The sequence below is a fragment of the Magallana gigas genome, chromosome 1 (assembly GCF_963853765.1).
Source record: "Magallana gigas chromosome 1, xbMagGiga1.1, whole genome shotgun sequence".
NCBI lineage: Eukaryota > Metazoa > Mollusca > Bivalvia > Ostreida > Ostreidae > Magallana > Magallana gigas.
Genome location: NC_088853.1, coordinates 35,672,411 through 35,816,589, shown reverse-complemented (window position 1 = coordinate 35,816,589; position 144,179 = coordinate 35,672,411). Strand labels below are relative to the sequence as shown.

The 144,179-nt window shown below is 33.3% G+C and overlaps 4 protein-coding genes, 1 long non-coding RNA gene and 1 pseudogene across 7 annotated transcripts in view; 4 read left to right on the top strand and 2 right to left on the bottom strand.

The window, feature by feature from the left end:
- Positions 1–16,165: 16,165 nt before the first annotated feature.
- On the top strand, positions 16,166–16,976 carry LOC136275879 (uncharacterized; annotated as a pseudogene).
- A 13,245-nt stretch (positions 16,977–30,221) lies between these two features.
- On the top strand, positions 30,222–87,456 carry LOC136270099 (uncharacterized). Of its 3 annotated transcripts, XM_066066562.1 has the most exons (6): positions 30,222–30,493; positions 30,778–31,026; positions 47,066–48,380; positions 48,502–48,666; positions 53,116–54,057; positions 82,764–85,757. In XM_066066562.1, exons 4-6 carry the CDS (start codon positions 48,537–48,539, stop codon positions 83,180–83,182), a joined length of 1,491 nt encoding a protein of 496 aa, XP_065922634.1. In that variant the 5' UTR covers positions 30,222–30,493; positions 30,778–31,026; positions 47,066–48,380; positions 48,502–48,536; the 3' UTR covers positions 83,183–85,757. The 3 variants fall into 3 exon arrangements, with proteins under 3 accessions (XP_065922634.1, XP_065922627.1, XP_065922633.1); XM_066066555.1 differs by having other exon boundaries at positions 47,066–48,666; XM_066066561.1 differs by lacking the exon at positions 82,764–85,757 and adding an exon at positions 87,113–87,456 and having other exon boundaries at positions 30,223–30,493; positions 47,066–48,666.
- LOC136273731 (uncharacterized) lies at positions 55,698–56,866 on the bottom strand. Its single transcript, XR_010711955.1, has 3 exons — positions 56,515–56,866; positions 56,214–56,333; positions 55,698–55,796 (listed from the first exon to the last, which is right to left on the bottom strand). It is a non-coding gene; the product is annotated as an uncharacterized lncRNA (long non-coding RNA).
- A 2,519-nt stretch (positions 87,457–89,975) lies between the features above and the next one.
- On the bottom strand, positions 89,976–94,543 carry LOC136273728 (uncharacterized). The gene is made up of 3 exons (XM_066079015.1): positions 94,434–94,543; positions 92,763–93,120; positions 89,976–91,106 (listed from the first exon to the last, which is right to left on the bottom strand). Exon 3 carries the CDS (start codon positions 90,971–90,973, stop codon positions 90,227–90,229), a length of 747 nt encoding a protein of 248 aa, XP_065935087.1. The 5' UTR covers positions 90,974–91,106; positions 92,763–93,120; positions 94,434–94,543; the 3' UTR covers positions 89,976–90,226.
- A 4,086-nt stretch (positions 94,544–98,629) lies between these two features.
- On the top strand, positions 98,630–118,817 carry LOC105331374 (uncharacterized). Its single transcript, XM_066086049.1, has 9 exons — positions 98,630–98,875; positions 100,612–100,706; positions 103,298–103,487; positions 103,800–103,910; positions 105,158–105,224; positions 105,418–105,632; positions 107,481–107,963; positions 118,386–118,493; positions 118,786–118,817. Exons 2-9 carry the CDS (start codon positions 100,641–100,643, stop codon positions 118,815–118,817), a joined length of 1,272 nt encoding a protein of 423 aa, XP_065942121.1. The 5' UTR covers positions 98,630–98,875; positions 100,612–100,640.
- An 11,116-nt stretch (positions 118,818–129,933) lies between these two features.
- The window catches only part of LOC136275877 (talin-1-like), a 43,902-nt gene continuing 29,656 nt past the window's right edge, over positions 129,934–144,179 (top strand). The window contains exons 1-4 of the mRNA XM_066086045.1: positions 129,934–130,419; positions 130,518–130,615; positions 137,489–137,569; positions 137,674–137,701. Coding sequence (XP_065942117.1) covers positions 130,002–130,419; positions 130,518–130,615; positions 137,489–137,569; positions 137,674–137,701 — 625 coding nt within the window. The 5' untranslated portion in view covers positions 129,934–130,001. The remainder of the gene's footprint in view (positions 130,420–130,517; positions 130,616–137,488; positions 137,570–137,673; positions 137,702–144,179) is intronic.

Below are 144,179 nucleotides of genomic sequence, written 5' to 3'. Positions count from 1 at the left end.
GCCAAAGCTCATAGGCTGAATCACTTGTTACACCAGAGAACAAAGAAATCTGCACTGGTTGTTTGGATGACGATGTAGCATCTGCCGTCTCTTTGGAAAGTAAAAACGGATCTGTCTTGATTGGCATCTTAGGGATGGCTTCCGTCTCTTTGCCAACATCAACAAGTTTCGACATTTATCCAAGCAAGTCTGCTGGATAGTCAGCTTTTTCGGTTTGATATTAAATGAAGACAGAGTCTTGACTAACTGGTCTGTCTCCTCCTTTGAAAGGAAGCCTCCTTCAGTTGGCCATCATTAGATTTGTTCTGTCCCGTGGCCATGACTGATAACAAACGTACCTACAAAAATACTAACGAGGTAATGAAGATATAAAATAATAGGTTTGAAAGGATTGTTGTCAACTATTGTCTAATGATACAGGGGGTGACAGGGGGAAAGTTCTGTTTGAACTTCTATGTAACGAAACGCAAATTCAAAGTAAATATGAAGTTGCTTTGTTGTTGTAATCCTCTCAAATGTGTCGTGATATGAACACGACGAACAACTGATACGCTGCAAACCTAGGTGTTGTTATTTATCAATCAAGTACGGGTATTTTGAATTTTGTTATTCTTTCTGGTGGCTTCGTTAACCGTCTTGTTTTGTATATAGACTGAAACTCACTTGTGTTGAGGATTTTTGTTTATTTAGTGCCATCGCTAAATGTTTAGAAACTTTTGGTGAATGCACTAACTTTGTATTCTATATTTGTATGTTGAATTTCATTTTGGTGGATCCAGCAAATATTTGGATATAAAATTTTGTCTGCGGTTTTAATTTTGGTTTGTTCACCAAATGTATACAGTGAAATATAAGACAAAACGATTATTACATATTTGTACTTAATTGAAATCACCAATACAGGTTTCTTTAAAACTCAGATAGTTAACAAAATGTTTTGCTATCATTGCGTTGTTGGTGGGTTAACCAATTCATGTGGTATATACACAAATCCGATATACAGGTCAGTATTATCATCATTAATACCGTTTTTTTAGCTTGATCCACAAAATAGATTCATGTACAATATTCTCTACACACCAATCGTTGTGCAGCTCATCTGTGTATATAAGTATAAAACATCCACCTTTACATGACGTTCTAGGAAAACTCTTATATGAGTAGTTTTGGTTAATAAGACTATCATCAATATCAATATGTAAATCGAGCCAACACTCGGACAGAAAAATGATATCATACGAGTCAATAATTGATATAAGTGCTTTGTTTTTATTCTATGGTATATCTGACGGTTTATGTTCCAGGAGCAGACTTTAATAGTGTTTAACGAGACAGATCCAGGGATTTGATATTTTTTCACGAACGGAAAATTCACTATCCTGACGAGATCCCTATGCCAAGGAGGCGCCGCGAGCGGATTCGATGGTTACAGCGGGGTCCTGGAGTTCGTACAATTTGCCATCTATGAAGAGTTTGTCCAACACTTGTTTTGTCTTCTGACCGGCTCTTCTATATCGTTTTGTATTGGATTGTTCTAGATACAGAAGTCGACGTCTGTCCTCGATTTCATATGGAAACTGGTCATGGATTCCATAAGGCTTCCGTTAAAGTTTGTAGGCATTTTTCAAAACATGTTCTAAATCTCCGTGGTACAAGAAACGGGAGACAATAGGACGATCTTTCTCGGTGTAGAAACGACCAAAACGGTGCACATTATTAAATTTAATGTTGTTCTCGATTTCAAGCTCTTGATATATGAAGTCACGGAGTTTCCTTTCTGTGTCCTCGTTGTTCGTCTCATCTCAAAGGCCGGTAAAGACAATGTTATTTTTCAATGACCGACACTTTAAATCTAACACTAGGTGAACGTACATCTAACCGCTTTAAATTTTGTAACTGAGTTCTAGTAGGCCTAACAGTTTCCAATCAGGTATAATATACTTTTTTCACTGTAGACCAAGTACCGTAATTTATTCTTAATACATGCATGCATGTAATTAGGTATAATTGATTGTTATAATCTGAATGGAAGTCAAAATCTTTAAAGTAAATTCAATAGCCAATGATTTATTAGATATAAAAACCTTACCACATATGTGCTACCGTGAAGCAGTGGAATTGAGCTGATTCTAGTAACCAAGTCCCAGGATTGATACCCAATTTGGGCATTTTTTTTTTTACAGCAAACCCCGTTTTTAATACTTTTTCTATTTTCTAAAATCATTGAAACTTGATAGGATATACATTATTCACTTCATAACTACCCTACATGTTCATGTAGAGTCAATTTCTCCTGCGTTGTGTGTCTTGAACTGTTTTAATTTTTTTGTCTATAATTAATTTAGATCTTCGTATGTTAAACCTCAGAAAAACCCTGAAACTAACACAAAATTTACATAATATACACATAGGTGTGTCTTTTGCCCAGACGCACGGCTATGGTTTTTTTTCAAAATAAATACTTCGCATAAAGGTTAAATATATTTGTCCATTGATCACAATTGATTAAATTTTCATAAAGTTAATACATTTTGTTGATAAAGTAGGCAGAAGATTACATAAACACTGTCAGTTTTTAAAAATGGCTTAAATGTGGCTTAAAGAGGTTTGGACATGAAGGACCAATAAGTTGTCCTTCAAGGTCGCTTAAAGATAGTTTTTAAGCTGCCTTTAGGCACCTTTAAGCCATCTTAAAGCTTTCTTTACGCCACCTTTAAGCAGCATATATAGCTTAAAGGTGGTTTAGATCGTCATTAAGCCATCTTTAAGCTATTATTAAGGGGGAAATTAAAGATGGTCATTCATCCTGAGTCACCCACAGATTGCCTTTGGCTAAAGGGTGTGCAGTGACCTTGAACCATGTGTCTAGGTCAAAGCTGAAGGTCTTAGCAGAATTATATGAAAAATCCTTTTCCGGAGCATATCTTCTCTCCCCTTGGTCCAATCTGGCTCAAACTTCACTCACTGAGTGCCTATGGTCAAAGGAGTTGCAGTGATCTTGAATAAAGTTCGTAGGTCAAAGGGTCAATGTCATAACGTCATATGTCATATTTGGTCACACAAAAACTTTTTTTTCACAGCATAAATATACTCTCCACTTTGCCCTATTTGGCTCATACTTCTTTCGAGTAAAAGGTGTGCAGTGACCTTAAATAAAGTTCCAAGGTCAAATGTGAAGGTCATAGCAGAAATACATGAGCAATCCTTGTCCGGTATATATCTGTTCTCCTTTTTTTCCAGTCTGGCTCATACCTCACACTGTGCCTACGATCAAGGGTGTGCAGTAACCTGGAATAATATTTGTTGGCCAAGTGTCAAGGTCTTATTTGATCACGCGAAATTCTTTAATCAGAGCATATACATAAATATACTCTCTACTTGGCCCTGTTATGCTCCTTCTTCACGTTAACAGAACTTTTGGGTTAATGGTGTGCATTGACTTTATAATTTGAACAAAGTCAATGTGAAAGTCTTAGCAGATCCCTGATAAACAGTTTTAGATCGTTTCCAATTATTATTTACAGTTTGCCTTATCTTGCTCAAGTTAAACACAAATGCCTGCATGTCAGGGGTTACGAGATTGATTGAATTAAAAGTTTTATCCCAGCTTGAAAATTTGTAAGTTACAGGTCAGGGTCAAAGCAAAATTCTCTGAAATGCGTTTCATCCTATTGTTCATTATTTAAGGGGACCCTTTGAGATAGTCATCATCTCAATGTTGTCTAGTTATTTTTCAATTCTTATTTACAGACGACATAGGCAACTTATGTACCAATACTAGCAGCACTGCGGAAAAAGTTTTATATGAATAAAATTGTGCATCGGGAAAACACGCAGTACAATGGCGAATACGTATGTTCTGATTGCTGCATCAATTTTTTTCTGCATTGGATTTATTGGAAATTCTGTCACCGTGTGTTTTATTGGTGTGTCCAAACAACTGCACACTCCGACATACGTCACAATTGGTTGCCTAGCAATGTCTGACGTACTCGTCTCCGTGACGCAATATGTTCGTACTCTACCTGGTCTAAAAATATTTGTTGATGATAAATATACAGGTTCTATATATGGGATATTTACATTTTTATGTATTCATTCGGCATTTTTCCATATGGTATTAGTATCATATGTAAGTTTTGTTATCATTACAAATCCTCTGCACAGTTTGAATCTGACTTGTAAACAAATTATGTTGATGTCTTTTGCTATTTGGTTAAGCTCTGTTGTCGTTTCCATCGGATACGGAGCAGATAAAGTGCTACTTTTATTAGACGTTGTATCTTTCGAAACAGCAGTTTTTGCTGAGGTTGGGTTTGGTTTGTATGTTTGTGGATTACCATTTGTTATTGTAGTTGTTTTTAATGTTCGAAAGCTGTATTATCTGTATAACCAAACAGCTTCTGTTAGACGAACCAGAATAGCAAATTCGATGTCGGTGATGTTTTGGATTATTATCGTGATTTATCTCCTTAGCACAATATATCCTTTATTTTACATAATCGACTTTGCAGTGTTAAAAGACAGGTCACTTCTTAATAGAAGTTTAGACTTCGTTCATAAAATGTTTTTCTTTTCATTGCTTGTTAATAGTTGTTTAAATCCTTTGGTATATTTTATGTTTTCACCCCCTGTTTTAAGACTTCTATCCCGATTAAGAAAATGTTGTAATCATGGCACATATCCATGTATAAGTATTCCTAGTTCGGGTCTGTAAGTGAATAAGGTTTGTTATCACTCCTCTCTGGTAATTGTGATTTCCGTCGTCAAAAAAAATTGTTCTACAAAAAGCCGGTAATATTATAAAATTGTTTGAGTATACGTCTGCCAATTTTATAACTGAATTTAAGTAGTTCTCCATCTGCAACAATTTAAGATGAGCGACCGGGAATCTAGTTTCGTACTGTTAAAAAAGTTGCAATTTACAACACACTAAAACTAAAACTTCGGCTAATTATTGACCGATAAAGCTTTTTCAAATTGGTCGTCCATCAATTATTTAGACAAGGAGCTACAGACCTGCAGCTAGAAGTTTTATAGACTTAATTTAAGCTTGTAAAAGAAATAATGATGGAGTTCAATTTCGTATTTTTTAACCGCAAACTATTACTGTTTGTAGTTTGTAAATGTAACTGCACGTGTTTAAGTTGTTTTTTAAGTCAGTCACGTTTAAATTGTCATTTTTAAAATGTGAAAAAGTCCTTTTTTGTATATTAACCTGAAATGCTTATAATCTTGAGTACTCTAATAAAGATACAGTTTAAACAAAAATCTTATTTCGATAATGGTCAGCATACTGTAGTTATAATAAGATATATCAGTGTTAAAAAGGGAATAAAATACAACGTCTATAATGGGTTTCGAATCCGAGATCCTTAGAATTGATATCCAGTACTCTATTCATTCGCTACTTTTAACAGGTATGCGCTCACAATTAAATAAACTCTCAATTGAATGAATGTGATGTGATACAATGCACAGCACACCTGCATCGTTTTGATCCTACGCGTTTACCCGTAAAAAGATATACATAATTGAGGTGCACGGTGTATGGATATATGTTCCATGACTGGTTGACATGACATAATTTTTGATCATGAGAAATAAGTGCTGCTTGTCACCAATGTAGCCGGAGAGAGATAAAGCTGCATGGTCAAAGTCTTGTCGCAGCTTACTTAAGATGTTGGAAAGCGACCATGACTTTTATGTTAACGACTTACTATTGCACATTCTCCTCTTATTTTGAACAATATATGGTACAAAATCGATTGATAATTGTAACTTGTGGGGATATACACGAACGGAAGATAAACTAAAGCCAATCATATACAGTGCAGCTATCGTGAAAGTTGAAAAAACTATCCTATTATATCCTGTATCCTGCAAATAAGCTCTATCCTATCCTCAAAAGATAAACTAAAGCCAATCATATAGGAAGAAATAGTGACAAAACTAGAATTGAGTTCGTTGCAAAAAACAAGGAGGTCTTCCATAACAGTCAAAATAGGATTGTCAATCAGTCTAAATAAAACAACCCCTTCCCTTTAAACTTGTCAGGATTTGACAGGTATTGATAGGAAGTCATCTTCTCACGACCTCAACATCTGACCAATCAGGGCTTTAGACAATCATAAGGAACTCTTTAAAAGTTGACAGACAAAGAAATAATACCTGTTTTCTATGTAACCTCCAACTGCAGAGTATTGAAGAGTTACACCTCTCATTAAACATATAAAGGCATGTATATGATAAGTTGGGATATATTTAGATGGTATGCAAATGTAGAGATCGTTACAAGCAATGAAGAGGCCTCCATTACAGCTTCTATGCTATAAGTTTGGGTACAGTGTATATTTAGATTGTAAGCAAATGTAGAGTGTAAAGATGACCTTCTATCGATACCTATCAGACCCTGACGAATGAAAACCTACGCGATAACATACGAAGAAATTAACATATTGTAGGAAAAGAAAATGTTTGTCAATGAAACTCCTGAAGCACCTTTGTACACTCTCTGGTTGAATAATATCATTTGTTTTGGTATAAGAGGAGTGAAAGAACATTACAATTTAGGATTGGTGGATATCAAATTGAAAAAAAAATCAGTTGACGGCACAGATATCTCGAATATAAAGAAAGACAAACATAACTAAGAACAGGGAAAAATATTGTGGACATCCGCAAAATCAAACCCAAAATGTTTTAGACATGGATGCAAGAGGTCCGTTTGATCTTTACAAACTATATGGAGCAAAAATACCTCATTCGATACAATATTCGTAAGATAAGGACCCATTCTAGCGATAAAAAAAGAACCATCTCTTGATATGACCATCGTAGCGATATACGGTTTTTTAAGTGAAAAGTTGAAGAAAAAAACCTTGCTTCGTTTATGAAGGAGATGGCTACAAAAGCTAACTTTACAGGTCAAACGCTTACAATCTACAGCGCAAGAAAACACCTTGTTCAGAAAATCCGTAATGGAAGTGTTCCACCAACTGACATAATGCAAATAATCAGACATAGAAATGTACAGTTGGCTTTTAATTATAGCCAAGATATAGCTAATTTTTACAGCTGGTATTTTTTATTCATAAATTAATAGAAATCAAACTCCGAGCACTATGAACACATCTATTATACAATTGACCTGCAAAATATTTACTTCCTATCTTGAAAACTGCAGAAAGAGTTTTCCGTACACTAGGGGTACCATATAGGCAACATTTTACCAAAAAAGAAATAAGTTCAACAGCTGGTATTTTATTTTTGAAATAAATTAACAAAAATCATAATCCTACCAATATCAACACCTCTGGTGTATGAACAATTGATCTTGAAAAGAACAACATCCTTTCTTGAAAACTTAGGAGAATTTAATCGCACAATAGGGGTTCCCTTTTGCCAACCGCCAGCCCACCATTTTCACCATTTCAATAACCAGATTTTTTTTTTGAAAATCCCTGTTAAAAAATTGGGAAACATCGGGATTTTTAAAGATCACTTTTCATAAAGTTTCATAAGCAATTTCGGCCAGATGATAAATAATGCATATTACTATCACAGAAATCAAGGGTCATGACGTTATAAAATCGTAGATATAACTAAATGTCGCAACAGACCACCTGAAAAGATGTACGTGGCCTGTGGTTCACAAGTTTATAAACACCCAGTCGCTTTTGAGAATAGGGTACCCAAACTTATCGATATGGAAAAGAGATTGAATGAAGACTTCATCCCCAACCAACGTGGCCGATTGTATTGAAGAACAAGTATTCCTTCTAAAGGAATGATCGGCAATAAAGATATATAGATAGCTAGATGCAATCAACATGAACAGTTTGATGTAAAAAAAAATAAAAAATTAATGTATTTTTTGAAAATTTATAATTTTTTGAATCTTAACACCAAAATTTCATCATTATAAACCGTCAACAAATTAAATTTGGAAATACATTTGGGGAGAGCCGTTCGTAAACTCCATGTCTAATTTTATATTTCTAACGTAATTATTAAATGTAAATGTATCTTCTTCTTCTTCAGAATACTGAGTAGAGCTCTTCATGTAACACGTATACAAAGAAAGAGTAGTATTAAAATAATTCAATGCGACTGAAAAACATTGAATGCCATCATAACTTGCTATTGAGGTCGCATTATAACGTGGCCTGGAGTTGTTTATAAATCAAGCCGTCTTCCTAGCTACAATTATGCAACATCAGTAGATCGAGGTCAGTTCATGGAGCATCTTCTTATGATCGAGGTCAGTTCATCAAGGTCAACTGCATTACTGAATGAACCTTTCGATCGAAATTCTTACGCGTGAGACAAAATGTGCATTCTTTAATTAACAGGTCGAACTGTAATATATGTTTGCATCTCTTAAGGTAACTGAATTGAAATGAAACTGAGTCAAAAGTTATAAAAATACTAAACCAAAGCTTCAAGTTTTTATAAGAACTACTTATGCATGCAAAATTTGTGCGCACGTGGAAGCATTTACCGGATACCTCATATGGACACAGTAGTGATCGGCCGAAGCCGATCACAATAAAAAGAGCGTTTGTTAAGGGAAAATCTTAAATCGTTTCCAGCTAAAAGATTGTTTCCTAAATTACTTTTTCTTCCAATTATCTCATTTCCATGTTCCATTGTATTGCTTAGATACAATTATCGAAAAATATTTTGATTACTGCTACATTATGCGTCGTGGATTTTGAAGGTATTAATTCTGTCTTTAACGAGGCTGGGGGTGGCTGCCATTTTAAAGTGTTTTTATCTCTACACAAAAAATATTTTCACTTTTATGTTCTATAACTCTTACATCGTACTGGAAGAGTTATCTATCCTAAAACCAGCTCTTTTCACAAGTAAGGTAATAATAGTGGCTGACAACATCAATGGCGAATTATGTATCATCAATGGCGAAGATATACAAAATTTTAATTTGTTATTAAAAGCAATTGATGTACATATTAAGACGCGATTTAAATACATGACAAGTTATGATAATGAAAATTTATTATAAATATAATTAATACAGCAAACAGTTCGTATCAAAATTTGGTTAGTGCATCTGCGTTGATATTGCACATCTCAACGTCACATGTATATGACGTTATTTCTGTTTTAATAAAAATGCCTTAAGGTCCTTTTCCATGGATGCGGTCAATTATACAACTATACATGCACACATCCAACAACAAAAATATATCTTCTTCGCAACAAGTTGCAAAGGAAATAAACTTACTTGTTCTTTGTAAATCCCGATTAAAAATAGAAAAGAAGGTATCGTGTATGCAGGCAATAAACATACGTAATAAAGTGCCAACCGGCTTCTATCACGTTTGTACCTGAAATTTTGTCAAAATGCATTAAAGAAAAACTACAAGTAATCTAAAAACTGGTATGTGATTTACAAAACAAAAATTGCTTTTTCATTAAGGGTTGTCAATCAAAAGTCGAAATTCGTTTGCTACTCTCGCTCTGTTCAAGCAAAGTGAATGGCCGCCTCTTTTAAACTGGGTATCCTAATTGTAAAAATCACATAAGTACAACATATTATATTCAATATTTCAAAAAAATCAACAAATGTAGTGTGTAGCATTAAAATTGCGAGAGAGAAAGAGAGAGAGAGAGATCTTGCATTAATATGTGATCAGTTTGAATCAGTTTTTGAGCTAAGTCAGGTTTGATAGTCAATTATTCGGACTTATTTTAATTATTGGGTACATTAACATTTTTAGATAGTAAATTGCTACAAAAACTGTTTTTAAGGCGTCGAGCTAATGCTCGGCAGCCTTCTAGCGATCGTCTGGATTGGCAATCGTCCAAAAATTCATGCTTTGCACCGCCTTTTAAATGCTCATAAGAAATAAGTTCCTTAAAGTATTAAACGTATTACAAGATATTTTTTTCCATTTATTCAACTAAATTGTGTACAAAAAACCCAACTTTGCCTCTCTGGTGATTGACAACTCATTGCATAAAAATAAATTTGCTTAATCAAGAAATGGCGGATGAATACAATCAGGCCTATGTGCTTTATCGCTTACATTTTAATTGGAGACCGTGCCTGATAGAAATAACATTTTAGATGTAAATTTATGTTATCGGGCACGGTCTCCAAAATAAATGTAAGCGATAAACGTATCTAGTAATTTCGTTCCAAACAATAAACTCGATAATGCAGTTGGTTTGGTCGAGCATTTTAGATAGCACGTGTTGTGGATTTGTTTGTAAACAACCATACCATCTTGTTTCAAACGGGAATTGAAATTAACAAATTTATGGTTTTATTATTATAATTAGGGACACACTGTTAATGTATTCAAATTATGAACCTGCAAAAATTGTTCAAAGACTCTTTGAAGCAGAAAGAAAAAAATATATTTTTGAACTTTGAAATTTCTTCGATTTTTGCAATTATGATGAGTTATTGTATCATTCTATATAAAAGAAAATGTCAGCTCGACGCCTCTGTGGCCGTTCCGGTGTAATGAAGAATAATGACCCCCGTAAAATAATGACCGGGGGTCATTTTTCTACGTAGAATAATGACCCCCCTTGCCGAAGAATAACTGGATTTTTCTGAAGAAAAATGACCCCCATAAAAAAATGACCCCCCTCACCTGTAAACATGAATAGAAATTGGTTACCCCGTATCCAAGATATGACATTGAAATTGCTTAATTTTTCACTCTGTTCAACTTATTTTAAAGTTATAAACACCGAACTTTTAAATAAATCGCTGTATATAGTTTTTCATATCCGTAGCAAGCAAAACGCTCTGACATTGCCCCAAATTGATTGTTAACAGTTACGTTACTTCTCTCGTCGACATACGGCGGAAAATGACGCAAATAAAGAAACATTCATATTCAATGAGGATATTGTGTGATAATTAACGAACAATAATCATGAAAGAATAATTGTTGTAATGATATAATATTCATTGATGAATGAATTGTCAATCGAAGAATGATACATGTATATATCTTTATGGAAAAAGACTAAGGGGGCAGGTAACGCAGGAATATGAATACTTCTTATTTACATTTCTTGGGGAAAGTGATTTTTAACAAAAGTCATTCTGCGTTAGTTTTGTTTTCTTCTACGTAATACAAGAACATCAATATTCTAAACATTTGTTGTAATGTTGTTTTGTGATCATGAATAGACTTTATTCTTTTAGAGCAAATTTGTGAAGAGTACCTGACTATAGTAAATCTTAATAGATAATAAACACTGATCGATTATGATAAGAACAGATTTTTTGACAACCACATTTTTCCAGTAAAGGAAATCCACCATACACCAGAAAAACCTGTACATTATCATAATCCAATGAGTCCAAGTTTATTTGCAAAGAAAATTAAACAAGTTATTGCATTAAAGGTCGTTTATTCAACGAATTACATTTGTATTGTTTTAAAATGAAAACAACAGAGTAAATAATAAAAAATCATTGAATAAATGACAATAATTTTGCAAAGGTGGGGTTAAAAACCGCCACCTCACAAATAAACAATGTTCATATGAAAATATGGGGAAAAAATCTTACATACTATATCGTATGTTTAAAGGAATGTGGATGGGTGGGTTAAACAAAGTTCATGAAAATTTTTTGCGTCCAGCAGCCAGAACAGAAAAAATAGTTATGAGATAATATTCACATCTGACATGATATATTACGACAATAATTAAATAAAGATATTCGAATGCTAGACGTGTTAATTGAACTATGGTGAAAACATACTTGACACCTAACACTCGGTGACCCTGTTGTGCGCAAATGCAAATTTCAGACTATTAAACAACCTGGGTAACTAGACCATGGGGTGTTAATGGATATACCCCCTGCATGCGTACATCTGCTTATTATACATTTATAATGCCAGCTTGATTTACAAAGAGATATAAAGTTGACACATACGTCCCATGAATAATTACAAAATTTGTTCCCAACAATGTTTTTATTTACAATAAAAGTAGTTGTTTCTAAAAGCGTTGATAACAGGTTAAGGCCCATGTTAGGGGTTTATATCCCGCTTGATTTTGATCACACGATCTTTATTGTATCCAAAGTTACCAATGCTCATACAAACTATTGATGCATTAATCATCTTGATATTAACTCAAGTTACTAAAGTATGCCGAGGATAAAGTAAAATATACTTTCTGTACGAGTACTCTCCGTACGTTGACGATTTTCCTTATTGGCCGTTTACCTCTACTGGCGTAATGGCTGCTGTCAGTGCCTACTAACTTCAGCTTGGTTATAATGCCTAACAGTGGAGTAAACTTTTCATAATTTTGGTTTCATCATTAATTCTGGGTGATGAACTTGTAAACCCAGCAGTTTGTATTGTGGAAATCCTCAATGCAAGTATAATTCATGAACAATATGAAGAATATAGAAGATGCAACGGCGAAGCGCGAACATACGAAGACGAAAGTGCTAAGTTCCGAAGGCGAAGAAGTGATACTACTATCGCTTCTTCGCCTTTGCAACTTCGAGCGCACTCTCGCCTTCGAATCTTCGCGCTTTCGCCTTTTAGCTCACCGAGACGAAGTCAATGGGAGCATATGCTATACCCCTGGCGTCGGCGTCCGGTGTCGTATAATTTAAGGTCTGGTTCGTAAAATGGTCCGGCCGGACCTTTAATGTAAGCATTTAAGGTCCGGCTTTCCCCTATAAGAAAAGGTCCTACCCGTAGTCACTTATTGCAATTTATCTCAGAGTTATTATTCTTTTTGCTCATGTGCATTTACATGTATCTAAAATATGTCATTGTTTATATAAACCACTCGGCTATTAGCGTATGGTACATCACAGTATAGCCATATCATTAAATTATGTTGTGGAATATTAAATATTGATAGCGGATTAGATTTTGAAAAATTGTTTGCGAATCGGAGTAAAAAAAAATAAAAACATGAGTATTTTTACAATAATTTGAACACACTATTTACACCTAGTCCCGTTTTTTTTAAATCTCTTTCGGTGTATACGGATTAGCGGAGGATTTCACGACACGTACACACGGGTAAATGAAGCCCTGCAGGCATTCACACCTTACCTAATCAGAATAAACCCCTAATCTGAGAGAGAAAAAAGGCTCCACTGTGGTGTTCTGCACAAACAATATTGTCTTTTTTTTCTCGTGCTTTGTTTAAATTTTCAATAGATCAGGAACATTTGATAATATAGTAACAATTCATACGTCTTTAGGTAGAGTCCATCATTATTTTAGGTAATTACTAAAAGGTCGCACATTACCTGGACAGAGGGTATACATTCACAATATACTTAGTAGTGTATACGTAACTGTGGTAACTATAAGGGCGTGAACAGACAAAAGAAATTAATTATATGATACATGTACAATGTACTTATAATTAAAAAGCATCTTTTGACTGACTGAAGGTAAGGTGTTTAAAAAAGGATTAAAAGTCTGATAATTTGTTAAGTTATAATCTCTCTCTCTCTTTCTCTCTCTCTCTCTCTCTCTCTCTCTTTTAAGGTTTCAAAAAAAGATAGAAGGTATATTATTTGTGATAAAATTGCTATGATACAAAGCGTTTTGGTGCAGAAATATATTTGTAAACTGTCTAGCAATTATCTTCAGATTGCTGTCTGAGCGCCATTAAGGCACCATTTTAATTTGTTTTACTACTTCACATTTCAACGCCTCACAAAATTAGATGGATTTCTTTACATGAAAAATTAAAGAATGATTTAGTTTAAAGGGAAAGGTGGAGAAAAATTATGACATTCTTTGATCGGAGCTAGTGATCAAAGAAAAAAAAATTATCAGTCAAATAATCTCTACATCATTCGAGCTTAACGTTAAATGAGACATTAATTTAAATTCGGACACATTTACGCTAAAAATGACATTCTTTGATCGGAGCTAGTGATCAAAGAAAAAAAAATTATCTGTCAAATAATCTCTACATCATTCGAGCTTAACGTTAAATGAGACATGAATAACATTCGGAGACACTTACACTTTTCAGATCACCAAATACACAACACTGTGGGATTGATACGAGGGTTGCTCCAAAAGTAGTGTCACAGTTGCAATAAAATCATGAAAACTCGCTGTAATGACAAAATTTCGAAGTGTATTATATTTACATATATTTCTTTAGATCTGAAAATTTTAGTGCAAAACGATATTTGTTTCCGAAGACAACGTATATAGAGCGTTTAAAGTAAGGACACGACGTTGTTTATGTATTTTTATCTGTAAAATCCAGTCGTCCCGGGTACCAAACACAATTCTATGTTCTATTATTGTAATTTTCAATAGAATTTTCCAGATTGTTTTCAAAATATTACACAGTGTTGAAATGGCAAATACTTGAAAAGTGCATTTCTTCTGTTGAGATATTTCAGATCTTATTGAGATGTTAATTTTCTGAGTTTGTCTGCGCGAGATCTCAATAAAGTCTAGTGACTGAACAACCAATCATTGCTATAAAAATAGACCTTAACATGTAAATGTGTAGAATAGATACATTGTATCAGTTATAGGTCCATCACTTCAGTAGTCGCCGAAGGTGACATCAAAAATCGGCTTTTTTTAATGAAAAATTCTATCTATCTTAGATCCTTTCTAATGAAATATACGTTATCCTCATTTGAGATATTTCAGATATCTATTTGATATATTTCTTTTCTGATTTTGTACGCGCGATATATCAAAAACAGTAAGTGAATGAGCAACCAATTTTTGCTTTATGATAGACCTTTTTATGAATATGTGCAGAATACGTATCAATAACTTGTCTGTCAGTTCTGGTCGTAACCAGAAGCAAGCAAAATTGTACTTTTTGCTTTTATAATTTTCGAAAGAATTTTCCAGACTTTTTTTTTCAGCGCATTAGTGTAATGGTAAATACATGAGTATTGCTTTTTTCTACTGAGGTATCTCAGATATTTTAAGAATTTTTTCTGATTTTGACTGTGCAAGACTCAATAACGGAAACTGATTGAGTAACCAAGATTTGCTATATGATAGACTTAAACATGTAGATGTGCAGCAAAGGTATCAATGATTTATCCGGCATGTCCAGTCGTCACCGGAACCAAACAAAATTGTATTTTTTAAAACTTTCTAATTAATGATAGTATATATTTTATTTTTTTTTTCAAAAATTCTACCCAGGATTAAAATCTCATGGTAAATCATCGAGATGATTATTGCGTTTCTTATATTGCGATATCTCGGATATATCGTTGAAATGTCTCTTTTTTGTTATTTTCATGTTTTATTTGAAATGTCAGAGTATCAAGAGAGGAACACGTTTTTTTCTTTTTTTTATCATGGTTTTCCGCTTTGCAATTGCAAATGCAACGAAGTGTTTAATGACAACGTTTGTAGTTTAGAGTTTAGGGTTTTAAATTTCGTCTGGAAGACCTATTCGTTGCTCGCACCGAGATTGCGTCAAGTTATATTTACTTTTCAGTTATAGAAGTGGGGCCCATTGCATGTATATGCATTGTATCCCCAAAAATACAGAAAAATTAGTGTTATTTTTTTTTTTTTAAAGAAGTAGTAAAACATATTTGTATGTAAGTTTCATCCGACGTTTTTTTTTAAATTGTGACAAACCCCTGGGATTAATTTTCAAACGATTGTCCGTCTCCTTGAAATAATCTTAAAATAAGGTAAATTTGTGTGACGGTTTTGATTTTCATCGAATGACCTTCTTATCTTTTTTATAATGGAGGGGCAGGCAAGAAATGCATGTTATGATATTTTTGAAAACAAAATTAATGATACACGTATATGTGAGTGTAGAAGATTAGACAATTAGATAATTAAGGGGTCCTCTAATGGGCACAGGTATAGAGTATACCTATGTTCACCTGAAAAGTACAAGAGTTGATTATTCATTATTACTTTCGTCATATGTTGAATTCATCTTATCTAATTGTAAAAAGTTTAAAGGAATGAACACGATTTCTTAAACTTAGATGTCACTCTCCTTGTTAAGGTAGAATAACACACCTGGAAAAGTCACTAGAATTAAAAGGAAATTTTTTGATAATGAAAGATACAATAATGTTTTTCAAAGTTTGAGGATTCAGTAATTCTTGATCATATATTCAATGTAAGAGAAATGGATAAAATATGTGAAAGATGCGTATATCATGGGTTCTATTAATACTGCCTCGTCCGCTTTCACCCGAAAGGGTTCAAGATCTCGAAATTCGTACCACTATAGTTTTAAACATGAGAAAATTTGTAGATCAGCTTTCAAAAGTTTGTTTGATGTTGGGAAGAAGTCTCTTTCCAATATTTTAAAACATTATTCTGAAAAGGGTGCAGTTCCAATACAACATGGAAATCTAGGAAGGAAACCCAAACACGCGGTCAATTTTGATGATGTACAGCGAGTTGTAAATTTTATCATTGGCTACGCCGAGGAACATGGTCTACCCCAGCCTGCGGCCCTCAGAGGTAGGGATGACGAGCCTCCAATTTTTCTCCCTTGTGACTCCTCAAAGAAAGGAATTCACAGTTTATACAAGTCAGCATGCGAAACAGATGATGTTAGGAAAGTGGAGTACCACACATTCACTAACACTTGGACATCCTGCTGTTCCCACATTAAGATATGTGGTCCAAGCTTTGACGTTTGTCACAGATGTGAACTGCTGAGGAAGCAGGTGCTTGACGCATGCATGGAAGAAGAGAAATTGGCGGCTCTAAATGAATTTCAAACTCACATTGATGTAGCGCAAAAGGAAAGAGATATCTACAAGAAAATTGTAAAAGACTCGCTAGAAGAATTACAAAATGCAGATAGACAGGGACACCACATACCGCCCTTATCCTCTGATTTTACCAAAGTTCACTACACATTTGATTTTAGCCAAAATGTTGCTTTAATTACCTCATCATGCTCGGCAAATTGGACCACTTTATTTTCTCAGTTTAAAGAAAGTACATATATTCGGTTTTCGTGTTGACGATATACCTACACAATGTAATTACTTGATAGGGGAAAATGAGACGCTTGGTACGGGATCTCATGGGCCAAACACAGTTATCTCCTTATTGCATCATGGCCTTAACACATATGGCTATGGAGAGAAAGAGTGCTTGCTCCATGCTGACAATTGTGCAGGTATTTTCTATCACCATCTCTTTCTCTTTCTCTCTCTCTTTTTATGTCTCTCTCTCTCCCTCTATCTCTCTCTCTCTCTCTTCATTTGAAATTTTTAGAGAGAATATATCTTTTCTCGCCTTTTGTCTGATGTTAAATAACGATGTAACAATTTATTTTCAGGTCAAAACAAGAACAAATTTGTAATCGCTTATTTGGCATGGCGAGTGATCACTGGATTGCACCATCAAATTGCGTATTTGATGCAGGTAGTTGGCCATACACGGTGTTTGATTGATGCAGGTTTTGCACGTGCAAAAAAGCTGTTCCGTCGATCGGATTGTGACAGTATGAGTGAACTTCAGCAAGTCGTTGAGCGTTCGTCTTCAACAATTAAGGAATTCTATATGAAAGTGGAGGAGACACTTCTACGTGGAAGTACTACAACTGGAAAGAGTTTTTGGAACAATTTTTCACCTCTTTGCCTGGTATATCTAAATACCATTCGTTTCGATTTTGTGCTGACCACGCATGATTTGTTTTCGTTAAGGAAAATAGTGATGCAATGGAAAAAAGAATTAAGATAATTAAACCTTCTGGACTTCAGCAGATTCCTGGAAAATTACCCACAGAGCTAACACCTCCTGAATTGTCCAGGGAAAGAACTCAGTATCTTTTAAAAAAAGTTAGACCGTTTGTACGACCAAGATGTCAAGATCAATTGTGTCCACCCACCCACACTGAGGAATAAATTGCCCCTGCTGTTATCTTTTAACAACTATTAAACTCAATCAATAATCAATTGAATAATTACGTTTTATCTATGTTTGTGTATCTTATCGAATATTTTAAAAGTGTATGGCTTTTATAAGTAATTTATGAATCACTCTAATAATATGTTCATTTGTACGATGTGATTAGCAAAAGTCAAAGACATCTTTTATATAGCAATGCCGATTATCTCAACAGTTTTAACAATTTTGACGTCAACATAAATAGTACGCAATGTCGACGTCATGATGAAATAAAAGGTCATCATTCAACCTAGAATTGAAGTCTTAATTTTCAAGATAAAAATATAATTTTAACATATTCTGTTTTCCCATGTTTTCTTACATTATAAGCAATCAAAATATAATTTTGTGATTTTTATGTCATAAGACCCCTTTTCTCATACACTGGCTCATATAATGATAAATAAACTGTATAAATGTCAAATAAGCGAAAAAATTGCAGTTTGGGGATAAAAAAATGACTATGTAAAATAACTAGAGACGAGCTCGTTGCAAGCAACGATTAGGTTTTCCGTCGTAGCTGCGTCATACTTGTGACGTATTACAAAAAATTGATAGCTGACCATAGTACAATATTAGATGTGTAAACACTGAGAAACAAAGTATTATATTTCTGTGACCGCGTAGATTTTACGGTGATAGAGAATTCGTCTGGATCTGCATCGGTCGTGTGCAGTACGAACCGGGCGAGGGAATGTTGGCGTAAAGTGTATAAGGTAAAAGATTGGGGCGCGCTGTGGGCCGTAAGCTAAAACGAAGGGTAGGTTTGTCGTATTCCCGAAGGTCCACCAGTATACAGTTCCAGAGAAATAAACAGGCAATTGATGCAGGATTCCACATTATTGGACGAGACTCAACGATGGCAACATTATAACAATTTAACAGACATACATGTTACAAACAAGTCGGATATGGCCAGAAGTGGCCTCCGGACTCAAGACTCTGGGAGAGTCGGACGTGGCCGGGGCTGGCTGCCGTATTCCAGACTGCGCATTGACAATTGTACATAACTATTTATAAGAATCTTAACAATGAGTATAAATTGCAATTGACAGGTAATGATATAAGGAAGCTGAGTGAAAGGTTCACAGATATAAAATAATTAAATAAACTCAATGAGTCTTTGATGTCCAAGAAATGAAAATCTGCTGACAATTGCACAATGTTGTTTTAAGAGATTAACAGTCCTTGAGACATGACACTCTGTCTCTTTGAAATCACATATAAAGTCTGAAAAGTGTCAATCACTAAATAAAAAAAGTAACTATGTAAGAAATAAACTGTGAGAAAAAATTACGAAACAGATGTTGAATTTTACAAGTAAAAAAAAATTATAATTGAACAGTGCATTTTGCACGATGATACTACATGTTTATAAGCAAATACAGATCTTAACACGTTGTCTCTAGTTTGATTCGCCGCATTTTATTCACAGAGTGGGACTGTGGTTATGCCCGGTACGAAGGTAAAAAGACCATTGGCAAACGTTTTACACGCATTTTATCGAACGCAAGCGCCATTGAATCTCTTAGTATATATGCGGAGATCCTGGAAATTTTACAAGAGGTTTTGAAGAATAATTTTGTATTTCGAGGAGGGGGAACATGCGCGGATCAGAAAATTTTTCCGGGTTGGGGGTTGAAAAGTCAGACGGTTATTTGAGTTTGCCAAGGGATGTCCGAGGCATATTTGGTAAGTTTATAATGTACACGTAATTGAAAGAAATTTCGCTGGGGGGGGGGGGGGGGGGTCTGGAACCCTTCCCCTTCTAGATCCGCGCACGGAGAAGACCGATGCCGGTACATGTAATTTTACTGTAATTTTAACAATTTTTATTTAATTATTCATGTTCATAACTATCAGAAAACCAATATTACCTTTCAAAGCAGTCAAAACTTAAAACTTAAGATACGAACCAATTAGTCTCGGTGAGTATTGCGTCCGCGTACGAAAATAAAGGCAATTTTCAAGAAATTCGGATGGACGATCTGTGTCCTAGGTCGTCCATCCGATTCTTTTTCTGAGCTACAGACCTGCAGTTAGAGATTGTCAAACTCTTATTGATTATGTCAATTTGTTTGTCTCAAAGAATCATTTTTTAAATCAATAAAGTTTCACCTTAAAAAAAGAAAGAAATCGGGCACAATTTTCAATGTTAGCATTTTACAATTTTATGGGCTAATAAATTTCAAGAAACAACTCTTCATTGCTTTATCCGAAATATTGCATGAAAAAAATTTACATCGCATTTTTTAAATTACAAAAGGATATTCAAAATGAACTTGGATTAACCACTAACAAACAGGCATAAAGAGAGACTAAGAACCAATTTCTTCTCTTTTTTTTTTTACATCAAAAGAAATTCAAAAATAAATCAAAATATATTATTTCTTTGTATGCGTTAATGAAAATGAAGATCAGCAAGGGGATTTATTTCGTTGAAGCACCTACTTAACAGATTGTTACACGGGTCTACAACGATGACAAATATCGAAAAGGCAATATTGTGGGTGAAGGGTGAATGTGTAGTTTGTTTTTTAAGGTTATTTTTTATACATGTACATATGTAATTATATTTATCTGGATCGGTTATGTTTGTTAGTTTGTTTTGTTTATTAAAGAGGGGAATAAAGAAACGAGTAATTTATAAGCACGTAGCATCGTTTTTGAAAGTGTGTGTGGGGGGGGGGGGGGGGGGCAAATCCATAATAATTCAATTTTTTATGTAAATTTTATAAAAATAGTTGCTTCGAGAAAAAGTGGGGAGAGGACATCTTTATGTCATATAACATGTGAAACTGATTTCATTCCACCCACAAGCTTGAAATAATGAAATAATTTTAATGAAAACAATATAAATAGACGTCATAAATCCCATATCAAAAGACATATTACCACTTGATTCTGTGCGTCTTTTTAATGAATTTATAAACAGCGACAAATTCTAAAATGTATTTATAAAGGTAATGTTAGCTGCAAGTCTGTAGACCTTGTATGAAAAATTTCGGATGGTAGTAAATTTTTCCGGGATACAGCCCGAGCGGTACATATATGCAGCTAAGGTAACTAAGAATGATTCCAATAAAATACTTTGTTGAGTAATGCAAGCTTTTAAGAAAGCAATACTTATATTTTTTAAAAATATAACACCCAAATACTTCGTCTTACATTCGCTATTTGTAGAACAAGCAGAACCAGTATCAGTCTGACCGGCCTCACCATATACATTATTGGAATTTTATTTTCCTAGCATTGCATTGCTCTGCATGTACACAATTTCTTTTAAAAATTAAACACTTAAAGTGTTCATCTATATAGCTACACATAACGTACACACGTGATTCAAAATAACCCAGACGGAAAACGGTAAAGAATTCAGTCATTGAGTCTACGTTTTATAGAATTTGTCAGAAAACACATTGCGGGTCTGAATGTTTGTTGATATATGTCAATCTATCAATATACAGTTTGTTAATTATTTTCGATTGCTAAGGCAACAACGTATTTGATGAACATTGAACAACATTTTTTCCATGCCACTTTTTTCCATGGAAGATAGCGAATACAAGTATAAAGCATTTATAAAATTTATTTAATTACCTCTTTAGAATTGTGTATGGAATAAATAATTTATAAGTTGCTGCTGAAGGTTGTTTGGTATTTTCGTTTGTAGATGTTTTGCAAGTAAAAAACCTGAAACGCGGGGCAAGTCATAATTAATATCCCTAATAACCGTAACTTAAAACTAGCGGCTTTGGATTCAAATATTATCGCATACGAATATTAAGTTCACTTTCTAAAATCATCTCCACGATGATAATTATATTATATCCATCGCAAATCAGTATTTTTTTTTTTTTGGCATTAAAAGAATTGTTCTATCGGGAGCAATCCCGCGTTCGTTTAAATTGCCAACGTACATTTGTCATGTCAGTAATACACATTGTGCTTTATAAGACGGCCGTGTATACGTATTGTAGAAAAGTTGAGTTTATTTACCATGCATTGGAACCATTTTATTTACACATCTCCCAGTACTGAAACAATTCAAAATGTCTCTGTTACAGTAACACAGTGGGGCGTTAATCGTGTACGTCCAGCTCTACAAGCACATACACTGTCGTCTAGGCGACGGCCTGAATACAGCTAGCGACTCTCCTATCGATCGGTTACCTGAGTCTCGTAATGCATCTAAATATAGACAGGGGCACAGTTATGAAACAAACAACAAAAATAAGGTCAAAGCGGTTTATCTATATGAAATGAAAATGTACATATGTATAACAACATTTGGGAATTTTATGTGGAATTATTTTTGCGCGCTACATGTATCAGTTAGTGCATTACAAGAAGCCCTTTCATAACCTCATAAACGTGCGCACCCCCACAAAAATGGACCGAACTGACAACAATTGTTTCTGCAAATACTGACTATAAATTACGAAAACATTAAATTGAATACTATAGAATGATTCAAAATTAATTTCTTTACAACTTTGCTTCAATAATGCATTAGAAATGTTTATTCCTTTTTAAGTTATTGACAGGAAACTTTGGACGCCTCTAACTCCCTAATTATAAGGGCCAGCCCCTTTTTCGGTATACCAAATGAAAGGTCTGGGTAAGACCAAGAACTTTTAAAATACATGTTATAACAAATTTTTATCAGGTAGAAAACTAACACGGAAAATACGCGAATTTTTTTGATTTTTTTTTCTTACCTTTGTTTCAACATCTATACCACCCCTTTTATTTGCATTTAAATAATAAATAAAACAAATGGTTTGGCTCAAATCCTAATGTAAGAGATAGAAATGCATTGAATTCCCTTGAGAAGATATTTCTTTTAACAACAATAATTTATAAGATCTATATATGTTTTTTTATCTATACTTGTATTTCTTAACTTCCCTCTCAATTTTTTTTGACAATATCAAAATGAAAACTAATGTTTAGGGGATATCTGAGTGATTCGAGACAGTTAGTACAATTTACATGTACAAATATTTTAAAAAAAAATTAACTAGCTAGTATTTTTTTCTGTACATATGTCAAATTACGTATGTTATTCTTTTTAAAGGGGCATGGTCACGATTTTGGTCAAAAATTAATTTTCCGTTTTTAATGTATACAATACTTCATTAAGGCAATTTTGATAGGCAGCCAAAATTCGAGTGCCATTCGTTAAGTTATCAGCGATTTACTGAGCTTACAATTCTTTGCTATGTAAACAAATATTTTGTTTACATTCTGAATGTCGAAGACCTAAAATGAATGTGTTAACTATTAGAAACTTGTTTTTGTTAAAATGAATATTAAGAAGATAGAATAAGCCATACTTATCCCGTAAAGTTGCTTTTTAGTGATGAAATTAATCAAATATTACACATGAATATTTAGTTAAGAAGAGACACATCATAATGATGGAAATACCAGGAGAGAGAGAGAGAGAGAGAGAGAGAGAGAGCATATAATGTAATGGTTCGGGCTGGGTAGATGGGTTGATTATAGGTGTTGATTCTAATATGTTACATGTAATATGTTAATCAAAGTAACAGAAATTATAAAAATACATGTATACATGGATAATTAAAAAGATAAATTGATTAATATCCTTCACTTTGGGACTTAAAATTGAATTAAAATTAAAACTCGAGAAATTAAAAAGATAGAAATGAAATGTATACCCCGGACCTATTATGTTAGGCGGACCTCTTCTTATACGGGCCGGACCCTTTTATAGGAAAGGCGGACCTTAAATGTGAAATTTAAAATTAAAGGTCCGGCCGGACCCTTTTACGGGACGGACCTTTAATTATACGACACCGGAGCTGGTTAAAGTTTTAGTTGCAGCTCCTTCACTAAGGTATTACTTGTCCTCTATTCACCAAAATTATATGGATGATGCATCTGGACCTACTGAATCTGGTTCCTAACTTTCAGATGCTGGAGGAGGTTAAGGTTTTCGTAACAGGTTAAAGTTTTTGTTGCAGGTTCCCTTTAATAGCAATATCTAAATTACTGCTGGTATGCTTGCATGGATTTTGTGTCTTATGATACGCCTGAGTGCTGAATCTGGGCTATAGGTTTCGGATCCTGGAGGAGGTTAAGGTTTTATGAGCTGGATAAAGTTTTTGAAACAGGCGCCCTCTGATGATGATATCTTAGTTATTACTTGTCCTAACCTCACCAGACTTCCATGGATGGTGCGTCTTGTGATACTGATGCACCTGACAGGCTTGGATGCTGAATCTGGGCCATAGGTTTTGGATGCTGGACAATGTTAAGGTTTTTTGGAACAGGTAACATGTTTAATAGATAATAGTACTATTTTAAACTTGCATAGCTGATTAAACTGTAATATGAATGAATCGCATAGGTAACTTCGGATGCAGAGCTTGATCTCCATTATAAAGGCTGCTCAAAATATATATCTTAGTTATTGCATGTCCTAACTTCAACTTACCTGAATGGATGGTGCGTCTTATGATACAGATGCACCTGACAGGCTTGAATGCTGAATCAGAGCCGTATGTTGGAGATACTGAAGGAGGTAAAAGTTTTAATTGCTTGTGTCCTCTGATGATGATATCCTAGTTATAACTGGCCCTAACTTCACCAATCGTGCATGGATGGTGCGTCTTATGATACTGATGCACCTGACAGGCTTGAATGCTGAATCAGAGCTATAGGTTTATGATTCTTGATGAGGTTTAGTTTTTTGAAACAGGTCACATGTTTTATAGATGATAGCTTGCATAGTTGATTTAACTATATTATAAATAAAACGCAGAGGTTGCTTTGGGAGCAGAGTCTGATCTCCAATATCGAGGATGCTAAAGAAATCTCCTACCTCACTCAGACGTGCTTGATAGATAGATGTGGTTGTTGTTAAATGATGTAACATGATTCCTATGATAAAGTATTGTATGATTTGAAACACTAGTGTTTAATAGGATACAATATATTACCATATGTTATATTGTAAAGCGTTATATGATACGATAAAATATTGTATCAATTTTTTTGAGATTTTATGATATGATATTGTATCATAATATTGTTATGTATAGTATTGATTATTATGATACAATATTGTATAATATTATATTGTATTATTCATTCATTATTTAATCACATGATACTATTACATATGATATTGCAATATATAATATTGCATCCTATGATATTATATTGTATATTATATGATATTGTATCATACACTATTGTATAATATGATATTGGTTTATATGATATATTATCATAACACATGAAAATGTATTTTATAATATTTTGATATGTATTATTGTATCATATGATACAATGTATATAATATGCTTGTATTTTATAATATTTTACTTTATCCCATGATATTATATCATTTGATATGATACAATGTTGTATCAAATTATATTCTATCATAAAATACAATACCATGCTATAATATTTACATTCACTTTCTTTCCCTCTATTAAATTGCATTTGTTGATATGAGTGATATTAAAGCACAAAACAGAAGTATGAATACATTTAGTATTCCTTCAGTATTTCTTGAAGAACAAGAACTGACTCTTCTCGCGACTTCAAATAGGATAACTACCTGATAGTATACTTACGCTGATAAATGTTTCATTGATGTAAATATATTTTGACAGTTACATGAATTCAATTGATTAATTTCTTAGTTTACCAAGAGTAAATTCATTAAATTACAGAAAGAACAATAAAATTGTGTTATTAGAATTTAAAACGCTGTGCACTATTTTTGTCAGCATATTTCGCCTGTTCCAATGGCCATTCCGTTAATTTCGCACTACTCGTTGAATAAGACAGAGCTTTTTAAAAAAAATCATATTTGAGGGAAGGAAATACATGTTTAAAAAACGTAAATACAAGCATTGATTCATTATTTGAAACGATGAGTGCAAACAAATTTTCATAACGCGCTAGCGCGCGTTATACAATTTATATGCACATACCGTTGCAGTTATGAGACCACATCTTTAAAAAAATAATGATTCAATGCTTAATATATCTCACAATGTGTTAAGGTATTTTATGGTATTATATGATATATATTGTAAGTATGATAGGATGCAATTTTGATTTTGTATTATTGTATTGATTAACATATGAACATATGATTATCATACAATTTTTTAACAGATGATATACGATATTGTGTCAAAACAGAATCCATGAATATCCATGATCATAAAGGATGGTTTTCATATAATATGATACAGGTGGTCTCATAAAAGTGATGCCTCATAAAGGTGATGCCTCGTCTCGGTGAGCTTTGTAATATGTTATTACCTATGTTTTATAATTGCGGAGCTCTCCATCGTTTAAAGGGTTCCGAGGCATATTTTGGATTTTTTTTTTTTTTATAAAATTAATAACATTAAATTATCCAGCAGGATAGGGTCCGGACTCCTATCCCGTTTTACTGCGTACATTTATTAATATTGAATTTTCCGGGGGCGGATCCCCTCTCCCCCTCTGGATCCATGCATGAGCAAAAAGTGTCGCATAATGAAATTAGAATGTTACTGTGGTTGGTCCACGGTAAACAGACGGCTGGTAAGTGACAGGAGTCTAGAAGTGCAAATGTACACATTATGGCGGACATTAAATTGTGTGTGGAATAGATAATGATTAGGCATAGCCAGCACTGGTAAACATATATGTTACATGTACACATTCAAATATTTATAAACATTCGTACCTGTATTAAATTCTATGTAATCGACCGAGACTGAATGCAATCAAAAAATTAAAGGCGAAGGCGAAAGTGCGAAGGCCAGAGTGCAAAGTTGGGAAGGAGCGATAGTAGAATCGCTCCTTCGCCTTCGAACCTTCGCACTTTAGGCATCACATCTTCGCGCTTCGTTGTCGCATCTTCGCACTTTTGCTCATTCGCCTTAGCACTATCGCCTTTGCAACTTAGGTCGAAGTGGCCCTATCGGAACACCATAGATATATGTAAATGTAATTGTTAAGATGCCAACCATACCCCGATGCAATACGTCAATATCTTGTTATAACGGAAGGATTTTTATTTTCTAAGACATACCCCTTCTTTCACTTTAAGTTTATTTGAATATGAATTATAATTTCTGTTACTTTCTGTAAACTGCAGCAGTAAAAATAACAATAGTGTAAAGAATATTTCACAAATAATAAAAAAATATACTGAACAACTTTAATCTACAAGGGGGTCATTATTCTACAGGGGTCACTTTTCTTCCTGTGGAGTGTGTTCATTTTTATGAAAATGACACTTATTCTTCAGGCAAAGGGGTCATTTTTCCACGTAAAATAATGACCGGGGGGTCATTTTTCTGCGTAGAATAATGACCGGGGGGTCATAATTCTACGTAGAAAAATGACCCCCGGTCATTATTCTACGTGGGTCATTATTCTTCATTACACCGGCCTTTGATTTTCTATTTCGACAACTGTTTTGAAAATGTTTTAAATTCCGCGCAGCCTTAATCCTAACTGAGGCACGTTGTTTTAAAGATTTAATTATGACAAATTGAAAAAGTACGACATATTTACTCTTCTATTGATGTCTCCGATACAGGCCCAAGGAAGGTTTGTAGCTACCGTCCACTTAGAGTGATCCATCGTAGTATTAAATGTCAGACCATTTTTTCGGAAAAAAATGTATCTAATATTTTTTACCTGCAGTAGAAATATTTTTTTTTAAAATTATAACGACCGATTAACATGCTTTTGATTATAGTACAATATTTACATTCTACTGTGTTTTACCATTAAATTCCGTGATGTTTAAATGCCTTTAAATGCAACACCTATTCACTGCGTATGAGTTACGAGTAATTTACGTAAGTAGTTCTCAAAAAGTGATTTCTATGTTATCAGTTAAAAAATGTATTTCATGAATGTTGCGAAAACACCATGTTTTATAATTATTCAACAAAAAAGTTGACTTTATTGTTAACAGCAACATTTCAAGAGTTATTAATCATGGATTATATTTTCATGCTCGTCGATCTTATCTCAACAGTCTATGTGAAAACCAGTTTAAACCGGTTTTACAAAACAGCTGTTCTTGCTGTTACTTATTCACTCTCTCCGTGATCTGCACTTTATATCGATTTATTTAACCAAACAATTGATTTCTTCAGTAAGGGAATGTAAATATAAGCATTAAATGATAAATTTTTGACGTCGTCGTGTCAATTACTGCCGTCAGGTGAGCAGACAAATTATCATAACGCGCTAACGCGCGTTATTCAATTTGTCTGCACACCTGACGGCAATTATTGACACCACGACGTCAAAAATAAGTCATTCAATGATATATTAACTTCTTATCTTAGTAGTTATAAGAGTAAATATACCTGGTTTATTGTAACATCTAATCTTCATTCAATGACATGTGAACTATGTAACATTTTTAATGAACATGTTGAATTTGTTTATGCATTTAGGGACTATTGGGTCGATGCCGATATCAATTCAGAAGGTCATTTTCAATCCAATACCGCCTGACGGTCTTCAATGTGATATCTTATATAAATATAAGAATTATCTAATACAATAACAATATTTATCTACTTATACCATACATATCATTTCAGTATTATAAAAAACACACCACTATTAATCGCTTAAGCACTTTGAATTATGTATCTTTTGTTATATCTGCAGTTATTTAAGACTTTACTCAGTTTGCTTTTTGTAACTGTTTACTTCGTCTCAGAAGTATTAAGAGTAAAAGTAACTGCCTTCGTTTTAGTCATTCATTCGACTGAATTAAAAAAAAAATTCTTTGATGGAATTAGGAGCAAACACAAATAGGTTTGTGAAATAAAAAACCAAGAAAATTCAACAAACATTTTTATTTTGTCCCCTTTCTTGAAAAAATATTTCTGGCAGCGTTATACATGCATTATTAAAGTTAGGATTTGATCTGTTCGTAAATATAATTTTGCATATTTTCTTTTCCTTGTCAGGTGCACGCAGATAAACATTTTATGTCTTAAAGTGTTTTTTTCATAATCAACAATATTTTAAAAAGTGATACAATCTTAATCTAGTTTAAAATTTTGAAGGATCATAATCAATTTCTCAAAACTTATTCAAAATTTTAAAGTACATTAGACAGTTTTTCGTAAGAATCATTTAAATTTATCCTTTGTCGTTTTGAGTAAAATTCATCTTTTAAACTTTAGAGCGTTTTACAACGTACATCAATCTAAATAGTAAAAGCAGGACTAGAATAATGTCATGTACACATGCATGTGTAATAAGACTAATAAAGTCTTAGTTTCTGTCTTATAATGCAACAACATATACTGTTCGTGTATACACACTCCTAAATTAATAATTTTCCAAAAAGATTAGTCTTAAGGTCCCTTTCAAAAAAGCTGTAAAGGAGGCACACCTTTTTGAGAGGTGATAACCGAAAGAACTAGTCTAAAAACATATATAGAGCTCGTTTCAAAATACCATCGATTTTCCCACTTGTTGACAGGCGATGTTTACGTCAGCCGGTAACTTCGCCGGCATCAAAAGCATGACAGGGAATGTAGACACATTAACATTTTATTCTAAACTCAACTTGTATATATCGATTTTGGCCAAGTTAAAATAAGTAAAATTTGGGTATACAATTGAAATTGTATATCATTTCATCAAAGTGAAATGATCGCAAGAAAAAATGGGCCCTTGTAACAAAAATCACAATGACCTTTGAGAATGTATGGATTCTGTCCTTACATATTTCAAATATATGATATCAATAATGAATATATTAATGATCACATGATGAATCTCTGCCATTCAGTCAACGGAATGATAACTGAATGGTCTGGAAAGGTGACTGAATGGCACAGTTATGCCATTCAGTCACCTTTCAGTTACTGCTCAGTCACCTTTCAATTGACTGAATGGCAGAGATTCATCCTGTGGATTATATTATTTATTCATTACATTTTTAATAAATGTAGCATATTCTAATTACCGACATACCGTATATATCTGTAACCCCTGTATAAGGCATGAGCGATTTGACGTTTACATCAAGTGTAGTGCTGAAAAAATGTATTATAATTATTCAATAAAAAATAAATTACAAGTGAAATGTTTCATGCACCGAATTGAAAACATGAAACTCGTAGCCGACTAGTAGAATTAGTTTTGTTGCTTTTAGATTAAGGAGCTATTTCTTATTTTTATGTGCATTTTCTGTAAATAATGCATTGATATGTTTATACCTTATTAATATTCTCCTGGCTTACACGACGTGCGAAATAATTGATTATTATATCTCTGGTGACCTAGATTTGAAATAAGCGAAGAGAGGCAGCCATATTGGAATTGTTTGTTTAGACGCTGGTTAGAGATTTTACAGGTTACATGTACTTCTAGAATTTAAACGTACTGTTGTTAACAGTTGACATATATCCGAAAGAAAGAAATATTGCATGGACAGGGCTCTTGGGCCCGACAATGCGGCACTTTAGGCAAGATCATCAACGGATATTGACTCGGGAGCGCTTTGCGGAATGACCGAACAGTTTATAGTTTGCGGTTTAAAAGTAAGTCCACTTAAAGCGTCGCTCATTTGTTTTTTGGGGTTTTTTTCTAAGCCGTCAAGCAATCTCAATTATAACTCCTAACAGGGGATTCTTTTTTATGCCCAGATATGTGCATGACGTGCCTCATTTTAAACCCCGCACCATTCATGCATTGGATTGCTATTGCTCGCGAACAATGGGCGGTGTAGGATGCGCGGCATTTTAAATCTCTGGAAATATCTGAAAACGGCTAAACAGATATTGTTTACCCAGGACGTTACTTAACCATACATCCTTTTTTTCAGGTGACGACAGCACACTTTTTTACACAATGGTTGAAGAGGCTTGTCGCATTAAGATCCGTTTTCGCCAGAAACAGTTTTAGAAAATTGACAGGACACTGTTGGCCTAAATTAGGGATTGCGTACATTTCTTTTTGTTCTGTGCAGTGACAAAGGAGTTTGGTTTAAGCTGCCCATGGCATTCGAGGCCTCTTGAGACAAGAGAAACCATATCATAAAACGCAGTGCAACTGGAGTCAAGTTTTCATAAAGGTAAGTATAGAATTTAAGTGTTTATGATCCGTTATTGTTTGTTCGTCTTGCAAGACCTTCTTGTAGATTTCTTTTCAGTTTACCATCAAGATTGCTATTGGAACTTCTAAATTCTTTTCCATTAACTATATCAATATCCCGCCCCAAATCTTGCAGGTGTCGTTTAAACACAGAGCGGCAAGATTTTGGGATTTTTTTTATACTTTGATGCTTGTTCAGAAGACATCTGATCGCCCTTTTTTTACTTGATTTTTGGAGCGTCTTTAGCGTAGAATTTTCGTAGTTTTCCGTTTAATTCTAAAGGCTCAATCAGATGAAAATATGCTTGCTCGCCAAATGTTTCTACACCCCATTCTTCAAAAAGGCGTTGAATGGAAATAACAATTGCTATCACTTTGTCGATAAAGAGCTTGAGCCACGAGGCAACAAGAATTGTCCTATCATACAAAATCACCTTATTTTGGTGACATAAAGGGTAGAATCTTAGTTTTTCATAACTGTTTTTCTTTTTTCGATATCAATCATACTTTATTTATAAACGAAATTTATAATATGGCACTGTTTTGATGAATTTTTTTTGTTGTAAAAATCCATATATCTCCAATGTAATACCTTTATCTGAAGAGTACATTTGTTTCTTGTGTGGCTTACATGACAGGTGAACTACCGTATATCAGATTTTTTCCGCGTCATGTTTTTTTCCGCGATTCAGAACCTAGAACGGTATATAAAATTTTACGCGAATCAAATTTTCACCATTCCAAAGTCATAGTGAAAATATAATTCAAGATTGTTTAACCCTGTGAAGTAAGAGGGTAAACGTATCTAAATTGTAGCTCTTTATAATAAAGAATTCGGACAAACCATTCACACGATTTCCTTAATGTTAAATAATTACCGATAATTATTTTCAGAGACGCAAACAGTCATAGATAAAAAGATCATGTACCGTTACATATACCAGTAGCTCAGGTATAATTAGACATCGGTTTACGCAAGAAAAGCGACCGTTTTAATTAGCTTGTCAATGGATTATTAAATAAACTATGAGGCTTACATACCTTTTATCTTGCGCTTGCTTCCGATCCCGCAATTTTTACTCTAAACTTACTGAACACAGTTTATTATACTTTTACATACATGTTTACTTCATAAGGAAAGAGAGAACTATATTATAAAAAGAACACTTTGTATCAAATTTACGCTGATATATTTTCCGCGATTCGGAAATCGTCGCGAACAAAGCGGAAATTGGATACACGCGGAAAAAACCTGATATACGGTATTTACTTTTCAAAATTATTATTTCATAGGAAAATAATGATTCACATAGGAGAAATATTTGTTCTTAAGGAAATATTAAAAGTCTTATAGGAATGATGTTTTCTATAGGAGAAAAGTATTTCCAGCAGGAATTTGATTCAGACAGATAGTTTTGGATCATCTATCACCGGGAAAAATATGGCGTTTCTATATATCCGGCGACAATAAGACTAAAATGCTATAAATTATAAAAAAAAATATAGTTCATTGAAATTTCACCCCATGATAATTCCCTCTCGCTCCGGAAAATGAGACGTCCTCGTTTCAAAGCTCACCGATGAGGATCGCTGGGTGCACGCGGCCTTTGACTGAAGTAGACGGACTGGTAAACTTGTCTTTGATTATTATCCGGTGACCTTGGTCTGGACGCGGGAGTTTTGTGAATTTTGTTGACACGGTTTCTTGAACTTGAGGTGTTCCTTAATGACGCGTTCTTGAGAGGTGATAATGTTGTTTACGTCTGCTATCTTCTGATTAGCGATGGTCTGTCTTTGGTTTAGGTCTTTAACAGGTCGATACCACTATAGTTTGTGACGTCAGCATAAATTTGCATACTAAATTAGGCATCTGTTTACTTTCATCGACAAACCAATCAGGTGAATGAGTTGCAAGGCATTGTGGGCTACTACAAGTTTCGGTGTATACAAAGTGTATTAAAAATATATACCATTTTGAATTGTCCTTTGGAAATTCATTTTTAATGATTTTCCAGAATTTATGAAAGTAATATGGATAATTATGTCTGAACTTCAATTTCTATGCTCACATTTAAAAGATATTGCATATGAGGACTTATATCAACCTATTTAAATACCCCGTTGTCAATGTTCAAAAGAGAGGTACGTCCTATTGAATTAAAAGCAGTGAATACTTGTTTTTTTTTTCACGTGATACCCCATATTTGGGACAACATTAGTAGAACGTGCGGTGATATTTTTCTTCAGGGACATTCATCAGAATGTTTAACGGACAAACTACTTTATGCTGCATATAGTTTGCGCTTCTGCGTTTGTATATTTATGCATTTCTACTACCGTGGCTATTCACGTATGTTAAAAATGTACAGTTACCGTTATTTATTTCTAGTGCACAATGAAAAAGTCACCAATTCACAAATGTGATGTTTTTTTCTTATCAAAAGATGTTTGTACTTGTATGCGTATGTTTGTCAGTCGTTTGATACTGATCATTTTTTAAGCAACAATTAATCAACTAAAACAACAGTGTTTTTTAATGTGAGCATGGAACAAAGTTAATGGTACGTAATCTTTCCTTTATCACCTTCTAAAGTAAAAATCAAGATGTACAAAAATTCCGGCAAGCAATTAAATAGTGTGTATAAAACAGACAAATACCACGTGCGTTTGTTGAATCGTAAACACGTTATAGACCGTCATGCATTGCAACTCATTCACTGGATTGGAGAATCTGTTTGCCGAAAATACTGTCACGTGTTAAATATGGCTATCCATATAAGGTAGTGTACCCGACCTGTTTAAGTCTCTGTTCTAAATCGTAGCAGTTGGAGTTTAGATTGCTAACGGCATTCTTTAGCATTTTGATTTCTCAACGTTGTCGTATGGTCTTGAATTACAATAGGTGTAACTAATTTTTGAATGTCTTCTGAACTCAAGTGTTCGAACGGCAGCTGTTTCACAGGTTCCAGTCGGTTGTAATACTCTTTAATTCTTTTTGCGTCCCGGCGTTGTTTGCTTAAGGTTTTGGTTTGTGCAAGATGCATTCTACATTGCGAAATATCAGCAATTGCAACACAAACTTCTTGAGGCTTTTTCTAAGAAATTCCTACAGAAGGGTCGACTTTTGATCCTGCTAGGATATCAGTCGATCCTATAAACGATACTGTGCTATTGCAGGTCCTTCCATCCTTGGCCGAACCGTTTTTGAACGAATTGTTCATGCTATGCAGGTCTCTGTTTACTAACTCATTTGTTTCATTCAGATATGCGCGTTATTATCCCCTCGCGCAACTTGTTGCGAAGGGGATATAGCATCGCTACCGTGCGTGTGTGTGTTCGTATGTGTGTGTGTGTATGTATGTATGTGTGTGTGTGTGTGCACTCCATTTCAATTTTCTAGTAAATTGAAAAAAAAACCTTCCAATAGAATTTCCTCAACCTTTGCACAAATATTCCTCATTGCAAAAGATTATAACAAATGCAATGCCATATTAATTGGTCAAATTTTTATGCAAAACCTTAGATAAAATTACACCATTGTAAAGAAGGGGGGAGCATACATTATGACAAAATTCGTTCAAAACTAAAAATATTTATCATAGATTGCACACTTCTGTAAAATAACAAATAAAAAATGCATGTACCTTTCAAACCATTAATTCCATTACAAATAATTATTTCATTAAATCAATGTCATAATCAATTTTGTTTACGATTTATCAATTTTCCGCTTCACTTCTTTGAAACCAAAGTGAAAATAAGCAGTTCAAATCAACAACTTGATATTTTTGGGATTTAGATCTAGTACAGGTAAAGAAAATGTAGTTTTTGCAGTAATGGAGGGTTAGTTGAATGTGGTCTTCTCATTAACATAACTATATATTCCTAAATAATGCATCCCTACACACAATAACTCATGTTGCGAGGGGATGCTCCGCTTAGCGGTGCCCTTGTTTCTCTTTTATCACCGCATATTGGTTATCGATTTCTGATGTTACACTCATTGCTACATAAGACCAAGACTTCACTTAGGTATTTAATTCAGCCGATCACGTTACATTATACGGAAAGCTGTGTAGAAATGCCAGTTGAAAAAAGAAGACCAACGCCGCACCTGTAACAAAACAGACAGAGATTCAGGCACATGTTATATATTCTCTTTATTTTTTTTTTATTGTTTGTATTTATACCCTCTCGTAACAAGTTGCAAAAAGGGGATAAAGTTACTGTGCGTGTGTGTGTATGTATGTGTGGGCTAATTGTATTCAGCGAATCGGAACGCCCATCTCATTTCTTTTATTTCATTAGAAATCTTCCTGTAGGAAAACACTCAAATGGCAGTTTTGATACCTTTAAAGGTACGCGGCAGACCGCATATGTGCAAGATTTAATCTTTATGCCACAAGTTTTCTTTGTATGTCATTTGTAATTCAATAGTTGACCTTGAATTCTGTTCTATTTTGCTCTAACTTTAAGTGGTTAGAACGTGGTTTTTATTTGTTTTTGACATCACCTAACACTTATTTAATCTTTAATATGGTACTGATCCTGTAGTCTAGGCTTCTCTTGTAAGACTGATCCTGACCATTAAATGCAACGCAGGGTGTCACAGTTTCAGGAACACATACTATTGTCCGAATTTATTAATACAATGGGTATATAAATGTTTGGAAATTGGATTTGTTGAGCCAAAAGCCCAACTGACCTAAATATTATTTAAACCTGGCTGTCTAGAATGTAAGTCTACATGTATAGCTAAGTGATTAAGTAAATTGCTGCAAAATTTGTCATTACTGTCCTAAATGTGAATTGTAACAACTATATGCATACACACGGCTAGGCGTCGTTTGAGCAATAAATTTTAAAACGCTTATGATCAGCCTGCTAATGACTTATATATTAATATATTTGATGATTTGTATGTTGATATTTTAAACACTTGTAGCCCCCCCCCCTTCCTCAAAAGCTCGTTGATTTCTAGTGGTATTTAGCAATATGTAAAAGTTTAATGACAAACACTTAAATCTATATTATAAGCATCGTACGAACTTGAAACACACAGTATCAGAACTTTTTTTTAAAATTCTCATTTATCTATCATCTTTATATCCTCATAAAATCAAGTTTCTAACAGTTTTCGTTTGTAAAAAAAAAACCATTTAGTGCATCATTTAAATCACACGATGATATCAGGACATTTCATTACTTAGTGCATTAACTGTCATTGCTGTTCACTCCCAGGAACAAATAAACTGTAAATTATTATTAGGTCCCTGTTCACTACTATATCTGGCAGAGTGAATACATTGTGTCCGATAATAATAAAATTGTATAATTTATATTTAATTAACAAACAAAGTATGTTGCGCAAGCGATTTGAATGAAATTTACCTCTGTTTGTCCACTTCAGCTTACGAGCAACATTAAAAGAAAACCCTTGCACAAAACAAAATATTGTTTTCGATAAATTTCTAACCCCGAAGGCGCAAATTCTAGAAAACTCCTTATGAATCGTGTTTTGTAATATTTAAAGATACAATTGATTCAATCAAATTATGTAGTAGTATGTAGCAGTACTCGAAATATTCGAAAACGTGTATGGATCCAAGCAATAATGACCCTTAGTCTCGGTCAACCATATGCTTGGCTGTGTCAATTAATCACCGACAAGCAAAAGATACTATCTACAAATATGAACACCAGATCACGTGATAGCTTGATGACGCGACCTTTAAATATGGAAATAATCTCTGCTTGTCGGAGATTTACGGACACAGTCGATGGTTCAACGAGACTATATCAAACTCTGGCGTATGAATACATACGACTGCTAAACATATCTACAAGGTATTTATAAGTAAGTTTCTTTAAAAAAACAATGATAAAGCATACATTACATCGAATTTTTTCACGAACTAACTAAAGTCTTCTCAGCGGTGATGATTTGTGCTGAGGTCCAAACATTGTTTTAGTTTCGGTTTGCCAGACTAACTGCATAGGAGAGTTGATTAAAATCATCTCCTAAAAAGAAGCTCTAGTCAGTGTGTACATGCAATTTAAATCAAATTTGTGCAACCGTATTTCTTTCCTATTTGTAAAAGTTTGCAAGCAACGCATCGAACGCAAGAAAAACAATATTTTAATCAACTGCGTTTATGTGTTTAATGCTGTAAACACTTCTATAATTGAAGTACCGTAACTCGATTATTTATCATTACCTTTATCCCCGGTCAGTGGAATTTTCTAAGGCCTTGAAGATGACTTGTGCAGGATTTGTAATTTCATCCATCTCTCAGGCACTCTTTGGACCATTTTTCCCAGGGTGTTTTTGTACTCCTTGGTATTTTTTCAGCCAATCAAAAAAAGCTATTTGGTCACGTGTTTTGATTCAATTTGTAAATGACCAGTAAGCGTAGGGTCATTACCACTTTATTGAGGATATTGAGGGCATCAAAGTACTTGACACACTCTCCTCCACCCCAGCTTTACCTACCTCACTTACATGTACGTATGAATGACATTTGTATTTTTTTTTCTGATATGAACATTTGTTTGTGGTGCCATCTTTGTGTTTGAGTTTGACATCTATTGTTATTATCTCAGTTTAGGGAATCAGCATATGGATATGTCACTTTTGAAGAGTGAATATATTTTGGTGTCTGATTGCCTATCTTATATAGATGTTTGCTACTAATTTCGTCATTTGCAATAATTCAATGACAAATTTCATTTCAACGTGAGTGTTTGATTTAATTGTTTACTCAGCTAAAACCTATATGCGGTGAGTTTGTGCAGCATGAGCAAAGTAATGTTGCTCAGAATGGAGCAATTGATACGATTATTGACCATCGTCGTTTGAAACGATGAGGGATATATTTTTTACCAATGTGTGTGGTTCAATTCGGGGCTACTTTAATCATATTCTTCTAACGGGCTGGAGGCCCCCTTTTGGCAGTTATTGCCCCTGAACTTTTCCAATGTTTAAAAAACACATAACAACTTTCAGCCGTTCATCATATAAACATCGGGATGGAAGCGTACACCTTGGCCGTTAAAAATAAGATAAAGGTCAAAGGTTCCGGTCTAGTTTTCAACTACAAAAAATTCGGGCTAGGTTTTTTAAGATTTTTTTTAGTAATGGTGGGAACGCATTTTATCGATTTTATATTAACAGAAATGTTTTTAAAATAAAAAGGGATGGAAAGACCTCTAATTAGTCGATTATATTAGTTTGCCAGTATTATATCAGAATTGCCAATCGGTTATTTGTAACTCAGTTTGACGGTATAATCAGTTGATTAATTTAATTTTAAGATATGGACATTCCTAAATATGACATATATTATCAATTTGTTTTTAAGTTTTCAATATTGATTGTTCAATAAAGGCTAGGCATTAAGCACATTATTAGGGCCCCGCAAGGATTTGCGGGTGCCCTATAGTAATCACTCTGTCCGTCCGTCCGTCTGTCACTCTTCCGTCCACAAATTTCCTGTTTTTTTCTAATAACTTTTTTATGGTTGCCCAATCAAGTTCAAATTTGGTATGATAGTTCAGTAGGCAGAAATACATATTTTGAGGCAAAGTTTGGTTCTCTATGTCTTCTGGTTTGGAGCTGGGGTGGTGGGGTAGATTCCTAACTATGCATAAGAATGAATGGGCAAAGAGAGATAACTGCTGAGAATGAATGGGCAAAGAGAGATAACTGCTGAGAATGTTACATGTACCATTGTATACATGGAAGGCTGTGCAATATTTGTCCTTTGGGATTAATTAACCTTCCACAGGAAGAAAATCCTAAGCTTTATCTTAATCTGTCACATTGACATTAATTACTGCACTGCCTGTGTCTGCAAATGAACTTTGTTTTGAAGTTAAGGTCAATTTTGAATGATGTGTATTGTGTACATTCTTTGAAATATGGATTTAAAATATAATATTCATATTTTATTTTGGTTTAAATACCGTACACAATGATTTATAATAATTTTATTGAATTCTAAAATCAAGATATATATTAAGATATTCTTTTTCACTATTTAATTTTTCAATTATTTATTTTATTTTTTTCTGCCTTAATGCTGTTAATTTTAACAGGTAATCATATAATAACCCCATTCTGTCATTTTTGAAAAAAAAAAAATCTTATTGTAAATTTAGAAGAAAAGGATGAGAGAGCAGAACAATTAATCCCCTGGGATTAATTATCTTGCCTGCTGCAGAAAATTTAGAGGCTTATCTCTATCTGTCATATTGAGATTAATGAACACCTTTGTCTGCACTTATGTTTGTTTTGAAGCACATTAAACTCTTATTCCATATGAGCTGCACCCAAATATTTTTACCCCTCAGTTTGAAGGATGATATTTGAAAAAGAATATATTTCATTCTAGTCCAAATACTTATATTCTGTAAAATTAAATATATGAATTACAATAAAATTAAATTTTTTTTTTATTAGGCCAAAAAAAATTAAATACTTGGTTCTCAGGCCAGTTTTGTCAAAATTAAATGAGGGAGGGAGGCTTTTTTTTTCTTTTTATCCAATAAAAAAATGACGAGGGATTTTTTTTTTTATTTTATTTTCAAAATCCGAACTTCAAACAGAAAAGGAACATAAAAACTTCTTTCTCTCAAAGTATCAATATTTGGGTCAATGGTCCAAATGCAGTTTGTTATGGTTTGAATCAGTGTTTTGCCTTGGTCGAAATTGGTTGGTGTAAACCCTAATCCTGCCTTTTGCAGCATTTGTAAAACTCTGTTGTATAACACCCTCTTGTTGTTAACGATATCTCCATCTGCTGCATATGGTTCTGGTAAAGACAGCTTTCGAGCACCAGATATCAGAACTTCAAATGCATTCCTTTTGGCCTTACCTGTCAATAAGGATTTTTAAAAACTTTACATATGGCATTGTAAATTACATTTACAGAGAATGTACTCATAACTTTCGCTATTAAAATCAGTTTTTTTTCTTGTGGTGCAAATATTTCAATGAATATTTAATAGTGGTGCTATTCAATTTTATATTTTTTCTAAAATTTAATACGAATATTCTTTTCTGCCTCAAATCATCACATAAAATCAGGAAAATACCTAACTACAATGGTGTGAAAATATGCCCAAAATATCATGAAATATTAAGCATATATATAAAATATGATTTTTCACACTAACTAAATACATAGTACTGTACGTACCAGATTCAGCGCCAGAATCCTCCGTTCCCGATTCCGAAGGCATTTCACAAGCGGTGCTTCTCTTTTGGTCTTTATCTTCTACAAGGTTGAATCTCACATAATGACCAAACAACGATACTGTTTGGACAACATTCATATTTGCCATCACATTGTCAAACGCGTCAGTCTTTGATTTTCCAACAGAAACTGTTATCGGCAAATCTCGCAGTTTTTCCGGGAAAACCCAAGTCCCGAGGTCAATGGAGCCGTTCTTTATGGATTGAAAGAGTTCTAACATAGTACATTTCTCGGAAAACCCACCAACTATATGCCAGGGAAGCAAAACAGTTGATCCCTTCCGAATTTGGGCCGAAATTAATGCCACGTGAAACAAACCTTTTGATCTGACCGCCATTTGCATTGCAATGCTTATCTGTTTACTCGGAACTCCAAGGTCGCACACTTTACCTTAGCGTAATGGAGTCGGCCGAGGATTACCGATTGAGTTTTAGTGATTCTAAAATACGATCGGGATGCGGTCGGCGAATTCCGGAATTTTTTTTTTCAGTCGATCTGCGCACGAGAGAATTTTTATTTTATTCATTTGATGATAAAAATGGGTAATGCGCATTGTTAAAAGACATGCGGGCGGGCCTGAGAACCAAGTTATTATTTTTTTAGGCCTTAGATATCAGTTTTTTTATTCTTTTTTTCTTTCTTTTTTAATGGATGTTTTGGTGTTGTTGTTGTTTTTGGTTGCTATGTTTATATTAAAGGAAACTTAAGAATAGTACCTGAAAATGTTCCTTCTGTAAGCCCTGATTAAATTCAATAAATGGATGAGAGCAGGATAATTAATCCCCTGAAATTAATTATCTTGCCTGTTTCAGGAAATCTAAGGTCTTTCTTTATCTGTTATATGTATTACCGTACACATGTGTCTGCAAGTGATGTTTGTTTGAAGTTGAGGCAAAGCCTAGGTATCATTGCATTGGTATCAATTCTTTGTTTTTTTTAACACATTTTATTTCATCCCATGTTAACCCACTTTATCCCGTGGATATGACTCATTGGATATTTTATTGATATCCCACAGTTGTGACTTTACAATGGGATTTGCGTAGGCATAATGAAGTAAAATAATGTGGAGTTTTATAAACAGTGTAAACATTGATTGTGGTGTATAAAACAGTGGATAAATAGAATCTCATATGATTTGTAGTATAATATGATTTTTATCCAACTTGTGTGTTTTATCCCCTCTCTAAGGCTCAAGAAAAAAACACTTTAGTTGTTGGATGAAAATCATATCCAACTACAAATCACGAAATCCTATATATTCCAGTTCTTTACATCTTCTGCCGGGCATTTATTTTTCATCATTGTTAATATAAAGAGGATGGAATTCAAAGTTTTTTTCATTTCTCGATATTAATTGTCATAGCGGGGCCCTTCCTGACTGGTCAGTTTTCTAGTTATTATTTTGCTTACATGTAAATAAGAAAAAAACCAAAAACTTGCCATACTATGATAATCATTCAAGTAAAATGTGAACAACAAAGATAGATTTAGCTTTAACGTTTCTACGTACGGGTTATAAAAACCTGTCTTGCTGCTGACTTGTCAGGAGAATTTGTCAATAGGTATTGTTCTGCAGTTTGTTGACTAAATTTTCTGCATTTTTCTAGAAATTGGGGTATGCATCTCTTGCTATTCCTTCCAGGCTGAGACTGAACGCATCCACTGATAGAGCTAGTTCGACCTGAAATAGAGAGACATCTGACTGTTCCATCGTATTGCAAATATAGAATATCCCAATTTTGTTTTGATCTCGGCCCTGGTATCAGCCCTGGCGGTTGGTATCGGCTTGGGCCGATACCATCCGAGGGCTGATACCAGGGACGAGATCAAAACAAAAGTGTGATGTTGTTTATATCATATATCTAAAATCAAAGACTTTAATTCAAATTTAAATTCCAAATAAGGAATATAATTTATTATGAAGAAGCTATAGATTTTTTTTTCGGATTTACAAAACGTGTTCGTTTTTATTTCTTTTATATGTGTTAAAACTTTTAGAGTTGTCGGTCTTTGTTGACAAACCATCGTCATTTGAAATACAGTAGAAGGGAGACTGTCGTCTGAAATGAAGCACTATCTTCTAGAATTCAAAATTATCGCGAGAGAAACTTCCCGCCTACGCAGCTTCGTTATGAGTCAAATTCTTTCACTGGGATTTCGTAAGTTTCTCGTCAGATTCCATTCATAAAGACCCATACTGTTATAGCAACTAGAAAGTTGTTTGAGAACGTTCATAAGCGCGTCCATTACTTTAACCCTTTATTTTTTACAGTCTAATCTCTGGTTTTCTAAGATAAAGTCCATCCGTTCCATCCTTCTCTATATCCTCAATAATTTAAACGTTGATTGATATTAAATAAAGCGTGCTATTGTTCTAAATACACAACCGTTGTATAGGTTACCTCCCCTTACTTAGATACACATCACTCTTTGGCGCTATTTTTGAATTATTATTTTTCAATTTTCGGTAATAAATAAAAATATTCAGACGTGTAAGGTGATAATTTGTATTATGTATTCGTTATTCTATCGTTATTTCACAAACTAGTCTTAATTTAAAGCAGCGATATATGGAAATTATCAATTTCAAATTTGAGGGCAATACACCCCCTTGACGACGGGCTGAGACAGAGAAATATCAGCCCCGAGGGCGATACAGCCCTAGCTTCCAGTTGCTGTCTCACCTAGTCCAAAACACGTGTATCAGGGCTGATACCCTACTGGGTATATGATATATAAGTATATTTGTAACTTTTCCCAGGTATTGAATAATGTCTGTACAACAACTTTGTGTAGTATCTACTTTGTAAAAAGTAATATTTTAATCTTTGAGATAGCAGATCTGCCAAAAAATTGGCTTTTTGTTGAGCAGTTCGATGTTGTAGTCATAAGCCCAGTAGTACGTGTTCCAAACCAGAATGTATTGGGATGGATACTATTTGCTGAAATAAGTCATTATTGTAGTGTTGTTCGTTATGACAAACACCTGTTGGTTCCTCAATAATTGTTTGTGTGAATAGCTAAACAAGAGGCCACCTGGGTAGCATATAACCCATACACAAACGTGTCGAGGAGTCTCATTTATGCATTATTTAATTAAGTTTCATTCTGGAGTAGAACAATTATAAATTTGTAATGACGACCACCTCGCTGCCTTAAATATTTAAAAAAAAAACCTGTGAAACCTATCATTTTGGCGAAAAACTTAAAGATCTGGTCTAAAAAATTATGAATTCAGATTTCCATTCAGGTGTGTGAGAGTAAAGAAGATAATTTTTTAACATTATATGCATGAACACCTATACATCTATTTTGGCCCTGTCAGGCCAAAGTCAGTTTTTTATACATATGTGTGAGAGTAGAAAAGAACATTTTTAAACATGATATGCATTAACACTATATTGCCCCCTCATGTCCCGAACCCCTAGGTAGAGGAGTTAGTGGGCATCATAACCATGTATTCAGTTTTTTGCCCACATGTGTGGGATTAGAGAAGATTTCTTAAGATTTAATACATTTTTACTATTTGGCCATATTGACCCCACCATAGAGCCTGCACCCCTAACGTATGGGGTCATGGATATTATAACCAGACATTAAGTTTTTAACAAATATATACGGGAATAAAGAAGAGATTTTTAAGATTGAATTCATTTTTACTATATGGCGAAATTGGCTCCACCCTAGAGCCTGAACCCCTGACCCTGGGGTCATGAATTTCACAATTTCGGTAGAGGGCCCCATGGATATAATAATCATGCATTTAGTTTTTGTACAAATATATACGGGAGTAAAAAAGATATTTTTAAGATTGTATACATTTTTACTATATGGCGAAATTAGCTCCACCCTAGAGCCTGAACCCCTGACCCAGGGGTCATGAATTTCACAATTTTGGTAGAGGGCCCCATGGATATAATAATCATGCATTTAGTTTTTAACAAATATATTTTGGAGTAGAGAAGATTTTCTAAGATTTAATACATTTTAAGTATATAGCCATATTGGCCCAACCCTAGAGCCTGAACCACCCAGGAGTCATGAATTTCACAATTTGGTAGAGGGCTTTATTGACATCATAATAATGCATTTAGATTTTAACAAATATATATGGTAGTAGAAAAGAAGATGTTCTAAGATTAAATACATTTTTACTACATGGCCATATTGGCCAGACCCTAGAGCCTTAACCCCCAACCCAGGGGCCATGAATTTTACAATTTTTGTAGTGGGCTTCATGGACATTATAACTATGCAACCATTTTTGTTCTCACATGTGTTGGAGTAGAGAAGAAGATTTTTGAAAAGTTGCCTTTTTTTCATATTAAGGTAACTCCGTACCTATAAAATCATGGGTTCAAAGTTAAAAACTTAACTTTTTTTAAACTTTTTGGACTTGAATTTCATCAAAAAATAAATGAAATATATATGTATCCATACTATTTAAGATGTAAGGTAATAAAAACCAAAGGCTGAAACTATCATCTGAAAATCACACTTTTTTGGTTTAAAAATTAAATGTAAGTGGATGGATACTAGTTTGTCTATTTAAAATTTATTGCTTACTTTGCCAGAAAACTAAAATTAATTAAAAAAAATTAAAAAAATTGTTTACATTAGAAAAATTATAGTATTTAGATATATCACTTACAGAAAAGTAGAAAAGATTTATTTCCCTTTGTCATTATTGAATTATGTCGAATATAAGGATGAAAAACGCTTATTAAATATCTCCAAGCAAACAATGATTTGAGTTTGTGATGTGCACCTATCATAACATAGAAATGACAAAACTACTTGTAAGAATTTTAATGAATTTATGGTTTATGTAAAATGTATGACGTCACAGGAGGGTGGATTTACTTTAAGCCCCACATGAGGCACCCGGGAGTTGTAGAGCCATGATTTTCACAATTTAGATTCCTCTTACCATATAAATGAGATGCCTCACACAAAAACAATCAGCCTTGTAGTTTTTAAGAAGTTACAAATGTAAACTTTTTAAGGTACGACGACGGACGAAAACGGATAGCAATTGTAAACTCAGGTGGCCTAAATATGTGCTGCCAAGTTAGATCCCCTTACCAATTACCTTACACTTGCAATTTACCTAAATGGGCTCCCCAACATGTCAGAGGCGTCTTTTATGAAGATTTGGGTTTGTGGTATGTCTTTTAGAGGCAACTCTTTGAATAAATGATTTTTTTCTTATTTTCAGCCAGTCTTAGTGTAACTTTATATGATCTGTAACTGCTATTTCTATGTTTATGTTCCTCTTTAATACTTCCAGTAATACAGGAGATGCATTTGAATCAGCAAGGTATAATCGTGCCTTTGGTACTAAATCTGCTTAAATTCATTATTCTTAACAGTTTCGACTTAGTTGACAAAAATAAATTAATTTTCCCAAAGCTTTTTTCTAAAATTCTAAAGTTCTAAAATTGGAAAAAAATGCCTTTTTCCATGTCTATGAAAGCACACAGTAAAACGAGTTTCTGAGACACCTGAAAATTTGACTTTTAAAAATTCACTATGCACCTCCAGTTTAGTCTCTGTTCTAATATTAAGTGTTGTTCTACCTTTAGTTGGTGAAAAGTTGGCTTCTTCTTAGCCAGTCGTCTAAATAAGCATGGGAGTGTAAACTGCTTTGATGCAAGCGGCTTAATAAAACCAACCCTTTTTGCAACAAAAACTCCGAATGGACCTACTGGATACTTAATACTCTGATACTTTTACTGCAAACCCTACGTTTTTCTGTTTTATAAATGGATATGTACATACAGGTTAGTATCTGAACGATCTATAGAAGAGGCCCATTGCCCTGTGTTTAGTAAATGCAATACTATCCTTAAAGTTTTCGGAAGTTTGTTTTTAAAGAGTATCCCGGGTTGCTTTGGAACAATAAAACCGTTTGAATAATGCTCTGCATATAAGTTTGAGGATTTCATTTGCATTTTTAACTATAAGACATTTAATTTCCCCCATTTTTTTTTCTCTGGGTCCTTCAGAATTTCTGGTAACAAAATGTTTGAGTATTCCGCCATCTTTACTATTGGATTTTGGAGCCATGTGTGACTGGATTTGGGTAGCAAATATTTTCCCCTTTTGATTTTTGATGGCTGAGAATTTGATTTTGCTGTGTTAGTCCTATCTGAAAGTCTGCAGGCATGAGGCTTCTCTGTTGTATCGAGCTGTCCACAACACCAGCTCTTTTCCTGATCCAAAGCCGACTTCAGATTTATCAGTACCGTCTTTAAGGTCACTTAATTGTATGTCATATGCCTCGTATGTTCTCGTACATCTTGCCTTCTTGTGCACACGAGAGCATTACCAGCAGATGTTTGCCCCCTTCTAAGGGTACTTTCAATAATTCATCTTTCCCAGATAAGTCTAGAATACTCAAGGTATAGACATGGATATTGCGTCTGGCAAAAAACAGCTATTTGAATTATCTAAGACAAGTCATCAATGTTTACTATAACACTTGTAATCCCCCCCCCCCCCCAACAAAAAAAATAAATAAATAAAAAGTGGGCCTTCCAACTAATGAACATTTGGACTACTTGGAAGACAATTTTTTCCCTATATAATTCTGTCGTGAAGCCAAATGTGTGCCATAAACCTTGAATATTTTTTTTTAGAGAATGCTTAATTGTTTTAGATTATGCTTAATTGTTTTAGATTACTTTTAACAAACTGCATATTTATCATTTTGTTTTTAAGAAAAAAGTTAACTTATTGCATTTCTGTTTTTAACAGGTCAATATACTAGACGTGGAACCTGCACATTATGTTTAAAACAACCTCTCCGTACAAAGTATGCAAGTGCTCGAAATGCAGTGGTGACGCAGAGTACATTTGCTTAACATGTTCATGTAAGATGTGCGTCAAGTGCAAGCAATATCATGTTAATGATATCAGATCTACTGGCCATAACGTGGTTATAATCTCTGAAAAAGAATACGAGGGCAAAGAAGACATACATTCGAAATATATAGACGAAAACGCTACAATTAAGCGACAACAATACCGAGAAATTATTCACACAATTAGGAGTGATACTATTTTAAGAAGACGTTTTATTCTGAAGGAAATAAAAAATGACATCAATACCTGTCATACACAAACTTACGATGTTCAATCAGAGATGCAAAATGTCGCGCAAAACATGAAAGATATGCTTGATAATTGGATTCGGAAGATTGATTCCCCACATAGATGTTTAAACAAAAAGAAAGAATTAGAGAGATATTTTTCAGTTTTACAAAGATTTGAGCAAAATGATGAACATTCATTTATCAGACCGGTTCGATTTCTGTCATTCTTTAAAAAAAAAGGCATTCAGGCCGTCAATTTTCATATAACATACCACAAACGGCTCCACATGACTGATTCAATTAAAAGAAAGGATTTGAAAAAGTTATTAAGCGGGAAAATTAATAAGAAACGTGTACGTTCAATAGGAAATGAGTGTCTGTTTGATCTAATGCAAACACCTGAGTTACAGAACTCTTTTTTCGTCGGGGATCCTGGGTTTCAATGCCATCACATTTCGGTTCTTACTTCAGACCGATTCTGGGTAAATAATGACACAATGCTTTTTTTGACAAGCTCTGAAGGTGACATTCTTTTTGACGTGGAAGACTTTCATGGTGGTTTACAAAGCTCTGCATTTACTGGGGGTGTGCACACAGTAAACAGTAAGCAGGAATTATTTTATTTAAATCGACGCTTCAATATTAAAAAACTTTCAAATGATATGAAAACAAAAACGACATTTGTAAAAAGAACAACCTTTTTACAGACACCAAGATGTATGTATTCGTCCCGTCGCACTGGCGATCTACTGGTTGGTACCATAACGGGTATTGTTAACCGGTACAACCAATCAGGAGAACTGATACAGTCGATTAAAGACAATGCACAGGGACAGAATCTGTATAAAAAACCAATTTATCTCACTGAAAACAACAACGGGGATATTGTAGTGTCTGATTTGCTAAATGGTGTGGTGGTGACAGATTACCATGGACGGCATCGTTTCTCCTTCAGCATGCATCCAAATGGAAGAGTTGTAAGGCCTTTTGGAATTTGCACCGATGAGTTGTCACACATTATCGTGTATGATAACAATAACCTTACATTATTAGTTATCGATAAAAACGGGAATTTCATACGTGATTTGTATATTGAAGCAATTGAGCCACAATGGTTTTCACATGAATTTGGAATGTATCGAAGGGATGTTACTCCATTATGCCTCAGTTACGATGTCACTACTCATCGTCTTTGGGTCGGAACATGCAATGCTAACAAGCTGTACATTTACCAGCATATTACTGGACAGAACGCATTCAATGGTAAGATATATATATATATATATATATATATATATATATATATATATATATATATATATATATAATCCAAAAATGAGTGAAAGGTGATATCACACAGTATAAATAATCAAAAAAGAAAATGAACAGTTCCAAAGTTTCTATTCACTAGCGCTTTCTGGATTTACATCCTTCTTCAGGTGAATGTACATAAGTTATGAACTTGTTTTCCTTAGAAACGTTTACTATGACGTCATGATGTAACGAGAGTCTTTTCAGGGAAGGAATAACTCCATGACGTCATAATACAATATAAAACGTTAAAGTTTGGGAAAACTATATATATGCACACACTGTATATATGTGTGTGTGTTTACGTTTATTCCCTATATAAAATATCTTCATATCGAATGTAAACGATGTATATCTTTAAGAAAAGTAAACAATGCAATTGAACGGGGCATGTTCAAAATTTGGTAATTTGTTTCCAATTTTGATATTAACAGTACTTAAGTAAGGCATTTCTAATAGTCAACCAAAATGTCAGCGTAGGTCGTTGAAATTAAAGTTGGATACAGAGCTCAGAATTCTTTGTTATGTTAACAAAACTAAGGTAATATTCTGTTTACATTTTGAAATTTCCATGTTTAGACCTACAAGGAATGTGCCAAATGCCAGGAACTGTATATTTATGTTCATTGCTTATCAGCAGATAGAAAAAAAGCCTGAAAAAGAACTTTTTTACGGTAAACTGAACCATTGTCAACAAAATATGGCGCGAGCTTGTTTACATAAGAATAACAAGGAATTGTATGATCTGCAGTTTGCTCATAATTCTCTGACTGAAACTCAAATTTTGGCTTATCATTACAAATGTCTTACTAAAGCATGATAAATTACAAGAAAAGGAAAATTAAACTTGACCGAAATCGTGACATTGCCCCTTTAAAGTTTGTAATTGGCAAAACATAAATGTAAACTCTTAGGTAGCAAGGGACAGTTTCGGATAAAGTACCCGTCAATATTTTTGTAAAATTGAGAGTTGCTGTACTTGAAGGCTTATGAGTGTTTTTGATATGATTTATAATGATTATCATTAGTTAGATGGGTGTCTCTTGTTGAGATTGATATCCAATATGCAGGCCCAATATGAAAGGTACATGAGAATCAGAAGTAAAATGCGAAACATGCGGCTATGACTGTTGTGTTGACTTTACACAGTGAAATTGCAAGTTACCGACAGGAGGTAAAATAACACGAAAAGTAGGTGGATGGGACATTTTAAACTATACACCGGTAAGTTTCTGACATGTGATAGTGCAACATGCACGCGGTACGGAAGGTCAACCCTCTGCAGGGAATTAGCTAGAGGGGGGGGGTCTAAAAAGCGGAAAAATCATGAAAAATAAGCAAATATGAAAGGGTCAGAATCTCATAAAAACCAGTATGTAGAATATTTTACAGGTTTTGACTAGTAATTTTCTTCAGAAATTGGAGATTGGTCTTATAAAGAGTGAATTAAAGGTATTTGTGCTGAATGGGAACAAAGGAAATTCTAGTAACAGAGTTCCTTAGACATGCATCACTTGGCTACAATGAATTTCATAAAAAAACTGTCCCCTGCCACCTTAAGTGTTTTAGAGTTTTTTGTCAAGTACACGTACATTTCAAATTAGTAAGTCGTATCAAAAAAACATCTACGCATATATTTTAGTTAACAAATTATAAGGGATCAATTAGCAACGTCAATAGATGTACATAATTAAACAATAAGGAAATGCTCTCAATCAATAATTGTTTGAGAGCTTTATTATCCATTTAAGACTTGCTGTAGTCGGGTACTATTCACAAATTTGCTCTAAAAAATAAAGCCCATTAATGATCATAAATACAACATTACAAGAAATGTTTAGAATATTGATGCATATGCATTACGTAGAAGAAAACAAAACTAACGTAAAATGTTTCTTCTTTTCAAATCACATTTTCCAAGAAATGTAAATAAGAAGTTTTCATATTCCTACGTTACCTGCCTCTTTACTCTTTTTTACGAAAATATATACATGCACCAGTCATTGATTGACAATTCATTCACCAATGGAGATTGCTTATATTATTACAACAAGTTTAGTTATTTAAAAAAGCTTACCGCTTATAGAGCAAACCCTTAACAGCAATAAGATATCAAAGACAATTTAATTTTAATCCATCCTTAATAAATGTCGCCTTTTTCTCCATGCAATGGCTTGCCGCACTTGTTAAAAAAAAATATGTGTATTTTAAGCGTGCATGCTTAAAATGGAAACTTGTTACAGCATGTTATTAGGGCCCCGCAAGGATTTGCGGGTGCCCTATAGTAATCACTCTGTCCGTCCGTCCTTCTGTCCGTCCGTCTGTCACTCTTCTGTCCACAAATTTTCTGTTTTTTTCTAATAACTTTTTTTATGGTTGTTCAATCAAGTTCAAATTTGGTATGGTAGTTCAGTAGGCAGAAATACATATTTGATGCTAAGTTTGATTCTCTATGTCTTCTGGTTTGGAGCTGGGGTGGTGGGGTAGATTCCTTAACTATGCATAAGAATGAATGGGCAAAGAGAGATAACTGCTGCGAATTTTACCATTGTATACTAGGAAGGCTGTGCAATATTTGTCCTTTGGGATTAATTAACCTTCCACAGGAAGAAAATCCTAAGCTTTATCTTTATCTGTCACATTGAGATTAATTACTGCACTGCCTGTGTCTGCAAAAGAACTTTGTTTTGAAGTTAAGGTCAATTTTGAATGATGTGTAGTATTGTGTACATTCTTTGAAATATAGATTTAAAATATAATATTCATACTTTATTTTGGTTAAAATACCGTACACAATGATTTATGATAATTTTATTGAATTCTAAAATCAAGATATATATTAAGATATCCTTTTTCACTATTTTATTTTTTAATTATAATTTATTTTATTTTTTTCTTCCTTAATGCTGTTAATTTTAACAGGTAATCAGATAATAACCCCATTCTGTCTTTTCTGAAAAAACAAATCTTATTGTAAATTTAGAAGAAAAGGATGAGAGAGCAAAACAATTAACCCCCTAGGATTAATTATCTTGCCTGCTGCAGAACATTTAGAGGATTATCTCTATCTGTCATATGAACTTTGTCTGCAACTGATGTTTGTTTTGAAGTTGAGGTCAACCCTGGGTGATACAATGTATTTGCATTCACTGAAGGCTTGCATTTCATAAAACACCTGTTTAAATCTTTTTTAAATACACATTTCATTAAGTTTGTTTTTTTTATAAGACATGAGGTTATCTCTGTTTATGCAGATACAAGGTTACTATTTAGAGTTTTTGGACATTAAGGAATTATCTTGAAATTTTAAAAATACAGTTGTTACTTATAATTTTCATTTCTTTTTTTAAAATGTAATCAAATTAAACTTTCATTCCATGAGCTGCACCCTTATATTTTTACCCCTCAGTTTAACACTTTAATTGTTGGATGAAAATCATATCCAACTACAAATCATGAGATCCTATATATTGCAGTTCTTTACATCTTCTGCCGGGCATTTATTTTTCATCATTGTTAATATAAAGAGGATGGAATTCAAAGTTTTTTCACTTCTGTATATTAATTGTCATAGCGGGGCCCTTCCTGACTGGTCAGTTTTCTAGTTTATTGGAGATCGGCTGTAGTAGATGAAAAAAATATCTTAGGAAGTTAATACATCTGCATTCAATATCAATCAGTTTACTGATAATAGTTTTATTTTATCTAATATACAAACCTGCTTACTAATATTGGCCATACAACAAGGGGGCCCGGGGTCATTATTTTAAGTCGAAAAATGACCCCTGGCCATTATTCTACGGGGGTCATTTTCTTCTTTACACGGGCACTAGATTTGCCTTTGCTTGCCAACATCACCGGGTACTAGTTTTAACATAGCTTTTCGGCAAGATGGATTTCAGGTAATGTATGTACAGTTGTGTATTAACCTGCATATACTTTCTTTCTGGTGATCAGCTAAAGGAATCAATAGGGTGGTCTAATTGGATAATTATTATCAGGCAGGGAGGTAGTCATCAGAATATTTCTACTCCAGAATGAAACTTAATTAAATGCATAAATGAGACTCCTCGACAAGATGGTGCATGGACTATGGTACTCAGGTGACCGTCAAGGACTATTAGCCCCTTGTATAACCAAAAAAAAAAAAGAAGATTTTTTATACAAACTAACGGATTAATTTTACTTACCCAATTATTATGATAATATATTCTTAGCAAATCAATTTCTTATCTTTCAACCAAGAGTAATGACAGTTAAAATATATATATCCATAATCATGTTATTTAAAGATAACATGATTGTGGATAGTATTCACACAAAGGAAACCCCGGTTTACTGTAACATTGACAACTTTTCTTTTGTTTTAAAAACAGTTTAAAATGGTATATATGATTTCAGAAATCGATGAATGGGAAGATTCAGAAATTCTAAAACAGAAAAAGGCATTAAAAGCCCGAAGGATTTTTAAAGACGAGGAGATTTTGAAAAAACACCTGTCTATCAGCGGATACATACATGGTACCAAAAACGGACTTGAAGTAGTTAAAGTTTTTCTACGATACGATGACAAAATTGCAAAATTGGAGATAAAGGACAATATCTTGGAGGGACTTAAAGAGGAATTTATCATCGTTCCTAAACGAATAAAAGAATTAAAAGAAAAGCTGACTTCAATTACAGAAGAAGAGAATTCTACTCCTGGAGTTAAAGTTAAAGAAATGAATCGTGTAGGTAGAATAATAAGTAACCGAGCATCATATATATATAAAAAACATTCAGACGTATTTGGACTTCGGATAAGTAATGTAAGATGCGTTGACGGCAAGTTTAAGCAAGGGCCATGCATTGTTATATATTGTATAGACAAATCGTTCATACCATCCGGCGAAAACAAATTACCAGAAACACTAGAAGGATATCCTTGTGATATACGAGAAAACATTATCATGTTTGGAGGAGGAGCAAGTATAGGATCTAGCATCGGGATTCCATACAGTGAAGGAAATGGTTCTGTCGGATTTCTGGTTAAATCAAATGTTCCATCCGTGATACCTGTTTCTGGTTTTCTCACAGCAGCTCACGTAGCAATCAAAGAATTAGACAAACTACACGACGAAAAGGCATTACTTTCAGAATGCAAGCAAAGACAACACTGTGAATTTGCCAAACAAACTCATTTAATTGTGCAGCCAGCATGGCCACATAGCGACGGTGGTAAACTTGTTGGAGAAGTTGTAGAATCGTTCTGTGGAAACTATAAACCATATGGAAAAGGAAAATATGACCCTTCTTTTGGAATTGACGCAGCTTTTATAAAGACATATCCTCCAATGCCAGAAGGTAAAAAAATTCAAAACTTTTTTTGTTCAAATGAGTGATTAAGAGGCACTGTTTGTTTGTTAAATTTAAGGTCGGGCAACACGTTCTTCAATTTCAAATAACTTCCTCGAGGAATGTGTTTTTGAGTTATCACTACTTTGGCAAGTTTTCTTGCATAAATATAGGTACCTTATCAGGAATTTGTGCAAGATGTTCTATTTATCTCAATTTGATTTAAATTATGAACAGCTTTTGAGAGATGCAACGTTGTGTTATGCGGTTATTGTTACCTTGCGCAATACAATATAGTACGTCATTTCTGATATAAATCTAACTGTTTTGATGTAAAATTTTACTGAAATAAACCTTGAAATAATTTTTTTGCTCTAAATAATTTTTCTTGGAGACTATTTACTTGATTAAATAGACATAGTGATCAGCAGAATTGAAGAATGGAGTTTGTTGACGTACACAAAGTTAGGAATGCTCGTTAGTTTGAATTGACTCGAACGAGCAACAGTTGTTGATGTTTCATAAAACAAACACTATGCCTAGCCTAATGATTCGAAATTGAAAATAGTGAATAAGGATGCTTACTAGTGGTGGAATAAAAGTCTAATAAACATAATTTCGGTAAGTTCTTGTATATGAACACAACCTTCATCGCGTCGTCAAGATGAACTCCTTGATAGTTAACGTAATTTGCAGTTTTATAAACTACACAAAGCAAATTGAAAGTTTGAAAGAGGCTAATCTTATAAGTAAAATCTTGACAAACAAGAAAAAAGGGTCTTTTGGTTACGGGAATGTATAACTTTGCAAAGAAGTGGGGGAGGGAGCTACGCCCCCCCCCCCCCACCGGTTCCGACGCCTGTACTGCGCAGTTTTGTGTTTTCCTTCATATTTGAATCTAAATTTTTGACAAAATCCATTTAATATCAATTTTTGTAGTAGATGTAGTTATTTTGAAAGTACTAAAAAATCTTCGAAAATAGGTCACTGAAGCAAAGGGCTGTGTCAAAAATAGTTCGGACCGGAAGTATTTGATGAAGCAACACCCGTTTAATATGGCAAAGGTTTATCACACGGGTAATATACACCACACATATGATATATATATATACACACACAAGAAGCACTAACCACAGGATGAATCTCTACCATTCCGTCAATTGAAAGGTAACTGAAATGTGACTGAATGGCACATCTGTTCCATTCAGTCATCTTTCCAGACCATTCAGTTATCATTCAGTTGACTGAATGGCAGAGCTTCATCCTGTGAACAAACCAACAACATAGACGACATCGAAATGGAGTGGGTTGTCAGCAGAAACAACCTCGATGATTTTAATACCTTTGTCAATTCTTTCCATCATTTTCCTAATTCAACAATACGTTTCTTGACACTACTTTAAGGTGGATCTCTACACCAAATAAGTGTAGGAGATTTTTATTGCATGCATTTGTTACCAATACTAGGCACAGTATTCAACAATAATAGACCTCAAAATACAGTACACTATTTTCTAAAGAATTTTTAAAATATCAATCTGGTTCCAGATAACCCCTTATTTATCAAAATTTTAAACATTTCTGTTTTAAAATTCTTATGAAAGTGAAATGTTATTAAGTTTAGAAATGAAAAATAATAAAATCATGAATAAAGTTTGTATGATTTTTATTGGAATCCACATAAATATGAAACTAAAATACAAAAAAATTCTTTTAAGGCAAACTGCTGGACAAAATCCCACAAAAGCCTGAAAATATAAACAATATTCGTCGGTCAATGGGATGAAGAAAAGAAATTGAATGAAATTGAAAAATTAAAGGAAATACTTAATTATTGCAAAAATCTTGGTATGAAAGATCCTGTTTAAGAGTTGTCTTTCTTTATTTTACATGGTCTCAAATATCTTGGGATCAATTTTTTAATTAAGAAAAATCACGAAGAAAAATTAAAAAAAGGAAAAAGTCTATGCTAAATATGTAGATATAAGATTAGTAGTGCTTCTGATAATGTTTGAAGCTGAAAAATTATACTTTTGATGAATGCATTATATATATTTAACTCTTTAAAACAAAATATAAGTAGTTAATTATATTATAAATTGCCTTTTACTTTTTTATATACAATAGCAATTATAAACAACAACCATACGCATATTAATACATACATTAGATGTCCATAGTGATACACATGCATGTGTGGAAATGAAAAACATGCTCCTTTTCAGACTTCTGTCTTTCCCTCATTTGGCTTGCAAATCCGGGCTTCCACTGCTATTGCTACCTAGCTGTATTTATGTTAATCAAAATACATTAGTTTAATGTCAAAGTTTCAATGAAAGTCTTTTACTGCAAATGTTTTTTTTTAATTTGGAAAGTTAGAATCAATTCAAGAGATCGTACTACGGTACTTTCGTTTTATATTCATCATACATATATAGTTTAAATGAAAATTTGACATCTGCTTACCTATATCGATAATCCGTCACATATGTATGATCGTCTGTTGCAGATGACATGACAAAAATGTATTGCCAATATAGCAGCAGAGCAGGGAAACTGTATATTATTTAGATTCCACGTTTTCCGTACAAAACAGCTGATAATCAATGTTAGTTAAAAGCTTTAAACAGGAAGAAAATTGACATATTTTCTAAGCGTTTTGGTGATTTCCTATCTTATCTCCTTAGTTAGAAGAGTTCAATTAAACGGTGTATAGCTATTTTGTACCACGACATAATGTTATCAATCCGGAACACAATGGCGTTTCGAACGGAAGTCAGACATGTTGTGACGATGTAGCCTTCCACCTTAACTTTAGTCGATGGTTAACTCGATTTCTTTGATTTTGTCGATGTTTATTTATTTAAAAATCAATGATATGTTTTTTTGAATGACAAGTGCATGTAGTTTCTAATTTGTATTTGAATTACGCCCATTTTTACAATATGAGTTTTCGGACTTTTTCGACAAGAATGTCGAGAAACCCCAATATGAATCATCTTAAATAATATTTAAAGATAAAATAATTCAATCAAACTATGTATCAGTAATAGAAATATTTTTCTAAAATTGTATGGATCCAAGCAATATTGAACTCTAGTCTCGTTCAACCAAACGCTCGTCTGACACCGTAAATCTCCGACAAGCAAGACAGACTCTCTGCTTGTCGGAGATTTACGGAGACAGCCGAGCGTCGAGTTGAACGAGACTATATTGAACTCGTAGGAATACATAAGACTACAAAAATATCTAAATTGTTCGTACCATTTAAAATCTGACTATTTTCAAGGTATTTATAAAAAAGTTTCCTTGAAAAACAATGCTTTAGCAAACATTACATCGATTTTATCAATTATTTTCAAGAACTAAGTCTTGTCAGCAGCGATGATTTGTGCTGAGGTCCAAACACTTTTTCACTTTCGGTTTGCCTGAGTAACAGCATAGGAGAGTTGATTAAAATCAGCTCCCATAAATGAAGACAACAAGGTCCCATTTGTCACTACTTACCATCCTGTCCTTAGGGGTCTAAGTGCAGTTCTAAAGAAGAACCTGCCAATCCTTTACAGCAATGATAAAATGGTTGAGGTTTTCAAAAACCTCCCGATGGCAGCTTTCAAGTGCCCTATGAACCTTCAGGACATGGTGGTAAGAACAAATCTGAAGAACCCTCTACCTAATGGTGACTTTAAAACTTGTTCTGACACCAAATGTATGGAAGGGAATTACCGCCAAAATTCTATGTATCTTGCTTTTATTCTTATTATGCTTACTTCTTTATTCTTCATTACATTTACACTTGCATGTCACTTTGTTGTTTTCATATTCATGCTTATCCAATTTCACTTTGATTCTCTTTGATCCTTCATTGTTTGCTTAATTCTATGTTGCAACATTCTCTTCTTATTCGTGTTAATTCTTTCTTCTATCTCTGTTACAAACGTGGATTCAAAAACGCAAACCATAAAGCACTTTCAATAAAGACGAATACAAGTTGAATGAATATGCTGCATTATGACGCCAGGCGGCAGTGTGCGCGCTACAATTGCTGCTCCCCGAAAAAAAAACTCAAAGTAGCTATCTAAATGTGTGATGTTTCGCACCATGACATTTCGCTCCAATGTTTATATGTTCAGATCAAGAAATGGAGGGGAGGTTAATGTACTAAGGGATAATTTATAATTTTGTTTGCCGGGGAGGGGTGGGGTGGGGTAAGTCGAGTTCTATTTTCAGTAGGTTTACTATGTGAATTTAAAAAAGTTTGAATTTTCAAGGGTGGTGGGGTGACTGGACCCCCCTCCTAAAATAAAATAAAATTCTAAGTCTGCGCATCAGTTATTTATATGAGACGATATAATCTTACAGTTCTCATAATTAGCACCCGTATCATAATTATCATCATCGCAAGCTTGATATGGAAGTCGGTCAATTCAAATATTCATTTAATCAAGACGACATGTATGAGGTTCATGTCTCTAAGTTACATGTATCATAGCTTAAACACCTTCAAATCTAAACATGGACATTCAGTTACATGTACATGATTTATATTAAAATAAAGAAACCTACATGCAATAAGCATGGCTGTGAGTGATACATACACATTTTTATCACTTCAAAAATCTTTGTAAATAAGAAGCACACATTATTAATGTATTGTATTTTGGAAGAAAAAGATTTGATTTAGATTTTAAATCAAAACGTATAAACAGTCATATCGATATCACATACCGTATTTTAATCTCTTTGCCTGGTTTGTTTTCGTTTACCCATTGTGTAATTAATTCACTGATAATTTAGATTCGTTAATTTTACCGCGTTTACTTCTGCGACTCCACCGTTCTGTGCCGAATCGCAAAAATATAAAATCGCGTGCACCAAACGTAGTTTTCATATCACAAGTTCAAAACTTTTAGAAATATAAGTGCAATTGCTGCTCCCCGAAAAAAAAACACCAAAGTAGCTATCTAAATGTGTGATGTTTCGCACCATGACATTTCGCTCCAATGTTTATATGTTCAGATCAAGAAATGGAGGGGAAGTTAATGTACTAAGGGATAATTTATAATTTTGTTTGCCGGGGAGGGGTGGGGTGGGGTAAGTCGAGTTCTATTTTCAGTAGGTTTACTATGTGAATTTAAAAAAGTTTGAATTTTCAAGGGTGGTGGGGTGACTGGACCCCCCTCCTAAAATAAAATAAAATTCTAAGTCTGCGCATCAGTTATTTATATGAGACGATATAATCTTACAGTTCTCATAATTATCATCATCGCAAGCTTGATATGGAAGTCGGTCAATTCAAATGTTCATTTAATCAAGACGACATGTATGAGGTTCATGTCTCTAAGTTACATGTATCATAGCTTAAACACCTTCAAATCTAAACATGGACATTCAGTTACATGTACATGATTTATATTAAAATAAAGAAACCTACATGCAATAAGCATGGCTGTGAGTGATACATACACATTTTTATCTCTTCAAAAATCTTTGTAAATAAGAAGCACACATTATTAATGTATTGTATTTTGGAAGAAAAAGATTTGATTTAGATTTTAAATCAAAACGTATAAACAGTCATATCGATATCACATACCGTATTTTAATCTCTTTGCCTGGTTTGTTTTCGTTTACCCATTGTGTAATTAATTCACTGATAATTTAGATTCGTTAATTTTACCGCGTTTACTTCTGCGACTCCACCGTTCTGTGCCGAATCGCAAAAATATAAAATCGCGTGCACCAAACGTAGTTTTCATATCACAAGTTCAAAACTTTTAGAAATATAAGTGCAATTGCTGCTCCCCGAAAAAAAAAAACCAAAGTAGCTATCTAAATGTGTGATGTTTCGCACCATGACATTTCGCTCCAATGTTTATATGTTCAGATCAAGAAATGGAGGGGAGGTTAATGTACTAAGGGATAATTTATAATTTTGTTTGCCGGGGAGGGGTGGGGTGGGGCAAGTCGAGTTCTATTTTCAGTAGGTTTACTATGTGAATTTAAAAAAGTTTGAATTTTCAAGGGTGGTGGGGTGACTGGACCCCCCTCTTAAAATAAAATAAAATTCTAAGTCTGCGCATCAGTTATTTATATGAGACGATATAATCTTACAGTTCTCATAATTAGCACCCGTATCATAATTATCATCATCGCAAGCTTGATATGGAAGTCGGTCAATTCAAATATTCATTTAATCAAGACGACATGTATGAGGTTCATGTCTCTAAGTTACATGTATCATAGCTTAAACACCTTCAAATCTAAACATGGACATTCAGTTACATGTACATGATTTATATTAAAATAAAGAAACCTACATGCAATAAGCATGGCTGTGAGTGATACATACACATTTTTATCACTTCAAAAATCTTTGTAAATAAGAAGCACACATTATTAATGTATTGTATTTTGGAAGAAAAAGATTTGATTTAGATTTTAAATCAAAACGTATAAACAGTCATATCGATATCACATACCGTATTTTAATCTCTTTGCCTGGTTTGTTTTCGTTTACCCATTGTGTAATTAATTCACTGATAATTTAGATTCGTTAATTTTACCGCGTTTACTTCTGCGACTCCACCGTTCTGTGTCGAATCGCAAAAATATAAAATCGCGTGCACCAAACGTAGTTTTCATATCACAAGTTCAAAATTTTTAGAAATATAAGTGCAATTGCTGCTCCCCGAAAAAAAAAACCAAAGTAGCTATCTAAATGTGTGATGTTTCGCACCATGACATTTCGCTCCAATGTTTATTGTTTATATGTTCAGATCAAGAAATGGAGGGGAGGTTAATGTACTAAGGGATAATTTATAATTTTGTTTGCCGGGGAGGGGTGGGGTGGGGTAAGTCGAGTTCTATTTTCAGTAGGTTTACTATGTGAATTTAAAAAAGTTTGAATTTTCAAGGGTGGTGGGGTGACTGGACCCCCCTCCTAAAATAAAATAAAATTCTAAGTCTGCGCATCAGTTATTTATATGAGACGATATAATCTTACAGTTCTCATAATTAGCACCCGTATCATAATTATCATCATCGCAAGCTTGATATGGAAGTCGGTCAATTCAAATATTCATTTAATCAAGACGACATGTATGAGGTTCATGTCTCTAAGTTACATGTATCATAGCTTAAACACCTTCAAATCTAAACATGGACATTCAGTTACATGTACATGATTTATATTAAAATAAAGAAACCTACATGCAATAAGCATGGCTGTGAGTGATACATACACATTTTTATCACTTCAAAAATCTTTGTAAATAAGAAGCACACATTATTAATGTATTGTATTTTGGAAGAAAAAGATTTGATTTAGATTTTAAATCAAAACGTATAAACAGTCATATCGATATCACATACCGTATTTTAATCTCTTTGCCTGGTTTGTTTTCGTTTACCCATTGTGTAATTAATTCACTGATAATTTAGATTCGTTAATTTTACCGCGTTTACTTCTGCGACTCCACCGTTCTGTGCCGAATCGCAAAAATATAAAATCGCGTGCACCAAACGTAGTTTTCATATCACAAGTTCAAAATTTTTAGAAATATAAGTGCAATTGCTGCTCCCCGAAAAAAAAACCAAAGTAGCTATCTAAATGTGTGATGTTTCGCACCATGACATTTCGCTCCAATGTTTATTGTTTATATGTTCAGATCAAGAAATGGAGGGGAGGTTAATGTACTAAGGGATAATTTATAATTTTGTTTGCCGGGGAGGGGTGGGGTGGGGTAAGTCGAGTTCTATTTTCAGTAGGTTTACTATGTGAATTTAAAAAAGTTTGAATTTTCAAGGGTGGTGGGGTGACTGGACCCCCCTCCTAAAATAAAATAAAATTCTAAGTCTGCGCATCAGTTATTTATATGAGACGATATAATCTTACAGTTCTCATAATTAGCACCCGTATCATAATTATCATCATCGCAAGCTTGATATGGAAGTCGGTCAATTCAAATATTCATTTAATCAAGACGACATGTATGAGGTTCATGTCTCTAAGTTACATGTATCATAGCTTAAACACCTTCAAATCTAAACATGGACATTCAGTTACATGTACATGATTTATATTAAAATAAAGAAACCTACATGCAATAAGCATGGCTGTGAGTGATACATACACATTTTTATCTCTTCAAAAATCTTTGTAAATAAGAAGCACACATTATTAATGTATTGTATTTTGGAAGAAAAAGATTTGATTTAGATTTTAAATCAAAACGTATAACAAAACGTAAAACAGTCATATCGATATCACATACCGTATTTTAATCTCTTTGCCTGGTTTGTTTTCGTTTACCCATTGTGTAATTAATTCACTGATAATTTAGATTCGTTAATTTTACCGCGTTTACTTCTGCGACTCCACCGTTCTGTGCCGAATCGCAAAAATATAAAATCGCGTGCACCAAACGTAGTTTTCATATCACAAGTTCAAAACTTTTAGAAATATAAGTGAGATTTTAAAACCTACAGTTTTAAGTTTTTTAACCCGGAATTTCACGCGGATATTAATCCACGTATTTAATCAGGGATACACAGTACTGTAGCCTAACGAGAGGTACATAGTGATTCATGCAAGTGATAATTTTCACACGTACTAGAGTACAAGAAAATCTACTTCTAAGTATTTCGTACTTTCGTATTTCCTTTTATTGTTTTTCAAAAACATCTTTAAATTTGGTTTAAATTTATTTCTATTTCATCTACATGTTTCACGGGTACCTGTAGACAGAACCGTGCATCACCTCACCTCTTTTCACCTCAAATGAAAATAAAGTCCTGCATGTCGACAAGTTACGTACTTTTGTTATACTTTCATGTTAAATACTGAAATCTGATTGGTTAAGACGCAGTTCATAATCCTTTCTATTACCCTCTGCGTTAGCAACGCACTTAGCAACGGGAAACATTAAAAAATGTTACATGCGCGAAAATTATGCGCGTACGGTTCGCTGTAGAATTCACGTTATTCCTATATAAAAGCAGTAAAATTTTCTTAAAAATTAAGACATTCAGTATAACAAAATATATAGTGCCTGTTTGGGAGGATAACAGTTGAAATTGACACCCCGAGAAAACCATTGTCAACCGACGCGAAGCGGAGGTTGACAATTGTTTTCTCGGGGTGTCAATTTCAACTGTTACCCTCCCAAACAGGCACTATTTATATAATGACATGTTCCTCTTCTAAAAATTAAGCGTTCCTGCAAATAATTTGCAAATAATTTGTTACTGCATATATATACGGTACATCATTGTATTGCGGATCTAGAATGAGATCAGATCCACCCCAATGGAAAATTCACAGGTATTTAATCAACCAATAAAAAAATTAATACAAAATTATCTCTCAGACCCCCCCCCCCCCTCTGATTTTTTTAGAACCGCGCGGAGGCATTTTACATGTACACAAAAAAATCCGTATCTTTTTAAGTCTGCGTATATCGTGGCTTGTTATAAGTTAATTATATTACCCGGTAACATGTATTTCATATTCCTATACTAAGCCCTTAATTTGAGATGTTTTCACGAATTTGTTAAATTTATGCCATTTGTTAGTTTCGTTTTGATAAATCTTCGGGAGCAGCAATTGTAGCGCACACACTGCCTCCTGGCGTCATAATGCAGCATTAAATTCATGCAACTTGTATTCGTCTTTATTGAAAGTGTTTTATGGTTTGCGTAAATTTTTGAATTCACGTTTGTAACAGAGATAGAAGAAAGAATAAACACGAATAAGAAGAGAATGTTGCAACATAGAATTAAGCAAACAATAAAGGATCAAAGAGAATCAAAGTGAAATTGGATAAGCATGAATATGAAAACAATAAAGTGACATGCAGGTGTAAATGTAATGAAGAATAAAGAAGTAAGCATAATAAGAATAAAAGCAAGATACATAGAATTTTGGCGGTAATTCCCTTCCATACAAATGTCTGTTGTGCAAACACAGCTCTGATGCAGACGACTTCTCTAGCCCCATTACTGGCCGTACTTACAAACTTTTTGCAAATACTTCTTGTCGTACTGACAATTGTATATACCTCATCAATTGTAAATTTTGTCAGAAACAATACGTAGGGGAAACAGGAGACCTCCGCAGGCGCATCAATAATCATTGTTTCACCATCGAAAACTAAGAAAATTAAAAAACCCGTCAGGGAACATTTTAACTTAGATGGTCACAAATGGTTTTGGTTATTGATCACAACCCAGACTGTACAGATGCGGAGAGAAAATATTAAGAAAAATTTTGGATGCATAGACTGAAGTCATTCCGCCCTGACGGCATGAACAGATTAAGTCACTTCACCAAAATGAACATCAACTAAGTACTGATTTGTTTTCGAAGCACTATCACCATAATCATCCTTTTGGGTCCATGTACAAACTATCATTCATGTTAATTATTCAACTTATTAGCTCGTTCCATAATAGGTTTTGTTATTTTAAAGAAAGTGAGCGCATTAGATTGTAAGTTTGCAGGAATCCTCGACACGAATCAATTGGGATTTAAATGTCTATAACCTCGAAAGGCTATGTACAGGTTTTAACAAAAATATATTATTTTGAGAGTCGAAATACACGGCTATTCCGGTTATTAAAAAACTTACAAAGCTTTCAAAAAATGGCAATGAGAGGTAAACCGATAACTAGTTGGAAATGTTAATGCAAACATATTTTAATGAAGTTATATTGTGTATATCCTAAAAAACTAGTAATAAGAAAAGAATTTGTTTATAGTGTTCATACAGCAGATCTAGAAATCAATAACAACAAATTAAAATATACCGGTATATTATAATTCAACATCATGTTATAATAACAAACATTTATATAAAACAAAAACGTTTAATTTTTTTTTAAAAGACCACCAGTTGGATTTGAACCCAAAACACTGAATGTATATATTCACTAATCCAGGACGAAACCACTAAGCCATGCGAGACTTGTCAATATATGCTCTATGAAGTACTGTTTGAAACAACACTGTCATATCAATAGACTTTGTTTTTTATCCTTCAAAAAATAGTTTGAAACAGTACATAATTAGTCATCTCTGGGTCATCTCTCCATCTTTTTTTAAAAAGCGACATTTATAATGTTGAAATATGTTATCTTTACACGTTTCAAAGAACAAGGGACGTTATTAGCCGTATTTGGCCGCAAAATTTATCATATTTTCAACGTCTTAGTTTTGTTAACCGGGTTTTCCAACGGAAAAATCCGGTTATTAAAATGGTGAAAATGGCGGGCGGGCGGCTGCCAAAAGGGTACCCTCATTGTACGGATAACTCCTCCTACAGTTTTCAAGATAGGAAGTTGTTCTTTTGCAGATCAATTGTACATATATCAGAGGTGTGCATATTGCTAGGATTTTGATTTCCGATAATTTATCGAAAAAATACCAGCTTTTGAACTTAGTCATTTTTTGGCAAAATATTGTATATAGGGTACCCTCATTGTACGGATAACTCCTCCTACAGTTCTCAAGATAGGAAGTTGTTCTTTTGCAGATCAATTGTACATATATCAGAGGTGTGCATATTGCTAGGATTTTGATTTCTGAAAATTTATCGAAAAAATACCAGCTTTTGAACTTAGTCATTTTTTGGCAAAATATTGCATATAGGGTACCCTCATTGTACGGATAACTCCTCCTACAGTTCTCAAGATAGGAAGTTGTTCTTTTGCAGATCAATTGTACATATATCAGAGGTGTGCATATTGCTAGGATTTTGATTTCCGATAATTTATCGAAAAAATATTAGCTTTTCAACTTAGTCATTTTTTGGCAAAATATTGCATATAGGGTACCCTCATTGTACGGATAACTCCTCCTACAGTTCTCAAGATAGGAAGTTGTTCTTTTGCAGATCAATTGTACATATATCAGAGGTGTGCATTTTGCTAGGATTTTGATTTCCGATAATTTATGAAAAAAATACTAGCTTTTGAACTTAGTCATTTTTTGGCAAAATGTTGCATATACATGTAGGGTACTCCATTTCACTGGATAAGGGTTGACATGGATTATGGATACAGTTTACATAAAAGAAAACCCGGTTTGCTGTCACATTGACAGCTTTTCACTTGTTTTTTTGATGTGGTGCATTGTACTAAGTTCGATACTGGCTAAATTCTACAGGCACCAAAATGACGTCATTTTTAATTATGACGTCACTAGTGTACGCTAAACATGGAATGATCTCCAAAAATCGTTATAATATAGAGAAATATGAATAATCTTTGCTGAAATTAAAACCTTTTCACATGCATTAACCACTTTTATATTTAACATACTTATTTTCTGTATCATAACAAATTCATATGCTGAAAATGGTGACGGTTAATAACTGTGAACAATGTGAATTTTAGCAAAAAGGATTAGAAAACTGCACATTTTAACAACGTAACTCAAACAACGCGATCCGACACGGACAGTTACTCGGCGTAACACGCGGTTTTTACCGGTGAAAGAGGGTTTATCTTATAACAATCTAAAATTATATTTTGTATACGTAGGACAAGCCTAAAGGAAAAAAGAAATAGAAAAAAAAAGAAACCGAAAAATAATTAAATTGATAAATAAATAAATAGAAAAATACAACACACACTATTTAGATGTGAACGATTGTATAAAATTTTTACAGTGGATTTTTGTTGAGACCATAACAGAAAATAATCGCCGACATATTGAAAAGATTGATCAAAGCACTAAACATTTCCTCTTTAAGTAAACAGTTTATGTTTAAGTCCATTTGTATCCGTCATATGTGATCGAAGTAGTTTAATTAATCGTGAAACCAGAACAGACGTTAGACATATTGTCATATTGTCTTCGTCTTCCGTGATCTTTTCTTACTTTCGACTAGTACCGATGGTTGGCCGATTAAATAGACAAGTTCGCAATTTGCTGAATATTCACCTGTAACTTCGTGGGCATTGCTTCAATTTATCAAGGAAAAGGGTTCCGCGCCTGACCGCCGCCCATATATTAACCGATAGCCGGTAAATGTTGAACCTAATCCGTATACGGTTGATCGTCAGTGCATCAGCCGATTTGTCAAAATCGCCCCAAAGACCAGTTGACCCTCGATCGTCAGTCGGCCGACATTTAAGAAAATCCAAATGCCGAAATGTCCATCGACCGAGCGACGACAGACATAAGAACTGTCTTCCGAAGGTCGGAAGATGATCGAGAATTGCTCGATGGACTACTAGTATTGAACGACTGGTTTAACTGAAGAAATCGGCCACCGACGCAGAAAAAAAATGTAACTTGGCCCGATAGACACAAAATTGGTCGGCCGACGAAAAATGAATACGACATCCTCCAAGACAACGGCTGTTGAACTGCCGACTGTCACCCGATTTACCCCCCCCCCCCCCCCCCGCTAAAAAAGTCCGCCGTTGCTCGTTTTTGGAAGTGTGTCTCAGGTTTTACTCTATTCAGCGATATCAAATCTAAATTATTAAATGAAAACAATTATACATTCTCGATAAGAACATCATTCTTTGAGTATTATGAGGTGATAATTTAGGTCGGGGCGTGATCAAATCCAATAAAGCCCAACGGGCTTAATGATAGATTTGATCACGCCCCGACCGAAATTATCACCTCATAATATTCAAAGAATGATATCTTATTACTTATATTCATATAATTTTCAGCAATTGTACGATTGATTATTTGAAAATAAAAAATCAAACCCCACTTGCGCCCCAATTATACGTCATTTGAATTTATTGGACTGTACAGTACAAAATCGATACGTAGTGTTATCACCGGCAAAGACACTGTAAAATGTAAATATTCATTTTACTAAACTTTACGTGCATTTAATTTTAAATCACTAATATAAGCTATTTATTTAATCTAGTTGTCATATATTAAATCCTTTAATCGATAAAATAATGCGCAATAGCATATTATGATGAAATTCAACCAAGCAGTTTCAGAGTCCACGTGCTATATATATATACTCAGCCCGTTAGCTGCATCACATGCTCCTTCCGCGAGTCGACAACAAAAACGTGTCGTGCTTTTGTTTTTCAAGTCCGAAGATAAAAGAAGTATGATCAGCAATAACTTAGTCTTACATTGTTTGTTATGTTTGATATGATTCTTACACTGCGAGTGTGAAGTTTATTAAGGTTTTCCGCTCTCAGCGGAAAACCTTACTATTATTCTGAAAAATTTTCAAATTTCTTATTATTTTTTTTTTCTTCTAGACGCCAACTTTGATCCTTAATATCTCGCTCGTTTGTTCACCGATTGTTTTGAAATTTTCAGGACTGATAACATGCCGCGTGATGTTGTCGTTGCATATTTTAGTTGAGGAAAATCCCCGTCCGGTTTTGAGTTATTTCCCTTTTAGTAAAATTTAACGACTTCTTTTGTCCAGGAGGTTTAGCTTTAACGATGACTGGCAGAGTCTCAAAGATGGGCTGGTTTGGAAGCCAATACATTGAATTTGTGCGAGATATATTTTATTTATTATTTAAATGCAATTAAAAGGGGTGGTATAGATGTTGAAACAAAGGTAAGAAAAAAAATCAAAAAAATTCGCGTATTTTCCGTGTTAGTTTTCTACCTGATAAAAATTTGTTATAACATGTATTTTAAAAGTTCTTGGTCTTACCCAGACCTTTCATTCGGTATACCGAAAAAGGGGCTAGCCCTTATAATTACGGAGTTAGAGGCGTCCAAAGTTTCTTGTCAATAACTTAAAAAGGAATAAACATTTCTAATGCATTATTGAAGCAAAGTTGTAAAGAAATTAATTTTGAATACTTCTATAGTATTCAATTTAATGTTTTCGTAATTTATAGTCAGTATTTGCAGAAACAATTGTTGTCAGTTCGGTCCATTTTTGTGGGGGTGCGCACGTTTATGAGGTTATGACAGGGCTTCTTGTAATGCACTAACTGATACATGTAGCGCGTAAAAATAATTCCACATAAAATTTCCAAATGTTTTTATACATATGTACATTTTCATTTCATATAGATAAACCTCTTCGACCTTATTTTTGTTGTTTGTTTCATAACTGTGCCCCTGTCTATATTTAGATGCATTACGAGACTCAGGTAACCGATCGATAGGAGAGTCGCTAGCTGTATTCAGGCCGTCGCCTAGACGACAGTGCATGTGCTTGTAGAGCTGGACGTACACGTTTAACGCCTCACTGTGTTACTGTAACAGAGACATTTGAATTGTTTCAGTACTGGGAGATGTGTTAATAAAATGGTTCCAATGCATGGTAATTAAACTCAACTTTTCTACAATACGTATACACGGCCGTCATATAAAGCACAATGTGTATTACTGACATGACAAATGTACGCTGGCAATTTAAACGAACGCGGGATTGCTCCCGATAGAACAATTCTTTTAAAGCAAAAAAAATAAAAAACTGATTTGCGATGGATATAATATAATTATCATCGTGGAGATGATTTTAAAAAGTGAACTTAATATTCGTATACGATAATGTTTGAATCCAAAGCCGCTAGTTTTAAGTTACGGTTATTAGGGATATTAATTATGACTTGCCCCGCGTTTCAGGATTTTTACTTGCAAAACATCTACAAACGAAAATACCAAACAACCTTCAGCAGCAACTTATAAATTATTTATTCCATACACAATTCTAAAGAGGTAATTAAATAAATTTTATAAATGTTTTATACTTGTATTCGCTATCTTCCATGGAAAAAAGTGGCATGGAAAAAATGTTGTTCAATGTTCATCAAATACGCTGTAGCCTTAGCAATCGAAAATAATTAACAAACTGTATATTGATAGATTGACATATCAACAAAGATTCAGACCCGCAATGTGTTTTTTTACAAGTTCTATAAAATGTAGACTCAATGACTTAATTCTTTACCGTTTTCCGTCTGGGTTATTTTGAATCACGTGTGTACGTTATGTGTTGCCATATAGATGAACACTTTAAGTGTTTAATTTTTAAAAGAAATTGTGTACATGCAGAGCAATGCAATGCTAGGACAATAAAATTCCAACAATGTATATGGTGAGGCCGGTCAGACTGATACTGGTTCTGCATGTTCTTCAAATAGCGAATGTAAGACGAAGTATTTGGGTTTATATTTTAAACAAATATAAGAATTGCTTTCTTAAAAGCTTGCATTAGTCAACAAAGTATTTTATTGGAATCATTCTTAGTTACCTTAGCTGCATATATGTACCGCTCGGTCTGTATCACGGAAAAATTGACTACCATCCGAAATTGTTCATACAAGGTCTACAGACTTGCAGCTAACATTACCTTTAAAAATACATTTTAGAATTTGCCGCTGTTTATAAATTCATTAAAAAGACGCACAGAATCAAGTGGTAATTTGTCGTTTGATATGGGATTTATGACGTCTATTTATATTTATTTCATTATTTCAAGCTTGTGGGTGGAATGAAATCAGTTTCACATGTTATATGACATAAAGATGTCCTCTCCCCACTTTTTCTCGAAGCAACTATTTTATAAAATTTACATTAAAAAATTGAATTATCATGGAGTTGCCCCCCCCCCCCCCCCATTTTGGTAGCATGTACAAAAAATGGTTTGAAAATCATGAAATTATGAGTGAGATTTGTTGGATGAGTTTGCCCCCCCCCCCCCCACTTTCAAAAACGATGCTACGTGCTTGGAAATTACTCGTTTCTTTATTCCCCTCTTTAATAAACAAAACAAACTAACAAACATAACCGATCCAGATAAATATAATTACATGTATCAAAAATAAACTTAAAAAACAAACTACACATTCATCCTTCACCCACAATATTGCCTTTTCGATATTTGTCATCGTTGTAGACCCGTGTAACAATCTGTTAAATAGGTGCTTGCACGAAAAAGAACCCCTTGCTGATCTACATTTTCATTAACGCATACAAAGAAAAAATATATTTTGATTTATTTTTGAATTTCTTTTGATGTAAAAAAAAAAGAGAAGAAATTGGTTCTTAGTCTCTCTTTATGCCTGTTTGTTAGCGGTTAATCCAAGTTCATTTTGAATATCCTTTTTTAATTTAAAAAATGCGATGTAAATTTTTTTCATGCAATATTTCGGATAAAGCAATGAAGAGTTGTTTCTTGAAATTTTATTAGACTATAAAATTGTAAAATGCTAACATTGAAAAGTGTGCCCGATTTCTTTCTTTTTTTAAGGTAAAACTTTATTGATTTAAAAAATGATTCTTTGAGACAAACAAATTGACATAATCAATAAGAGTTTGACAATCTCTAACTGCAGGTCTGTAGTTTTTAGTCAGAAAAAGAATCGGATGGACGACCTAGGACACAGATCGTCCATCCGAATTTCTTGAAAATTGCCATTATTTTCGTACGCGGACGCAATACTCACCGAGACTAAATGGTTCGTATCTTACGTTTTAAGTTTTAACTGTTTTGAAACGTAATATTGGTTTTCTGATAATTATGAACATGAATAATTAAATAAAAATGGTTAAAATTACAGTAAAATTACCGGCATCGGTCTTCTCCGTGCGCGGATCTAGAAGGGGAAGGGTTCAAGCCCCCCCCCCCCCCCCCCCCAGCGAAATTTCTTTCAATTACGTGTACATTATAAACTTACCAAATATGCCTCGGACATCCCTTGACAAACTCAAATAACCGTCTGACTTTTCAACCCCTACCCCGGAAAAATTTTCTGATCCGCGCATGTTCCCCCTCCTCGAAATACAAAATTATTCTTCAAAACCCCTTGTAAAATTTCCAGGATCTCCGCATATATACTAAAATATTCATTGGCGCTTGCGTTCGATAAAAATGCGTGTAAAACGTTTGCCAATGGTCTTTTTACCGTCGTACCGGTCATAACCACAGTCCCACTTTGTGAATAAAATGCTGCGAATCAAACTAAACACAACGCGTTAAGATTTGTATTTGCTTATAAACATGTAGTATCATCGTGCAAAATGCACTGTTTAATTATATTTTTTTTTTTACTTTACTTGTAAAATTCAACATCTGTTTCGTAATTTTATCTCACAGTTTATTTCTTACATAGTACTTTTTAATTTAGTGATTGACACTTTTCAGACTTTATATGTGATTTCAAAGAGACAGAGTGTCATGTCTCAATGACTATTAATCTCTTAAAACAACATTGTGCAATTATCAGATTTTCATTTCTTGGACATCAAAGACTCATTGAGTTTATTTAATTATTTTATATCTGCGAACCTTTCACTCAGCTTACTTATATCATTACCTGTCAATTTATACTCATTGTTAAGATTCTTATAAATAGTTATGTACAATTGTCAATGCGCAGTCTGGAATACGGCGGCCAGCCCCGGCCACGTCCGACTCTCCCAGAGTCTTGAGTCCGGAGGCCACTTCTGGCCATATCCGACTTGTTTGTAACATGTCTGTCTGTTAAATTGTTATAATGTTGCCATCGTTGAGTCTCGTCCAATAATGTGGAATCCTGCATCAATTGCCTGTTTATTACTCTGGAACTGTATACTGGTGGACCTACGGGAATACGGCAAACCTACCCTTCGTTTTAGCTTACGGCCCACAGCGCGCCCCAACCTTTTACCTTATACACTTTACACCAACATTCCATCACCCGGTTCGTACTGCACACGACCGATGCAGATCCAGACGAATTCTCTATCACCGTAAAATCTACGCGGTCACAGAAATATAATACTTTTGTTTCTCAGTGTTTACACATCTAATATTGTACTATGGTCAGCTATCAATTTTTGTAATACGTCACAAGTATGACGCAGCTACGACGGAAAACCTAATCGTTGCTTGCAACGAGCTCGTCTCTAGTTTTGTATATATTCTATACGTGGAACAGAAATAAACTAGGTAACTCTCTCTCTCTCTCTCTCTCTCTCTCTCTCTCTCTCTCTCTCTCTGAATGTATGTTTGTGCATACTAACAGTGACTGAACTACTAAAGTCTTATTTGAATGAATTTTATTTATTCTAGACTCTCCGTTTAAACAACGATCTCCACACAATGACTAAAAGTTTGTAGACGATCTATGACCAGGTTTATAGGTTTTATATATACAAAGTACACGTAATTAGATTGAAAAGAAAGTGCATTGACCTGTCCTCGTTCTTAATACTTGCTAGAAGTTAAAATATATTATTCATCTGTTTAATTAATCAGTTTTCTTGTATATTATTGTACCGGTTGGTAAATGATTTTCTTTGTGAAATTCCCGCATTTATAAAGTTGCTAAATTGTTCTATCCACGCGCGTCGATTGTATTAAATTACATGTAGTTGTTTGTGTATTAGAAAAAAATCAAGAAACTAACAAAGTATAAGTACGATATTCAACAATGAAATGCTTTTTATGGCGATTCATGCGGTAAATGAAGGTGGCGTCATTGCAGAAAAAATTACCTTACCCATGTTCTTTTTCCCTGCATTGAGCGCTAATTTATTGTTTTTATTTATATCTTTCTATCAACAAATTAATAAATTGGTTGAAAAAAGTAACTTTAAGAAAAATTTACAAAATTATTGTTACGTACATCAGTACGTTAGGTATAAGAAACAGCCAAATCGTCTCCTATTGGAATTTGATTCTGACATCACCATGATTATTTCGTGTAGTCCGGGATTTTTCTTAATGTGCTGAAGGTTTCGACCGATCAGAAACTAGTAAGAACTGGATCGTTTATATTTCAGTTCTGTCAATTTCAACAGAGCTTTGAATGTACAATCCATTTTCGTAATAAAAAAGAGGGAATCATACTTGGTGGATGTAAATAATACATTCATATACCTCTACTGGCTTTCGAGTATTTCTCTGCCATACGGATTCCTTAACTATGTCGGGTTAGTTAATACGAAATTCTTATTCTAAACAAAGGGAATGGAAAGTTTGGAAATAAATAATAATACCCCCCCCCCCAAAAAAAAAAAAAAGTAAAAAGAAATAAGAGAAATGTTTGGTTGTGTTAAAGCCTGTCCGTCATGTTTATGACGCCGCGTACAAGGCTTCGTAAAATGTCGACGTTTCGTTTTAAAAAGGCGCCGTGTTTAACGTAAAATGTATCATACTTACACTAAAGTTATATGAATAAATCATATACCATTGAGTTTTATTTATTCTTGGCTTTTGAAAATGGTAGGTTTCATTAGATTTTAAAACACGGCATTTTTTGGCCAATAACGTCCCTTGTGGAGAGAAGACCCAGAGACAACAAAATCATTTAAAAACAGTTGTAAATAAGTAAGATTTTGCATGAATTGCATCGTGTTGCTATATTTAGACCCATATTATAATAAAACCTTTTGCATTTCAAATATTTTCCTCTCATTCCACATCCAACAGAAACCATATAACGGTTATAATTCGAAAAATATTCAAAATTAATTGATGAATTTTTCACTCTCCTTGTGCGCCCAGATTCCTGCCGAATCTACATCTTAAGCGCCCACATTCTTTTGTGTTATCCATTTTATTTTATTTATTCAACTCCCATTAGTTTTTACACTCTTATGTATATTTATGTTGTCTTTTACAGAGGCTATCTCCCCTACAACCCTTCACTACGAATTATCTTATTAGAACAACTTAATTAACAACAACCCCCAGTTAGGTGGCAGGGGATAGTTTTTTTGGTCGAGGAAATGTGAGGCAGATAGTGCTCATATATGAGATTTAATTTTTCAGTGGATTTTTAAATTTGCTAAAATTGGTTTGCATGCAGGGGACACATGGTTCCGACTCTTGAGAATTTTTAAACATTTCAGAATAAAACAAGTACAACTTACATATAGCACTATAAAGAACAGCCAGGGACGGTCTCAAAAGGACTATATGCGGTTTTATGCATTTTTTGCCCCCAAAATCAAAGTTTTAGAAAGAGCTTTAAAAATTAGGTGAAAGATATGTAAAACCATATTGGAAATAAAGGTGTAAAAGGTTATCACCACTGTGACGTCATAATGTAGAAATGACGTCATGAAGATTGCATTATTTTGATAAATTGATGTTTTGTAGCAAAATATGGGTGTTTTCCGATGGTTTTTCGACTCGGAAACATCGAGCGCAGGTTTGCTCAAGTACAATTTTTTAGTATAATGTGTATATCTATCGAACGAAAAATATATGAGCCGCGACGGATAGAAATCGACCTTATCTCATGTTACGTCATAATGAGAAACACGAAGAAATAAAACATTACATTTTTAGCGTATTTTTTATGTATGTTGTAATGACATGTAAACACGTGTGTGAATTCATTTATCCTTTGAAACACAACTTTTAAAAGAGCATATGTGGCTTAGAGACTTCAAACATGTCAACTGGTATATGCTACGTATGGTTTTATATTTCCCCGTATTGAGCCCCGTCTCCATGGTTGTATGTAAACAGAAGCTAACGGAACACCGAATCCGACGTTAAATAAAATAGCAGAAGATACAAGACTATGAGCAGATGATTAACAGCGATAAAGAATTTTACATCTATTTCACATATAAGGTAAGTAGAATTACATATTCCATAGCATACATAACGATATTTTTCCTTTGTTTGTGTAATTTAGTCCAATGACGGAAAATAAACACAGCTAGACTGCATGAACCTGTCGACGAACAATAAACATCTGGGCGCATATAGTGACTACAACACATAGACATGATAGGTTTTACGTTTTTCTGATTTTCTGAATATTTCATGGGGAAAAAGAATCAAATGTAATTGCTATTGGTCAGAAATAATATGCACAACAGTTATTTATAGAATGTTCCACAAAAAACAAAACAAAAAATAAAAAAATGTTCACCCATACAATTCCAGAGCTTTGAACTACAAAATACGAAATTTAAGGGAATGCTCACGATTTCTGGTGTTTATCAATAGTTAATGTTTATTAGGATATATCTATAAATTACTGAAATATCAGTTGTCGAGTTATAATCGAGATACAGAGCTACATGTAACATGCAGTGAGTTCTTAAACAGGCACGTAGCATCGGGGGGAGCTGGCCCCGCCACTTTTTCTGGCAGCAAGTAATTTTTTTAAAATTTACATATAAAAAATTGAATTATCATGGAGTTGCCCCCCCCCCCCCTCCCCCCACGTTTTTTGGAGGACAAAACAATTTTATCTCTTAAAAATTAAGATGTATTATTTAATAATTGTCATATTTTAAACATTAAACGGTGCTAATATTCTGTATAATATGTATGTTCATTCACATTAATATTTCATTTAAGACAAAAACAAAAACAACTGATATCGATCTTCTGTTTTGTTTTTTATTTATCTGCCCATTTGTACATAAGTATATACCACGTAAGCTCTCAGTCCTCACGAAAATTTAACCAAAAAAATATTTTCTCTTCATAAACTTAGAAGTAGAAGCAAGATTAGTTTTGTCTGCGTGAAATTTTTCGTCCTCGATCTTATGATGCATTCCCTATATTCCCTAGTGTTCTTCTCACTGGCGTCGGAAGCAAATTGAAAGTGGGGGGCTAGACTAATCCTCAGCAATATTGAGAAAAAAACCTAATTCCCAAAATCGTGAAAATCCTAATCCGTGGGGGTGGGGGGGGGGGGGGGTAGACCTATAGTTCCACATAATTGTTTCATCCCCCCCCCCAATCATGAAAATCCTAATCAGTGGCGGAAGGGGAGGGGGGTATACCTATAGTTCCACATAATTTTTTTACCCCCCCCCCCCCATCATGAAAATCCTAATCAGTGGCGGGAGGGGAGGGGGGGGGAAGTATGCCTATGACTTCAACTTTTCAATCTTTCAAGGTAAAATTAGGAACAATTACATTTTTCCGGCGCGAAAAAGTGTTGGGGGGGGGGGGGGGGGGGGCTATGCTGCTATGTGCGTAATGGTTAGGTCTATCTTTGCAAAAAAAAGTGGGAGGCTAAGCCCCCCCCCCCCCCCCCCCCCCCGGTTCCGACGCCTATGCTTCTTATGAATACTTATATCATACCTATCTATGATAATTTAGTCCTTTAAAACGTTTTCCTTCACAATTCAAAATTTATTAACAACAATTATATAAAACCCGTAATTAACCTGTTTATGGCAAAAAAAAAAATCTTGGAATATCTAAATCAAAAGTTTTACATAACAGCATACAGGTAATATCGCAGAAGATACATGTACATGTTTGTGTTAAAATTCGACAGATACATAGCGTGTTTTATAAAAAGGCTGAATATAGGTGACATTTTTGTTTTTGTATTTTCGTTTGTTTTACATGTAATATTACAATGTTTACCTTTTGTCTATTCCACTATGATAGTAAGACACTTTCACTAGAAGTTTTGATTAATGTTTCCTGTCTTGTTACAATTGTTTCCCCAATCATTTCTGGGGTAAGTTTAATCTGCCCTTCCCAACTTTGCTTTGTTACGTACTCGAGATTAACACCCCCCCCCCCCGGTTCGGAAATTTCTGGATTCGCCCGTGTGTGAGAGCAACATATGTTTCTTGTACTCCTATACAAAAATGTAAACTAGCTGATGCAGATCAGCCCCTTCCTTTAAAAAAAATCCAGTTTTATAAATTTAAAGTACTAAAAGTTGATATTTGAATAACATTTTTTCATATTAGAATGAAAAAAGAATGTGATTTTAATTCGTTCAGTTTTGATCACAAAATAACTTTCTTTATTCAGTGAACAGTATGGACACGTTTCTCTCTGTGGATCTTGGATCCGGGGCCGATGACTTTGAAGAGGAAGCTACGCAGTACTTTCATGAGTATGTTCTCCCCTCTGCAACACCGTCGGTATTAAGTCGCTCAGAGAATGACGATGCTGATACAGATGAAGTTGACGAAGATGATATAAGAAACAGAGTGGGTCAATACTGCACCGATCGGCCTACCGCGACAGTCTCAGACCAAAGCGAGGACACCAATGAGGAGATGGGGTACATAGAGCGGACGTTTGAAAGCGGATGCGGATGTACGGAGAAGTGTTTCCTTAAACTTGCCTCCTTCAAAGATCAGGCATATTCCTTGATTTTAAGACTTCGAGAATATACAAAAGGTGAAAGAGACATATACATTTTGTCTAAACTTGAAGATCAGCTCATCACAAAGGACGTCGGAACAAGTGGAGGAAAAAGAGAACGACAGCGATTTCACTACTCTTTTCAGGGAGTAGAAATCTGTGAAAGTGCATGGAGATCCTTGTTTGAACTGGGACGTTCAGAATTTAAAAATTTGAAAAGACAGTTTAAAGAAAATGGTGTATCCCCCCGCGTTCATGGCTTAACAGGGAAAAAATCAAATCACGGTCACCAATTTTGTGTTGTAGAAGGTGCTGTTCTGTTTATAAAGAGATATGCAGATCAATTTGGATTACCATTACCTGCTGCCCCAAGAGCCCGTGACGACACAGCTCCTGTACTGTTGCCATGCAGTGATAGTAAAGCGTCAATTCATGCGAAATATAAGGAGGCGTGCTTGGAAACTTGAAGTCCCTTTATGGAGCTGACGACCTTTAAAGAGGCGTGGAACTCTTGTGTTCCTTACATACAGTTTATCAAACCAAAAACTGACTTGTGCAAGACATGCCATGACCTAAGGGAAGACATAGCCGGTGCCTTTACAGAAGAAATCAAATTACAGTTAACACAGCGACTTATGAATCATGTAGAACAGGCGAAACAGGAACGTGATTTTTACAAGCTTTGTACGGAAAAAGCTAGAAGTGAGCTACAGAATGTTGAGAGACCTCATGGAAAATATCTGCAGTCATGTTCCACGCCCTTCACTGAAGTTCATTACACGTTTGATTTTTCGCAGTATATCACTATACCCCATTCCTCACAGCAAGTCGGCGCTCTCTTCTTCCTTCAACCTAAAAAGGTCCAAATTTTCGGCATCTGTGATGAGAACTTCCCCGTTCAGACAAACTACCTCATCGATGAGAGTGAAACGATAGGGGAAAACGGGGTGTTGCTAAAACGCGGAACGGAACACGGAACGGAAAGCGGAACGGAATGGAATACGGAAAATGTTATCTAATGTTATTTACTCGATAGATGTGTTAAAAAAGCTATAAACGATATACTTGACACAATTTTTTAATATTGTTAAAACTTATATTCATACTCAATTTTATTTATTTCGAAAATGTATGATTTTCTCTCAATTGACATTACATGCTTTGACCACTAGTCCCAATTTATCAAACTAAACAATATATCCAGCGCTCTATTCGGATTATGTTGCAGTACTGTACAATCATGTAAACATAAAGAAACTGTCATAACTGAAATACTAGGAATAAGTAATCTGAAACGATATAAGATGTAGACAACGAACGGCGATACAAAAAAATAAAAATAAAAGAGACTTTGCAGGACATTTAGAGCGTTAGTGACCCAATAAAATGATTCTGTTTCCGATTAAGTGATCTTTAAAATAGTGAGACAAAAAGGTTAGCAGACAGACCTTGCAGCAAAACCTTGACAATGATGGTGGGTGTTGTTCGTCGGTCACGTTTTTTATATTAACATCTATTGATGAATTTTTTAAACTCTGTCCCGAGTTTTTGCTTCCACCACTTTTTGCTTGATATTTCAATAATCATGAATACCTTTGTGCTCAAACAACGTTCATCCACTAATATGAAAAATGTCCAGATTATCCGTTTTGAAACGCTTCCTCTACCGCTTCAAGCTTCAATACACATCACCAAATAGAAAGTATACGGGGATTTTGCACTGCATCAGCCGTTAATAAGCCCGGATAATATAGTTGAACAATTGCGCGAGGTACCCCGAGTACTTCTGAATGGAGAAAAGATGGAAACATTTCTCACTGTAAATCTCCGTAAGAAATTTGTTTTCGTGTCTGCAAACTTTTGTGAGTGAAAAATGATAATTGTTCAATGAAGATATCTTTGATATATTCCCTTTCATCGATTTCAAATGTAATTTTTTCACAAGTATGTGTATTTTTATTAAAAATCATCAAAAAGTGACAAAAGCAATAACTTGGGATAGACTATAAATAGTATGAATCACTAAAAATTCCACGTTTGAATTTTTTAAAAAAGTATAAAATTCCAAGCAAGATTCGAAGTCATGAAAAACACTATCAAAACGCTCAACTAACTGCCCTTTACTATTATTCCAACAATATTTCAAATGGAAAATAATTAAAAAATTATTTTTAAAGCTTATTTAATCACAATGTGTGTACATTTCATTTTTCCGTTTCGTACTTTATTAAGCAAATTAAATGCAATGATATAGTTGATAGACAATCGTAAGAATGACATCAAATAATTAAGCTACCTTTTGAAAATAATCATTAAAAAAAATAAATGAAAGATACAAAGTACATATTTGTGTCTAATCTATACAATATTTTAGGCATTAAACGTCAAAGTATTTTTCGTTTTCCGTTCCGTTCCGCTTTCCGTTCCGTTTTCCGTTCCGCGTTTTAGCAACACCCGGGAAAACGGAAGCAAAACACATGGACCTAATGCAGTTTTAAGCATGGTACATCATTACTTAAATGCCAGCAGTTATGGAGAAATAGCGTGCCATTTTCATGCAGATAACTGTGTTGGACAGAATAAAAACAAAACGACACTGCATTATCTTGCGTGGCGCTGCTGTACTGGACGACATAAAGAAATCCAACTTCATTTCATGATTGCTGGTCACACGAAATGCCTTTGTGATTCCTGTTTCGGCATGCTCAAGAAGAAATTCCGCAGATCGGAGGTGAATGGCATCGACGAACTTGAAACAGTTGTGGAAAATTCCGCAAAATGCAACACCGTGGCACGATTTGGAGGAAATGGGAATGGGCTGCAGTGGTATGGATGGGATGTTTTCTTCAACACTCACTTCAAGCCTTTAAAGGGTATCGGAAAATTCCAGCACTTCCGATTTACTGCCGATGAGCCAGGTGTAGTGTTTGCCAAACACACGCTCGATTCCCCTGAAGTCCGGATCAACCTTTTTAAAGAGAGGGTAAACATGGATGAAGTTCTCCACGGATTTCCAGAGGTTATCGCTCCAGCTGGACTTTCAGCAGACAGAAAACGCTATCTCTTCAAAGAGATTAGACCTTACGTAAGGGCGCCGTACAAAGACTTGACGTGCCCTGCTCCTGACGAGGAATAACCAACTCCGTGGTTATTGTTAGATGCATTAACTTGTAAATACGTTTAAAACTCACATTTTAAAGTTACTGCTATAAATATAATGGTTATATACGATACTTTTTAATTATATTGAATGTCTCATTTATAACGTTGTGACGTCACAAAAGGCTCTCGAAACCCATTGAAACGGGAATCATTTTAATTAAATCATGTTGTTTAAAATGCAATATCTTTGTTATTTTTTAAGATATCTCAATTCTGTTTTCAGATTTTTGTTACCTAGTGTGATGGCTATTGGAATACAATTAAAGCTAAAAATCGTAATTTTTACCGATAAGGTCGATTTCTATCCGTCGCGGCTCATATGTTAAAATCGCACTTGAGCAGACCTGCGCTCTATACTTCCGAATGCAAAATATAAAGCAAAAATGAGAATATCTTCATTTGTTTGCAAATTTGCGGGAATTAGGTCATTTAAGTGACGTCATAGATAAACAGCCAGTGAGCAATGATGACTTAAATCAAGATTAAAGTTATAGACATCCTCTATACAATGATTTGTGAAGATTTTATTTTTATACGATACTATTTAAAAATTGGTTAAAATCGGGGGCAGATATTTGACCAAACCGCACATAGTCCTTTTCTGAAAAATTGCCCTTTTTTCACATTTTCATGGGTCCAGAACCACGCTCCAGTCCCGAGCAACTGCCATAAACTACCATAGGATTTGTAGCTTAATGTATACCCATGCAAATAATCACCAATTGATGAGGGGTCAATCACCTTCTTTTCGAGTGACATTTCGTGTTCTGAACCCACCCTACTTTTCAAGCACAAAACCGAAAGTGAAAATTTTGGCCTCAGTTTCGCATTTTTATTCCATATCTGATGAAAAGTGCTACCAGTATTCAAGTGTCATATATCAATGAAATTGACATGAACTCCTCTATCCACAAAATGAATGCAATTAATATTCTAGCAATTTATACCCCTCAAAAAACCAGCCAAACCCCAGGTTCTCCCTTTATTTCAAAATTTTGACCGGGTCTTTCCTTCGAAACTATCCCCTGCCACCTTAGCAAATTAATTCCTTCGCTGCGTCGGACGAGATTGTTCTTTCTAGGGCTTGAAATACAAAGATGTAGCAGCCACGTTTCGATCCGGTGTTTATACATTATTTAGTTTTTAGTTTAGTGCTAGTTTTGTAGATGTTTTTCTTCTTTCATATGTAGTTTTTATTTTGTTGTCCTGAAGAAGGGACGGGTTGTCCCGAAACTTTGACAATATTTTACTTAATTGATCTTGTCGTTGGTTATTTTAAGTGCTGATATATATATATATATATATATATATATATATATATATATATATATATATATATATATATATATATATATATAATCATTGTTTTTCGACGATTGTTTATTCTAACATTAAAACATGTCAAGAAAATTTGTCAATTGGCGTCTCAAGACTTTTTGTTAAAGGATGCAAATCCATTTTTATTGCATTTAATCATGCTGATCATTCATGTTGCAAAACTTATCTTTCGTACAGTTAAGGAAGAAAGCATCATGGAAATCATAGATGGAAACAGTTTAAATTATGGCAGTTTAATTGATGGCAGATCCACAAAAGTATTAAAAAGGGGACAAGTGACTGGAGAAACCCATGGGATTTTAATAAGTAACACCGCCTCAATTGCTGTAAGAAGTGAATCGAACAATGAATATGTATATCAGTTCGATAACTGCTACGAAATAAGAAGTAGTGAACTAGGTGAACTGTTTTTTACAACAGGAGATTCTGGTTCTGCTGTTTTTGTGCATGAAGGCGCCGAACTAAAACCCCTTGGAATTGCATTTGCCTTTAGTGCTGATGAAACAACATTTGCATGCAGGATAGACCAGATTGTTCAGGCTTTCAATCTGTCTATTTATCAGGAGGAAGAAGATATGGACACACAGGATGATTGATAAATCTACTATTGACCTTTTGTTTTCTTTATGTTTAGGTACAGTGGTAACAACGTTATTGTTGACAAGCCAATCGTGTTAAATAGTTCGTGTAACGTGGGTGGTCGTTCGTGTTACGTGCGGGATCGTGCGTGTATCAGGAAAATTGGTTTGCGTTTTTTATCGTGCGTGATCGTGCGGTTTTTTCGTTTTGTAACTTTTTTTACGGAATGCAAGAATTTATTCTTAAAACAAAAACAAGTAGTTTTTGTAAAACAATGTGAATTTAAAAACTTTTTTTTATATAAGAATATTGACAGTTGTTAACATTCATTCTCTCTTTCGTCGTTAAATACATTTTTTTATTTCCATAGCTCATTCAATCCTTTGTTCGGTCGAGTTAGTTTTGCTTAATTTTATAATCAGCCTATATCAAGCATCCATTGTATCTTGACACATAATTTCCATCATAATAGCAAGAGCGACACGTTGAATGAAAGCGGCCAAGCTTACCCATTCCTTGTTTAAACTAAACGATTGTTCCCAACGTTTTTCTTTCAAATGAGAATACGATACGCATTATTATCTGGTTGATTGTATAAACATTTTTTTGAAAAAAAAAATTAGACGCTTTAAAATTAAGAATAAATAGAAATAAATCAGTTATGTACTGTAAATTATGAAAATATTGGATGTGAAAAATCGAAATTCAATGGAACAAGGTAACAAAGTTGCCTGTATCCCTGCATAATTAAATCGTACGTAAGAGAATTAAATTACATAAACAGTCAACTAGTATGTAAATAATTTAGTGTAGTTTATGCATTATTCATTTCTATTACACGTAATTTTCTTTAACTTATGATGGAAGTTAATATTCGTTATGGAGACAACAAAATAATTTGTGTGTGAATCCTTTATATTTGTGTATGGATGTGTAAAAGTGTTAACTAGTAAAAAATTTAACAGTGCATGACTAAAGAACATGCCGCTTTTCAATAAAACACAAACATAAAGCAATACAAATTAAAGTAAAACGTTTCCTTAATTCTAATCTTAAAAATTAATTTTGATTTTGCGTGTTTAATGGTGTAGAATCGTTCGGTTGCGTGTTTTATCGTTTTGGTTCAGGTATCGTGAAAATTCAGTAAGTAAGTGATCGTCCGTGTACCGTGCGTGATCGTCCGTGTATAGTGCGTGATCGTTCGTGTATCAGAATCGTGCGTGTCGTTTGTCAACAATTCCGTCGTTTCGATTGACGAGTTATCGCTCTTGAATGCAGGTATAAACACTTCCGGTAGAATTGAAAGTAAGCATAAAGTCAAATCCCCGCTATAATTTGAACCAAACATTATGCATTTAGAAAGTAAAACAACGATAAAAGATATTCTTAATTACAAGAAAACCGATATTCAGTCGTATTTAAAGAGTAAAGGTAAAAAAAATAAGCGGCACGAAGCTTGAACTGGCGAGAAGAGCGTACGAAATAAACAAGGATGACGATGTAAATATTAAGTCTGTTGTCAATTCTGAGCCCAATCTAGTCGATGAAAAAATAGTTTCAATAGACTCTTTAAAAACAGGCTGGACTTCTGAATATCTCACAATGATGTTGAAAATTACCTATTACACAGCAGTCACAGGACGGAAGACAAGGAAAAGATGGAGTGTTATCGTCAATTTATCAGAGGTTTTAACTTTTTTAAGGAAGGATACGTACAAAAAATAATGATTAACTGGGAGCAGTTGATAACCTATTACCACCCTAAGAACAGCTGCCTACGTCAATATTACCTGAGAAACCGTGCCTTATTGCAAATTCCGCCATAAAAACAGCTTAGCTACGGTGTTTGTCAACAGGACGATTGTCAACCAACACGCCTTTGAAGGGGCGAGTAAATTGATGTGGAAAGTTTAGGGGTAAGCCATGACCAGGAACTGGGAAGGTGCATACATGCAGCAACTGGGACTATGGCCTAGAATCGTGATTATTAGAGGATACTTCATCCGAAAACCAATGACCGGTATATCAACCTTCGATACACGTGAATGAACAGAAATAATCATATTCTAAGTTAAACATGTTAAATAACTGGACAATGTAGATAAGTAGAAACTTGCGTCGAACATGTAAGTCATTGAAGCCATTAATTAAGGTTCAATAGCATGTACATGTAATGCTGACACGACATTGTTTAGCTAACTGTCAGCTAGCAAAGTATTGAATGTAAATTATTGGATTAAACGTTTACATTCCAATTGTTATTCGGTGTATTCAAGCTCAAAGATATTAAGACCCTTTAAATTGTATTCATTAAGTGTCGATTATTAACGGGTGTTGCTAAAACGCGGAACGGAACGGAAATGGAAAATATCGTATCACGTTTATCGCTTTAAAAGGGTATAGACTGGCCAGAAACGATGTACTTTGTATCATTTATTCATATTTGATGGATGATAATCAACGTGTGGATGTCTTATTGATATTCTTATAAATGTCTATCAAATTCAATTGGCTTTAGTTAAGTACGAAACGGAAAAAAATCAAATGTATTCAAATTATGAAATATTAACATGATTAAATGAATAAATAAGCTTTTACTTCTTACTTATTTTCTGATAAAGTATTGCTGGCACATCAGCGTAACGTGCTCAGTTAATGAGAGCGTTTCATGTGTTAAATGTGTGGTCAAATGGCAGAATCTACCCGGCTGGGTGGTGAGTTACAGTAAAACTCTGTTATTGCGAATTTTAAGAGACTTGTGAAATTACTTCGTTATATTCTTAAGATCCATAATAATAAGGAATTCGTAAAGTATTTATAGTCAATGCGCGGAAAAACAATTTGGCTACCTCAATACCGGAAGTCTAAATGGGGTACTAATTACAAAACCCACAGAAGATATGTTTCCGTATATAAAAGTAACACTCGTAGATTACTGTTTTGTAAAATCAAAAAAAAGAAAAAAAAAATACACTAAAATTGATTTTATTTCTGCGTAAAGATTTCTTTGATAGGCATAAGGACTACATTATTTCATACTGCATGTACAATTAAAAAAAAAAAAATTCAAATTCATACGATGAATGTAAACTCAACCATCTATGATAATAATGGCAATGCACAATTTATTTCTTAGAAAAAAAGATTTCAATTATTGTTTGTTTTTTCATGAGTTCATATATGATTTTACTCTGTTGAAAAGATCGTTTTTCGCTGATATTCTGTCGCGTCGTTTCTAGTCCGCGACGAATGATATCGACCGCTGAGGCTATGTCACGGAATATTGGTGGTTTTTCCTCCGGTTCCGAATCGGAGCTAGACTCTGTGTGATTATAATTTTTGTCTAGAAGCTCAGTCACAATAGCAGCGTCCGTTTCTTACGTCATAATCAGGCCTGTATAAGCTGTCACTAAGTCGGTGAAAGTAATTCCTGCAGGCGTCAGTCTTTTGGGGAGTTCTGCCAGCGGAATGTCGTCGTCTGAGTCGTGAGCTGAAGATGCTGATAAAGATTCATGTACAAGGCATGAAAGCGGCATGCCATCTTCCGCGTTGACACCATCTTTGGAATTTAAAGACAACGAGAAACCGGCCTTACTAAAACAGTTACCAATACAAACGCTTCCAACGTTGTCCCAAGCGGCGGTGGTAGTGCGTATGGCTTTGAGAACATTTGGAGATTGACTTTGCTGTCACTGATAATATAACGAGGTTTTTTTTAATAACAACTTGCACCATATATATCCATAACTAGTGTCATTTATATCCCTTAGGCCAATCATGTACATGTACACTTCATTAGGAGACGAGAATAATATTTATCGTAATTATTGAGAGATCATACTACACATTTAAGAGAAATAACAGAAAAATAAAATGTTAAGATAACTTTTAAATACCTTTATAATGTATTTCTATTTCATCAATCTCTCTCTGTTTTTTGTCTTCAGATTTTAGATAATTCCCTGACCCATAGGCTGGAAGACTAAAGTAGTGTTGGGCTGGTAGAAATGAAGCGTGAATGACGTTTGGGATGTGCAGAACAATTATCCACAAACTTTAAGGTCTTGCGCTTTAGGCGAGGAATTTTGTACCAATGGCTCTATTCCATTCGATATATAAGATGCACGCCATCTATGATTTGTTTTTTTTTTTGAGCGCGATATGTGGCTGGAAGGGAATATGCATTCTTATAACAACGGGGGTTTTAAATTTTAATGGGCAACAGTTATTGTTTAATTTAAGAAAATCGCTGTAAACATTGTCGAATTTGTTATTTTTTACGCCTGTGTGACATAAAGTCAGCTTGCCATATCCATAAATTCGTTATGTCAGGATTCGTTTTATCCTCAATACTAGTATTTATTAAAGATTTATTAAAAACTTTGCCGGAGACAGAAAAATAGTTAGTTATACCTATAAATTTGCTATATCCGTGTTCGCTATAAACAACTAAAGTTGCCTTACTTTACTTACTTGATAATTAGTGGAGATGAAGCGTGATCTCACTGTGGTTCAAAATTTCTTGAAAACGAATTATATTCGAGCCGCATAAAATATTTGCTCTACGGTATGATTTATTTTACCCACTAACAAGAAACGAAGATATTCTGAAAGATAAGTCAAGAAGAAAATGTAGTTTATAAATGAGAAATTGCTTAAATTATAGAACATTGGAAGTGCTGCAGTTATACTGTGGGTGACACAAGGAAAGGCATCTTATGAGCAGATGGTGATGTTTCAGAAGTTAAGAAAATATGTGTTACACAGTTTACAGGATTTGAAATGATAAATCTTAATATCAGGGAAATACATTACAAGGGCATATGTAGAATTATGATACTGCCAAACAGAGTTAGTTGATGCTATTATCAAGTCTTAAATTGTTGAATGCAAAATACATGACTTTGTTAATGAGAATAATTAATGAATGCTTTGGTAATCTTAGAAATATGAGTAATTAGCCCAATTGTACAAAATCCAATATTTTGGAGACATGCCATCTAGGACGTGCCAAGAAAAAGAAAGTCTGGCAGTATAAAAGTACACTATCATATAATAAACTGTATGAGGTGAATAATGCGTTTTATAGGGGTTTAAGCAAGGACAATGGTAAAAACATAAATTGTTTAGGTTGGAATTGTGTAAAACCCCAGAGGATTGACCCGACGGATGGAGTATTGACTGTCGCTGTAGTTTTACTTTGTAGTAAAAAGGGGTTGTATGTTATAGTGTTCTGCACCTAGGGAAGGTAATAATATGGTAGTGTGAACAGTAACACCATCTGTAGTATGTAAAGGTTAACCAGTATTTATATGGTAATTCTGCAATGAGCATGCAAAATTTTCCTCTCTAAAGTTTGTTTTGTGTGCTTAAGTTTATATGTTAGGACTTTATATTAAGCAACGAGAACTTTCACACTGACAAGACCTGTGACTGCTGACAAATACGAGGGTTGAATCTGTGCAGTTTGTCCCTTGACTTACAGTGGGTTGTTTTGTTTATCTTTTTTGAGTTCTTTAAATATAACTGAACATGTAAACTAGAAGAAAATTCTGAAAGAACTATGCCAAGCTGTTGAATGTTATACATGCTAAATATCCCCAGCTGAGTTTTTTTTAAACAGTAGGTCCCCTATATGGACCTTTAAGCACATTAATTGAGGTTGATTAGTTGTATCTGGAAAAGAAAGACGCTGTTAGACGATCGCTGACGTCTGGTATCAATGTACGAATTAAGGTATGCATATTTCGCAAAGGTTTGAACGAACCCATAACGCTCATGTATCAGGAAGCAGTAATATGCAGGCCAGACTGCTTTTTCACTATCCCAGGGGTAGTGATTGACATGAATGCTACGGAACTTTTACTTGTGAAAATACTCCACAATATTTTATAAAAGTTTGACCAAGTGTTATTAAAAGAATAGTTATCAATTCTAAAGCAGTTGCGTACGCTTCAAAATCAGAAAAAAATTAAAGATTATCTTTTTAAGCTAATGAAAAACCTGATTTATAGGTCAATGTTGTATTATCAAACAAAGTATGTTTTGTGACACGCGCAGCAATGTATGAGACAATAACTGATATTCACCTTTTTACTAATCAATATTGCTTAAAATTTGATACAAGTTAATACATGTACTTACTGTAGTTGATCATATACCTAGCATAAACCTCAATGTGGTTGAAAGCTCAAGTGCTACAAAATCATAACCTTTGCGTTGCTAATTGTTGAGGGTACGTTGAATATTAACCAATGGTTTCTCTAGTCGTCAGATAGTTAGATTTACAAACTCAAATCTCGTCTGATGATCCAAATGGAATAATTTGAATAAAAAGGATACCCAAACCTATATGAATGCGAACACTAAACCTGATTGTTTGGCCGAGGCTAACCCTATCCTCCTTCGTATCAAAAATAAGGTTAAGGCTGTTGTTGCTTATATAAATGAATTTATCCTTAGGGATAAGTTCTATTATATTACACGTAATCAAATTTGAAATAAACATGTTGGCTTCAAAGGGTTAACACTATACATTTACAAATGAAACTATTAACAACGCCTTTATTGCATGAATGTTCCATCTTATGTTAATGCAAGATGAAGCTTGTTCTTTCTTGATTAATGTTCATTAGCCATCATGTTAATATATTGATGACTAGTAAACAAACACTGTCTCCAAACTGCTTGATTGAACTGATGTAATACATGCAATAAAGTCAAGTTCATTACTTATGCTCAGCAAAACAATCATAAAAAAAATATTAGATATGTGGATACTTCTGTAATTTAATAATATTTGTGATCAAAAACAAAAACAAAAAAAGCAGAAAGAACATGTTCAATGTTGATGGACAGTGTATCAAAAGAATCAATAAAATTGTAACAATGGATCATAACCTACAATCCAATCCACTTGGTAATTTTCTATGGTAGCCGGAAGTGACGAGTGTTCCCCAACCTTCCACCAGACCACCCGCTGGTTTCCATTTGTTGACGTCAAAGAAAATCTCCAATAGGCAGGGGACTTAAACCGCCTCGGATTCCTCTCACTTCCGTTTTCATCGCTGATATACCTGATAGACTGTACTGCAACTTCTGAGTTTTGAATGGCAATATTGTCTGCCTCTATGATACTGTAAGAGTTGTAGAGAAGTATTCAGATTTGCTTTAGATCCATATGTAACAATGCCAGAGCTGGAAGTGGTAAGTACCTTTGACCAGGGTCTAGACGCAACAAACCACGTGATGGATTCTTTGTCATTCGAACTCAATCTGTTTAAGGTGCTTCCAATATCGTATCTTACTGTTTCAACATCGCCTGTTATTGAGGCAATTTGCCAGATCCAATTGACATTAGTTAGAAAGTTATATGCAGAGGTTTTAGAAAATTGTCCTAAAAGTTGAGCTGAAACCTGACCATTCCTTACATAAAGATTATCTGCTTCCGTTATATACGAATTGATTTTAACTCGGACTCTTTTGCCAGCTAAAACAGATTCAACAAGCAGGTCTAAGGACCCATATATTCCACGTCCAAAAGTGTCGTGACTGTATACCTGTGTCCAGCAATCATCCACAAGCCACTCCATTGAGCCAAAATCCTGAAAACTGTTCAGCGAAATGTGCCGGCCAACGTACCACTGAGAGGTTGGAATTGTGCCTGTTGTTGACCATGTCGTTAACAACCAAAACACCCTAGTTGGGAACTCATATTCGTCGCCAATTTTAATTTGTCCTAAACGCCATGGGTATTGTCCATGTACATCCAAGCTATTAGACACTTCAATTGTTGTCGGTCTGGTCATAAATCCAGTCTCTGGTTTTAAAACTTTAACACTAGCGCCATTGTTAACTGCATTTAACAACACAGATTTGTCTCCACATGTTCGAACCCCGGACAGCGTATTACAGTAGACAGGTTTTTCAGCAGCGCATGATCTACATTAAAATGTAGGTTAGTATATTTGTCCTATACATTTTATTCAGACAAGAATAATACCAGATGGGTATTTCGAACTCGATATGTCAGTGTATTTCTTTTTTTTCGAGAATGGACATGATCTACTATCGGTGTCAGTTTTAAGTACCGAAAAAAAAACGTCGTACTTGTTTTCAGGTTTACAATTGCACAATGGTCATAAATGCATCTATATAGAATATTCATAACAAGATTACGAAAAATAACTTCTCCGTTTTGCTCTAAAAATTGGTAACTGCAGTTTAAGGACAAGTGTGAAAAAAAGAGTTTGTTGGAGATGAATGAGGAACGTGATAGTGGTAAAATAAACAGGGAGACCTTATTTGTTAATACACCGGGGAGGCCATAATTAATTGAGGCCGATTTAAGAAAATCCAGATTTCCAAGACCAAGTCCAATATTGAACAATTTAACAACTAAGTTAGTAAAAAAATATTATGGTGATGTTAATTAGTTGGTAGAAAATGGGTTGTCTATGTTTTACATCAATCGTCTGACATCGACGTTGATACCCTCCCAAAAAAATAAATAAAAATAAAATCAAAACGAAACACTTATGTTGACGGTGACACTTTACGATTCTGACAGGTTGGTGAAAAGTAAAGAGATATGGAAGACTTTTATAAGAAAGTTGACAATGAATTGGCGTCGATAATAAACAAATTTTTCTTACACATGTGATAATGATTACTGCAATGTACTGTTTAAAAGTAGTAAAAGGTATGAACGTTGTACAGCATTTAATTAAAATAATGGTACATTTATCCATGTGGAGTATTCTGAATCAAGAAACATGAAATTATGTTGCCAAGCTTTAAGTTATTCATTTGGCGAAGATTAACGTCGAAAACAATTTATCAAAAGAAAAATGAAAATGGATGCTAAGGTCAACAAATGATTACATAAATGATTACTTTGTTTACAGATGCTTTAGTCCTGCTAGGACACAAGCACAAGCTGATTTATGTATAGCGCAAAGAACACCGTAGACCTTATTTAGGTATGAAGTACTACTATCCGAGTCCACCAGCCTCTCCTTTTCAGATATTCTTTACATGGAAATGCTGTTGTTAAGTCTAAAGGAAATTCAGGATGAAAGTAGTAAAGTACTTGTGCATTTTCCGAGCAGGGGCCATTTTAAGGGCAAGGTCGAGGAGCATTAGGAAGACCAAGGAGCCTTAAACTACTTAAAAGCTTATCCATCAGAACGTGATTAAATGTGAATACTGTGTTAAAAGAATATTGGAAGAGAACACGTGGGTTTTGAAAATATCTTAATATTTCCTTTATAAGCTACGTGAAGCCTTATAACAGTCTTAATAGGTATCCTATTTTGAGATTGCTAAAAACTGTATAGACTCTAAAAAGATGTAATGATGTAGTAGTTACCCTTGGAGAGAGATATTGAAATGAAGATCAATTGTTATTTTTAGTTACATGATGTAAACCTTTTTGTAACGCAAACATTTAAATGAATTCATTTCAAGACTGACGTATCGGGCTCGATGTACGCAACTCATCTAATCCCTACAGTGTTATATTGACTTACCAAATCGGCTCGTTTAATTAAGGAATTTATTGGCATGCATGGTATTAAAATATACCCTCATACGTACCTTACAAACCATTCTATATCAACTACCAGTGTTGCGTTGCCTGTAGAGTTATGTTCGCCAACATACCAGCGGGATACATGTGCGTGACCAGTAGTACATACGATTAAAAAATTCCAGTAAAGATCGCCACTAAATTCGTCGTATGCAGACCGACCAAGTAGAAAAATTGTTTGAAAACAAATGTTTTCGTTTTCAGTCAAAGTGGCAGACTGTATCGATGTTTGAAAAATAGAATTGTTTAATGAAATCCTGATCTCATCTCCGGCGACTAGACGATCGACAAGATCTCGTTTACTTCCGTTTATTTCTGTCCCATCAGCGCCAGTTTTAACGATAGCTGTCCATTCTCCACTGCATCCTATAACAAAACCAAGTACTGAAGTACTGATGGAAGTTGATTTTATCGATTATTATTTACTTTAAAATGAACGATATGTTATTATGCTTGGCTTTCCTCTTTTCTTGAATTACACACATTTTTATAAGACTTTTCCGACAATGATTTCTAGAAAACTTCTTATAAATCATAGTTTGTTAAATTTAAAGATAAAATTGGTTCCATCAAACTATGTATCAGTAATCGATATATTTCGAAATTTGTATGGATCAAGGCAATAAAAAACTCTAGTCTCGTTCAATCAGATGCACGGCAAGATACTTTCTGCCAATGTTAACATCAGGTCACGTGATAGCTTGATTACGCTTCACCTCTAAATATAGAATGGCTCTCTGCTTGTCGGGGATTTACGGAGACAGCCAATGGTTGAACGACATTATATTGAATTCTGGCGTAGGAATACATACGACTGCAAAAAAATATCTATATTGTTGGTACTATCTGACTATTTTTGAGGTATTTAGAAATAAGTTTTCTTAAAGAACAATGCTTTTGCATACATTACATAGAATTTATCGATTATTTTCAAGAACTTATTTTTGTCGGCGATGTTAATTTGTGCTTAGGTCCAAACACTGTTTCTGTTTCGGTTTTCCAGAGTACATGCATAAGAGATTTAATAAAAATCAACTGCCAAAAGCAATACATTTTGCACTTTTTTTTTATCTCAATTGTTGTTATCAGTTGGCATTGAAAAAAAAAAACCAACTTATTGCTACTATAATCTTCCGTGAGGCTATTATTTTGCAGTAGATTAATTTTGCAAATATAAGAGGCTTAAATTGCTTAATTATCATATAAATCTGAAAAATATCAAGAGTAAATCAGTTGTAATCTTAAATTTAGGCAACTTGTTAGACTTAAAGAAAAAGTGAATTGAATGTGCTTTTTTGTAGCCAGCTTTCTGGCCAAAATAAGAAAAAAATAAAGTTAAATGCTATCACCATTGCCGAATGTTCATTATGACAAGATCTGCGTTATTTTACCCCTTTCGAAAAATCTATTTAAAGGCCGCTGCAGTTGATTTTTTTTTCATTATCTCGTTTTGCTGCTATCATATGCACAACAAATATAACTTTTTGAAACTATAAAATGAACCCAACACATAATTTTTATTTCAACCTCCCTAAACACATTCGAGCATCAACATTAAAAACAGTGCTACTCCGTTAAATATTTTCTATAAGCGTAAATGTTTTAAGATCATTATTGTACATGATGATGTTCCGCTTCGCAGTGCTCTTGTATCTTATTAAGATATTTACTAAACTTACCCTGATTACAGGCCAGTCCTCTCCATCCACCTGCACAACTGCACGTGAACGACCCCTCACTGTTAGTGCACTGCCCTCCATTTTCACATGGATTGGTATCACATTCATTGATATCTGTGATGGTTAGCAAAGCATTAAAAAACCGTGAACGCGTTTTTTTCTTCTTTTTCTTACGAAATAAATAAAACAACATAAGATTATATAAATATCCTTTTGATAAAGTAATTTTTAAGACTCTTATCATTACGTTTAATGTCAAACATTTAAGTTTTTAAATCTTTGAATTCAATTGCAAATTTAACGCGCTTCATTGATTTTCGAAAAAACAAGAGGGGCGTAGATATTGCCAGGTGCCCCCAATTACAATTTGCAAGTATAAAGAGGAGCGAAGACGGCGAATCCCTCCTTTTTTTCAAGAAATAAATTCCGGTGTTTGCCGCACTTAAAACAATTGTTCAAGACTGTACAATGCCTTCTTTACAAATAAAGAAAAACACTAGGTACAGTCCAACCAAGACAAGAGCGAAGACCACGAGAAGTGTCAAGCAATCAAGTAGACGTGAAGGAAGGACCTTAGTCACCCTCCCCCACACCCCACGGTTCTAAACAACTTGAAGGAACGTCTACATTTTAGCGGCTGCAATTAGATTTAACTAGTTATTTCCTTAACGAAAGCAGCCTTAGCATCGGAAGATAGTTTCGAGTTCATTTCAAATATTGAGGCTTGCGATGGAAACGACATCAACTTCCATATGCCGCTTTTATTAAAACAGAAAATCTGAACTGGTAATGAAATCAATATAACCCTGCTAACTAAAGGCAGAGTGGTAGCAGTTTGCTAACAGAAGTAGTTTTGTATTTAATAAAAGATGAGAGCTATTTATTTTGAAGTGTTCTTTCATAACCAATGCAACACTTTTAAACTTTGGTATCCATTCGCCGATAAAAAAAAAAAAATAATAAAAATTCACTAAATATTGTGTGAAACTATTTTATTCTTTTTATCTGAAACTGACGCAATCTCTTACAATTGTGTCAAAGATTCTGAAATGGTAATTAATGGTTTTTTTTTTCTTCTTCTGTAACCATGGCAGCAGGTAGCCATATCAACTGTTAATCGTGTCTTGAATTTATTTTTACCCCCCAAAAATCAAAATACTTAATATGAAGTAAATCGTTGACTATGTGTGGTCATCAAGTATTGATATTTATAGAAAATTGATTTTAATTATGGAATCAGAAATCATTCTTTGAATATTATGAATATAAAATATTGAATATAAATTTCAATTCACAATCTTATCATTCAAAAAAAGATTGTATAAATAACATAATTATATACTGTAACTTAATAAAGGAAAACAGAAAAAAATCCAAATAAAAAGCTGTTTTTTTTCTATTAATAAAAGTGTTCAAATTTGATTATCAGTTACAACATTAATATTGAAATTATGATATTCAAACATGTTTCCCATTTAAGAGGCCTTTAGTAATTTATATAGAGATTAATGAAATTTGGCTACTAGTAATTTACACCAATTTGAATTGCCATTTTGACAAAAATAACGATATTTTCATAAAGACCAACACATTTCATCAAACTTGGCACAACCTAATTATGATAAACATGTTTGCTAGATCAATTTCTGATTTTGTATTGTTATTTTTTTTTCATTAAAGAGACTGTGAGACGAAAAATGATGAAATCTGGTTGTCCACTGTTTTTAACTATTTATCGCGATTAACATGTTTTGTTGGACTCAGAACACCTTAGTTATGATAAAATGCTATGCTTGACCAATTTATAATCGTTTGATACCTCAATTTTTAAGACTTAAGAGAATTATAGAATTTGCCTGTCGACCATTTTGATCGCCATTTTGACCTAATTAGCGCCATTTTTGTGATAGTAAGCATATTAATCAGACAAAGCAAGCCTTAGTTGATATGCAAAAATAACACTGCTGAACTGAATCATTAATATTTTTTATGCGTTTTCTTTAGTTTAATTTTTTTAAGGAAAAAAAATATAAAATCTGGTATCAGCCATTGTGAATCGCCATGTTGATCTAATTAACGCTTTTTTGGGAAGGCCAGCAATTTTTTTTCAAACTTAGCACACTTTAGATATGATAAAATACTAAGCTGGATCATTTTCATTATTGTTTGTCAATAATGAAAAGAGTTTAGACTTTTAGAAAAAATATATAAAATTTGGTTGTCCGCCAGTTTGAATCGCCATTTTGAGCTACTTAACGCCATTTTTTATGAAGGCCAGCACATTTTGTCAGACTCAGCATACTTTAATTATGTTAAAAAACCATGCTGGACCAAATAATAATTATTTGCCGTTAAAAGTTTTTTTTTCGACTAAATCGGCCTGAAACGAATTCTTAAATTATCGGAGAAAACCAAGTAAATATTGTTGAACTTGGCGATAAGAGACAGACAGCCGCTCTTTAAACATGTTTTCTCTTTGGAAAATGTTTCCCGCCTAAGCTGTAGTACCATGTACATCGACGTCTGTCCTCTAAAAATCACTGGTCCAACGAGGATCCTATGTGTTTTATATTTGAACAAACATACCTTAAATTTACAATTTTAAAGTGTGTTGACTTGTAATTTTTATTTCGTTCTTTTAAGCTTTTATTTACTTTCAGTTATATTTTATAAAGTAGTTTCTATTCGTTCTCCAGTGTATATAATTTACAATTCCACTGACGCTAACTTTTTTTTTGCACACAGGCTTGGTAATATTGCCTTTCCTACATAACCTCCTTAATTCAAAACGTCACCCAAACGCTGAATGAAATGAAATGTGCGTATTGAAATACAACCTATTACATGTACAAAAAATGATTCAATTTGAAGTTGATTACCATTTATCTCAATTTTTATTCATCGTCTACTTAAACAAAAAGTCACTATTTTCGCCATTACGCAAAAATACATGTACATATGGCCAATACTTGTTAAATTATTCCCGGTGAAGCAAACACTTATCTCGGGTTGGAATTCACAGTTTAGTGAAATTTAGGAAAAAAAAAACACACACACACACACATACATACATATATATATATATATATATATATATATATATATATATATATATATATATATATATATGAAAATATTTCTAATTTTAATTGTTATCATAAAATTTTTTTTTTAACAAGAGCCACTGTTTAGATAGACTGATACTCAAAATCCGTATTTGCCTTTTATAGTATCCCTTTATCTGGCTAATAACACGGCGCCTGACCGACAAATTTTGGATGATATGTTATTAAATGCCTCACTGCAGCAATGAAAAAAAAACCTAACCATGCCATTTAAATACCAAACTTATCAGATTACTCGACTTTTGCAAACGCACATTCATTCCTTTGACATGTCAACAACTAGTTTGCAATCGCTTTTCCTTGCATTACGTTTTTTTTTCCCCAAAAAAGTAAATAATTTGTGTATGTATTTCCCCTTTTCATTTAAATTTAGTCAAATCACGTTGAAACTTTCATTTTTTGATTATGTATTAAATGAATAAATCATTTTTTTTGGGGGGGGGGGGTATTTGTTTCTTTGTTTTTTTAATTTAATTTTCATAGTAAAGGAAACATTATCTGGAAAACCTATACATCAATACGTTATGCTATGTCCATTTCTATCAAAGCTATTACACGCATAATTCATAGCTAGAATTCTATCAAAGCTATTACACGCATATTTCATAGCTATAAAGACGAAAATGATTATGTTGTCTTTCAAAACAACAAGTTCTTCCTGCCACGAAGCTGGAGAAATAGGTGTTGTCAAGAGGGGCATTAAAATTGGTATCTAATATTAGAAAAATATGTATTTAAATATACCAAGAAACATTTTTGGGCGATGCAGATTTTTGACATGATATGAGTTATATTACTTTAGATTTGTTTTCAGTTTTCATGTGTGTGTGTTATTTTAAATACAGTAGCTTTTTAGGGGATTGGGCGAAAAAAAAATCCCTGGTTTTGTTGTAAATAACACCATGAATCTTATCAAGTAAGAATATCTACTTGCGATGATTTAAATCAGACTTGGGTATCCTAATCTCAAGTACCTGTATTATGTAGCTTTTGTAATTGCATTGTGGTATTTGAATCTGTTGCAGTAACATGCTTTTTAAAATCTTTAACATTTTTTCTTTAAAAACTAAATATCCAACAATTTTTTTCAAAAGAAAGCAATGATCAAAATGAACGCACACACCGTGACACATCGGAACACGATGAATGTAGACGCAGTCTTGTGGTTGAATTCTGAAATCTGACCCTTTTACCTCGACAAAATAAATTTAACCTTGCTACTCGGATTACAGATGGGTTCTTAGATTAAAAACGAGGCGTTTAAATAGTTTCAGTGCATATAATCACCAAGGGAAAATGGAACAAAACTATTGCACGGTAAGACAGACTGTTATGCATATTTGTTGTAATTTTATTTGCACAATATATATATATATATATATATATATATATATATATATATATATATATATATATATATATATATATATATATGCAGAGGTCTATTGAACTATAGGCCTACCTATGACTGGTTTTAGTGCAAGATGACGATATAAAGCACAATTTTTATTCAAAATTGAGAAAGAAAGGATAATAGTTACACATAGATATGGCATAGATTTGTCCTTTTCACATAATGATGTTTTTAATACTTTTTGACGGAGTTTTATGGATATCATGGTTCCACAAAAAGCTGTTACGGTTACTTATCGTGAAGGTAGCATTTTTAATCGGGTTTTCTAACTAATCTGGTTATTGATATAGTGAAATGGCGGGCGGGTTGCTGTCAAAAGGGTACCCTTACTGTACGAATATCTTTTGCTACAGTTTTTAAGATAGGAAGTTGTTCTTTTCTAGATAAAATGTCCATAAATCAGAGGTGTGCATATTCCTAGGATTTTGATTTCTGATAACTGATGAAAAAATACCAGGTGTTTAGTTGGCTCTATGCTCCTATTTTGATGATTCAGTACGCAAAAAAGTAAATTTGGAAGCATGTGATTCAGGTATTGGCTGATGTCAACTGAGGCGGATTATATGGGGACCGCTCTTTTGAGAAAAAAAAGATAAATGAATAGATTTACGCAGCAATGTTAAAGCGTCCCGATCCTAAAATACGACTAGAAAACGATATTTTTCGAATTTTCGTAAAAATACTTTGACTGGGAGTATTTCTTAAAATCTATGTTACATTTTTTTTAACACCGATGTTAAACATTATATTTGACGCATTTTTGTGACGTCATTTGTACTTTGTAATCACGTGACGGGCGAATTTTTTTATGCTTCAGTTATTAAAATACATCTTTTTTATAAAATCAAGCAGCTTTTTTAGATGATTTGTCAACAGAGTAAGAAAATGTGAAAAATTATGTTTTGGGGAAATACTAAAAAAAATTGCAATAATAAAATTTTTGAATGTTAAGAAGTATTATATTTTTTAGGTGTCCGAAGGATATATCCATCATATGACCGAAAAAATCCTCTCAATTTGAAAATAGTTAACTTGTTAAAAAATTATTTTACAAAAACACAACAAAAAAAAAAACTCTTTAAAATTACCTATAATACCCCTATCATCATTTAAATATTTGATAAGTATATGTTTTGTGGTATTCTATTGAAAATTTAAATAAACTGTGAGTGTATATTACCACCTTAATCACCTCAGAAGCCGTGTCTGTATTTAAAGTTAGACGATAATTTAATAGAGTATTAAATTGATAATAGCAGAAAAACCGTGCAGGTGATTTTCCCTGGTCCAAAAAGGACCAAAAACCTAAACTCAGGTGGATATATACAGGTATCGAGGGGTACCAGAAAAGGTAATAGAATCAGAGGTCCAGTACGGGATAGCTAAACTTAAAAGACAATTAAAATCGTAAATGTAACAGATAAAAAACGTCACAAACGAGAAATGTTCTTTCTGAGAAAAAGATAAGATAATGATATTTAACAAGTTTTTCCTGAATGATGTCTTGTGTAGTTTGTAATATATTTGTCCCCTTTACTTTAAATGTATATATTTATTTTCGTTAAAGGTAGGGTCTGAAATATATCTTTGTCCTACAATCACTCTGTATTCTTTTTTTATGTCATTTATTTTTTTTCAGATACAGAGAGAAAAATAAATATATGAAATATGGGACTATCATTATTTCGGGCTTTTCTTGTTATTAACGTATTTAGCATTGGAACAGAAAATCCGGTAAGTAACATAACTCTTTAAGTGTTTTTTTTTTAACAATAATAATTTAATTTCCCTGGGAAAAATGTATCAAATGTATTTTGTACCAAATTGTATTTGGTCATCACAGTAAATATTTGTTTATGGAGCCGATGTGTTAAAATGTAAAACGAAATAAATATATCAGTTATTGAAAACAGTTGTCACTCTGTACAAAGCATAGTTTTCCAAGATATAGTTTACTTTGGGTTTACTTTTGGAAAATTTGTGTCCAGTTGGGGTTTACTTTAGGTCTACTCAGGGTTTACTTCATTTTACTCGCGGTTTGCCTTTAAACGTTGAAATGTGAAGCAGACTGTCTTTTATTAATTATCTTAGTGCATGTAAGTCCCAACCCTTGCACATTTAAAATACCGAATGGCATGTAGCGTCTGCCTCAGGGATCTACTTCTGATCAGGGTATACTCTCTGGTTTTTTTGGGTGGATTTTTGGGGGGTTTTTTTTGTTGGGGGGGGGGGGGTACTTAGGGGTTCACTCTGCGCCCACTCTAAAAAAAAAACCCGGAGTAATTCCAAAGTAAACTTTGAAAGTAGACCCAGGGTTGAGTCTGGGTGTACTTTCTGTCAGGTTTGGTCTGATTGGTACTGTAAATATATGTCAATTTTTTTTTTCATCAGCAATTCAAGTATATTTTCTATAAGATTATATAGGGAATTACATACTCTAGTATCTTGCATAAATGCCTGGTAATGTACCCTAATTTTTGCCAGAAAGCTTGTCAAAGTAGTAGTAATTTAATAACAAATTCCTCGAAAAAAGTTGGGGAACGTGTCGTCAGACCTTAAATTATTTTTACACAAGTAAATATAAAAAGAAAGGATATAAAATATAACTAACCAATCGCTAAGAACACGAATATAAAGCATTGGAAGAAGAAATGAATTCGCACTTTTTTAAGTTATTCCGTTTTTAACTTAATAACGATAAATATTTTGCAATGCATTATAGAAGCAAAGTTGTTGATCGTAACAGTATCTGTTTAAAAAATCCATTGCCACACCCATTTATTACGTACACGTATTTAGTGATTTAAAGGGACAAGGGACAGAAAGGAATGGCTCCTAAAAAACTCAATCAATTGTATCTCAAAAATGAACATGAAAATGTTACATGGGTGTCGGAACAAAAAATGATAGTATTCATTTCGTAAGAAATCAACAATTTATAACGTTATGAGTGATATATAGGGGCCAAATGCCTAAAAATTTGACTCAATATAACTAGAGAAGGAGACATACATATTTTGTTAAATAATATAGCAGAGAATATATATATATATATATATATATATATATATATATATATATATATATATATATATATATATATATATATATATATATATGCATTGATGATTCTAATCGAGTCCACTAATAGAAACACTCACACCGGTCCCCATTAAGGATCTACAGGGCTGGCCTCTAAAATATTTGTAACGAAAACAAACAATTGTATATGGGTTTGGGTACAAAAAATGTTAGTACATGTATATGCGAGACCTTTTGTATGAAATCAATAATAATGGGCTGGCCCTTTCAATAGGGATTAATAGACAAGCAACGTTTACTACAAATAACTTACAAAAGATCAATATTTTGTAATGCATTATAGAAGCAAAGTTGTTGATCGTAACAATATATGTTTGAAAAAATCACTGCCTCATCCGTTTATGAGGTATTTAGGGTTTTTTCAGGGGACCGTATCCTTTCATAAAAATCGAACGGAAGAGCTACTCGTAAATTGGATTGAGATCGTATCATGTTTTTTTTTTTCTGTTTACATTTATAAAAGTCATTAATACTGTAATACTAAACTAGTGTAAACGATCCGGATTTCCTTTTTATGGGGGAGTCCGATTTCAACTTTACAGAAATGTATAGATTAGCTATTTCTGCAAATTCCTGAACCTAATTTTCGCTTAGAATATTGACTTTTATTTACTTGAACCATTTACATAATGATGAAATACGAATATAAATATATAATATTGTATTCGGGCAATATTGCCAAGGACAATTTTATACTTCTACTAATGAAAGTTCTTGCAAATAGTATGGGACAGGAACTATGATGGCTCATTTTAAAAACAAGAAGGCAGGGGTATGTAAAAGAATGTGTTTTGTCAGTTGTTTGTAATAATATGCATCTGGTTCGAGGCAGTATGTAAAATGCACTTCCATAAAGTTTTTCAACGAAATGTATTATTATAGATAATCTTGTCTCCTCATAGTGCACTAAGCAATTCCTTTTAAACCAGCCATCCTTGTCGATATTTTGATATTTTAAGTTAAGGGGTTTGCTAAATGTTGTTAAAAAGTTTTACCTTTCGGCTTAAACATGAACAACGTGTATCCATTTCTGTAATACACTTTTATTAAAATTAGCATCAAGTGTAACATAGTTTTGTTCTAACGAAAGTTTTAAGAAAATCGAATGTCTAGCTTGGAAAGGATTCATACCGACATAAAATGTGTTTGGAACATTGCTTTTTACAAATCATGAAATATTCAATAGCGCTAACAAAACGGATTGTACTGTTTTTCAATTATAGATTACACCAAAACCTTATCGATTCTCTGTTTATCCTGTTAACAAATGTCCTGGAAGCAAAACTGAGTTTCAGAGAGCATCACAAAGAATGAATTGCACCAAAGACTTGCGATACCTTTGTGCCCCCAATAAATACTTATCATCTCTAATAGAATTCTGCACAGATCGAAAAAGAAGTCTTTATGAAAAAGGTATCGTGACCAATATTTTTTGGATGATAATTTTTCATTAATCATGACAAAAAATGACTGAACTTTTTATCGAATTTAAGAATCTCTAGAGCAAGTTGAGTGGCGACATCAAATAGTATTATGTAAGAATACAGTTAAGGGTGTATTGTCAGAATACGACTATAAAAGCTTTATTAAGCAGGATAATGACAATGACAAACGCAAAATTATGCATTATTTAAAAAAAAGATAAAAAATAAAAAAAATAAATCTCAGGATTATTTCAGGTTTTGAAACGTTCTAATATCTCACAAAACGCCGAATTTTTGACAGGTAACTGTGTAGTACTGGAAGGTGAAGGTGACTTTGACCATTACAGATGTGTAGAAAAATTTAATAGAAGCTGTCCCTCGACACCATATTATGATGAAGAGATTTATAAATGTAAGTGGTCTTTATGTTTTAAACAAGAAATAAATATATTTCCAAAAATGTTTTTGAACTTTAGATTTTTATTTCTTAGACGATAAAAAGGACCAGTGCTTAACTTATACTTATATAACAAAGCCTTCTATTTGAAATTTTATTAACACCGTTCGTTTCCGATAAGAATATCATTATATTTAGATAAAATTCATTACTGTCTGGGCGTAAGAAAATAAATCCATAGTTAATTAATTTGAAAAAAAAAACCCAAACAGAATTACATACGGTTATATAACTTATCATTTACTCATGAATAAATATATATACACATATATATATATATATATGTATATATATATATATATATATATATATATATATATATATATATATATATATATATATATATATATATATGGGAGTGCAGAAGATTTTCTGAGATTTAATACATGTTAACTATTTGGCAATATTTGCCCAACCCTAGAGCCTGAATTCCTGATACAGATAGTTTCATGGACATCATAATCATGTATATAACAAAAAAAATATCGGAGTAGAGAAGAATATTTTGTAAGATTTAATACCTTTAACTATATGGCCATAATGGCCCAAACCCTAGAGCATGGAACCCCGACCCAGGGGCCATGAATTTCACAATTTTGTTAGAGGGCTTCATGGACATCATAATGATGCATTTAGTTTTAAACATATTTATATGGGAATAGAGAAGTAGATTTTCTAAGATTCAATACACTTTTACTACATGACCATAATGGCCACACCCCAGAGCCAGAGCCCCAGACCCAGGGCCACGCATTTCGATTCACAATTTTGGTAGAGGGCTTCATGGACATCAAAACCATGCAACCAGTTATTCCTCACATGTGTTGGAGTAGAGAAGAATTTTTTTTAAAATTTGGCTTTTTGCATATATGACCCCACCTGTGGTGCCCCGGGGGTATTAGAGCCATGAATGTCACAATTTAGATTTTATATTGTTAACGCACGACGGCCGACACACGACGACAGACGAAAACGGATAGTAATAGGGCACCTGAATTTACTCAGATGACCTAAAAATACAATTTATTTTTATGTTGATAAACAGTACGTCACAATATGGAAGTGTCCAATACCACCTTAAGAAAAAATATAAAAACATAAAACTACGGTATAATCCATCAATTTGAAAAAAAAGTGTATACAATATTATATTGTGTCATATTAGTTTTTTTATGAAGTATACGTGAACATGCATTCAACAGATCCAGCGTGCCTAGAAATTGATAAGGAGCTCCGGTGTTTTATTGCTGAAAATGGTTGCAACAAAAGGTAGAATGTTGAAGTTTTTATATCGTGTATTAATTACATACGTAGATGTTTGAGATAGCTTAAAATATGTATACGGCTTTAGACACTGACTTTAAATCTTTACCGGGGAAATAGGCACTTTGTCATTTAAAACGGTAAATAATATGTAATAATACATGTGAATATGTAATATTAGAGCTTATTTATATTGTAGAGACTTTCTTACTACAGAAACACATCTCAACATTTCTAAAATGGAAACTGTCGGGAATGAAACAAATCTCAACATTTCTAATATGGAAACTTTCGGGAATGAAACATCTAGGGGAGCTTCTCATGGATTGCTTGCAATTGGTTACATAATTGCAATTGCTGTAGTTTTAACGGTGATAATACTAATCTGGATCATTTTTCAAAAAAGAAAGAAAGGTAACAATAACAGATATATTCCGCACAACCAAATAGCTTTTTTGACAGCCATAACTGTATTGCGAGTGAGTTTTTATCATAACTATTAAGGAAATCGTTTTAGGGTAATGTGATGTTATTTGAACCCTGAACCCCAAACCCCAAGTAGTATTTATTGACCGATGACACATAAAGTAATAAGGACCTTGCAAGCTAGGTTTATATCACTTCTTTTGTATTTTCTTGATATTGTTTGATATGGGTCCAGGTAACCACAAAACAACCCAAAATGAAATCTATTATTGTAATGCATTACAACTAATCATTTATTGTAGTTTATAACGCGCACAACATAAGATAACTTAGCATAGAATTTTATATGGATAGTTGTCATTTTTGTACGACAGTATCATCAGAAGAGCGGCGCTTGTCGTTTAAATTGTCTAAAAGCATTATCGGATAGAGAGTAGATTTAAGTTTGTTCAAATTATGATCCACGGGTATAAGGTTGGGCCATAGAAGGAGGGGTCAAATTTTAACAAAGGAATATAGATACACTTGAACAGAATATTTTTTTGTCAAATACCAGTCAGCCAGAGTAGGTTAAACCATTTTCGATAGCCAATTTGCGATTCACTCTGCTTTCCTACAACCTTTGGCAGATTTAGCTGACAAAATCAAAACATAATCTTATTGGTTAAAAAGACAAGCTATCGCAGGGAATCTATTAATTGGCGGTGTGGTTCGTTGCGTTTTATACAAAATTAAAATCATATCATTAATACAATATTCATGTGATTATTGAAAAGCATAAGATATATAATTACAAATATATTGGGGTTTTTTTGTTTCTATTTTTTACACGACCATTTCTTCTAATACCTCTTATGTGATAAATACGTATCTAAGCTGATCCAATTAAACTTAATTGCTAGACGGCACTGTTCTATTTCTGAGGACGGTGCTGTGTTATTTCTGAAAACATTATGAGAATCTGCAAAGGGTTGTAGAGGAGCTGAATGGATCATAAACCCTTGGCAAGCGAACATGTCGATTTACTTGTGCGAAAGCATTCTTAGGTAGGATAGATTACGGTTTGTTCAAATAATTATATCCTGGATTAGAATAAAAGGATTTGGGCACAATGGGGAGATAGATCGAAATTTTACGTGGGAATATACAGATAATATAACAAGAAAAGTCTTTTTTTAAAAATCTCATCAAAAGCCTATTGGCGAGAATGGTTGTAACTTTTATGGTAAAAAAAGATATAAAATTGTTCAAATCATTAATCCCTAGAGGTTGAATTTGGCCAAAGTGAGATGTGGACGAATCTTTTTAAAATGGATGACAGTTCAAAACATCTCGAAAAATCGCAAATGATATGATATATGGTATCACTTATGTGCAAGCATCAATACATTTTATGAGTCTAAACTGTTTAGACTGTGGTCCGTGGACAACGCACGTGTTTTAAAATTTGATGTAGATTTCTATTTATATGAACAATTGTTTAAAAAGATTTTACTGGAAAAAAGACATCTTTTAGATATGACTATGATATCATCAAGGTACAAAAGGGACTCAATTTTTAACATAAGGATATCTGTAGAAAAAAATGAGAAAATATGTTTAAACAGAATCTAATAAACAATATTTTCCAGATCTTTTGTATCAAACAGGTTGATCAAGCGAGCAACGTGGTTGACTTTGGTTTTAAAAAGAGTTTCCCATATAATATAAATAGTGTATGTACCTGTATACACAACAATATGTTCATATATAGAATTCTTTTCTCGTGTAAACAATTTGTTTTTATAAGAGAAAGATATAATCACTTATTTATAAATTATATTTTATTTTTTGTAGAGCAGGTGAAGAAATGTAAACATAATAATGAAAATGAGTCTTTACTTAAAGACTCAGAGCCTCCAATAGATGAAAACGACAGACAATTACATCAAGAATCAGTAAATATATCAAAACAAAATCAGATGCAAATAACAGAAATGTTATCTGAAACAGCAAAAAGAGAAACACGATCAAAATCGATACAAGAAGATGAAAAACAAAACAAGGAATCCGAACAAAATGCAGCAGCGATAGATGTGATACAACAGGATAATCCGGAAATAGATGATGATAAACTCCGTCAGTTCCTTAGTAAAGGCGAGATTACCGTTTGCCATGTTAGATGCATCATAGTTGGTTGTGCAAAAGCGGGGAAGACGACTCTTTTAAAACGATTACAAAATGTTTCCTTTGACAAATTGATGCCGATGGAACGGACAGAAATGGTAGATTTCCACGTTAACAGTTTTGAGGTTCTGTTAGAAGAGGAAACGATTCAAAGTAACATTCTTTGCATTTCTATTTGTAGCTTCCCTATATCAAAATGAAGCTTTCAATTTTTTATCTTAAAGTAGTCCGAGTATCGCACTACGTCATAATACGGATTTTACAATATTGGTTCGACTTTTACAAAGCGTTTTAGATACCCGGTATTGATTTTGCTCTACATCGCTGTTGTAAACAATGGCAATGATAAGCAATTAGAATGGTAATATATGTATTCTATGAGAGACAGAAATGATTTATGTTGAGAAACTCGATTCTGTTAAAGTAAAATGAAAAACGAAGTTTCTGATTAACCAGGATCTCAGGTATGCTTATATCTTCTTTGTTTTGATGCCCCCCCCCCCCGAAATTTTCTTTTTCTTTTACTAAAACCGGTGTAAATTTAGAGACAGAAGCTATTTCGAATTTATTCAATCGTCAATTAATTAATGTTTAAATGAAATCTAACATTGTTGGCAGATCTAAGCAGAAAAACGAGTATAGGACTACCTTAAGTTGATTTTAATAGAATTAGACATAAAATGTAATTTCAAAGTTTAAACAAAGAAGAAAAGTTCCATTTTTTCAAGCAGTAACGGCACAGGGAGTGTGTCATTGGAAGATTGAATTTTAGATTGTAAATTATTGAAATAGTTTCGGTAATCAAAAGTGGGATAGAGCGATTGGTGAAAATATCTACTTTAAAAAAAAAGATATAACATCAACAACGGGCATTGCTTACAATAGGCGGTTTTTAAACTTTGCATATTAAAAGGAAAATATCCATTTTGCAACTTGACAAATACGACTACAATTTATGATAATATCACGACGCACCTTAGTTGTGACACAACTCGCTAACTTTTACTATAGGAGTTGTTTGTTTTGAATCTGTGATACAGAACAATCCATGTATAAACTGATGATCAGTATTTAATAAAGACTCCTCCCAATGACACTGGAATATAAGTTGAGCATAAGAATGCATATTAAAATGTATATTAAAACAAGTCCAATTTTTAGGGTTCACTTTTCTTCCTTTATTGTTTCTGATATTATCGCATCATGATGTTGGGTTTAATTTGTTAAAAAAAATCAAATATTTATCGGAATAAACCAAATTTTATGAATTCTCTATACTTAGATGTGTTTACCAATTTATTTTTTTGTTCGCTTTAAAATATGCTACTTTTGATGTTTTTAAGGGGCAGATATCTTTAAAACATTAACATGGTAAACAATTTTCTTTTCATCATTCATCCCCAAGATATTAGTTTAGAGAAATAGTGTTATTTTTCGAAAAGAAGAACTGATTTATTTTAAAGCATGAATCGATAATTGTGTAATAATAAGTCAGCATTCAGAAGTCTACAACATATATTATTTTCGTAACTTTTTTCTATCTTTTCAAGGGAGATAACTTGATAGAAAATGTATCTTTCACCCTTGTATGGCATTTTAAATTTGTTTGGCAAATTAAATTTTCTGCAATAATATTTTAGTTGGTGGAAAACATTTCTGAGAATGTAATTCAACATGTCCACGCGGCTATGTTAAGGCTGCCCGATTAATTTCACAGCGATATCGAGAAAGTCACTTGTCTGTACTTCATAGTTAACTTTGACGTCACGATCTGCATTCCTTTCGATCGCTCTTAGGGAATGTATCGTAACGTAATAAGTGATATGACTGCCGTCATGAGAAAAGGGCCCTTATCTTTTGACGTCACAATGCTCAGAAAACGACGTCAAAGTAGCGGCATTGTAAACGCGTTTTTTTATTTTCTGTTTCTATTTTTTTTTCTGCGTCTGTGTTGTTTTTTTTAATAACTAAAGTCTGGTCTTGTGTTCATATCGCGATTAATATTTTTTCAGTCAAATATTACATGTTGATTTAAAAAATAAACATTTCATTAATGAAATATACACATACAACGTCAATATCTATTTCGAACGCGTAATATTCCACACAAGTTGATGCTGAGATATCAACAAAATGCTGCTTTTGCATCCGCTATGAAACTTAAACACCAAATTTTCCATTCTAGTGTTTGATGAAAATATGCTATTATTGGAAAATACCCTTTTTTTTTTTATAGAAATCATCGTTGAAAACCAAAGGCCCGTCTCGCATATACTTACTCATTGCGTATAATTGAATGCGAGACTGGTCGTGGATTTCCGATGATGATTTATAAAGCATTCAGAATAAAATTGTACAACTTTAGTTTGTATGAGCAATATATATGTACGAATTATTTAAGTTTAAAAAAAACAACACTGCATACTCGTTGTTGATAAGAGGGGTTGAAGGCTGAGACATACCGAATCGATGAAGAGCAGTATTTTTCAAATCTAACAATCACTGCGCCGTAATTACTGTGAAACAATACAAATCAAATATTTCAAATCATAAGTATGGAAGTTTACCTCACGGGAGACGATTCTACACCTTTAAAATAAGTCGTAAGGAACACGAGAGAAGCGGATATGTCTCAATTGTAGTGCTACTGCCAACATACAAAATAATTCTCGCATAATTCTATTAATACTAAAGAATTTGCGATGAAATTTCAAAATTATTTAACGAATTGTAACCCATTTAACTAACGGATTCGAAGAGTTTGAGAAATATTTTGACAGCGTGAAAATCTACTCTGATATATCGCATTTGATTTCATGGTAAAATCTGACTCTTAGTGTCTTTAATGAAACAATATAAAAGTATATACCCTTACAAATTTATTTGATATTATTTGAGCGCAACATATTTTATTTTCTTGTGCAATTTAACAACCTAATATCCACATATGTTGTGTGTACTTTTTGAGCTAGTTTACGTATAAAAAAAAACCCAGTCATAACATGTCTAAAAACTCATGGATTTATAGCATTCTGTATGATTAATATTGATTATATTCATCTCAAATCAGTTACGTATATGATTCAATATTATTTCCTTTCTCTAAAAAAGGTTTGTAAATGCAGTCATTATACTACTATACTTTTGATATCAACTCGATAAATTGCCGTTTTATGAATAAAGAATTCATGTTTATCTCATACGTGTGGTGAATATTACCCGTGTGATAAACCTTTGCTATATCACACGGGTGATGCTATATCAAATACTTCCGGTCGGAACTACTTTTGACACAGCCCCTCGCTTCAACGCTTCAGTGACCTATTTTCGAAAATTTGCTAGTACTTTCAACATAACTATATCTACTACAAAAATTAATATAAAATTTTTGTCAAAGTTACAAATATGAAGGAAAACACATAACTGCGTAGTACAGGCGTCGGAACCGGGGGGCTATTGTGGGGGGGGGGGGGGGGGGTTAGCCCCCCCCCCTACCTTTTTTGCAAAGATATTCAAAACCGTAACCACAAGACCCTTTTTTCTTGTTTGTCAAGATTTTTGATAAATTTAGCCCACTTCCAACTTTCAATTTGCTTTGTGAAGTTTATAAAACTAACACAGTTACAAATTACGTTAACTGTCAAGGATCGAGTTCATCCTGACGACGCGATGAAAACAGAGCGCTCTCTGGTTGTGTTTATATACAAGAACTTACCGAAATAATGTTTCATAAGACTTTTATTCCACCACCAGTAAGCATCCTTATTCTTGAATCATAAGGCTAGCCTAGTGTTTGTTTTATTAAACATCATGCATCAACAACTGTTCCTCGTTCGAGTCAATTCAAACTAACGAGCATTCGCAACTTTGTGTATGTCAACAAAACTGATTATTCAAGTCTTCTAATCGGAATTTCTATTTAATCAAGTGAATAAGCTCTAAGAAAAATTATCTAGAGCTAAAAAATTATTTTAAGGTTTATTTCAGTGAAACTTTACATTAAAACAGTTAGATTTATCTCAGGAATGACGTACTAAATTGTATTGCGCAAGGTCACAATAGCCGCATAAAACAACGTTGCATCATCGTTTTTAATCTTTGAAAAAAAAATCCAATTTGGGTCACACAAGGGACTGTCTCAAAAGCTTCATAATATAAATCAAATTGTATGAGATAAATAGAACATCTATAATTGTGTGATTTTATATTTGCTTTATCCAACTCGTTGAAATGGTTATATTCGCTCGGCAAGCCTCGCGAATATATACACCATTTCAACTCGTTGGATAAAGCAAATATAAAATCACACAATATAGAAATCCTCTATTTATCGATAAATATAAACACTACATGTGCGATGTTTACAATGACGTACAAGTACAATTCATCTTCATGTTTCTCATCTTTTCTCTTTTATACAAGAAACAAATTTCGATGATACTGAAGTCAATGTTTATGACATTGTGTGTTTGTTACAATGTACAGCAATAAAAAAAAATCCGAGAATCGTGATATTTCTTAAAACTTCGAAATACCATATGGAACTGTTTGCACTCTATAAACGACTATTATTTAATATTTTCATTTTTTTTTAATTGATAATCACTTGGCTGATATTTGTATTCAATGAGATAGAGGTAGGGAGAGAGAGAGAGAGAGAGAGAGAGAGAGAGAGAGAGAGAGAGAGATTCATTCATCTTGTAACATCGATAATAAGAAAATTAGATTTAGTCAACATGTAAAAATATTACTTTTTACTGAGTATAAGCTACGTCTATCGACTCGATCTGTACTATCGATAAGTGCCAAAAATGGACGTAAAAAGTCTTATTGAAAGTTACATGCAATCTTGCATTTTGATAAAAACGTGAATAATGATTATATATAATTAATTATTTCAACGATAATGGTTTATAAAAATCGCATCACATACATACAACGGTACGCGTGAACTTTCAACGCGATTGAATAGAAGCGTAGATTCAGCACGTGGGTGGCTTTTGTATTTTGATACACTTAATTACGTGTGTACGAGTATATTTAAACAATAATCATAAAGAGAAGCGATCAATACCGAAAAAATTAACGTAACCTGCGTTCTGTAATGTGGCTATCTTTATAGCTGACGTGTATCACCGAAGAAAGCATTTTATTGTTTATATTTACATCTTTTTTTGATAAATGAATGAATTGAATTGATCGTTAAAAGTAAGTAAAAGCACTAAATTATTGCTACTGTACACCATTACGTTAGATGAAATCTGTAGCCAAAGCGTCTTATATGGGAATTTGAGTTTGGCATCATCATGATTTAAGTTCGTGCAATCCTTGATTTTTCTTAGGTTGCTGAAGATTTTTACCGATCGATAAACTGCATGGTTAGAACTGGACCGAGTAGATTTCAGTCCTGTCTGTTTCTATACAGCTGTGAATTACAATCAATTTTCGTAAGAAAAAGAGGGAATCATACTAAGTGGATGTAAATATAAATATTAAAAAAATAAAATTAAGATGCCATTTTTTGTCAAAATCTTTTCGCTCAAATCAACTGTCTACATTTTTGTTAACTTTTCAATGAGACAGTCCAAGCCGATTTTTTGTCACCGGTAATTTTATAAGAATTAAGTGCCGATAATGTATAAAAGAGAAGAGAAATCAGGAAAATAATTTAACACCATATAACTTCCCGAGTTTCAAAAACAGCTACTGAGTTTTAAACTTGCGTCAGAACTATAAAGATACTTAATATGTAATATCAGTAAATATGCGATAAAATTTCCGTGCAAAAGGTTGATAAAAAATAATAAATATTTCTATTTTAAAAAATAAACTTAATATGTATGTTATTTAACAATGCTCCAAAATTGTTGAAACATAGGCATTGAATTTGACCATCTTTATCCATGTTTGTTACATGTTTGCTTAATTGCTTCTCGGCAGCTTAAATAACTTTGATATATTTAAAGGTCTGGGAGATGTTTGATATTTGTTTTCTTTAAATATCCTCTATCTTATGTTCGGGTGAAGGTGGGGGGGGGGGGGGTATTGCATGTGGATTCATCGGAAGTGAATCTGGATTAGCTGCAGAACTTTAGCTATATCTGGATATTCAAAATGTTTTGTTCTCTTTTGTTAAAATTATAAGAAATCAAAGTAATTGTAGAAAATCATTTATTAATTCTACAAAGACAAATGAAAGGAAGTATAGAAAAAGTATAGAAAAAATTAATGCAAAACAAAATTTGACGTCCGTGACGTCGTGACGTTTTCGACGAGCTACGTCAAAGTCGTGTTAACATCTCATTGTCAAAATTGTCATAAAATGCTTAAAACACACAATATCTTAGATATCCTTGTATATTTGTATTCAGAAAGAGTTGACTAATCGGAATTGACAGAAAAGTGAGTTTGTGAAATTTTGACCTTAAGGGCCCTTTTTTTCGTGACGGCAGTCATATTCATTGTGCATTATAAAACTGCTTCATTCCTTTACATAGACACTGTTGTAAATACTAGTGATACTTAATTCAATATCACCGATATGGAGAATAAAAAAATCAACAGTTTTAAAGCTTCGTAATAGGTAAATAACTATTCATAAAGTAATGGTGTTGAGACTCCCCCTGCTACGTGTAATCTAATGAATGGTAATATGTATATGCATATAAAAAACGGCTTGGCGCAAGTGAAAGATAAAAACAATCTTAGTATATTTTACGTGAAATCGGGAGAGAAAATAAGTACCAATGTGAATCTTGCTGGGGAAACCTACCGATTGACCAGATTTTGTGTAAATCGAGTCTAAAAGGTAAAAATGTGCCTAATTCCAATGGCGGTGAGAAATGGTTTGACAATATTTCAAATCAACGAAATATTTATATGAACCCCTAGCAAGAACTACAAGATACAGTACTTATCGAAGGATTTTTCATAAAAATATTTTTGATTTAATTGCATTATTCACTTGCGCCGATGCGATTTTTATAGATTATTTACCGTGTTAGAATACACCCGTCACGTGCTTAAGAAAAATATATGACGTCACAAAAATACATTTAATATAGTGTTGGATGTCACTGTTGATTTATATAATAAAAGTTTAAAGAAAGTCGCTCGATTAAAGTATTTTTCAATAATTAAAATTGTATCATTTTTCGATATATATTGCTTCGGACAGCCTTAACATAGCCGCGCAGTTGCTTTCATTGCTCATTACCTTTTTCCTATGATTTCTGAATATGTTGTTCTTCAATTGATTATCTCATTAGTAATTTAGTATGTCATTTTCTTTTCTTTTAATAAAACTCTTTTGAAATATTTTTAGCAGTGTAAATTTTTAATCATCATAATTCATCATTTTAACAGAAACCATTTGTTTTTCCTATGCAAATGTTTACGCTCAAGAATATCTATCTATTTTACATGTTTATAAAAAAAGTTCCTTTAATTCAGATCTATATTATTTACTATATAATGTTAATAATATGTAAACATATTAAGGAAGGAGTCTTTTATGGTTTTCGACTTGTCAAACGTAAAACTGATTAATTGTTCATTAAATCAAGATGAAAGGAAATTATAATAGAGTATTTTTCTTTCTTTTTTTTTTATTATCGAACAACTTGGCATAGAAAAAGTAATCAAAGTTTAGAATCTAACAAGGACTATATTTTTGGCGTAATATTGGCGTAAGAAAATATCACATATTGCGCAATTCAAAATTGCTGCAGATTAATGAGTCTGATTTAGCATTTTAAAAACAATAACATTAATGTTAGATTTTTTCACTAATGTAAACTAATGATATGATTCTTGGGTTTCAGAATATGTGTTTAAAATATGATTTGCCTATCGAACTACATTTTTATAGGCTTTTTAAAGTGCCCTTCTATAAAAATCACTAAAATCAGTTTTTCTCTCTTATTAAATGGTCAATATATTAGCTTTTCTGTCAATTTATATCTTTTTATATAGTCTTTATTATACATAAAAATCATAAATATTTTATTATTGGAATATATATTATATATCTTAAATAAATGACTACAGAACTACAAAGAGCTACACTTGTTTTCATCATCCTTTACGTTGAGGAAAAAGGTACTGACCTTGACCTGCTCTTATGAGAAAACAAAAAGGTCAAATTTAATAAAACTGATACAATCATTTTGTAATATGATCCGTTTGACTCTGTCAAAATTTCATGAATTTCTGATTATGAGAAGTATGTTTGATAACGAGAAGACTCCTTCCTTAATTTAACAAAATAATCGATTGTTTCGTTATTTTCTGATCCTAGTCAAAAGCAGACGTCATTGTTAATTATTAAATAATGATAACATCTACACATATTTGATTTTTGTCCATCTTGACTGGCATTAGTGTTAACGACGGTTTATGTTTTAGCTTTGAACCTAAAATCTATGGCTTACTTAAATATTCATCGTTTCTACATATAAATGACTTTAAGATAAGAGCTTCTTTTTGTGGAATAAGTATTTTTTTATTTAGTTAGGAGCATACGTACTAGATGTACCTTAACATTTTGAAGGATTATCACATAGATATGTTGCATTCATGCATATGATCAAAATACATTGAGTTGTTCGTAACTTTTAAAGGGCATAGTCACGTTTTGGTCCATTTTTTCGATTTAAATATTAACAATGCTTTATTAAGGCATTTTTAATATGCAGCCATGCAATTATTGACTGTCATTTGATGAATTTTAAGCGAATTACAGAGCTTACAACTCTTTGAAATGTAAACAAAGATTTGATGAAGCAAAAATTCAGGTTTTAGACCTACAACAAAAATACTGAACGTTATGAACTCTTTTTTTATGCTTAAAATAAATAGGAACATAGTCAAATTTGCTTGAAAAAGATTTTTAGTGGTATATTGAACCTAAGTAAACAAAAACTGGACACATGCTTTGTTTACATGACAAAGAATTGTGAGCGCTGTATCTTGCTTATAAGTCAACGACTGACTCTCAAATCTCATTTGATCAGTAGAAATGCATTCCTAAGGCATTGTTAATAATAAAAGCAGAAAAATAGAATTTGAACAAAATCGTGACAATGTCCCTTTAACATTCAAATATAATGCAGGTGTAGAAAAAGAAGACACAGTTCCAACAATTTTGTTTTCTAAAGAAAACCTGGAGATGCCACTCAAAGAAAATGATGGAAAAATGGCAGAAGAAGCACATCAATCAAGTATGTTTTGTAGTGTGTGTTCAAATGTCTATAAATAAAGTCTATTTATATGATAATGATATACTTTAGTAGAAAATATTCGTTGAGAATTTAATTTCGTTATTTTCGTTGTCTGTATAAATGGACGAAATTAAATCAACTACGAATGTTAAACCCTAGTATTGATAAATTTAGAGTTGATTCGCAATAAGTTTTAGGGGTTACGAGATGACAAAATTTAATGTTAACGGATTTGTTTTTGGTTTTACAAAAACAACAACATTTTAACACTACGAAAATATGTACTTCTACAGACATTATACATGTAAGAGGAACAGTCTTAATTCGATGACAACATGGCGTAATATTATATGGTCAATTTTTATTTTTTTTTAGGTTTGGTTTAAGGGGCAATATGTGAACGAATGTATGCAATTGAAAGAACAATAAACAGAGAAAAAATTATGTTTGCAAGCTATTACATGTATCTGTTGAGAAGGTTTGACATGCAAACATACTATATTAACGAAATAATCCATTGTTTCGTTATTTTCTGATCTTAGTCATTTGCAGACGTCCTTGTTAAATAATAAATAATGATAACATGTACATATATTTGATTTTTGTCCATGTTGACTGGCATTAGTGTTAACGAAGGTTTATGTTTTAGCTTTGAACCTAAAATATACGGCTTACTTAGATATTCACCGTTTCTACATATAAATGACTTTAAGATAAGAGCTCCTTTTTGTGGAATGAGTATTTTTTAATTTAGTTAGGAGCATACGTACTAGATGTACCTTAACATTTTGAAGGATTATCACATAGAAGTGTTGCATTCATGCATATGATCAAAATACATTGAGTTGTTCGTAACTTTAAAAGGGCATAGCCACAATCTTGGTCAATTTTTTCCGATTTGAATATTTACAATGCTTTATTAAGGCATTCTTAATATGCAACCAATTCTTGACTGTTATTTGATGAATTTTAAGCGAGTTACAGGGCTAACAACTCTTTGAAATGTAAACGAAGATTTGTTGAAGCGAAAATTCAGGTTTTAGACCTACAACAAATATGCTGAACGTTATGAACTCTTTATTTATGCTCAAAATAAATAGGAACATAGTCAAATTTGCTTGAAAAAGATTTTAAGTGGTATATTGAACATAAGTAAATAGAAACTGGACACAGGCCTTGTTTACATGACAAAGAATTGTGAGCGCTGTATCTTGCTTATAAGTCAACGACTGACTCTCAAATCTAATTTGATCATTAGAAATGCATTCCTAAGGCATTGATAATAATAAAAGCAGAAAAATAGAATTTGAACAAAATCGTGACAATGCCTTTGTAACATTTAAATATAATGCAGGTGTAGAAAAAGAAGACACAGTACCAACAATTTTGTTTTCTAAAGAAAACCTGGAGATGCCACTCAAAGAAAATGATGGAAAATTGGCAGAAGAAGCACATCAATCAAGTATGTTTTGTAGTGTGTGTTCAAATGTCTATAAATAAAGTCTATTTATATGATAATGATATACTTTAGAAGAAAATATTCGTTGAGAATTTAATTTCATTATTTTCGTTGTCTGTATAAATGGACGAAATTAAATCAACTACGAATGTTAAACCCTAGTATTAATAAATTCAGAGTTGATACACAATATATTTTAGGGATTACGAGATGACAAATTGAAATGTTAACGGATTTGTATTTGGTTTTACAAAACAACATAATTTTAACCCAAGGAATATGTGTACTTCTACAGACAATTTAAGAGGAATAGTGTTGTCTCGATGACAACAAGGCATATTATGATATGGTCTAGGTTTTTTTAGGTTTGTTTTAAGGGGCAATAAGTGAACGAACGTATGCAAGTGAAAGTTTGCATATAATGTCGACATGAACAATAAACAGAAAATAAATTATGTTTGCAAGCTATTACATGTATCTGTTGAGAAGGTTTAATTCTATTATATATAATAATCAAAAAAACCTTCCGGTTAAAAAATGTATATTATTTGAATGTAGGGGTTTTTAATATGAATCTTAAAATGTCATGTTTCTTTAATTAAGTTTGTTATGAAATATATTAGGGATGGCAATCGCTCGTAGAATTATTAATCGGGTATTTGCGATTCTTTCCGACAGATTAACCAGTTACTCGTATCAAACAGACATTTACGAACAGAAAAAAGGGATTAGCATATTTAACGTTAAAACCATCATGAAATTCAAACTAAATGAAACCTTTAAGAGACTTCAATATTTTTAAAAATACTCCTAAAAGTGTATGCAGTAATTAAAAGCATGTATCTGTCTTTGAATAACGGAATCATGTTTCAGAAATGATATGAAAACGATTCATACAAAGAAAATACGGTTAAGCATTCTACAAGCAATTGTTTTTAGCTTCAACGGCAGAAACATGCCGTGTAACAACCGTTAATGATACAACGCCGCTTAATGCTATAAATAGCATTAAGCGTTGCAATTGCAACGCTTAATGCCATAAATTCTTGCATTAACAGTTGACATCTTCAACTGTTAATGATAAATCGCCGCTTAATGATATAATTGTATCATTAAGCGTCACAATTGCACAGCAGCCCTAACGCTTAATGAAACAAGCAAATATCGACATCCTCAACCGCTAATGATACAAACTTTATATCATTAAGCGTTGCAGTCGCACCCTTTAATGATACAAAATTGTAATAAAGAATGTAAAAACATCTTTATCTTTTCCTCAATTGGCTCAACAATTGTACATTAAGTACATTAAGTGGTAGATAGAATATATATATATATATATATATATATATATATATATATATATATATATATATATATATATATAGAGAGAGAGAGAGAGAGAGAGAGAGAGAGAGAGAGAGAGAGAGGTGAGATGGAGAGAGAGAATCGATATATCAGACACAAATAGATAGATAAATGGATCGATGCAATGGTAGATGGATTGATGAACGGATAGATAAAATGATGAATGGACGGGTGTACAGATAGATAGATAGATAGATAGATAGATAGATAGATAGATAGATAAATAGATAGATAGATAGATAGATAGATATTTAGATAGATAAAAAAACATCAATAAGTATAAAACAACAGAAAATAAACTGAATCAAACTCATTTTAATCAAGAGAAATTAAAAACAGACAAAATGTGAAATATATTCTGAAACAAAAACTTAAAAGATTAAATGTTGTTCAAGTTATTTGATAAACTGGCTTTTAAATAATGTTTAAACATCTTATCATTGCTTTGATATGGCCTAAAAAAATAGCACACGCAGGGCATTAATTAGCATCAGTGTTTATTAAGACTCATGAACTAGCATGATATTGATGAAAAGTTTTATTATATATGACCCCCAAGTTTGTTCTTTGAATATCTTGTTTAAAATATTCGTTACAAAATTGGAAATGTCTACAGCTACTGTCTGGAAGCTGGGTACATGTAAACTTATTTCTTTTTTTCATATTTTGGTTTTTACTTTACTACCGGTAGTGTCAACATGCTCTGTTTCTGTATTTAATGTCTTGAACCTCAAACCATCGATTGTCAACCTCTCGAAGGTTAAGCCACGCATGGTGCAAAAATGGGGAAGCAATAACTCTTTTTAACTCTAAAACAAGTCCGCTTCCAGAACCTACAAGTCTTATTATTCGACGCACACTTACAGGTGAAGGGACAGAATGCAAAACATTTGGAGAAATGTACACCATTGGACATGGTGTGTCGTCAATGATGGTACGGAATAATGTGTTAACATTCCTAAGACGAAACCTATAACTAGGTTCCCTATCCAAAACAATGTGAAGTATTTTCCACCATATTTCTTTCGGCAATTCGATAGACGCGCCGTGGATATGGCTGTTATTGGTTTCCTTGTTTGATTTCTTGGAAGAAGTACTTGGACACGTTTCATTGTCTGAGACATGGCGCTGATTGTTTACACCAGGGAGCATGTTCTCGTTGCATTTGACAACAGTAGTGGGTGGCCTTTTACATGTTGAGGGTGTTTCTTTTCCCAGTCCGTCAACAGCATTGTCACAGCTTTCATCTGACTCTCTAGGATGGGGACTATTGTATTCATCCGAAACATTTGGTGGACTGTTGGGGTCAAGTAGAAAATATTTACTGCATTCGTCAACAGTAGAGGGGATACAATTACTGGTTAAATTTTTTTCTTCTTCTATATCACCAACATCATTGTCACAGCTCTCATCTGACTCTCTTGGAAAAGGACTTTTGTATTCATCCAAAACAGGCGGTGGACTGTTGGGGTCAAGTAGAAATTCTTTACTGCATTCGTCAACGGAAGAGGGGATACAATTACTGGTTAAAGGTGTTTCTTCTTCTATGTCACCAACATCATTGTCACAACTCTCATCTGACTCTCTTGGAAAAGGACTTTTGTATTCATCCAAAACAGGCGGTGGACTGTTGGGGTCAAGTAGAAATTCTTTACTGCATTCGTCAACGGAAGAGGGGATACAATTACTGGTTAAAGGTGTTTCTTCTTCTATGTCACCAACATCATTGTCACAACTCTCATCTGACTCTCTTGGAAAAGGACTTTTGTATTCATCCAAAACAGGCGGTGGACTGTTGGGGTCAAGTAGAAATTCTTTACTGCATTCGTCAACGGAAGAGGGGATACAATTACTGGTTAAAGGTGTTTCTTCTTCTATGTCACCAACATCATTGTCACAACTCTCATCTGACTCTCTTGGAAAAGGACTTTTGTATTCATCCAAAACAGGCGGTGGACTGTTGGGGTCAAGTAGAAATTCTTTACTGCATTCGTCAACGGAAGAGGGGATACAATTACTGGTTAAAGGTGTTTCTTCTTCTATGTGACCAACATCATTGTCACAGCTCTCATCTAACTCTATAGGAGAAGACCTATCCTCGTTAACAGAAATGTTACAGGCTGAAAACGTGTCATTTTCCTTCTGCTGAAAACTGTTTTCGCTCATCAACTCGTCTACACGACCATTCTGTAGTTCGTTTTCATTGTGTGTTTCAATATTTTCTATGATGTACTCTTTTGTTTGAGGATGTATGTCAATGCTAACATAGTGTTCACCCTGACCCTCTGGGAAATATCCAAGACAAAGCACGTTTAACCCTTCATCAAATTTTCCATCATTAGAAATAATTTTGCAATGCATTAAGCATTTGCAGATATAATCAAAAATTGCAGATTTAGCTCTCGAGCTAATGCCTGCAAAGTAAGATTATCACCATACTCTCCGTTTTGTGACATTTTTTGAATATATTCTGCAAAATCTTGACAGACGAACGATCTATAGAACTCGCCATGCTTCTTTAAATGATCCACAGCACTTGTGCGGAGACTAGAAGCTGTTCTAAAAATGCCAATCATTGATAGTTGATGAACTACTGCCTCAAATTGGCAGTTACCATCTCCCTTAGGATCAAACAAAAGTGTGACTGAATCGTTTTCTATTAAATCTAGGCCTTCCAATCTGTCTGTATGAGAGAAAGGAATAAGATATTTCTTTCTGTGTTCATTGTTCATCGTATGCATTTTTCTGAACTTCTCTTTCTGTATTGTCTCACTTGTGATATTTTCAACCCCTACCCATTCTGTTCTAGAAGAACTCGACCTTGGATCTTGAAACTTAACAAGGTATTTATGAGATCTTAGCCTCCTTTCTACTATCCTTCCGGACAAAATATATCTGCGTCTTGGAATCCTTGATTTGCCTGTGGGGAAGCGAATCAGAACCTTTTCTCCAATCTCATACATTGATGGTAGTGACGCTTTCATTCTATATCGTTGCATTCTGTTTGCGCATCTTGCCGTCGAGTTTCTCACCCGTTGTTTCAATAATGAAATGTTTGGAGTAGCTTTGTGTTTTTTGTGCTGTCGGCCAAAGTATATTTCAAACGGCGTCTGATAATTGAGAACTTCCATTGCTGTTGTGTTCATAGAATGCACGACTGTTGGCAGATCTGTTACCCAATTTGAACCTTTTGTCGAGATTTTGAGAAATCCAAGTTTTCTTCTTAACGTTCTATGAGACCTTTCGCACTTTCCTTGTGATTCTGGGTGATAAGGGCGACTAGTAATTTTCTTAACTCCCTTTTTTAATAACAGTGAGTCAAAGGATCCTTTAAATTCAGTCCCATTGTCACATTGAAGAACTTTTGGAGTTCCATATTCTAAAAAGACATCATTCATTGTTTTGCATACGAGTTTGCTTGATTTGTTTTGCAAAGGTCGACAAATCAAAAACCGGGAAAATACATCAATGACAGATAGAATGTACTGGTATGTCTGCCCATGGCATTGGACTGGTTCTGATCTCATATTTATGAGATCGATTTGCCATCGGTCACCGATATTTTTTGAAATGATTGATTTAAGTGGGGGCTTGTTGGTGAACTTAGCATACTGTCGTGCATATATTTTGCTTTTCGCTAATTCACTTTGGATACGATGTTCACTTATTCCAGTGAACTCTTTTTGAATCCGATGGTTGAGCGCTCTAGCGCCACTGCCTTGAGCATCATTGAATTTGTTTTTAACAATATTTTGCAAATCATCTTTTAATAAGACTCTCTTGCCTCGGAAATGTAAAACGTCCCTCCTAACAGAAAAGTCAGATTTAGCACGATAGAACTGAAGGACAGCTCTTTTCTGTTCTAAGGATCGTTCTTTGACTGCCACATTAAATGATTTGTTTATAAGTGATAGAATGGTATTATATCTTTCTCTTGAAAACGGACGTATAAATCGAGTTTTCTTGTCCATGGCATACTCTGTAAGAGTTCTGTCAAATAAAAAAAAATCAAAGATTATTACACAACCACTAATGCTTGATAGTAATGTTATAGACAAAAACATTAAAGAACTAATATTATGACAAAGGCAATTCCTTGTTTTTTCCTGCCAAACACATTTTAATGACCAATTTTTTTTTTATTTCTAGTAACAGTTATGTGTATTTTATGTCTAACAAAAGGACTTATTGTCTATATGCAATTTTTTTTTTAACATGAAGAAATAAATTACTTTGTGATTGACATATCAAATGAAATAACGTACATGAATGTGAGTATTAGCTATATTTTTACTACAGTAACTTGATCAAAGGGTCAGATTACATGGAGTTGCCAGACGCGGATCATCAGATAAGAAGTAACCCGTAGCGTCGAGTTAGATTTAATGATTCGCGCCTTGCAACGAGACGTGATCTGATTCTTTGGAACATGATCCCCTATGATAATAAATTCATTAGATACCTTTCCGCAACGTAAAATACAAAACAAAAAAAACCATCATACTTATTGAAAACAATTTAATTCAAAGTATATATTGAAAACGGTCTAACAAGCAAAATTGATTTATTGGGTACCACGTCATTAGCTTCAGAGCGGTGGTATAATGTAATACATGTAACTTCGCTTCGCTTCTTGTTTGATCTGCTGATTCACCCCTTGCTATTCCACATGATCCGAACCATTAGATCAAGTTATGATCATATATACTGTAAACCAAATTTTATTCGTGTCTGCTTTATTTCGCGATTAACTTTAGATAAACTGGTTTGCGACGACTAATGTTCGCTACCAAGCCTTATCAAGAACCCGTTGTTATACATGTAACAACCAAACAACAACAACTGGTTTTTAGCGAGAAATATTCGCGACGACGAGGCTCTTATTACTTCGCGAAAATTTCTCGCACGCAAATAAATGTTGGTTAACAGCATATGCAAAACCGGAAATATAAATCTTTCGCTTTTTAAGCCGTTAGCGAATACGCTAGACGCTTTGTTCCAACTAACATTTGTGGTTACTAAGGCATGGAATGTATCATCTATGTTAAAAACCTTAAAGTAGCCCGAGTATCGCACTACGTCATAATATTGTTTCGACATTTACATAGCGTTTTAGATTCCCGGTATTGATTTTGCTTTACATCGCTCTTGTAAACAAAGGCAATAATAAGCAATTAGAACGGTAATATATATATTCTATGAGAGATAGAAATGATTCATGTTGAGAAACTCGATTCTGTTAAAGTAAAATGAAAAACGAAGTTTCTGATTAACCAGGGTCTCAGTTATGCTTATATCTTAGAACTTTGTTATAATGCCCCCCCCCCCCGAATTTTTTTTTCTTTTACTAAAACCGGTTTAAATTTAGAGACAGAAGCTATTTCGAATTTAATCCATCGTCAATTAATTAATGTTTAAATGAAATCTAACATTGTTGACAGATCTAAGCAGAAAACTGTATAAAAATGTGATTTTTACGGATTTTTTTTTCGCCAGGGTCTACTTGGTTTAGAGCTTACATGTATAGCGTGAAAAGTAATCTGTCAACATATGATTTATTCTAGCAAATCTTGTTTCTAAGATGTCAATCTATAGACAAACATTTAAGTTTAAGTCCATAAAATAGTAAAAAAAAATGACCAAACACGATGCATGCATCTCATTTTTTAATTTTTTTTTTTTGATACATCAGGTCCATAAGGCATACTTAAATTTACTTACAACAATTTGCGCAAAATTATTGATGAGATATGGATTACATAAATGTTTATACTCTATTTTGTATGTCCAGTTCTAATTTTCCTAAAATTTGTAATTATTTAAAAACGGACGTCTGGCAAATTTCATTATTGTCAATAATTGTTGCAAGGGGAGAGGTGATAGAAAACAAACTAGCATGTAAACATACATATTGTCCTATGTATATGTATTGCTAGAATGTATGTCTATCATTAAAAACTAATCTTTTAATGATTGATCCCATTAAGTGCCAAGGATAGGACTACCTTAAATAAATGGATGGTAACGACCCGCATTAGTGGATTATTTATTGGAATACTTGTTGCAATGATCAATTATTCTAAAGCAAGTATAAAATACGAAACATATATATCAATGTTATTATCCAGCTTCCTATCTACCTGCGGTTTTGATAGAAAGTTCACATAGGAAATGAGACGCAATATTCTGAGACGTTCAATTTCCTATGAATGCACTTTGCTAATTCATGCGCCATGAGCACAAACGTCACCACGTGTTTTGAGTATATTTATTTCGGTAAGAATAACATTTAATGAAAAGTTCAACCTTATATAACCAATTGGATATGTACTTTTGAAAAATTATCAACATCGAATTATATCTACTCCTAAATTAAAAAGAGTTTTCTCTACAAAGTTTCTGGCACTATATTATAGCCGCGGAAGCGTACTTAATAACATGCTAATATGGCTATTTCATGTATGTTTCGTATCCATGACTAAAATCGTATATAATAGCTTTACAGCGACGATAAACATATATTTCATACAAAAAAAACCCAGTATGAATATAAATATAAGCATTGGATGCTTATTTTTGGATGTCGTCGGTCCTATGACACACCAATGCGGTGCAGACAAATTATCATACCGCGCTAGCGCGCGGTATTCAATTTGTCTGCACCGCATTGGTGTGTCATAGGACCGACGACATCCAAAAATAAGCATTCAATGCTTAAAAATACAATCGTAAGAGCATTTATTTCTTCATAAAATATCAATCTTGATTCCAGTGGGTTTTTAAGCGAGTTCTGTGTGTTTGTGTGTGTGGAGAGAGAGAGAGAGAGAGAGAGAGAGAGAGAGAGAGAGAGAGAGAGAGAGAGAGAGAGAGAGAGAGAGAGAGAGAGAGAATCAAATTGATTCATCAATCAATATAATAAAAGCTCATTACTGTTAACACGTTTACGGTTCTCTACATAATCTAATGAAATTACTAATAGTGAAGAAAACAAGTTTTACGATGGAATATGCCTTGCGAATACCATCCCGCTTTCATGAATATATATGCGGTTTATCTGTTTCTATACATTTGTTTATTTATACTTGTCTTTAAAGAACAATAAATAAATAAATATATTGTTACCTGCAGGTTTTATACGATGTCCAAATCTTGTACTAGAAGGTATCTTTGAAAGTGTAAATGGCGTTCTCTGGCGTTTGGAAGTGTTGGTGTTGCGCACTGCATAGTCAATTTGTTCCGGTCATTATTCGATGTCAAAAAAAGGGGGTCATTGTTTAGAACACAGTTCTATATATAAGTAATACATTTTTAGTTGTAAAAAGAAAAATTAGTTCGATTTTGTTTTGCGATTTTGAACAGCGTAATACGATCGATTCATCATTGCGGTGTGTGTGCGTGTGTGCGTGCGGGAGGGAGGGGGGTGACACATGCTCAATGATTTGATTGTTTCAATATTTCTAAAATTAAAAAAGAAGATTTGATATGTTTTGCTTTGTATAGTATAAACATTGTACTAAACTAAAATTACCAAATTAAATTAAAGTTGCTTTTTTTATCGTTGTAACGTATAATGTCTAATATGCATGACAAAAATCCGAATTAAATATTACGGGGAGGGGGTCAATTTTGTTTTTAATCTTTTGACGGCATGTGTGAAGAACAATTCTTACGAAAATTTCAAAACATAATCTACACTGCTTACATTTACTTATACGAGGATTGTCCAAACAAAATCGAGGACACATGTAATTTTATTCAAAATAACGGCACTATTATCAGGAAAGCATTATACTATTATGATAAAGAGTATATTAATGTATATGTATGAAAATCAGAGCAATGTACATTTTTGTATTGGAGTTATCATTTTATATACATTGCCTATACAGTCTGCATGTTGAGTTATAACGACGTCCTTAAAAAGTGGTAGTCCTGGGTTTACCCGAGAGTGATTTACCGCATTCACAGTCTGACCAGAAGGTACAATCGAACGCTCCATAAAAATTGCTTGTTTCACTTGTAGATAAATTAACTCGAAATATTCTATGTTTTTTCCTGTTTCCAGCATCATTTCTTTTTGTTTCTATTTGTGTTTTACTAAAAACAAATAGTGAAACGGACATTCCATACTTCAAAGAAAGTCACTATCCGTTTGAATCCTCACTGAAGCCGCGTTCCTACCCCCCCCCCCCCTCCCAAGCACACACATATCTTACTCATTGATTGAATTCAATTTGTATCCAGTTGTCATATTGTAAGTTTTGAAGTTTAACTCACCAATAGTAATTTCGAAATAAACAAACTGAAACAAAAATATAAGGTTATTTTAATAGTGAAGAAATTCATAATGATTCCATGTAGCAAAAGAGATAGACGCCCACCCTCCCTCCATCAAAACCACCTTAACGAACTCCGATCCTCAGCAATTTTCTATAACTCTAAATTGTCCAGATTTCTTTTTTATTCGTACCATAAATCTGCCATTTATATGTACAAATTTAATTAGACTTGCAGATTTAATATTAACCACATCTATTGAACGATCTGCTTGGCTTGGTGACTCCACGGAAACCTAGTACATAATGGTAAAGGGGTCCGAGCAACCGATGCACCTGTAAAACCGGGTTTTTTTCTTATTTGTCTCAACTTGTATATTTGTTCCATTATATCCATTGTAGCAAAAATTTTAATAACTTCATAAAATGCATGGATATCATAAAAAAAATTCTTTTTATTTTATTTCGTTTTTAAAGTTTGAAGGATAAATCACATTTTTATAATGAAAAAAAAATAGTTAGCCTGCGTTGATGTAGCCCCCCCCCCCTCCCCTCTCACAAAAATAAATAGATAAATAAATAAGACTAAGAGATACCATTCAATACCCCTTCTTTATAACACATGATCTATAAATTAGTTCGTAAGATTAGAGATAATAGATAAGTCCATTAGTTATATTACAAGAAAAGCTTTCCATTCGGCTCCCTTTAAGCAGCGGGCCTCCCGTGGGCAATCACGCAAAAATCACGCAGTTGTTTTAAATAAGTTCATTATCAATGTTTTTTGTACTCGCTAATTTACCTGTGTATATAGGCAATCATGTGAAATTGTAAATATATTCTCGCTTTTTATATTTGACACAATATAGCATCTGATTTTTTTCAATGTACATCGTATGAATATGATCTAACAATTTGTAAAAATATTGTAAAAAAAAAAGCTGTTAAAAGATTAATTTCACGCTATGAATTGTGAGCAAAGTGTATTTCAGCTAAAACTGATGTTACAGGCATGTAGCACCGTTTTTAAAAGTGGGGGGGGGGTGATAAAAAAATTAATAATTCACCTTGAAATATTAGATCTGCCTTGTTTAAGCAAATATTCATCCCATTGCTTTATGAACACAATAATATTTCAATCATTTTTACAATTTTGTATCATTAAAGGGTGCGACTGCAACGCTTAATGATATAAAGTTTGTATCATTAGCGGTTGAGGATGTCGATATTTGCTTGTTTCATTAAGCGTTAGGGCTGCTGTGCATTTGTGACGCTTAATGATACAATTATATCATTAAGCGGCGATTTATCATTAACAGTTGAAGATGTCAACTGTTAATGCAAGAATTTATGGCATTAAGCGTTGCAATTGCAACGCTTAATGCTATTTATATCATTAAGCGGCGTTGTATCATTAACGGTTGTTACAATGCCGCACTACATTAGATGTACTAATTTGCTCCTGAAAGAATATGTGAGAACAGGTCAAGACATCCTTTTGTTTCTCAAAGTTATTAAATATTTCAGGACGGTTCAGATTTTATTGATAAAATCCTGATTTTTTTTTACATGTATGTTTAATCTGTTTTATTTGACAAATGCTTCATTTTGAAAAACATACTTTTTGTCATTTTATTTCAATTTAATCAATTGTTTAGTTTTTTTATTATAAAAAGCATCAGCAAAATTAATCTGTGATATCGTGTGACAAATTATGGTTTATGTTCAGTTTTAATTTAGTTTTCCGATTAAAACAAAATATGTAACATAAATCAATTACAAATTCGTTGTAGGCATCAGAAAAAAAAATGTTTCTGAGAAATCTTCACTGAAAAATACAACACTTGGCCATATAGAAAACGTACCAATGGATATACTTAATGACCAAGCCAATAATGATAATGCAGAAGATGAAAAAAACATTATATTCGAACCACATTCTCAAGATACAACACTTGTTCAAAACCAGTCATTCCCTGAACGGAATGAAAAACATGGCGAGGACATTGATACAATTGTAGATCAAAATGATTTTGAACAGTATGCGATTTCAAAAATAAAAGATGATGTGAATGAGTTATTGAATGAAACAGATTTGCGCCCGCGAATAACCTTTTTAGATTTTGCAGGACAAAGTATGTACTATGCTTTTCACCAAATATTTCTTCGTCCTAAATCATGTTCTATCTTGGTTGTGGATATGACGAAGAAGCTCAATGACAAAGTAGGTGTTCAGGATGAAAATGAAAAAGAATGTAGCCAATTTGCATCATGGAGATACAGAGGTAATGAACTAATATAACATTTGTTTAGTTGTGCGGTGAGTGAATTCAACATGAGCATAACTATATACAATATTATAATACTTTGGGTTTTTTTGTAGACTATTACAAATTTTGGTTGAGGTCTATTGACGTTTTTAGTGATACCGAGTCTCCAGTAATAATTGTAGGCACTCATGCAGATAAATTATCAAAAGAAGTAAGTAAAAACTAAGGGAACGATTTTCAATATGCGTTTATACATGTACCTGTACGGTGTGGGACACCTTTCTCCGAAATTTTTATTTTATTAATTTATGGAAATTATACCTACTTAATGTTACTTAAATACACGTTTTGTATTTAATCTCAATCAACAAAGAATAACTTTTGAAAAATCTGAATTCAAACCGAAATAAATTTACACTTTGTAATCGGTTTTTATGAACATGCAGATATTAGGAATATAGCTTGAACAGCGTTGATTGCTGTCTGAAAAACAGGGCCTAAGCTTTGGTTTCGTGGAAAGATTAGAAATGGATTAAGAACCATACCGTTGACAATTTTGTTTATATTCAAATCTATCTGTAATATAAAAATCATTAAAAAAAATACATGCCCTCACTGTATATTTCTATCTGATATAATTTGACTGACGTAATCACATACATAAACAGTTTATTTTTACAGTTTGTTAGTGTGTAATTATTTTTTTTTTCGGGGGGGGGGGGGGGGTTAATATTTATAAAAAGAAATGAAACCACGCTTGGGATTTCTTACAAATGATAAATAAATATTCATTTTCTTAAATTGTTTTTTAAGCAGTGATTAAGGATTTGGTTAAAAATGTAATGTTCAAATCAGATGTAAAAAAATAACTAAATTTGAGGAGGTGTCTATCAAACAAATGAGAAATGACGCTGTGTCGCTAATGTATAAATAAAAATACCTTTTGTAGAAAAAAAGGTGATAGTTATGTGAATTGTTTTTCTTCAAATCGTCATTTTGAACAATCTGAGGGTCATTCATTAAAAGTCTAGCTACTTATCTAAAATAAATTTTAAATTTCAGTTTTATCTGTGAACAGATTATTGATTTAAAAAGACGCACTTCCACCAATGAATATTGTTACCATAATCATTGGTTTATAATTGTCAATTGAGCTGTTTTTCGTCGGTTAACTTATTTTCTGTCCGTCAGGCCAAGTTAAAACTTTGTTGCGTCGCTGGCTGTTCACTTCAGTTAAAACAGTCGTTTAAAAGTCTGTCAAGCAACCCTAGACCATCTTGTTCATTTTTTGTAATCTCTCCTAATACATTCGTAACAGACACCAGATCCTGTGTGCCAAGTTAATTCGTTTTAACATCAATTCTCTGTAACTACCAAAAATACGTGGCCACGCACTATCATAGAATTGAATTTTATCTCCCTGACTTGAAAGAGTGTTCCATATGAAGACTCTCTGTGGGTATATTTTTGACAGTTTATAGTCAGTTTCCATAGCCACGACATTGAAACATTTTGCTTCTGGCCAAAATGACAGATAGAGTACCATTATATAAATAACTCGTATGATCCCTAAATGCATGTAGGTTTGATCATGATATTGGTTTAATTCTATAAGCAAGTAATCAATGTACTTGTACACATTAATTGTTTTCAGTGAAATGTACAGATAACAATACCATCGGTTTGTGTTTCATAGATTTAGCTTATAAAATAGTGAAGAACAGGCACATTAAATAATATCAATTTAATTTTAAGCAGGTAATTGAAAGCGGGAATAAACATTTTTTTAATAAGATAAGATCTTGGTCTAATAAATACAACCAAAATTGGGTTGGGTATATTCACTGGCTTTAACATACAACTATTTAAAGTTACCGCTTTTCCACAAAATCCAACTTAAAGTTCTTTCCCTTTGTTGACTCTTCTGTATTTAAGTACAAAAAAGACGTCACAACAACAGGGCAAATGCAGACGTTTGAAAAACATAGATCAAATGGGGTGGAGAAAGCATGTGATTTAAGTTTTAGTGTGTTAAGAGTTAGTCTCTAATCAATTGGTGAATAAAAATGAACCATGCTCTATTGGGATTTAGCTTAATTACCGATATGTGCTGTATTAAAACCTTTTGTAAACACTTGACTGTCTTGTATAAAATGATCAAGTGAAACGGACGTGGACGGAGATTTTTTTTCCATAAGTTTCGGTAATCTGACATACGAATCCAGCACTCAACCAAGGAAGCGAATGAGCTACCAACCTGCAACACTTATATAGAAGTGCAATACTATTAAACACCCCCACCCTGGACTGATGGTGTGGTCCAAGATGGAAAGAATCGCAGGTTGTACTCTTCTAGAGTGTCAACCCATGATGAGCATAGTTCTAAGGTACCCACAGCGATTACAGAAATCCATCATTGCCATGCATGTTATGTGAAAGTCAGATCTGGTGTCAGTGATGTGGTTTGATTCAATTAATCCAAAATCACTGGAATATATATGTTTAAAACCTCATGAACAAGCGAAAAAATAGGATCATAAAAAGGCAGTCTATGGAGATAAGATGCAGTCCATAGCAGTCCTTATCCAACTGGTCAAGGTATGTATATTCACATCCAAATAAAATAATTTTCAACCAATCTTATAGTCTGTTCAAGCTTCCATCGCTTGTTGATTTTCTCAATGAATACACCTCAGGTCTAAATGTACAGAGTTAATTTTAAAAATCATGCATCAGATTCCTCTGGCAAACAAAATTACCCCCCCTCCCCAAAACACCCTCTCATATCATGAACAGTATCACCCGGGTTCTTCATGTTATTCGAAATGTGAAATTTCAGTGGTTATTATTTTTTTTTTTAAATTGATAATTTAAGGTTGTCTGTATATTGATACTTAAAGTAATAGAAAACACAAATACTCACCCCCCCCCCTCCAAAAAAAATGTTTTTCACCTTTTTGATTTATATTCTTCTTTCGCATCATGTTATATTTCATACCTAAGTTGTTTTTGGGCTGGTTTTTTTTTTTTTTTTTTTTTTTTTTTGCTGATTTGAGCCATCTTAATTAAGCAAACAATGATGGAAATGCAATTTGGAACAGACTACTTAATTTAGATTGATAATATACATGTAAAGTTAACAGCATTAAAGTAAATGTAAAGGTAATGGTAATTTGGGAATTTGTTTAAAATGGTTCATTTTGTTATAAATTTGCTGTAAATATATTAAAATACAATTGTAGGATTAAGTTCATGCTGCAGAAACTAATGAATTTGGCTCTTGTCATCACAACAGGGAGAGCCTGTCAAATGGGATACATAGAACAGAAAATGTGAGTTGATGATTTTAAACAAAATTAATCAAAAAGTGATGCCACATGTAGATATTCAAATCAGCTGATAGTATATTATCTATCATGCAGGGATCAACAGTTACACTTGTCCAGTTTCTGTGTCCAGCTGATTTTTTTTTTATTTGGACAAGTCAATCTACACAAACACTTGTCTGGTTTGCAGTTTATTTTTCTCGAACAATTATGATATGATGATAGACCTCAAAAAATGTCATGAAAAATTAAAACATTTTTTTTTTCTTTGTAATGAAACAGATCAAACTTTAAGTATAAAAAAAAGAAATATGAAATTTCAGTGAAGGTTGAAAATCTATATCCAAACTATATAGTAGCTTAGTTACTGAAATAATGTTCTAAATCTACTTGTCAGTGTCATATCACTAGAATACACCAGCAGATTGAGTAGAATATTCTTCTCCTGAGTGATAAGATATGTTTTAAACCTTAATAATTTATTTTAAATATTAAGAAGTTTTTATTTATACTGACCTAGTACTGAGATACACTGCATTTGATAACAACAACAATAAGGATAATTTTTAATGAAAATATTTTGTGACAGTAAATAATAGACCAACCATACCAATACCATACCATACCTCCTATCAATTTCTATCATTTATTTTATATGTTATTCATAATTTTCCATACATTCAATGACAAATTACAATTTAAAATATCATTTACACAAGTAAGCAACTTGCCCAAAGAACAGGTTAATATTTTAGTTAATGGCGGGCCCTGTTATGCTATATCTAATTCAGTTGCAGCTATTAATTAGTGCATGCAGCTATAGACTAATATTCCAATTGAAAATAACATTAATCAATATAACTTGAGATAATAATTAAAAGCCATTTCCTCTTTTTCACTTTTGAAATTTTGTACATGTCAACATAAACACATCAGGATTTTTCTTATTTGAAAAAAAAAACCATTCAGTCAAATTTGAACATGTCTGTTGTGGTATTTTATGCGAAATACATACATGTAAATGATTTTATTAAATAATCCATACATGTAATATTTTACTTTTTCAACATTGCAGAGTGTTGAGGAAAATGATCAGAACAGTCCAGTGAATACCCAGACCAGCAAGACAGTCAGACATACAATGCTAGATGAACAAATAATAAACAAACTGAACTCGCTACAATATTGAGCAATTCAACATTAATTTGTTGTCACTGTGTTGTGTATTTTTATATTATTTTCATGATTTGGAATATATTTTGAATATTAATTTGAAGAATTATTTCTTAGTTTTTAAGTAAGTGTTGATTTTTATTTCTGGAGTTGCATTGAAAAGATATATCATTTTCCCCTTGTGCGGATATTTGGAGTTATCTGCCCTTTATTATACAAAAAAATCATTTAAGCCTTCTTAAAATGGTAAAAATCATAAATATTGTTATCTATTCAAGCAGTTTAACCTATTTCATTAATGGAAAATATCTAAAAACAGAATTTCATTCTATTATTATTTGTTAAGACTAATTTAATAAGGTTTTCTTGCTTGGAGTTATCTGCCCTTTGCAAAAAATATATAGAAACAATTCTTAATAAGCCAAATTAAATTATCCTGATACATTGAATTTGAAATATTTTGAAATATTTAATCATTTTCTCATTTATGTAAGCAGAAAAAGTATTTTAAAGGAGTTTTATGATCAACTTATTGTTTAAAATTATTTGATAAAAATTTTTAGGGGGTTGGGAAGGTGACAAATTAACAAATTTTGGAAGTAAAATAAACAAAAACGAAAAAGATACCCGCTCTAGTTTTTATCAATAATATTTTATATAAATATGATGTTTTAAAATTTGCAATTGATTTATTTTTTCTTTGCCTGCAATTTTTGAGAGACTTTCAAATTAACAGGGTGAAAATTGAAATAATAAAATTTAAAAATGTTGGCCATCTTTGAGCCACCAGCTTTAAAATGAACAAGGACATTGAGATTTTTTTTTCTCTTGCATCATGTACATCTATATTTGTACTATGTATATTATGTGTGAGATATCTTGAAAATTTATAAATAAGCCTGTCCTGTGACTTTGAGTTTACCTTATTTTCCAACTCAAAAACTGTGTATTTGGGCCCTAAATGAATGAAATTGGTTACCATGGCAACCAATGTAATAGACATTATTTTGATGGTGGATAATGTCATACCTTATGAGTATCAATCACCTGAGAAAGTTTCATAAAAATCTGAGATCATGCGTGCCATGACCCTATAGTAAAACTTTGGTTTTTACAGAGAATTGATGTTAAAAACTATCGAGCGAAACCAAAAAACAAAACACTTTCAAATCAAATAAAACAAAAGGCGTGATATCAATTATATAAACAATATAACAAATTTCTTCACATTATTCTTTTAAAAAATCCACAATACGTTTACGCCATATGCATTATATTAATATTAATACGTTTGCAATTGTTTGCGTTTCTTTAATTTCATTTATAGCACATGTATGTTTTTAACCTGTCATTAGGTTCTGAGTTCCAAACAATCAATACTAACTTAAACTCATTATTTATAGCTAATGAAGAATTATTTAAAACATCCGAAACTCAAATAGATATCTATCAATTCTTCTTTTTCTACTTTTTCCTTCTATTTTATGTTGCAGGAATGTCGCAACTTTCGTGAGAGTCTCTTAATATTCTTTGATAGTTGGTGTCATTCTGACATTCAGAGACATGTTAATGCAGACCGAATACATACAATAGGTTTTCCGGATTCAGGATCAGAATTGGAGGATTTGAAAGACCTAAAAAAATGCATTGCTAATATTGTGAAGTCTCCTCGTTATTCGAAAGAAAATATTCGACCTGTTTGGGCATTCTTTGAACATATATTGAATAAGATGAAAGAAAATAAAAAAGTTATTTCACGAAAAACTTTATCACATTACATTGACCAATTAACCGCTCAGGAATTTAGGATCGACGAGTCAGAAATTTCTAAAATGCTGGACTTTTTTCACAGAGTTGGTGTTCTGTTATACTTTGATAAAGATGGTTTAAAGGAAAATATTATTCTTGATATCCAGTGGCTCCTTGATGCATTTAAGTGTATCATTGAATACCATGTCAGACCAGAGGAAAACGATAAAAAGCGTAGGCAATTTTATCACACTGGTAAATTAGACAATGTAGAACTAAATAGAATTTGGAATGTCAAGGAAAAATATTTTCTGGAGCACAAAACAACAATAATAGCATACATGCAACAACTAGGATTGTTGATGCCATTAAAAGAATTGCATCCCACTGACTCCTCTGGGTATTATTTCCCTAGCATGAATAGTAAAAGGTTTGACAAGACTGGTGAGAAACATTCAAAGTCCTCTATTCTCTGCTTTAGGTTTGATGATGAAATGCAGCTTCCAATCAATGTTTTTAATGGCATTGTTTTTAAATGCTCCAAACTAAATAATTGGTCCATATTGACAGAAGGAGCAAAGAATAACATTTGCCTTTACCAAAATGCAGCATGTTTCTCTTTCCAAAAACATGTTGTGGTTTTATGCAATTGCAATTTTGAAATTCGGGTGCAGGTCTGGGCATCGCCAAATATATATGATGGAAGACTACTTAAAAAGATAAAACATTCAGTCAAGAATATTATACATGATGATGACCTTTTCTCTTATGAAATCGGTTACAAATGTCGAAAAGATGTGCTGAATGTTGAAGAAGACGTATCATTTATTTCCCAGAGTACTTTTCCTGTCTCTCACCATTTATGTGAAATATGTGATGTTGATAACAAACATGAAGTGGATAACGACATATGCTGGGTAGGTGTAAAATATTTTAGTCAATCTTTTCAAAGTTTTGATTTAAAGGTTTAAAAATATGTTGCTTTAGTTGACATGCTAGATAATTTTAAATATTGTTTTAGGACCTTGAAGAGAATGATGAAAATCAAGGTAAGTAACAATATTGATATCTCCTCTAGAAATATGTGTTACAGCTGTCTGTTTCATTTACATGTATGATATCAAACATAAACTATTAACAAGCTTCGAGATGTGAATAAAAGGATTTCATGTCACCAGCTACGAGATAATAGAAATCAGACTGTAAACATTGTTTTTGATTATGCACACTGAATTTTAGTGTGAAAGCTGGATATGGAATACCTTCTTATACAACTGTCTTATCCTAAAAAAAAACAACAAAACAAAAAACAAACATGAAATCAACGCATTTCCAAACAAAATCATCGCTAGGGGTGTCATCCTACGTGACAAGACAAACCATGGAGGGGAAGGGGGATGCATACACTCAAGAAAACCGAAACACAGCACTGTTAAGATTTACTTTGTGGTCGCACCGACCAGAAAGAACGGGAAATGTTGACTGACATCAACAACAAGTCGTCAAAAATGCAAATGAATAAAGTATTTTTCCATTGTTATAGTACGAAAACATTAAACTACATTAAAAAGTACCTATGCATGCAACTTTGTAGTCAAATAAGTCCAACAACGATAGCTATAAACAACTGACTGATCGTGGTGAACTTCTCGATGTGATGTCATACTGTAAATTTTGACGCATATTTTGTGTAGAAACTTTCTAAATCCGCTCTTTACAAGGGCATATATTAAGCATATCATTATAATCTTGTAGATATAAATTAAACGAATGCATAATTCATTAAAAAGTGTTGTTGTTTCGCTGACATCTATAGAATGATTTAATAAATACGTAATATATTAAGCGAAGGTCAGATAAATTACAACCAGAGCTCATTTATTTGGTATTTATTCTAATAAAAGAAAAAAACTATATACAAAGCAGCAGCACTTTTCAGAATCTACCGGCAAAAGTAGAATTGAATCATCATTAAAGATTTTAATTCAAATAAGAGTATGCCCTTGTAATATTGAAAATTGTTTATGACCTCCATTAGGGAGCATTGTCAACATATGTCACGTGACCATCAATTCAGAGGACCACACTAAGTGTCATACAACATAGCATTCTTTCATTTTATTTGAAAATTACATCATCATAAAATAGCTTTACATAAAAATGATGTAATAACAGATGCATCGTTTCATTAACATTAAATCCGCTAATATTTTCATTGTAAGCCTTAACAGTGCTGCGAATAACGCATTTGCATGGAGCGGGGGATAACGCTGACATGAAATTAATACTTCATCTATTATGTAAAGTTATTTAAAGGCATATTTATATTTCATATAAAAGTTTGACTGCAGATTAATTTTAATCATTCAAAAAATGATAAAATATAATAATGATTTTATCAGAAGAAATCATTTTTGGAGGATTGTGTCGTCTGACATAAAAATAAAAAAAGAAAAATATCTTATTAATTTCTGTCTCAAATTTTTTTTGTAAAAAGAAAGTGAAAAATCCATGTTTATTGCATTAAACATTGCTGATCATTCATGTTGCCAAACTGATCTTTCGTACAGTTAAAGAAGAAAGCATCATGGAAGCCATGGATGAAAACTGTTTAATTTATACTAGATCCACGAAAGTATTAAAAAGGGGAAACGTGACTGGTAATACCAACGGGTTTTGATAAGCAACACCGACTTAATTGCTCTAAGATGTGAATCGAACAATGAATATGCATATCAGTTCGAAACCCGTTACAAAAAAAGAAGTATTAAACAAATCAAACAGATTTTTAAAGCAATAGATTCTGGTATTCTTGATTTAAGCTCATCTGAACCGAAGGTTCCAAGGAGCTTTTCTGATCCCCTGTTGTCCGCAAGTCAGTCTGTCCGGGATCGTCTGTAAACTTTTCACATTTTTTACTCCTCCTCTAGAACCACTGGACCAAATTTAACCAGACTTGGTACAAATCATCTTTATGGGAAGGGGATTCCAAATTGTCAAAAAAAGGGCACAGCCCTTTTTAAAAGGGAGATAATTGCGAAACTGTGAAAATTGGGTGGGTATCTTCTCAAGAACCACTGCACAAAATTTGCCAATATTTACATAAAAGCTTTAATATATAGTGAAGATTCTAAATTGTAAAAAAAAAAAACGTGCTCCCCGGGTCAATACTGTGCTCCCAATAGGGGTTTACAGTTTATTAACTAAAAGACGAAATTAACATAGATATATATAGGGGAAAAAGTTTTGAAAGATATATTATCAAGGACTACAATGCTATAATTAGTGTAATTAATATACAAGTCCCCTAAGATAAAGTAGATTCTAAATTGTGAAAACCTTGATCACCGGGCTAATACTACGTACGGCCCCAAAAGATGTTTAAAGTTTAACATAGACTTATATAATGGGAAAATGTTTTTAAACTCTTCTTTTAAGAACTACAATGCTACAGTTTTTGAAATTACTATGCAATTATTCTAAGGTGATGTAGATTCTAAATTGTCAACATTATGTTTTACTAAAAGAAATATTAAAAAAAATTCCATGAAAAGTTTATCATAGTTAAATTATCTGGAAATATGTTTATCGACTATTTTTTGTTTTTTGGAATTTCGATCCCGAGATCAATTACTTACATATCAGGATGCAAGTGATCGGGATCAAAGATCATAAATTCAAGCAACTTTAAAAAGTTATGGATATTAGTTCTTATGGAGTTTCGATTCACATACACACATTTAGGAAAGATAAAGGAACAAAAGATAATAAAGGTTGTGGAAAGAAAAGTAGGACTCATTGATAGACTATGTCAACTATATATAGACTTTCCATGCTTTTTGAGTTTAGTATATAAGACAGATGGGAATGCAAAATCTAGCATGTCTAATGTCCTCATCACACCTGTATTTATTTTATTTGAAGAATCGATAAAGATTTTTGTTAATGACTGAAATTCAAAACATATGAAAACATCATCTTTCAATTATTTAATAAATATTTTTCAATTTTTTCAGTGAAATTGGAATATTTTTTTGAGTGCAAATAGGTATCTCAGAGCATAAAATTTAGTATTATTTGATGTGTAAAATAATTATGAATACAAACACGCCCAAAATATATATTTATCTCGTGTTTTGTATTGTTTAATAAATGGCAAAATCTTGAAACATATAAAAGTTTTACAATATTTTTTTTTCAGAGTTCACTTCATAATAAGCCCTTTTGAAATTACATGATACAAGAACTATTGTTCAGGTGAGCGATATGTGGTCCATGGGCCTCTTGTTGTACATGCCGGCGACGTACTAAAACTCCTCGAAATTGCATTTGTCTTGAATGCTGATGGAAGAACGTGTATGCATGATAGACCAGATAAGCTTAACTATTTAGACGTTTACATTTAAATAATACTAGGAATGTATAATTAACTTTAGAAAAAAGGTTAAAATATGGCGTATGTACATCACTCCCTTATACAGTTTTATCAGTATTTCATTAAATTCTACGATTACATCTATAACAACTATCTAAATTGTTCATTATTATAGTTATTTAACTTCAAATAACTTAAACATATATTGAACTACAACTTAAAATGAAGATAAATTGCCAAAACTAGGAATGACATTAAAATTATTAAATCAGATACGGTAAAATAGTCCATTATACTCCCAAAGAGGTCATGCGATAATCGAAAGACCTTAATAAATGAAAGGTGCCTACAGGTTTAAAAGAATTAAGATATAGTTTTTTCAATGATGCTTCATAACAATAGCTTTGTTTGATAGGATGTACCGTGGCCAAAATATTTGGTAAAAATAATGAAAAATCATGTTTGAAACTGTCATTTTTAATTAAATATGAAGGAAATAAGAAACAAAGTTTTGTCTATTTTTGACTAAAACATATATTTTGAATGCCTACAGTATCTCCAAAAATGGAATTAAATAAGCTGTTGACCTCCTTTTTAAAATGACGTCAAATAGAGTATGACGTCAAATTGAATAGAGGTATCGGGATCACCTTTCCCATGTTTAATTATGAAATGTCAAGAAATTATTTACTTTTCAACATATTAATTCCTTTAAAGCCATAAAGTACGAGAAGAAGATCATTAAAATAAATTATGACGTCTTAACAATTAAAGCACCAAAACTAAACTATGGAATCATTTCTTAGATCTTGACCTTAACTGTTCGTCATAGAGACGTCGGACCATTTGGGATGGGAGTGTCAACCTTGGTCGATCAAAATGTCATTAAGTTCAACAGTCAAGGTCATTTGAAAACCTGTGCATTCATGGGTTTTTCTATCCCTTTTGTTTACGATGGTATAGAGAAACTTTATCAAGGATGTAATAGGACTTTTTAAGACATTTCAAAATGAGGCCCTTCAGCCCCAACCTTCAAATAGCTAGTGAGTCATTGCCCCCATCTACGAACTTGTTATCGTTACACACCTGAAACCATAAGAGGTAGAGACTTGAAACATCAACGTCTTTATTTCACTTGGAGCTTCAAGAAATTGACACCGAAACGGTCCTACGTACCCTTATAGCAGTAATTCCCCTTTGAATTTCAATAATTTCAAAAACACATGCGAAATATCCCCTCCCTCTTTTGTGGGAAGAGGGGATTGACCTTGACCTCTTAGAACTAATGTGTTAAAGGTACAATGTACTTGCAACATGTATTCTATTTATTTATATGTACAATTAGCTCTCCCCCTCCCGTCTTATCTGTATTTCGAACAAGGAATAAATCCGATTTTTACCTTGATCCTTGTTGACTTAAAATAACGTTTACCAAAGAGTTTACAACCGTTTTTTCAGTTTTTATTTTTAAATCTGAAACTCTGACTACAATTACTTTGAATAGAGATTCCAGCTCCAGTCATTTTTCGTAGAACTTGGTAAAACTTTGGGGGAATATTTCACTGAATCTAATTGCCTGACAAAGCACTAGGTACGGTTGTAATGGTATAAATGCCTAAAATTCAAACATTTTTCAAGTTGTTAATGTAAAGTAAATAAATGCATAATTACGAATATGATGTCAAGTGCAAGCGATAAATCCGTGAAAAAAATCGTGCAAAGCGTTGCTTAGCAACACCAGCGGAAAAGATTTAAACATATTTACATTTTGCTCGAGGCCTGCGCTGACGACAATCAGACAAGATAAGATGAATTTATCTTTAGTAACTTTCATTGCAAGAAAATGATATCTTTCATTGCAAGAAAATGATATCTTTGATAAGTTCTGATAAATTATTAACATGATAATGAATATTGGACGTGATCATTTTTGTTTTCACTACATGTCTACCATCTACTGTATTTAGGCCTACCGTATACTGTTGACTGATGTTTTCCTTTTGTTTTTCCCGTACTTGTAAGTTTTGTATAGTTTTTTCCTCATTCACACTACATATATTGAGGTTCTTGAAACGATTCTTCAATTTGGCAAATGATCAAAAACAAGATATATATTTGCCATACTTCACTCTGGAGCTCTCGAAACGCCTTCGGTAACAAAGTAGGACTTTTTTCCACCGCATAATATTCCTATTTGTTTACATAACACAAGAAAACATCATTACTTCAAAATTAAGTCCCATATTATTATAGAAATGTTCGGTGAATGATCCATTCACTCAGAAAATATCAGTAAAATTCATTTGAAGCATTTCAAACGCTTGTACAGAACAAGTTTGTTTACATGACGTCACATTCTTTGAGTAAGGCGGGTCGTAAGTGAAAGAAATTAGGCTTAGCGATTTTTTTTACTCGACATTGTGAGAGGTAATACCTTGCATCATTGTCAACCTAGTGGTATTTAGGTATCAACGAACGTTAAAGAATTTTTGAAAGAGTATTGCTCTACAATAAGTATGCTTAAGGTATTAATTTTAATGGTTATGATACATACAGCCCAACCCCCTACCAAGAGAGAGTGAGAGAGAGAGAGAGAGAGAGAGAGAGAGAGAGAGAGAGAGAGAGAGAGAGAGAGAGAGAGAGAGAGAGAGAGAGATAGAGCGCCTGGTCCCTGTTTGTAGGTGTGTAATTTCCCAATTTAATGGACTGGCTATATGCAATATCTACATTAATTTTTTAACTGTTTATTTTTTTCCTTTTTATTTAGTTCTAAATGTTCTATTGTTTATTTCCTCCCTACTCATATACTTGTACCTGCCTACTGTACATGCATTTACAATTAGCTTAAAAATGGATCGATATGACAGTAAAGTATGGCTCTTGCTAGTATATATTTATGTAATCTCTATAATATGTTTTACGGTGCGACCGTTGGGGCGAGCACAGCATGTGATCAAACAATGAATTATAATAGATCAATAAAAATAAAATTAACAACGTAAAATTTGAATGCCAAAAAATAAAACATAACGTTACCTATTTTTCAGTAAATTTTCATTATTCATAGTTTATAAGATTTGTTATAATTTATTTATTTATAAGTAGAACAGTAGTTTAATCTCAGATACAATGTTGTTGAATAATAAAGATTT

What these genes read in the sequence shown, in the direction of transcription:
- LOC136270099 (XM_066066555.1), top strand. Translation starts at nt 47,097, where the DNA reads ATGTTTAAAACAACCTCTCCGTACAAAGTATGCAAGTGCTCGAAATGC. An exon ending in TGGACAGAACGCATTCAATG is followed by an intron (nt 48,667 to 53,115) that starts GTAAGATATATA and finishes ATATGATTTCAG; the next exon opens with AAATCGATGAATGGGAAGAT. An exon ending in ATATCCTCCAATGCCAGAAG is followed by an intron (nt 54,058 to 82,763) that starts GTAAAAAAATTC and finishes TCTTTCGTACAG; the next exon opens with TTAAGGAAGAAAGCATCATG.
- LOC136273728 (XM_066079015.1), bottom strand. Translation starts at nt 90,973, where the DNA reads ATGACCAGACCGACAACAATTGAAGTGTCTAATAGCTTGGATGTACAT.
- LOC105331374 (XM_066086049.1), top strand. Translation starts at nt 100,641, where the DNA reads ATGGGACTATCATTATTTCGGGCTTTTCTTGTTATTAACGTATTTAGC. An exon ending in GCATTGGAACAGAAAATCCG is followed by an intron (nt 100,707 to 103,297) that starts GTAAGTAACATA and finishes TTTCAATTATAG; the next exon opens with ATTACACCAAAACCTTATCG. An exon ending in AGAAGAGGAAACGATTCAAA is followed by an intron (nt 107,964 to 118,385) that starts GTAACATTCTTT and finishes AATATAATGCAG; the next exon opens with GTGTAGAAAAAGAAGACACA.